General features: G+C 38.4%; 3 protein-coding genes, 2 long non-coding RNA genes and 1 other non-coding gene across 24 annotated transcripts; 4 read left to right on the top strand and 2 right to left on the bottom strand.

Moving 5' to 3' along the window:
* Positions 1 to 36,726: 36,726 nt before the first annotated feature.
* On the top strand, positions 36,727 to 73,521 carry Scyl3 (SCY1 like pseudokinase 3). Of its 4 annotated transcripts, none has more exons than XM_013151238.3 (14): positions 36,738 to 36,967; positions 43,891 to 44,103; positions 50,172 to 50,357; positions 52,029 to 52,142; positions 55,135 to 55,191; positions 56,308 to 56,410; positions 57,772 to 57,883; positions 61,640 to 61,717; positions 63,161 to 63,300; positions 65,227 to 65,414; positions 68,491 to 68,662; positions 70,861 to 71,022; positions 71,714 to 72,387; positions 72,877 to 73,521. In XM_013151238.3, exons 2-14 carry the CDS (start codon positions 43,939 to 43,941, stop codon positions 72,934 to 72,936), a joined length of 2,211 nt encoding a protein of 736 aa, XP_013006692.1. In that variant the 5' UTR covers positions 36,738 to 36,967; positions 43,891 to 43,938; the 3' UTR covers positions 72,937 to 73,521. The 4 variants fall into 4 exon arrangements, with proteins under 4 accessions (XP_063109725.1, XP_003468665.1, XP_013006692.1 ...); XM_003468616.5 differs by having other exon boundaries at positions 36,741 to 36,967; positions 65,230 to 65,414; XM_063253655.1 differs by lacking the exon at positions 70,861 to 71,022 and having other exon boundaries at positions 36,727 to 36,967.
* On the bottom strand, positions 73,522 to 112,137 carry Firrm (FIGNL1 interacting regulator of recombination and mitosis). 15 transcript variants are annotated; one of them, XM_063253641.1, is made up of 24 exons: positions 111,999 to 112,131; positions 109,191 to 109,231; positions 108,071 to 108,159; positions 106,270 to 106,374; positions 105,694 to 105,834; positions 104,912 to 105,077; positions 103,395 to 103,479; positions 101,784 to 101,922; positions 97,731 to 97,820; positions 95,916 to 95,980; positions 90,562 to 90,710; positions 90,175 to 90,304; positions 88,722 to 88,908; positions 87,129 to 87,211; positions 86,460 to 86,511; positions 85,033 to 85,122; positions 84,291 to 84,476; positions 81,649 to 81,771; positions 80,546 to 80,641; positions 78,391 to 78,504; positions 76,667 to 76,771; positions 75,805 to 75,885; positions 74,659 to 74,757; positions 73,522 to 73,848 (listed from the first exon to the last, which is right to left on the bottom strand). In XM_063253641.1, exons 1-24 carry the CDS (start codon positions 112,091 to 112,093, stop codon positions 73,618 to 73,620), a joined length of 2,742 nt encoding a protein of 913 aa, XP_063109711.1. In that variant the 5' UTR covers positions 112,094 to 112,131; the 3' UTR covers positions 73,522 to 73,617. The 15 variants fall into 15 exon arrangements, 14 of the variants coding, with proteins under 14 accessions (XP_063109711.1, XP_063109713.1, XP_063109712.1 ...); XM_063253643.1 differs by lacking the exon at positions 111,999 to 112,131 and adding an exon at positions 107,291 to 107,411; XM_063253642.1 differs by lacking the exon at positions 108,071 to 108,159 and having other exon boundaries at positions 111,999 to 112,137.
* Positions 112,138 to 112,199: 62 nt separating this feature from the next.
* Mettl18 (methyltransferase 18, RPL3 N3(tau)-histidine) lies at positions 112,200 to 114,839 on the top strand. Of its 2 annotated transcripts, none has more exons than XM_003468615.5 (2): positions 112,200 to 112,327; positions 113,341 to 114,839. In XM_003468615.5, exon 2 carries the CDS (start codon positions 113,674 to 113,676, stop codon positions 114,793 to 114,795), a length of 1,122 nt encoding a protein of 373 aa, XP_003468663.1. In that variant the 5' UTR covers positions 112,200 to 112,327; positions 113,341 to 113,673; the 3' UTR covers positions 114,796 to 114,839. The 2 variants fall into 2 exon arrangements, with proteins under 2 accessions (XP_003468663.1, XP_063109726.1); XM_063253656.1 differs by lacking the exon at positions 112,200 to 112,327 and adding an exon at positions 112,329 to 112,345.
* A 7,345-nt stretch (positions 114,840 to 122,184) lies between these two features.
* On the top strand, positions 122,185 to 130,700 carry LOC134476988 (uncharacterized). Its single transcript, XR_010048849.1, has 3 exons — positions 122,185 to 122,311; positions 124,411 to 124,576; positions 130,387 to 130,700. It is a non-coding gene; the product is annotated as an uncharacterized LOC134476988 (long non-coding RNA).
* Positions 124,570 to 135,347, bottom strand: LOC134476989 (uncharacterized). Its single transcript, XR_010048850.1, has 5 exons — positions 134,989 to 135,347; positions 132,091 to 132,163; positions 128,569 to 128,895; positions 127,849 to 127,927; positions 124,570 to 125,692 (listed from the first exon to the last, which is right to left on the bottom strand). It is a non-coding gene; the product is annotated as an uncharacterized LOC134476989 (long non-coding RNA).
* Positions 135,031 to 135,132, top strand: LOC111756456 (small nucleolar RNA U13). The gene has a single exon (XR_002790945.1). It is a non-coding gene; the product is annotated as a small nucleolar RNA U13 (small nucleolar RNA).
* Positions 135,348 to 144,179: the final 8,832 nt, after the last annotated feature.

Here is a 144,179-nt window from a genome sequence, read left to right as displayed (position 1 = left end):
CATCACCATAACGTGTTATATGACTAAACAGTTCCACATAATTTAATATCATAAATGCATATGAAACTGTACAGCTTAGAGTGCCCTGGTATTTTTCACGTGTTTTCTCTGTTCTCCAATCATTTAAATGTTACATTCATTTCCTGGATCCCTTATTGCTGTTTCTTAGAGAACAAGGATTTTAAGAATTCCTTCCTAGCCTTATCTGAGGTTTGCAGTCAATCAAATATGATTCTTCTTTAGTGTTTTCCTAAAGGAAATAATTTTGATTGTACAATGCAAACAATCAGACATTCCCAAACAAACTAGGGCATTTTAGATGAGACTTCAAAAGAACTTTTATACCTCATTTTAGTGAGGAGAGATTGTACAGTATGTCAAAACTGTTTTCTTTCATCAAACCATAAAGGGCATTAGAAAGTAAACTATGTTTACTTATCAACTGCAGTATCCTAAAATAACCAAAACTGATCTTCAGAAATATAAATTTACTTTATTTCTAATATTCACATATCCTTGTATTATTAAACTAATTGTATCCTGTGTTTATAAAGAATCTGTTCATTTGGTTGTATTTATATCTGAAACTATATTTGAGTGTTGTTTATTCCTGATATAATGAATGTCTGTTGCATTCATTTTCAAAGTGTGGCATACATTTATTTTAGCATTTTATTTAGCTTTATTCTTTCAAACTCAGCAGGTTTGTTAAACGCTAGCCTCAGTTATTCATAACAGAGTAACTTGTTCATTTTTAAAATCTTAACCTAATTGACTTTGGCTACCTTTCTATAAAAGTTTATACTTATATAGGATTGTTTTAAAGAAATGTTTTAGCTACTGTATTCTTAATCTGTGTAGCATTCCCCATGATTTCATTTTTATGCCTGTTCTGTATTTAGCTGATCTTTTAATTTGTAGACCATTTTCTAGTGGACATTAAAACAACTAAGTATCACTGACACTTCTAGGCGAAACTCAAGTATTTAAAATTTAATGAAGCAATAAGACAAATGCCAAAGGAATCCATTGGTAATACAACAATTAGTAATCCAGGTAATTACTAAGTGACATGTGACAAATGGCGATGTGTACAAACTAAGGTAAATGACATTTTATGGAAATACAAGTTACCCCACTTAATTCATTTCCCCACTCTGTTACTTAGTTTTACCATTCACTTGATTTTAAGACCTATTTTCCTGAAATAGAGTTTTGTCTTTTAAACTTTACCTGCCTTTCAAGCCTCAGTGGGTTACAGCACTGCCTCCTCTTCCCAAGTCAAGTTTTCTAGCCCCTACAGAACACAATAATCCTGCCATTGCGTTTATTCTCTCTGCTACTCATTAAGTACCTATACCCATTCTCGGCATAGATTGTTTTATTGAGAAACCAAAAAAAAAAAGAAAATTTAACACAGATTATGCATTATAATAAGTCCTCAAAGCTATCAAAATGTTACTATAAAATCCGTACACTGAAATACTTGCTCCATACATGGGACATCCCTTAGCTCCCACCATATGGATCTTTATTCCTCAGATCTTTTTATTCCTAATTTATTCATAATTTTATTAAAAAACAGGTTATGTAGATTCCAACATTAGTTTGTGTGTGAGTGTATTAACATCTGAAACTTAAATCATCAAGCATGCTTATTTAGAAATTCATTTATGTGATATATCTTATTCCCTAATCATATTTTTAATGAAGCTATCGGTATATGAAATGTGGAATATACTATAAAGTATTGCTCTTTATCCGAATATTCTGTTCATGCATCAGTTCTCCTATTCATGCTCTTTTGTTTGAAAGCCTGTATCATCATTAGCGTCCCTTCACCACCTCACCTCACCTCACCTCTTACCATTTTCTTCCTTCTCCATAATACTAGAAGCATCTTGAAAATAAGATCTCTGTCATCTCTGTAGTAGTATTACCTAGCACATAGTAGATCTCAATATATGTCAGATTATTGTGCTGGATTGTAGTGAACACTTTAGGACAGATGGTCTTCTAAGAATACTCCCACAGAAAACAGCATGTCATGCCACTATATTGCTTTGCAGATTCAGTGTATATGCTATTTTCTTGCTCTTATAAGATTTTTCTGTTATTCACATTAAAATAACCTTTATGTTGCATGGTAGAGTAGTTTCCTTTTTGTTCTCTACAAATGTGTTTAATATAGTTGCCATTTTTTCTTTCTAGATGAATTTATTGCTACTGAAGGAGTACCAAGTCCAGACTTCCTAAATGACTGTAACCTTCAGAACAGACATGTATGTAGGTGGACAGCATTGATTTCCTGACAAGTCTTCCAGGAAATATCTAATGTATGGTGTTTCTTCTGTTTTTGAAAAGCTACAGATCCCTTTACTCATTTTCGTATCTTTTTCATTTAGGAAAAAAAAAACCTCAATCTTTTCAATAAATGCTTGATTTTAAATTTATGAAGTCATTTCTGTGTTTTAAAAATGGAGATCACGAATGTTAATAAAAATGTTTATCACTTTGGAAATACGAACTGTCCATTGAAACAGAACAGTGCCTTTGCCATGTTAATGAGCACAGATTGTTTTTTCAATGATTTTTTCCCAAAACAAATAAAATGTGACAACACAAAGCACGTATTTCAACAACTGTTTAATATCACTGTTTTAGAAAGTTGATGTGTTATTTAGTTGAAGACTTTTCTTCCATAGAGGGCATTCCAATAAGATACTAAGGGGAAAATCTGATGGGGTAGCATTGTTCTACAATTATAATAAAGATCCCCCAGACAGCTGCATTACAAATGGGATTATGCAGACTTTTTAAATCTTGCCAAAAACTATACACAATATTTTCTTCTTTATTCCATTCATAGACATTTACTATTTCAATATAGGCTGACTACTGAAATTTCACATTAAACTAGTTCTGTGACCAGAAATAAACTTACTTTCTCTTAAACTTGCTTGCTTCCTTATTTGCTTCTATTATTCTTCTAAAATCCTATTTTCATTACAATGATCTGTTTGCTATTAGAGAGATTCACTCATATATTTTTAAATAAATAATATAGTTGGGACCAACATGTGGCATCTTTTAATGGTAATTTAAACTTTTTAATCCAATCTTAATTATGATAACTGCTATAACTATGAACCATCTGTTGCAATATATTTTACAAATACTTATTTTTTATTTCAACCTGTGCAGAAATATTAAAGTAAGAAATACATATGTTTCATAAGAATCAATACATTAAAAAATTTAACTAACTTACCCAAATAGAGTGAAAATTTGAACTCAGGTCTATATCACCAAAACTTATATTCTTTGCAGCATGACTAATTCCTAATTTGAAGGGAACAAACATTCTATAGTGACTTTTAAGGGTTTTTTTTTTTACTGCAATAAACATTAAAAGAAATACCTTTCAATGCTGAGGATGTAGTGTAGAGGAAGAGCATTTTCTTAGTCGGCACAAGGCCTTGGGTTTGATACCCAGGACTACTCAAAAAAGTAAAATCAGTGAAAACAAGATGGTGAGAGCAATACAGGGCTTCAAATCAAGTTAATAGGAAATCAAAATGGTTACTATAATATATCCTGCTATTTTTTTATTTTCCCTTAAATAAATAATAGGAGATTGGGATAAAAGAGGACATAACACAACAGCACAGGTCAGAACAGAACAATTTAAGCAACATAGTGTTTCACCACAAGATAACCCGACATAACAGTAGTTACCATAGTGTCTTTTTCTTTTTTTTTTTTTTTTTTCGTACAGGGATCAAATGACTGTGCGCCTGCCAGACAGGCGCTTATGCCGCTGAGCTAAATCCCCACCTGATGGCACGTTTTTTGAGCATCATTATTCAGTCAAATGGAAAATTATACTGTAACAGTTTGCTCAGTTTTAACAGCAAAGATTCTAGTGCATTGAAATATGAATGTTTTTCTCTACACATCATTTTCATTTTCTATTTAAATAGGTTGACATGTTCAGAAAAGTTGGAGGGGCAGCAAATAGAACTGCCCTGAGCAGCACGAACTCTAAATATGCTACTGTCAATATATGCAGAAAAAGCTTTTGATGAAATCTAACATGTACTCATGATAAAAAAAAAAACCTGAAGAAAAGCATAAAAGAACTTTATCTCAATCTGATAAGTGGCATTTGTAGGAAACTTACTATCAATAAATTAAAATAAAAAAGATAGAGATATCCATTATCATCACTCCTCTTCAACATGGTCTTCAAAACATTAGCTACAACAATTAGGCAAGAAAAAGAGAAAGGACACATGCAAAAAATGACAAAGTCAAAGTATCATTATTTGCAGATGATATTATTCTTTACTTATGAAACCTAAAAGACTCCACCAAAAGATTCCTGGAATTAATAACCAAATACAGCATGTAGCAGTATAAAAAATAAGCACAAAACTCAGTAGCATTTCTATGCAGTAATAAATCACTGTAAAAGAAATTAAGAAAACAATACTATTCTCAAAAGCATAAAAAAATGTTTAGGAATTAGACAAGGAAGTGAAAGACCTCTACAATAAAAGTTACATCAGACTGACAAAAAGGAAATCAAGGAGGATGTCAGAAAACAGAAAGACGTCCCTGTTCCTGAGTAGGCACAACTATTAAAATCACTTTACTTACAAACTGATATGCAGGTTTCATGCAATCCTAATGAAAATATCTATCATATTTATCACAGATCTAGGAAAACAATCCTAAAATTCATGTGGAACAAGAACAAACAAAAGCAAAAACAATCATGGGTTATAAAAGCAAAGCAGGTGGCATCACACAGATTTGACATGCTATAAAGTTACAGTGAATTAAAGCAGCATGGAATTGATACAAAAACCAGCACATGCATGCAGTGGAGTGGAATGGAATGAAATGAAATGGCAGGAACAAAAACAATCCCAGGCACATGAAGTTATATGATCTTTGACAAAGGGGCCAATACATGCATTGAAGGAGAGACAGCCTCTTCAAGAAATGGTGCTGAGAAAACTGGCTATCCGCATGCAGACGATTGAGTAGATCCCTACATCTCACCATGTACTAAACTAAAATCAAAATGGGTCAAGGATGTTAAAACAAAGCTATAATCTACTGGAAGATAAAATAGATACAGCCCTTGAAGATACAGGCATGGGCAAGGACTTTCTGAGCAGACACAGTGGCACAAGATGTCATACAGAGAACCCACAAATGAGATCATATCAAATTAAGAAGCTTCTGCACAGCAAAGGAAACAGCCAACAGATTGAAGAGACAAACCACAGAATACAGAGAAGTTTTTCAGCTATTTCTCACACAGGACTAACAAAGAATATCAAAAAGTTAGATACCCTAAAGTAATAGACAATCAAAAAAGGCAACTGAGATGAGTGGACTCTTCTCAGAAGCACAGATAGCCAATAAATACCTGAAAAAAATGTTCAATATCTCAGCCATTTGAGGAATATAAATGCAAACTACACTCAGATATCTTCTTGCTCCAGAAAAAATGGTTGTCATCAAAAAACCTCAAAATAAGTGTTGATCAGGGTATAAGGAAAAGAATTCTGGTGGAAATGTAAGCTGCTACAACCACTATGGAAATCAATGTGGAATATTCCTCAAAAAAAACTAAAAATAGAAATTCTGTTTGGCCCAGCAATCCCCCTTCTAGGTATCTTCCTAAAAGAATTGAAGTTGGCAAATTGGAAGGATACATTTATACTCATGTTTATAGCAGCACAATTTATAAAAGCTAGATCTTGGAAACAGCAAATATGTCTATCAGTGGATGAATGGATAAGGAAAATGTGATGTTCATACATAAATAAGTATTACTGTGTTCTAAAGAAAGAAAAACTTAAAATATTCATAGGTAAATGGATGCAATTTGAGAACATAATATTAAGTGAAATAAATCAGACACAAAATTAAATATAATTTCTCATTTTAAGAAAAAACAGAACAAAATAGAAGATACATAAATTGGAAATAGGGAGAAATTCAAATAATTTCCCAAATTAGCTATTCCTTTGTTTCAAAAATATTTTAATATATATGCCAAGTTTTCATTTCTACTAGTAGTTTCTCTTAGTTCATTGAAAAAGTGTTGTGCTGTTATCTTTTTATTTCTTCTTGTTAGCAAGAGAGAATATCTTGTATCTAAGTAATTTGATGGCAATTTTAGGGGTACATCAATCTGAGTTGTAGGCTGTTTTCTTTTAGTCCTTGAAATACTCCAATCTCTCCTTGACTTAAGGATTTGTGTGGAGAAGTCTGCTGTGATTCTGATGGGTTTTCCTTTATTGGTGATTTGTTCTCTAACAGATCCCCCACCTTTGTTTTCAGACAGGTTCTCTCTGCTTGGTTCAGATTGGCCTTGTACTCACTGTACAGCTCACTGTACAGGCTGGCATTGAATTCATCCTCCAGAGTGCTGGGATTACAGGCATGCACCACCACTCCTAGCAGCTTTTAGTATTCTGTTCTCATGATGAATTTCTTAAATCTTGACAATTGTATGCCTTGGTGTAGTTTTTTTTTTTTTTTCTGATCATGACTATTTGGAGTTCAGTAAACCTCACTTATCTGTATCTGAATGTCTTTTTTTTTCTTTTTTCTTTTCTCTCCCTCTCCCTCTCTTCTCCTCTCCTCTCTCTGTTCTCTCTTTCTCTTTCTCTCTCTTTCCTCTTCTCCTTTCCCTCTTTCTTGAGATATAGTTTCACCACGCAGATCAGGCTGGCCTTGAACTCACTTTGTAGCCCAGGCTGACCCCAAACGCATAGTCATCCTCCTGCCTCAGCCTTCCAAGTTCTGGTATTACTAATGTGCATGATCACCCTAGGCTGTAACCGAATTTTTTTTCCTTGCTTGGAAAATCCTCTGCAATTACTTTTATGAACAGGTTTTTGTATACCCTCTGTGCTATATTCTGATTCTTCATTGATTCCAATTAATTTTATACTATTCTTTGCATGATCTAGAAGCTGTTGGATGGATTTTTGTGTTCCCTTATAATTTTTAAAAAGTCTTTCTTTTGATGCTCATTAAACTCAAGCCTGACTTCCAGATCTGATATTCCATCTTTGCATTGGTTGACTCTGTTGAGTATTTCTTTCTGTAGATGTTTTTATTCTCCTGGATTTCTATTTTAGTTTGTTTTTTGGAATCTAGCTATTTTCTATGTTGGACATTTGTGGATTTCATGTCTTTTCTAAGCTCCTCTATTGGGTTTTTTTTTTGTATGTATGTATCTACTTTAGATTTGTTAATTATTTCTTTCATTATGGTTGCCAACTCTATCTCTTTTGTTTTTGTCAAGAGACCTGCTGATTTATTTTCTTACTTCCTCTGCCATCATTTTCATAACATTCATTTTCTTACTTCCTCTGCCACTCATTTCTCTTTTTTATTTCAAAGAGGGTAAAACAAACCATTAAAAAAAAAAAACAGAACAAAGAAAATCAGAAGAAAAACAATGTAAGTGACACAGGATTTCAGAGCAAGACAACAAATCATCACTGGCTACCATAATGTCTCTTGTTTTCTTCTAAAAAGTTGTCTATATCTTCACACACAATGAATTCATACAAAACAAAAGAGTATAAAACTGATCAAAACGGGGTTGGGGATTTAGCTCAGCGGCATAAGCGCCTGCCTTGCAAGCGGGCAGTCGTGAGTTCGATCCCCGGTACCGATAAAAAGGAAAAAGAAAAAAAAAAAAAAACTGATCAAACCAATAATGAAAGCATTATAGGCCTTCAAAACTAGACAATAGGAAAATCAGCAATGGGTACTATAATGTCTCTTGTTCTCTTCAAAATAGATATCTGTACTTTCATGTATGTTGAAATTAAATAATACAAAACAGACTAAAACCACTCTAAACAAAGAATAAAAGCGTTATTGGATTTCACAACATGATGACAGGAAATCAACAATGGATATCATAATGTCTCATTTTCTTCAAAGTAGCTGTTCATATCATCACGCATAGTACAATCAATTCTCATAAACTGTTTAGGAGAAGATCTAGGAGTGTATAAGCATCTATACATATATCTATCCTTTCTGCATTAGAGAGAAAAACAAGACCAAACAAAACAAATTATAGAAAAACAAGAAACAAAACGACAAATAACAATAGCAAAGAGCCCAAAACAAAGACAATGCAGGTCTTCAAAACAAGGTGGTAGGAACATAACTAAGGTTTTTATTTTCATACTAATCCTCAAGAGTTCCTCAGATCACCAGACAGAAACAAGCAAAATTGATCGAATCCTATGAATGTTAATTGTTTTGTGCCAAGAACTAATAGAATTTGTAGCACAATCATCTTAGCTATCTTAAGTGTTTACACAAATTTAGATACTTTTTCTTTTCCCTTCCTTTCTTTCTCTCCTTTTCCCTGAGTTATTTTTTTCCCTTTGGGCAGATTCTTTTCTGTCTTATGTACTCTTGTCATCTCTTACACTAGGGATACAATACGATATTTACATGTGAATTTGATTTATTTTACTTATGAGTTTGCTCTCAAGTTGTATCCATTTACCTATAAAAGTCTCAGTGTGGCCCTCCCTCCTGGTAAGCAGCCACGGTACAGTGAGTGGAGCAAACCCAGAAGAGATCAGTCAGCTTCTCCTGAGATCCAGCCATGTCAGAACTTAGGGCACTGAACAAGAAAGCAGCGCGCCCTCCTTGGTGAGTGGCCACAGGGCAAGTGAGAGGCCGGTGAGCCAAGAAGAGAACCAGTCAGTGTCTCCCATGAGCCTACCAGCGCACAGGCTGAGAATCAAACATCCCATCCCCCCACTCCCCAGTTAGCAACTGGGGGCCAGGGGTCTGAGCATCTCTTGGAAAGATGACCGTATGTAGTACAGCAAATACGGGGATTTCCTTCTATCTTCTCTTTGAAGGCAAATGTTTTCACTGTTTTGCTTTGTTTTGATAAATTCAATATTCTGTTATGATAGGTTTTATAATGTTCTATTTTTGGTTTAATTTTGCTATACCTGATTGAATGGACAACTATTGTGAAGATAACAAGATATACTGTTACCTATTACTATTACTGTTATCCCAGTATCCTGCTGTGAAATTCTGTATCAGTTTCACTGCATTGTCTCAATTGGCTTTGTTCTGTCTTGTTCTGTTGTACTGTACTACCTTCAAAGAAAAAAGGCCTAGAGGTAGCCTAGATTGAAAATGAATGTATATGTAAATACATATGATTAGTTCTATTATCTGTATGTACAACATTCATGCACACATGTATGACAGCATCTTTCTTCTGTAAGCATTTAGGAATCTGGCACCAGGAGTATAAAATTTACTATGCAATTATACAAGCTTTAAAAAAGTCTCAATGTAATCATTCTTTATAGCTGAAGTATTCCATTGTATAAATATACCACATCTTTTTATCCATTCCTCAGTTGATGGGCATTTAGGTTGTTTCTAAGATCTTTACAAATTGTGCTGCTGTACACATGGGTGCACATGTATCACTGTGATATGATGTTTTCAATTCTTCTGGGAGCATGCCCAGAAGCAGAATAGCTGGGTCATACCCAATTCCAGCTTTTTGAGAAACCTCCAGACTGACTTCCACAATGGTTGCACCAATTTATATTCCCATCAACAGTGCCAAAGTGTTCCTTTTTCCCCACAGCCTCTCCAGCATTTGTTGTTGGTAGTTTTCTTGATCCCGGCCATTCTTTCTGTAGTGAGATGGAATCTCAGTGTGGTTTTAATTTGCATTTCTCTAATGACCAATGGTGCTAAACATTTTTTTCATGTATTTCTTTGCCATTTGTATTTCTTCGTCTGAGAACTGTGTATTCATCTCTGATGCTCATTTTTGACCTGGGTCTTTGAATTTCAGGAGTCCGATTTGTTTAAATTCTTTGTATGTCTAGAAAAAGTCCCTTGCCTGAGGGACAGTTGACTAAGAAATTTTCAAAATTCATGGGTTTCCTTTTTACTCTGTTGGAGATTTCTTTTGACATGCAAAAACTTCTTAAGACAAGATCCCAGTTATTGATTCTGGGAAGTATTTCCCATGCAGTCTGATTCTTGTTTATGAATTTTCTGCCTACCCCTATGTTTTCAACATTTCTACCTATTTTGTCTTCCAGGAGATTTAGTGTTTCTGTTTTAATATTTAGATCTTTGATTCATTTAGACTTTAGTTTAATACATGGTGACAGGCACACAGGTATAGTTTTTAGTTTTCAGTATATGGAGTGCCAGTTTTTCCAGCACCACTTATTAAAGAGACTATTTTTCTTCCAGTGAAGATATTTGGCCCCTTGTCAAAGATGAGGTGGCTAAGTGTGTTTTAGTTGTAGTTCTATCTTCTAATGGTGTGGTTTCTCTTATTTCTCTTTCAGTGAGTTTGTTGTTAGTGTATAGAAATGCTATTGATTTTTGAGTTTTAGCTTTGTATCCAGCTACATTACTGAATTTAGTTATTATACCTAGATGTCTTTCAATGGAGTTTGGGGGGCCTTCTATGTAGAGTATCATGTCATCTGCAAATAATAATTTAACTTCTTTTCCTATCCTTACTCCTTTTATTTTTCTCTCTTGTCTAATTGCTCTGGTTAGTATTTCCAGCACTATGTTGAATAAGAATGGTGATAATAGACATCCTTGTCTTGTTCCTCATTTTAAAGTACAAACTTTCAGTTTTTGACCATTTAATATGATGCTGGCTGTTGATTTGTCATAGAGGCTTTTATCATTTTGAGGTAAAGACCATCTATTCTGATTTTCTGTAGAGTTCTTATCATGAATGAGTGTTGGATCTTATCAAAAGCTTTTTCTACATGTATTGAAATGATCATGTGATTCTTATTTTTGGCTATATTGGTATGGTGGGTTACATTTGTTGATTTGTGTATGTTGAACCGTCCCTGCATTCCTGGGATGAATCCCACTTGGTTGTGGTATATAATCTTCTTGATGATTTGCTGCATTCTGTTTGCCTGAATTCTACTGAGAATTTTTGCATGTATGTTCATTAGGGAGACTGGCCTGTAATTCTCTTTTTTGGTTGTGTCTTTCTCTGATTTTGTTATTAGAGTAATACTTGCTTCCAGGAATGAGTTAGGGAGAATTGCTTTTCTTTCAATTTCATTGAAGAATTTGAGGAGTGTCAGCCTTAAGTCTTCCTTGAAATTCTTGTAGAATTCTGCAGTGAATTTGTCTGAGCCTGGGCTTTTCTTTTTTGTTTATTTTTTTTTAAAAGATTAAGATAAAAGGGGACATAACAACACAGGTCAGAACAGAACAATTTAAGCAACATAGTGTTTCACCATGAGACAACCTGACATAATAGTAGTTACCACAGTATCTCTTTCCTTGAATTATTTGAGTATACCTTCATATACTATAGTATCAAACATAAAAAGACAGTGTAAAACCATTCAAGAGAATTAAAGTATTACAGGGTATACAGAACTAACTAACAGAAAATGAACAATGGTTTCTATATTATCTCCTTGTCTATAAAAAATTTTGTTTCTACTATCACATATAATAAAATCTAATAAGATACAACATGATTAAACTGGTGGAGACAGAAGAACAAAAGCTTGGTGGGACTTCAAAACAAGATGATATTAAATCAGCACTAGCTATTATCATGTCTTGTTTTCTTCAAAATAGCTGTTCATACTATCACAGACAATAAAATGAAACAACCTAGAATAAAACCATTCCAATTAATGAATGAAAACATGAAGCTTCAAAGCAATATAATAGGGAATCATGATTACCACATACTTTTATGTATTCTTACCATTTCTTACACTAGGGAAACTATTCTGTATTTATACATGTGAGTTTGATTTATTTCACTTATGAGTATGGTCTCAAGCTGCATTCATTTATTTATAAATATCTCAATATGATCATTCTTTATAGCTGAATAGTACTCCATTGTATAAAAATACCACAACTGTTTTATCTATTCCTCAGTTGATGGACACTTATGTTGTTTCCAAGATCTGGCTATTACAAATTGTGCTGCTATAAACATGGGTGCACATATATCACTGTGGTACGATGTTTTCAGTTCTTCTGGGAATATGCCTAGAAGTGGAATAGCTGGAACAAATGGGACTTCCAATCCCAGCTTTTTGAGAAATCTCCAGACTGACCTCCACAATGGTTGCACCAGTCTACACTCCCACCAACAGTGCAGAAGAGTTCCTTTTTCGCCTGGGCTTTTCTTTGTTGGTAAAGATTTAATTACATTTTCAATTTTTTAATTGAAATTGGGTTATTCGCAGTTTTCCATCTTCTTGACCCAGCTTTGGTAATTCATATGTTTCTAGGAATCTGTCCATTTCTTCTGTGTTATCAAACTAATGGGAATAGAGGTTTTTGAAGTAGGTATTGATGATCTTCTGTATTTCCAGAGAGTCTGTCTATAGTGATTTCACCCTTTTCATTCCTTATGGCATAAGTTTGAGTTTTTTCTTTCCTTTTTTTACAAGGTTGGTTAGAGACTTATCAATTTTATTTATTCTTTCAAAGAACCAACTCTTTGGTTCATTGATTTTTTTATACTGTTTCTTATTGTATTGATTTCCATTATGATCTTTATAATTTCCTCCCTTCTTTTTGCTTTGGACTTGACTTGCTCTTCTTTTTCTATATGATTGAGGGGTAGCATCAGGTTGCTTGTTTGTATTGCTTCTGTTTTCCTGATATGAAAATTCACCAGTAAATTTTCCTTTGAGGAGTGCTTTCATTCTATCCCACAGGTTCTTGTAAGTTGTATTTGTATTTTCATTTGCATATAGATATTGTTTAATTTGTTCTTTAATTTCCTCTGTGACCCACTGATTGCTCAGGAGTACATTGTTTAATTTCCATGTGTTTGTGGAGGTTTTGTAGTTTCTTTTGTCATTAATTTCTAGTTCCATGGCACTATGATTAGATAACATGCATGCGATAATTTCAATTCTTTTGCATTTCCTTAAGCATGTTTTGTGGGCTAGTATATGCTCTGTTTTAGAAAATGTTCCATGTGCTGCTGAGAAGAATGTATATTCTGATGTTGTTGAGTGGAACACTCTGTAAATGCCGCTAAGTCCATTTGTTCACAGGTGTGACTCGGTTGTTATTTCTTTGCTGATTTTCTGTCTAGTTGATCTGTCTCTTTGTGTCAATGGGGTATTAAGATCTCCCACTATAATTGTGTTATTGTATATTTGATTTCTCATTTCTGTTAATATTTGTTGTGTGTATCTGGGTGCTCCCAAATTTGGTGCATACATATTTATGATTGTTATCTCTTCCTCTTGAAATTTTCCCATAACTAGTATATAGTGACCTTCTTTATCTCTTCTGATCATTCTTGGTTTGAAGTTCACATTGTTTAAAAACAGAATAGCTACTCCTGCTTTTTGTGAGGGGGGGTCCTGTTGAATGAAGTACTGTTTTCCATTCTTTGACTTTCAGTCTATGAGTTTCCTTTTGGGTTACACTGGTTTCCTGTATACAACATATGGTTGGATGTTGTTTCTTGATCCATTCTGCCAGTCTATTTCTTTTAATTGATGAATTAAGGCCATTTACATTAATGGTTATAACTGATATATATTGGTTTGTTTTTGTCATGTTATCTTTCTGCTGTTGGCTCTTTACCTTTCCCCTGTGTCTAGTTCTTTGCCTTGGTTATGTCTATCTAGAATATCTAGAATTGTTGGCCTTTCCTATGTCTATCTAGAATATCTTTCAGTATTCGTTGCAGGGTTGTTTTGGTGGTCATGAAGTTCTTCAGCTGTTCTTTGTCATGGAAGCATCTTATTTTTCCATTAATTTTGAAGGATAGTTTTGCAGTGTACATCAATCAGGGTTGGAAGTCGTTTTCCTTTAGGATCTGAAATACTTTACTTTATGCTCTTCTTAACTTCATTGTTTGTGTTAAGAAGTCTGCTGTGATCCTGATAGGCTTTCCTTTATAGGTGATCAGTCTCTTTTGCCTAATAACTTTTACTATTCTATTCTTAGGTTGGATTTCTGGGATGTTGATTATTACACGTCTGGGTGTAGTTTTATTTTGGTTATGGCTATTTGAATTCTATATGCTTCACTTATCTGTATGTCAGTTTCCATTCCTGTTTGGGAATTTTTTGCCTATTACTTCTGTAAATAGTCTTTTGATGTCATTTTTGTTGTCACTTTCTTTTCCATTTACACCTATCAATCTTATGGGGGTTTTTTCTTTGCATCATCTTGCAGCTGTTGAATTGTTATTTCCTGATTCCTTGTTATTCTTAAAAGATCTTTCCTGTTCACTAGCTGCAATCTTGTCTTTGAGGTCTGAAATTCTATCTTCACTTTCACTGAGGCAATTTGCCAACTTTCAATGGAATTTTTGATTTCCTGGATATCTCTTTGAATCTGTTTCATACACTGTGTTTGTTTCTTATATTGTTCCATCAAGGTTTCTATCTTTTTGCAGTGTTCCTCTTTTTTACTATGTGTTCTTTAGATGTGTTCAGCATTTCTTTCATTACATTTATCATTTCTTCTTTTACCGGGGAGATTATTTCTGATCTGAGTTCCTTTATAGCTTCCCAGAGTTGTTTCTTTACTTCAGTCACTATCATTTCAGGAATTTCAGGTATATGGTTTACATTTTCTTCTATGTTCATATCGTGTAGGCTTACTTGGGATGGGCTGGAGGTTTGGGATTGCAATTTGCTCCTTCATTTTGTCATTTTCTTACATTCCCTTTGGGAAGCTGAAGGAAAGGTCTCAGTTGTTTCTTGGGTTGAGAATATCTGTCTGTACTGTATGGAGCTGTACCAGTTGAGTGGAGATCATCAGTCAGGCCTTACGAGGTGGCTCCTAGCCACTTGCGGTCACTGAGAGGTGCCCAACTAGGCTGGAGGGACTTTCCCAAGGGTCCTCCAGTGATTGGGGATGCTGAGCATGGCCCTACCAGGCTCCAAGCAACATGCCAAGGCTACATGGCTGGATCTGCCATTCATTTTCATAAAACAGTTTTTCTTTTGCCAAAGTACCCCCTTTATTTGCCTTGGGCAAGTTGAAGACTATGGACTGAATCTTGTTTTTTCATTTTCTATATTTTGTTTGTTGGTTGGTTGGTTTTCTGCATTGAGGCTTGTAAATTGCTTATGATAAGTAGCTTTCTTACTAGTATTAAGATCTCTTTAGAAAATGACTACTTTGCAGAGATATCTTCTAGCCATAGCTGGTTTTGATTTGAGTCTGTCCCAAGATCCTGCCTCCTCAATTTATTAGAGATAAAGAATTGCTGCCTATCTGGCATAGCAGTTCTTTGGTACTGAACTATGATATTGTTTATGACCCCGACATCTAGGTATGAACATACACAGATGATCACAATACTACATCACCTTGACTAAAGTAGTACAATCAGTAATAACATTAGCATCAAGCACAGACTAGACAATGACAAATTGTAGTAATAATTTATTTTCCACCTTTAACCATAAGTAAAAATGTATATACATATCTATATATGTAACAAGATCTAAGATAAATCATAAAATTATATACAGTAAATATACCCTCAGTTGAGTGATTTTTACCATACATGGAAATTTTTAAAAGTACAAGAGCAAAAATAGAAAAATAAAAGAAGAGAAAGAGATTAGAAGCAAGGCTGAAGGACAAAGGAAGGTTACTCAAGCCTTAGGAAACTGGTGAAGAAGACAGGATGGAAATAAAGAGGGAAAATATAAAAATGAGAACAAAACAAATATTACAAAAAAAGTCACACTCATGAAAGACAAAAGCAAACTATCAAAAAATATTTTAAAAATTCTCTGTGATTTTTAAGCCTACAATTTTGTGGTAGTGTCCAATTCAGGGTGTGACTCTGCTCTTGCTTGTACACAAAGGAGGCAGTCAGAGCCCAGATCCACACTGGCTAATTCCAACAAACTTGCAATAGAATTAGGGTGGTGCTTTAGACAATCCCATCAGTCCTTCAGCAGGATTAGGGCAGGTTACTCGCTCTGGTTCTTTCAAATCCACAAAAGTTTTTGCTGATCCTGGCCTCTGGTTGTGAGGTTAGGGTCTGAGTCATCCAGCCTACAACACTGTGCTTGTCTCTTACCAGTCTGACCATGGCTCCTTGACACTGGATATCTCCTGCAGTTGTCTCTCATTCAGTCACTGTGAGATTTCAACACTGGGACCCATAAGACCAAGCAACCCATGGGATGCTCCAAGTCCCAGGTTCAGTTTGCCCTTCCCTAAAATGATGTTCACCAAGCACCCTCCCCAGGGAACACAGCAGTCCCTTAGACTGGGGTCAGTCACCAGCTATCCTAGTACACAGCCTCAATTGTTCCATTCCACTGGAGCATTTCTCACTGGAGGCCCCTGGAGTCAACCACTTCCATTGTGTCTCAGTAAATCCTCCTCTCTCACACCATAAGCTGAGAACCAGGGACAAAGTACAGATTGCAGCTCCCTTTTCTGTGTTGAGATCTGTCTCTTTAATTTCTCTGTAGGCTTCAATTTTCCCTTCAGATTCTTCCTAATACCCAGGGACCCAGCTCCCTGCTTGTTTTGTTTTTATTTTCCCAGCATCTGGATTCAAATCTTGAAGAGGCTGATTTGTTGCCGCTTACCACTCCACTATCTTCCCAGACATCCCAGGCACCAGAGTTATGTTAAATGGAATCATTTTGCTCCTTGCCCTGCACACTTAAAACAACTAACATATTGTGTATTGATATGCTGATTTATAATACCGCCTAAAACTCAGATAACCCTAAAAATGTGTGGTGCCTTTCCATCACTGGAAGAACTCTCAGCATCGCCCAGCTTCCTTATACAAATCACAGGTTGTTGGGTGGGCACAACCTTAAAGACAAAGAATACCATGGAATGAATATAGTCCATTATAAATGTTGGAACAAACAGCAGAAGTATACCCAAGTACAGGAGTGTGTAGAAAGTGGGAAGTGATGGCTTGTATGAGATAATTAAAACTGTAACTCTTCACTTACTATTTTAAAATAAACTCACTGAATATAAGATAAGATGCAGGCAAGTAAGGAGGATCTCCCAGTTTTATCTCTACAGATAAATGGGCCATTTGCATGATTCATGGCATAGAATTTGAACCGGCTTTGACTGAATAACCTTATTTATACAAGCAACCCAACTTTACTATGATAAAAGGAAAATATGATTAGTCATGACATTATTTTACTGCAACAATTAGCATGCTTATGTGTGGGCATAGATCTTTATGACTTACATAAAAACCCTGTGAAAGCAAACAAAACATAAGTAAAAATCATTTCAAGCATGATATTTTGTAACTATCTAACTTGTAAGGCAGGAGCCAGCATTGCCTAAGCACTTGCAGGAAAGACTCCATGATTTTCATGTCATAACAATAGCAAAACCAAATATATACAATAAGATTATACTAATCTTGGAAGTGAGTAGGGAATATAATTTTAAGGCATAGAAATCTTAAGAGTGATAACCATTGTTTTACAAAAGAAGAAATCATTAAAGAAAAAGTTGCAGATTTAGATGGAAGAAGATTTTATCCAAGGACAGAAGTCCCATTGAGACATGCTAATTTTGAGGTCCTGTACTGTACTGCCTTTATGCAAATTCAGAAGTTCTTAATAACTGGCTTTTTTAAAACTTAGCTTTGCTGAATTTAATAAACTTAATTTTTAGACCTTAAATTAATAGAAGGCATCCATGTACCTCAGTGATAAAGGAATAATAGAACCAGGCATCATGGTGTACACTTGTAATTTCAGAAACTGGGAAGCTGAGGAAGTAAGATCATGAATTTAAGGCCAGTTTGGACTACATAGTTCAAGGCCAGCCTAGGCTGCATACCAAGATTCTGCCTTCAAAAAACAAAAAGAAAAAATAGTGCAGTGTTTCCTTATGTCATTTGAAAATAATTTTAAGACATAGAAATAAATTCTAAAGAAGAAAAAGAGTCATTAGAATTGTATATAGTACTGCAAGAAATGCTTGGTATCAACACAGTATGCCACCAAAGAATGCTAGTCCTATTCTTAAAGAGACTATAGAAACATCTTATTTCATCATCAGACCAGGAACTGTACAATTAAACATCTATAATTAGCCTTAAAATTAAGCATAAAATGGATTTACCTTTTCTTTAACAGGCCCCTAATGCAACAATGAAATATATTCTTAAAGACAGAAAAAGTTTGTGAGATAAATTTAACTGTCTGCCTGAAACTCAGATAATCCCAAAAATGTATGGCCTGAGACCATATAAGCTTTAGCATCTGTTTTTCTTGTGTTAAATGTGGTTCTGATAAAGAGTATTCTGAGATCCCAAATATTCCAGAGGACAGTAACTGGGCTTTTATCAGTACTGATTTATTAGCAGAATTACTTAATTAGTAGCTGGAAAATAATTTAAAAATACCTCCCAACATTAACCTCAATCTTCACATATACCTAATAATTCAAAAATGCTTTTTACATATATTTTCCATTATAAATTTATTTAGGGTCAATAAATTCTCATACTTAGCAATTTAAAAATTAGCACTTTGGCATGTTTAGTGTATCTGTCATTCCTATTTTTGTATTCATGACTTTAGAAACATATTACTTAGTTTGAGGTAGCTACCAAAGTCATTACCTATCAGTGCCTGCTTGATTTTTATCAATCAGACATAATTTATCTATTATGTAACTGTTATAGATTAAAAACTGGTGGTCAACTTAACACCAGCAGAATTAAATCACTATGGTGCTGAGCGTAGATGGCCCACCTGAGGAAAGTTGCCAGCATAAATAGAGATGTGGAGAAGGAGAAGAGAGGCATTGAGGCATTGTAGGTTCTCCTTCATGTTGCTGTTTGAGCCATTGGTTCTCCTGGAGGAGCTCTGGTCCTCACACTGAGCATTGTTTCCTGGCTCTGGAAGGGAAGACGTGAGCCACTTGGTCTCCAGAATGAACTCCTCACGCTGGCTTCCTGGCATGTACTTGATTGTGCTTATCCTTGGAGGAGCTCCAGGCCTCCGTGTCGCCAAGGATAGCTGTGGTACTTTTCAGGGCAGCCCTGATCTTTGTTTTGAGTGTGACTGCTAGGCTCCAGGGTAAAACCCTCAACCTACCAGCACAGCTCCTTTACCCTCTGGCATGGACTTCCTAGCTTCCACCACTGACCTTTCAGCCTTCCCATCACAGATCCATAAAAGAGACTGGCATGAGTCCTTCTTGTGGGCTCTAGGCCTCCAGTTGGACTTGTGGGAGGCACTGTCATGACCTCTGGGTTTTCATCTGGACTCATACAGCACATTGCTGTGGGATTCAGGTCCTTCATTGAATATTCTATGTCTTTGGTGTTGTTGGACAGATTTCCTGCATTTTCTTGTGTTTACTCTGGGTGACCATTATAAAATATTATTATAAATTCCATGACCTGATTCTAATTGTTCTCCTCACAACCCCTGACTACAAAAGTAACCAAAAGAAAAATACAGACTATGAAATAAATTGGAAATCTTATATTAAACATCTTGCATTTGCTAAGGTTTTTGAGATTTTTTTAAGATAAACATTTGTCTACCTCTTATGTAATATAATAAAAATGAGAAGTTTCAAAACTATACTAAAAATATTCCCAAACTACCTGTACATAAGGACTTTAGAAGCATGAGTTTTCACAGTAATTTAGTATTAATCTTCCATTTAAGAGAGACCAGTTGGTATTTTATCAGTAAGCACAGCATGCGTGTTAGATGGCTATATTATCTCTTTGATTTTGTTTATGTCAAATTTCTTTGTATTTTATAAAGAACAATGGGAAACTGATAGCCCAGTTTGTAAAGTACTAAGGATAATTTTAGATTTTAACAATTCTTGACCTTGTTTATTTCAATAGTGCATTACAACTAAGATTCTTGCCTTAATTATAGGAACTGAGGCATCATTCATATTTAAAAGTTAACTAGCATTTACTTTTGAATTATGTTTGAGGTTTTCAGCTTTGCCCCATGTTTAGTTTCTTTTCATTTCTTATTAGCATTTTTCAGTACTTAATAGTCCCCTACCCCCACCTACAACAAGAACTCTCCTCTCTGCTCAACATCAGAAACAGTTTCCTTTTGGCGTGGGCTTTCTAGTCCCCAGCAGTATAAGCAAATTGGAGAGTTCAGCTGTCAGTCTGGGAAGGTCATAGATCACACTAGCAGCCCGGGTAATCCAAGAGGTTTAAGTATCATAGCATTCAGTCTAAAGTGAAATTTGCTCTGACAGGGCTGGCAGACCAATAGGAAAAAGAAATATTTGTGCTTGGAAAAGTGCATATGTAGAGACCAAGAGTATAACTGATGGCTGGAAGTGATTTCAGTCTAAAAAAACAAATCATTAAGAGAGTGCATAGGGGTAAAATACACAGTTCATGTTTTAAAAGAGTCTCAGAATGAACCAGCAACTTAAGTTAGCATTATGCAGTAATTAGTGGTGGTGTTCAGGATTTAACTCACTCAGTACCAAACAGCGTGATTAAACTATCACTGAGAAAACATTGCTACTTACACCATGTTCTCTAAGCCTCCAGCAGTAATTTCTGTCCCTTGAAAAATCAAGGAATTATAAAAGATTATATAAATGTTGAACTGGCAACAGAGAAACAATTACATAAAAGAGGTGCTAATGATTCAGTTTACTAATCTAGAGCTTATTTAATCTTTCAGTAAATGGCCTTAACATATGATGGTGTGAAATGGGAACTGCTTGGTACTATACAACTGCCTGTTTCGAGGAATCCCTCTACTTAATTGAAGAATGTAAGTCAAAGATGACTGGAGGGTATACGTTCATTAAAAGATTGCTATGAAAAGCCTGAGACCATTGGCTTGAGTAAACATTCACTTCAGCTTTATAACATTTGACAACTTTCATTAGGCACTAATTGGAATATTTTTTGTCAGTAAATATAAGAAAAAATAAAATACATTTCAACAGCCCCACATTTTTTATGGTACTGGGATTGAACCCAGGAATGTTATACTGCCCTGCATCTCCAACCCTTTGATCTGAGTCAAAGTCTTAGTAGGTCCCTGTGGCCTGGGCTGACCTTGAACTTGAAATCTTCCCACCTCACCTTCCAGAGTGCTGGGGTTACAGACCTGCACCACCGCATCTTGTTTCCAGCTTTTTTTTTTTTTTTTTCAAATATTGTTCTCTTCAAGAAAGCCAGTTTTGAGTCATGAGAATACAAGGTTTACAATGTTTTGGGTTTTTTTTTTCCTTGAATGTGCAAAACAGATAAATAGGGGGGATTTAGGAAGGACTTCCAGCAAGACAGCAGATAGTTACCGTGGAAGGAACCACTCCTACATGGACACATAAAAACAGGAGACAAAATGTAACAAACACCTATAATGCATCACCAAATTTACAAGAAAGACGGAGAGCACCTCAAAGGCCACAAAATACAGCAACCATGCACAAGAGTGCTGAAATAGGAACAGGTTATGGTACTGGAAAATGGAACTGGGTCCCCTGTCTATAGACTGGAACTTCAAAGAGCTGCATTTTTCTCATCAGAACGGAAGAGGTCAAGATGATTTTAATTCACCATTCCAGAGAAGAGGCCAAAACTGTCTTATGCCCCAAGGCCCTGGATAGAGGATAACTGCCCATGAGAAACAAAAACCACAAGCTTGTGTCATGCAAGTTTGACTAGATTCTGAATTTATACTGTCCATCTACTTCAGGATGCCCCAAGGCAACATACTACTAATCAGATTGTGTCAGGAGAATGAACCCCCAGATCTCTGATATATTATAAACAAATACTCTGTGGAAACATTCACAGCTCCAGGGAGAAAAATCCCAGAGCCAAATGAAAACTAAAATTTACAAAGCACACAAAGAGCCATCATGAAGAATCAGATACAGCATCACATACTACATCAGAACATTAAGGCACCCCAGAACTAGATCTAGTTAGGAGAAGAATCTCAACGGGACCGTGAAATGTAATAAATGAAATAAAATATACTAAAGTTTTAATAGAAAATGTGATAGTTTTGAAAATATCCGCTGTAATATCACCACTATAAATACAATCATTGAAGTAGACAAGATGAACAACAGACTGAGATATATAAGAAGTATACATTGAGATTAGAGGAGAGTTTGCAAAATGGAATTTCTTTACCATTTGGAATAAATTAGTGACTGCTTTACATATGATTCTTCCATCATTAGTAAAATTAATTTTTATCTGCAGCATCTTAGGTTAGTAACTAGATTGAAATGAGCTGTCTGCAAGGTAGCACTTTTTCCCTTAAAACTGACAGATGTCACTTTAAAAAGCTTTTTTAGTAAATTCAGAAGACTACTTTAAACACAGCCTCTTTCTAGTTGTTCAATTTGCTCTTGTTTTTGGAAAAATATTACTTGATGTGATGTCACTAAAAATGTGATTTTTAAAAATGTTTCAGTCCTATCATAACAAGAGAAAAAACTTATAATTATGCATTTAAAACTTAAGAATAAAAACTACAAGGAAAATCACAACTGAACTTGATATACATTGATGAAACTCATCTTAAAAACTGCTTAACTGTGCTTTTGATTTTCACTTGCTCAAAAGCACGATAGTTCAGATCCAAACCAGTAACTTCAGGCAACCAAATTTTCACTGCCCAAGACAACTGGAATCTCCTTAAAAGTTTTCTCAGGTCCTCAACATTCACAAATTTTTCCTATATGACTGACAAGTATTCCTGTTTAGCTCTCTTTAAATTATTTCAAATTTATAAAATGAAGGCATTGATTATCTGAGGAAGCAGAGCGAACCACATTCTATCAATGTTAAATATGCAGAGTAGTTCACATTTGATAAACCTCGCGGTAAAATTTTGTAGCGCGTGGCACGTACTCAATGGAAAAACAAGCTCTCCACCTAGTGGTCAATGTGTAAATCACAAACATTTAGACCTCAATTTAATAGCACAGTGTCTCGCTTTATAAATGTTAGATGCTACTTTAAGCATATTTTATATTTTTAAATTATAAATTTATTTCATAAACTACCCCTGTGATCACTTTACATTTACATTTAGACTTTAATAGTCACTTAAATGTTCTCCGTGCATCTGCCACCCAACCCCCTTTTCTGCCGGAGACAATTCTTACCGTGACATATGAAGAGTTTCAATAGTTAGCCCTAAGCGTCTAGACTTAACTCCTATCACTTACTGATATTCTAAACATGACTTTAACCCTAACATACTACATGTCTGCTGTACTTGAGCTTTTCCTCTCTCTGGCTCAGGGTTTCCTGCTTTCAGAAATTCTTTTTGCCTGTGAATTCTTATCTGTCCTTTGAGTGTGATCCATTCATGTATTCAAATACTTTTTAAATGTCACTCCATGTCAGACTCCGAACATGCTACATATTGATGGGTATATCAGCTGCTTCCAGGATTTGGCTCGAATTGTGCTGCTATAAACATTGGTATACGTGCATCACTGTAGACTGACCATTTAAACTCTTTGGGGACTATAACTGCAGGGGGAGGGTAGCTGAGTCCTACGGAATTTCTAATCCCAGCTCTTTGAGAAATCTCCACATGGATTTCCATAACTCTTGTACTGGTTTGTATTCCTACCAGTGATGTGTGAAGGTTCCTGTCACCACACCCACATCAGTATTCATCTTAATGAGTTTCCAGAGTAAGGTGATAGCTTAACTGTTTTAATTTGCATTTCTGTAATAGCCAGAGATGTTGAACATGTTTTCATGTAGCTGTTGACCATTTGTACTTCTTCCTCTGTGAAGTGGACAAGAATAATTGGTTTTTTTTCTACCAGGAATTGAACTCACGGTCTTGTGCTTGCCAGCCAGGCACTGTACCACTGAGCTATATCCCCGGCCCTAGGCAAGATTAATTCTAAAAACGTTTCCAAGTCAAAAATCATGCAAGCCTATGAAGAAAGAATTTGGCTTCAACTTATTTTCTCTTCTTTTTGTTTTTGCTTTTTAAACTAATATTTGTTCCCTATATTTCTGATTTAGGAATTTAAAAGAAAAAAAGACTTGTGCTGCTTTTATCTAACTTTAATGAAATAATGATGCTTTTCATTCACATAGCACTTTTCATCCAAGGATTTCAAAGTGCTTTACAAATACATCCTAATAGGGGCTGAGGATTTAGCTCTGTGGCGTAAGTGCCTGCCTGCCAAGTGCAAGGTCATGAGTTCAATCTCCAGTACAAACAAAAATGCACTAATGAAGCCTCACAAACAGCCAGAGGTAGGTAATTTTCTTCCCTCATGACTGGTGGTCATTTACCTGTAACGCGCCACATGTGAAGTGTCACTTGTCATCGTCAGATTTCCTTTTTTGTGGTAACTTGTTTCTTATAATTTTTTTCTAATTTTTGTTAGTACATGTTTGCAGTATGCACTTTACAGTCATCTCGGGGAGCGGGTTCCTGTACACAACACAGCTTGTTTCTTTTCTTAGTGCCTGTTCCCAGCCCCTCCTCTCCCCGCCCTCCCTCCTCCTTATTCCCTGGCAGTGTGTTATTGATAACTTCTTACATGTAAAACCTTTTCATATGTCGCCACATGTGTCAAATAAAACTCTTTGGATCTAATTCTTCACTTTGTTTTAAATAGTAATTCGATGATAGATTTCTGACATTTTAAACATACGTCTTGTGAGAAGTAAATACTTTGTGCACATTTTAATGACCACAGTAACTTAAGAAAAAAGACCAACTTTCCTATAAATTATTAACAGTGCCAGAAAGAGAATCCTGGAGCTGTAAAATTCCCACCTCTTATTTGACCTGCATTATACGTTTCTGATTTAAAAACACGGCTCATTGCTTTGTCTTTCAGCCTTGGAATGGATGGCTTTGGCCAACCAGTTAGTATCCCTGGACGCCCTGCCACAGCTTATGGATTCCGCCCTGATGAACCTTACTACTACGGCTATGGGTCTCAATAAAATCGTCCCTTCTGTGTGTGCTCTCAGTTTAGAAGAAACCTTCGTGGGTTGGGTTAACTTTGGCCTGGGCCTCATAAAGTGTGTTGATCCTGTGTGGCTCTGTGCTTCTGATCCTTCCCTGTCGTTTGCTGAGATGGACTCCAGCCCCTTCCATTCTACTGAGTATGGCTGATGCTAATGCAGCTCAGTGTCCAACTACACCTTGATGCAGCATAACATTTCCCAAGAGACTCAAAAGGGAACGTCAAAAAGGTGTTAGACTAGAAAAGCCAACACTACCTACATCAAGTAGCAGTGCTGACCTTGGAAAACAGAGTAGGCTTCCATTTGAGAAATCTGACCTTGAGATTCTGTCTTCTCTTTCTCTTTTTCCTCTCTGTATCTCTTTTCAAAAGTACACAGGAAACTCTTAAAGGCATGCAGTACATCTTCATTGATATGAGTAACTCAATGTGTGTCCCCCAAAAAACTTCACGTATACGTTATATTGTATGAACATGTGACTGATTTAAGTTGGAAGATTACAAAATATTGACTGTTCTCTATATTCCTCTAAATATAATTTAAACAGTAAAGAGACAAGACCCATATTGGCTGTATAGAAAGGAGGGAAAATGAGCAGAGCTCCCACCTGGTAATCTAGACCTCTCTCTCTATTCCTCTTCTGCTTATGTCTATAGTGTTAACCAACAGGAGAAAAGAGTACCAGGGAATACTGTTATGGCTGATATAAGAAGGAAAAAGTGCTAACTTATAACCCCTATGAAAAATTCTAACGGCCTAGTCCTTTTAGGGTTATAAATCTAAAACTAGGAAAATGATTATTATAATTCGGTATGGCAAATAAATCTAAGACAGCACCCATTAAATTAACAATTTAATGTAATGGTTCTATATGTTTTCCTATCCGTTCATCTGCTCTTAATTTATTTTTAGTCACTAATTAGAGTACTTGCAGCTGCTTCAATATAAAACTTTTTGTTCAAATCAGTTTATGTATGTATTTATTTATTTGCCTTTTCAGACTTCTGTCTGTTAGGACTTTCTGTAAAACATGGGTTGCACAAATATTCAAGGGTTGCTAAACTCACAACATTAAAGAATAAACAACGTCAAGGCTCAAGATTTACACAAAACTTGCAAATAAGAGTTTTAAAGTTTGGTAACATAAAAGTTATGCATGATTAAGGTTAATATGTGTGTGCTTTTCTGTGTCGACTTTTAGTTGTAGACTATCCTCTAAAATTTCTATTCAAGTTGGCTTATAGATAAATGGGCAGTGCTATATTGGCCTAGATACTTTTTGTTCTCACAGCTTAACAGTGAGATAATTTAAGTTGCTTGGTAAGAGTAAAGATGTCTTTAAATTTGGCAAAATATGTTTTGCCTAAGTAATCGATCATCTTAATTCATTAGGATGATCAACTAGCATAATATTTACCTTTGTTAAAATTTAAGATACAATGTCTGTTGATTTCTATATTTTTAGTATAGGGACCTTAATGTTTCCTTTGGCAAAGAAATAAATAAATCTTACTTATGTTGGTCTAATATCTTGGCATTTAAAGATAAATAGAAATGGAGTAACTATTTAAACTAAAACATCTGTGTATATTTGGGTCCATTAAATGTACTTTACTGATTGCAAATATATAAGCAACATTGTGATACAAGATCAAAGGATATCTGACCCTTAAATAAGTTTCAGAGTGACTGCTTTAGAGGGATAAGAAGTATCTAAAAGTAGAAACATTTGTTAAACTATAGGTCAACAAGTTAAAAATTAGTTTTAAGTAAGAGGTCTCTGAGTGTTGTATTCATTCACCATTTTTAAAATATTTAAATTTAATAAGTTATATAAGAACAACACATTTAACAGTTGTTTTTATAAAAAAATTTCTTACTTCAACAGTTAACTGTTATTTACTTGGTCTATTAATGGGTATTATTTACTTGGTCTATTAAAATTTTTTCTTACCTCAACAATTAACTATTATTGGTCTATTAATAACTATTACTTGGTCTATTAATGGGTATTTATATATAATAAAGCTAATGTTTTCAAGAGATGCTAAAATGGCTTGCTTGTTTCTCCATAATTTTTTTAAATACCATTTACTCTTTGCTTACATTAAGTACTTAAAATATGTCTTTAAAAAAATCATTTTGTTTTTACAAAAAAACTTCTTTTTCCAAGTATATTATGTGTTCTCTTCTAGATGTACAGTGCTTACATTCATCTATGACATTTGCACGTTAGGACATAAAGTATGATTAATATCATGATTTTTAAAACTACTCATAATCTAAAATTTTCTCTCATAGATTGATCATATATTAATAATGTATCTTTTAAGTAAAACAGTTGTAATTAGAGGCAGCTTGTCTTAAAAATATTTTTAAATTGTATGATGTAGCACATGCCTTTAATCCCAACACTCTGGAGTCTGAGGCAGGAAGACTGCCGATAAGTTCAAGGCCAATCTGAACTTCATAATGTGACCCTGTCTCAGGAAAAAAATATATTTGTATATATATATATATATATATATATATATATATATATACATATATTAGAACTGAACTGAAATTGTGGGACCAGGATGTAACTCAGCAGCACAATGCCTGTCTGGCAAGCATGAGGTCCTGGTTCAATTCCTAGTACCAAAAAAAGAAAAAAAATTGAAAATTCAACACAGGGATAATCTGTGTTTAAAACAACAAAGCTTAAGTTCTTGATGCACCTTTAATAGAACTAAAATAGAGGTTGTAATGCCAAAATAATTTTTGCGCTTTCTACAGTCTTTTATTGGGTTTAATTGTTTATAAAATTGAGTCTTAAATAGGTACCGCACTGAGGTATCTTTTAAAAATTTTGGTTACATAAACTATTATATATGATAAAGCTGATTTTTTTTAAAAAACACATATATTTTAATAGTCCATCGCGATTGTTATCTTAATATGCTAAAAAGGTAACAACTCTCTTGCTAAATTACTGTGTTGCTTATTGTTAATAGTCACCTGGGAAAAGCTAGACTCTTCTTAGTCAGTGAGAGACAATTCTGTGCAAAAACGAGTGTTCTGGGGGAACAAGCAGACCCACACTGGAGGAACAGCACATCTCTCACAGGGGAGCACAGTGTGGAGCGACAGAGGCAAAGAACAACTAACCAACCTCATTCTGGGTGAGGGCAACCCTCAAGGAGAAAAGGGAGCAGCCAGACCCCAAGACTGGGGATGCTAAATATATCAGCCCACTTGAACCCTACAGCCTACCACTAGTAGACACCAGACAGCTATCACATAACCCATCCACCAGTGGGATCAAGACACACATTGGCTTGGTGTGACAGCCACGTGGCCACAGAAATTTAAGGTTCAGATTCGCACAGTCAGAGAAGAGTCATACACTGATGCTAAAAAGATGAAAGAAAATTTATTATACAAGTACGGCATATATGAGCATAGTCAAATAATATATTACCACATGACAAGGCAGGAGACAGTATCAAAGAAGAAGGAGAATCCTCTAACACAAGATGGAGCCTTCCGCAGGCAAAAGAGAAAACACAGTGTCAAATCCAGATGCTCAGTTCCTCAAGTACTGTGCTCAGACAAAAGTGACTTGAAGCCCACAGGCCCGTGTGGCTACAAGGAATCATTTGCATCCTTAGTTAGAGCCTGGGAATGGCAGTCCTTTGGGTGTTAACAGTTATCTCTTCGCACTCTTTTCTCAGGAAATAGTCAACCTCCCAAATAAGCACGTGTAGCCAAGCTCATGTAAGTGAACACAAACATTCCAGATAACTCTCATCATGTTTTAACCTGTTCCCTGATACTTACGTAGTAACCACAGTGGTAATGGGGGCAGGCAGAGGGACCTTGAAAATTAATAGGCCCTAAAAGCAGGTGTAGAAAATCATGCCTGGTGATCTCAAGTCTACAGATCTTGGAAAAAAATATTCATTCGGTAACACAAGAATTTTTTCTTTGACTCATTTTTTTAAATTTTTCTATTTTGTATTATGTTTATCTTTCAATGAGCTTTCTGTGGATTTTTTCCCTTTTCTTTTCCTCGTCTTTTAGTTTCTTTTCTCTCATTTTCTCCTTTTCCTTTCCAACTGCTTTTTTAATTTCCTTATCTTTCAACTGCTCTCTATTTATCTTTTTTCTTCTTTAACTTGCTCATTCCTTCCAGTGAATATCACTACTAATTTCCATTTATTCAATAGGCCCCCATCCTAATTTTCTCATCTCCAGGTCGTACCACATTGATTAATTTTTTCAAATTTTGCATCTTCATGTTCTCATTTCCTCCCCTCCTCCATTAGTATAACTATAACGAGTGTAGTGGTAACTAGTTTAACTAGTAAGCTTTGCAAATCTCTAGGTAGAAAGTTAACTTCACACTACTTCTGTTGTACTCAGCCATTGTTACAAGAGATAAAATTGTCCAATTTAGTAGCTTTTTACCGTCGGTCAATAGTAAATCAATATTTGGTTTGTTTAGTGCTCATTCTGTAATTATAGTGCACTTTTCTATGGGCTGGAGTGGTACTTTATTGGTCCTTAGGATCTGTGAATATTTAGTTTGTATTTGATGCTATATTTGATGCTTATTTTATTACTACAGCCAAGATGACATTTCTTTGCTATTAATTGGTTTTCTTGAGATGCCAATATCTGGACTTCCTCGATACCATTAACAATATCGTGGCCCACTCCAGGAGAACTGGGTACTGAGGCAAATGCACTGCAACTTCCTTTGAAAATCAGTGGAGGTTACTGCCTCCTGGAACAGCAGCTGAGACAATAGTTAGCCATGCCCAGAGGACACCCTGGAAAACCTCTGAACAAAGCTGGATGTGGTGGCACATGCCTGCAACTCAGCGCTCAGGAGGACGAGCAAGAGGATCACCATGAGTTTGAGGCCAGCCTGGGCTACATAGTGAGTTCAAGGATAACCTGAATTACAGAAGGAGACCTTGACTCAAAAAAAAGGAAAGAAAGAAACAACATCCACAAAACCTTTGAACAAATGGATTTAGTAGATAACCACAGAGAATTCCACCAGCAAAAATGGAATATACATTCTTCTCAGAAGCACAAGGAACTTTTTCCGAAATATACCACAGCCTAGTAAAGTAATCTTAAGTATAAAAGAAACAATATCATTAACATTACAAGATCTTAGTGCAATGAAACTAGAAATCCGTAACAAAAAATCATAGCATTATGCAAATGCATGTAAACTATAAATAATACACTCTTAAGTAAAAAGGAAGTTACATAAGAAACCAAGAAACAAATAGGACAGTTTCTAGAACTAAGATAATGCCAGTACAACATATTACAATTTAAGGGACACAATGAAAGCAGTCCTAAGAGGGAAGTTCATAGTTTTGAATGTCCATGTCACAAAAACAGAGTGAACCCAAATAACCAAATGATGCACCTCAAGGTCCTACAAAAATAAGAACAATACAAACCCAAACCTACTACAAGGAAAGAAATTATAAAGATCATAACAAGTACTTTACAAAGCTATACATCAATACTTTAAAGAACTCAGAAAAATGAATAGATTCATATATATATATACATATATATATATAAAACCAAAACTGAACCAAGAAGATTTTTTTTTTATCGGTACCAGGAATCAAAATCACGACCACCTCCTTGCAAGGCAGGTGCTTATGCCGCTGAGCTAAATCCCCAGCCCCAACCAAGAAGATTTAAAACCCTGAGTAATCAAATAATAGGCAATGAAATTGAAGCAGTAATAACAATTTTTTAAAACTTCCAACTAAGCCAGGGGTTTAGCTCAGCAGCATAAGCGCCTGCCTGGCAAGTGCAAGGTCACGAGTTCAATCAAAAAAAAAAAAAAGACTGCCAACTAGGAAAAGCCCAGGCTCAGATGAATTACTGCTTAATTCTCCAAAAACACCAGGCAAGACCTTACACAAGTACTCCTCAAGCTCTTTAAGAAATTGAAAGGGAAGGAGTATTCCCAAAGTCATTCCTGAAAGCTACCATTACCCTGATTACAAAACCACACAAGGACTCAACAAAAAAGAGAACTATAGACCAACCTCTCTCATGAACACACATGCAAAAGTCCTCAACAGGATACTGACAGACAGAATGCAATGAATCATTTTAAACAATCATATATCATAATCAAGTAGACAGCAACCCAGGGATGCAAGAATGGTTCAACATACCCAAATCCATAAATGTAATATATCACATAACCAGAAGCAAGAACAAAAATCACAACACATACAGATACAGAAAAAGCTTTCGAGGAAATCCAACATTCTTTCATGATAAAAAAATAACAGTGAATAGATATATTTCCAACGTCATATTACATGAGGAAAAACTGAAAAATTCCCCTGTAAAATCAAGAATGAGACAAGCATGTGTATCATTAATTGACGTTTAGTACAAAGTGTGATCAAAATATGTCATGAATCTTTAAATTTTAAAAATATATTACAATAAAATCACATTGCTAGTAGCGCCCCTCATAGTACTCCCCTTGGCATCAAACACTTTTCCCTTCTTTCCTGCCACTTTCTGAAGCAGTTTTGGAGTTTCTCTTTTGTGAGTGTCTTTGTGAGGTATGATCAAAAATGAATGTTGTGACTGCCTGTCATCCAACAGAAGTCAGGCGTGTGAAAAATGTAGTGTGCCACCATGCACCTTATTCAATGGATCCGGAAACAGCAACTTCTAGCTCTTCCTACAGACAAAATGTCCACGAAAGACAAATGCTTCTGCAGCCCTGGTAGTGCAACTAAAAACATCCGTGAACTTCCAGAGCAGCTGTAGAGAGGAGCAGAAAGATAGAAAGTACGTGTGAAGTGAGAGGGAGAATTCTGAGAGGGATTAATGCCATGGGTCTTTCACTGTAATTTCTAATAAACATTCACTGTGTATTTCAATCACGTCTCATACAACCATGAGATTGTTTTATCATCATCACTGCTATCTAATTCCATAATACGTTCACCGTTCAAAAGGAACTCCCTCCCCTAACTGGCACGCCCCAGCCCCTGGCAACCCTAAACTAGCTCCCGTCTCTGTGGATTTACCTATCCTGGACTTTGCATGTAAACAGAACCATACAATGTCTGGATTTTTTTTTTTTTTCATTTAGTCTAATTTTTTTTCATTTAGCATAATGTGCTCAGACCTCACGTTGCAGCATGTGTGAAAATCTTCTTCCTTTTTGTGGCTGAGTAATATCATATGGATACAAACACACTGTATTTTTTATCAGTCGAGACACGTTTTAGGTAGCAGTGAAAGCGCTCTAAATCATAGCAAAGTTCAGGCAAATCAAGGAGGCGACACTGCATGTTCACCACCAGGGGGAGCCAAAAAAGCTCCAACAAATTCGGCTTCCCTCTGCCGGATTCACTGCCCAGCTCTCGTTTGTTCTAACATTTTGACATCTCATTGGGTTTTAATCGTTCTCTCTTACAAACAAACAAACAAATGCTGTAATCGCATTTCGGTATAATTCCTAATTACTGGAATCCAAAATTTAGAAAAGGAAAAAATTTCCGAAGAATTCTGCTATCCTGCATTGCAGCACGCAGAGTCCTGCACCGCTATGCGCGCCAGGGTGAACTAGCGGCGAACTCAGGGACCAGGGAAAAGGACCAGAACATCAGGCAGAAGGCGGAGCAACAGGCTGAGGTCCTAGAGCAGCGCCTTACCTGGCCTGTGGGGACAGCAAGGGGCCAGCGTGAGGGGACTGGGGCGAGAGAAAGAGAACAGGATAGGAGATCAGAGGAGAGAGCCGCCGAGCCCAAGGCGCGGAGCTTCTCCAACCGAACGGCAGGGTGCAGCCTCAGCCCCGAATCCTTAACACACTTCCGGGTGGCTCCCCGACTGCTCCTCGCCCCCCTCAGACGGAAAGTGAGACTTGTGGGTCTCTCTGCGCTGAAGGGCTATCGAGGAGATGTGCGCCCAGTGCTTGCTCCAAACCTGTTTCCTCCTTGAAGCAAGTTTGCAAGGTGATTCGTGTGCATTTTGAAGTCTAAAAGCAGCTCACACTTCAGAGTGCACTGCATCCGAAGGAGTTCATTCAGAAATCTGCCCTGCAGGGCAGACGCTGCAAGCAGTTTGGCTGACTCTAACTCCGATCAATACTAGTGTATTTAAAGATGTTAAATTGAGCAGTTTAAAGATGTGTAGAATGGACTAAAATGTTTCCAGGCATCTGTTTTTCTTAATCAGGGCATGGAATCTAGAGAAGTGATAACCTACATACTTTGGGAGAAGATGCTTTAGGCTTGGAATCTGACACACACCCCATTTACAAATTATAAAATGATTTCCTGTTCCAACTCGAATTAGAACAGTGGATTGCTATAAACTAATAGAATATTGTCCTGTCTTCCTACAGAATTAAATGTCCACTGAACAGAATTATTTTTATCCCTACTGGACAAAAATTTTAGTCTGTACTCTGAACCATGGTTCTTCTTTTTCTTGTCCAGAGACTTAATGGGTCACACTTAAAGAGTCTTGACTGCCAACAGGAACAAATATGTAAACAGATGAATACTAGGGAGAGAAAGTAGCAAGCTTTTCTGTTTCTCTTCTACTCAACTGACAGTAAAATATTTCTTTCTCATTGCTGTTTGGGGGAGTAGGTACAACTTGGGGAAAAGAAGAGCAGAGTCCAGACCACCAGGATGGGGAAATAAGGAGAGTCCAAGAGGCCCAGTCACATCTGGATGCTGCATTCGGGAGCAAGAAGTGGAGAATGACAGCAGGACTCAGGGGTAAGGGCGCTGCTGGAGAGGCAGGCAAGTAATCAGCTAATGTGCCAGTTCAACATTTCAGGCACCAGTTGAAAGGCTCATTTTGACTCCCTAGGTGAAAGGGAAAAAACCACAAGTTCCCTACATCAAGAGAATCCCAGCTTTCCACCTCACGGCCCCACATCTTTAGCATGTGCGGGTGTAGTTTCACAGGGTTTGGATAGCAGCTCTTAGCCACATTCCTTTCCTGCATCAAGAAAGCAGAAACTTTCCCTAATGCACTGCTTGCCTTTCCCCAGTTGCTGCATGGAGTTGTGTCTCCCTGGTCTGAATTTGTGACCACACAGCTGCAAAATAGGCTCAGAAAGTAACTGTTTTGATTTCTTAACCTCCACAATTAAGGTGACTGAAGTAGAAATGGAAATGGATGTTGGAGTTACTAAACTTACAGTACAGGGGATTAAACCCAGTGCCTTCATGCTGAGCTATATCCTGAGCCATTATCTATTAACATAATATATATATGTAATGTTAATAGATTTTATATATATATACACATAATTTTTTCAAACCGGTTCTTGCTAAAATGTTCAGGCAGGATTTAAACTTGTCTTTCCTGCCTCGGTCTCCCAGAATGCTGAAATTACGAGTATGGACCACTACATCTGGCTCATATTTCTTTTGTCTAATCTGGCCTTGAAGCATCTCTCTGGGAGTGGCTACCAACCCCAGCCCTGTCTTAATGGAGTTCTAGGGGAGCTGGGCATAGATATTTACAATTCACCTTTTGCGTTTTCTGTCCTGGTAGACAGCCTAAGCAGCATCTGAATAAACTGTCATGCTCTGTGTGGTGTAATTGACTGAACATACACCACAGGATCAGCTAGCATTCCAGCTATTAGTACTGTATCCTCCTGGGTCAGAAGTTGGCATCATACCAGCAGGCCACACGATAGAGATAGAGTTGCAAATACTTTAACTACCTTCATCTCTTGATTATAAGATGATGTGGCAATTATCATGGTATCAGAAATAATTTTATTTTCATTATTTTTTACTTGGAAGATAACAATTTCTTAATTGCTAGGATGAATATTAGAGATGGGTTGTAAAGAATTGAAGATAGGTGAATTGGCTAAAATATTTTAGAGAAAGCTCTCCACTCTTAAATAACCAGATTTAAAAATCCAAGAGGCCTCCAGTCTTTAGATATGCCTTCAAGGTCTCACCTCTCATGGTCCTGGGTTTATCTTGCATCCAGTGGATTTCTGGTTGCCAGATGTGGATGCTGACTATCATGTACAAGAACCCAGAACCATACTTTAATTTCTCAAATTTCTAGTGGATTATAGTGGCTCACCTGCTTAGATCTGCACTCACCTATGCAGCAGCCTGTAGTTACAAGTTGAAAAGCATTAACATATGGTTAGTTCTAATTGCAAAAATAAAAATAAATCATATTTTGAAGACAGTTCCAAAAACCTATAAATAAAAATCTCAGGCCAGGCGTGGTGGCACACTCCTATAATCTCAGCACTCAGGAGACTGAGGGAGGAGGATCGCTGTGAATTTGAGGCCAGTCTGCACTACACAGGAGAACCTGGGGAGGGGGAAGCAGTTTATATTGCTTAATTAGAAATCTTTTGGATACATTAGGTTGAAATATAATATAATTGACCACATTTTTTTCATTGTTGTTAGGAAGGCACCTAGAAACACTAACATTACACATGTTGTAGGAGTTCTGTTATACAGGACAACTTTGATCTACGTCAGAGAGGTCAGACTTCATCGAGATTACAGCATGGATTAGATGAACCGTTTGTATCCATGTCATCATAAACATTTGTCTAGGACATTTTTGAATTAGTGCCAAGTTTTGATACGTATTTGTTTTCCTTTAAATGAAAGAGGTTATGGTGTCTATATCCACTGTAATTATTTTTTGGCTATTATTGTGGGCTAGAAAGGATGTACGAGTTATATATGAGCAAATAATTTAGATTCAGCTGTTAACCTGGATGCCCCAGAAGCCTTAGGTCGTAGTGATGACGACTATGGATCTTGAAGATGATAGTAGAGAAAATACTAGTTTTTGTGCTGCAAAGGTGTGTGTGTGTGTGCATGCACGTGCGCGCACGTTGGGGTTGACCCAGGGCCTTACTACTGAGCTACATCCTCAGGGTGTTTTTCTTTTAAATTTTTTATTTTATTTGAGGCAAGATCTCACTAAATTGCCTACGCTGGGCTTGCATTTGCAATCCTTCTGCCTCATTCTCGAAAGTGCTGGGATTACAAGTGTGCTCCTGCAGTCAGACTCTTTCTTTTCTTTTTGTTAATTTTTCTGCAGAGGGCCTCGAGCATGCTAGGCACTCGCCTTATCACTGAGCCCTTATTTTAAATTTGGAGACAAACTTGCAGGCTGGCCTCGAACTCGCGATCATCCTTGCTCTTCCTCGAAGTACCTGCTGGGATTACAGCTGTGCTCCACTATGGCCGGATAGTTACAGCCAATAAAGTAGGCACCATTGCCACTAGAATTAATCCCAGTTTCACTATTCCTTCAATCCCAGCCTTTTCTCCGAAGGGCTCCACTTGCGAATCCAGATCTCCTGACTGCTGCAGCACAGGCAGGACAGCATTTGTGCTCACACGGTCCAGCCAATGAGAGTGCGGTACGTAAGTCATCACTCTCCGAGCTCCTGCCAATCGCAGTCCTCCGTTTGTTCCGCCGCGCTGATTTACTATAGCGCTTGTTTGAGGCTACCGGCTGACATTTTGACTATGGGCGGAAGTGACGAGAAACTGCGCGATTAAAAACCAGCTAAAAGATACACTATCTATTCACTGTAAAGCATAGGATGAGCTCTCCGCAGGCCGGAGAGGCTAACCGGAACCATGAGTAAAACACAGGATCACCACAGGCACCCACACTTACCCTGGCACCTACTCTATCTGGGTTCCGGGTCCCGGGTCCGCTCGCTTCCGTGATGGCGTCAAAGGGGTGACGGAGGGCGTTCCGTCCATTTCCGGGCCGTCTCTGCGGCGTCTGAGCGGCCCAGTCCGGGAGGTTGTAGGTGTTGTGGCCGCCGGCTCAGAGGCGAAGGGGTCGCTAGCCCAGGAGACTCTCTGATCTCCCCGCTGCCCGCAGGTAACCTAATCGGAACGGGCTGGGCCGGAGTCCGCCACGATGTGGGGATCCGCAGCCCAGGTTGGGGAGACCTTGGTCGGCCCCGAGGCCCTAGGGCTGCGGTCCGCGCGTGACGCTTTACGTTTAGGGTAAAGAGGAGACACCCTACGGAGGTGGCTTTGCTGAGTTCAGGGCTCGCTGCTCCGCTGAAGTCACTCTTGGTTCCTGTGGCTCTAAAGATTCATCGAAAAGCATCGCTTGTCAGTCGGGGAGGCTGATGGAGCTCAGCGCGAGGGACACGGACGGACACGGACAAGGATCCCTGAGCAGGAGACCCTGACCACGCTGCAAAGTGGAGCTGGCACCCACACCTGCTCTACCTGGAGAATTAAAAAGTTGCAGGCTCTCTGATTCCCATCACTGAAAAAAGACACTGGTTTTCAGAATTGGCCAATAAAAGGCATGAGGAGAGTTTCTAGGGATAAGCTTAGACTGCGCACTGGTGAGGCCTGGGGGCGTTCAGAGAAATGAGGCCCCTTAGGATTTGGGGCTGAGTGGTGTTGAGATGGGTGATCGAAGATGGGTATTCCTACTCACTGCCCTCTCACCCGTCTACTGGGCTGTGTCAGAACGCAAACTATTTTTGACATTGAGATCCTCTGCCCCGCCTCCTGTTACGGGTACTTCTTTCAAGAGAGGTCATGGGAGGAAGCCAATTTAGAGGTGGAAAGAGGTGGTTTATTCACAAATGAAAAATGCTGATTTGTGTGTTAAACGGAGTTGCCCAGGTTCATCTTGTCTGAGAAATTTAAACCGGGTTTGTCTCGGAGCTGTAGTTCTTAAAAATACAATTTTGAAATTCTGATTTTCCTTGCCTCCGTTTTACCTATCCTTATTTATTCTATCTTGCCTCAATACCTGGACCAAATCAAAGCAAAGGCGAGTGGTGATGTTAATCAGTAAACACCGAAGCATCGATCAGTGCCGTCAGTGTTGAAACTTCCCAGCCAGAGGAGCAAGGCAGGCTCACAACTTTCTAAGAAGTGAACAGAGAAAAATGGGTCCTCGGAGGACACAGGTTTCTTAGTTGCCCAGGGATTTAGCCCAGGGCTTTCCCATTCTACAGATGGCCAGTCAGGAACGTCATGGTGTTGCTTAAAGAGGCAAAAGGGGTGAGAGAGAGATCAAAAAGGATTTATTTATTTTGGATTTTTGAGAGAGCCTCACTATGTAATCCAGGTGGCTTTAAACTCAGTATGTAGCCCAGACTGGCTTAGAGCTGTCAGCCATCCTCCTGCCTCAGCCTCCCAAGTGCTAGGATTACAGGTGTGTGACACCATGCCCAAAAGACTATGGCAAAGATTCAAGCCAGGAACTCTCGACCTAACATTTGATAATAGAGCAAAGGTGATCAATTCTGCAAAATGTCCGTGCTCTGATGTTATAATATCATTTGCTACTTTCTTAGGACTTTTAATTCCACAGCTAATAAGCAGGATTTTTGTGTTTTCTCCCCTCTCAAAACAAGAGAACATTTTGGGGTTCTAGTGTTGTTTATGTGTCTTACATTTCCAGAAGGTTATTTTTTTAAATCGCTGTTTGTAGTATTTGTGCTTTTTGGATTGATTGCAGTTGTCTGAAGAATTAGAATTACTGCTTTGAAGCAGTCTCAAATTGCATCATCGGCACACCTTTTTTTTTTTTATGGAAAAAAAGTAAAACAGTTTCACAACAATAAATAAATAGGACAGTAAGAGGTAACACATGGTGTTATCTTTAAAGTCGTTGCTCAGTGTATAAGATGGGCATAAAAATTTCTCCACTCAATATTAGCACAGGCCTTTTTTAGGAACTAACAGACACTAATACCATGACTGACTTCCATTTTTTCCCTTTTTCCCTGCTATCTTTTCCCTTCACCCATCTTAGTTCATTTTTCCTTTTGAACTGATTCTTCCCAATTCACAATATCTGTTGTATGTTTTAGAACTTATTTACTCTTTTCAGTTTCTCACACTAGGAAGACAATATGACATTTGCACATGTGAGTCTGATTTATTTCCCTTGTGAGTATGATCTCAAGTTGTATCCATTTACCTACAAAAGTCTCAAGTTTATCCTTCCATATGGCTGAGTAGTACTCTTGTATAAAAAGATTACATCTTTTTTATGGATTCCACAGTTGATGGGCATTTGGGTTGTTTCCAAGATTTAGGTATTACAAATTGGTGTGCTATAAACATGGGTACACATATACTGCTGTGGCATGATGATTTTAATTCTGGGAAGATCTCCAGAAGGGGAATAGCTGGGTAGAATGGAACTTCTAATTTTTTGAAGGAATCTCCACAATGATTTCACCAGTCTACATTCCTACCAACAGTGGAGAAGAGTCCTTTTTTCCCACATCCCTTCCAGTATTTGTTCTTGGTTGATGATAGTTCTAGATGATAGCCATTCTTTCTGGGGTGGAGTGGAATCTTAGTTTAATTTGCATCTCTTGAAAGACCAATGATGTTGAACATTTTTTTCATATTTATTTGACATTTGTATTTCTTCGTTTGAGAAGTGTACATTCATCTCACATGCCCATTTTTTAGTTTGGGTCTTTGAATTTAGGGGGTCTGATTTTTTTCAATTTTTTATTTGTTCTAGATAGAAGTGCTTTGCCTGAGGGACAATTGGCTAAAATTTTTTCGCATTCTGTGGGTTGTCTTTGCACTTCATTGATGATTTATTTTGCTGTGCAAAAGCTTTTTAATTAGATGAGATTCCACTAGTTGATTGATTGTAGTATTTCCTGTGTGGTCAGATTTTGTTCATAAGCTCTCTGCCTAACCCTGTGTCTTCAAGATTTGTACCTACTTTCTCTTCCAATGGAGTTAGTGTTTCTGTTTTAATATTCAGATCTTTGATCCTTTTTTACTGTAGTGCATGGTTATAGAGATGGGTCTAATTTTAGTGTTTGGCATGTAGAGAGCCAGTTTTCCCAGCACCATTTATTAAAGAGGCTGTCTTTCTTCCAGTGAATATATTTGTCCCATTGTCAAGCATAAGGTGATCGAGTGTGTTTGTAGTTATATCGGCATCTTCTAATCACTGGCTCTCAGACCTGTTTTTGTTTTTGTTTTTGCCAAAACCATGTTGATTTTATCACAGTAACTTTGTAGTATAATTTCAAGTCAGGAATTGCCTCCTGACTTGCCTTTATTACCCAGGATTACCTTTGCTAGTCTAGGTCTTTTCTGGTTTCAGAGGAATTTTCGGAACAGCACACCTTTTTATTTTGCCCTAATAAAGTTTACCCTACGCGTGGAGTATAACCCCACTGCTCCCTCAGCCCGCACCGGTGATCACAGTAGACTCAGTGCTTTCAGGTTATACAGTGGCATCATTTTTGAGTTCTCTCAAAAAATGGAGTCATCTCTTTTTAACTTCTAAATGATATTTCTTAGTCTCTTGGGCCTAAAATGAATTACTGTAAAGTTTTACCAGTTTTAACTCTTTCCTAATGCTTTTGTACCTAATCGTTCGTTCTTATGCAGGAGTATTCATAATGCTGAATCACAGATTAATGGGTATTGTGAGGCTCAGTATTCCCACAAGGAAGACTTTTCTATTTAGAAAAAACTAGCATAATTAAATGTGTGTTACTATGGTGCGGACTTTCAGCCACTTACCTGGCCCGAACCCTTGCCCTAAGCCCGGTGACCACCATCTCTCTTCGGGGACTGCTACTGGACCCGTAAGCAAATGGGTCTTCATTTACTTGTAGTTCTGCGTTCTGCCTTTACTGTGTGTTGATTTTGAGAGGCTGGGTTTTGTGGCTGAGGAGGTCTAGCTTCAGAGCAACACTTTGCCCTCTAACTCAGTGCTCTAGTCCGACTGGTTTTTCAGGAAAGAGTTAAAAAGAAGTAGAGTGTTTTGCTTCTGAAGTAGCAATTAGTGGCCAAGAACTTGGATCTCCTGAAGCTGCCTCAGAGAAGGGGACTGATGGTAAAGTGTCCATGAGGTAGGAAGGAAATGACTTCAGAGCGGCTTCCTGGGGCCTCAAGGTGGAGGGTAGTGATGTGCCTTATAAATCAGGCTAAGCTGTGCTCCCAGCATTGGCTTTTTGTTATCTTACTGCCTACTGACATCCTCTGTGCCTGCCAACTTTGTGCTTTCATTGCTTGTTCTGCCATAGTCCCTAGCCCCAGCTCCTGGCATCCTACCTTCAGATGCGGCACTAACAGAAAAACTCTCTTCCTGTTTCATGTTCCTGTGGACACAGCAAAGTGTGTGGCTAGGTTCTTTGCTGAGGTCGAGGGTCCTAGGCACCAGACTCATGAACTGTGTGCCCAGGAAGCAGGAGTGCATGGTCCACGTGCTAAGCATGATCTTCCTTCCCAACAAGGGTGATCTCAGGCTAACTACCTCTCCACATAGATGACAGATGCTTCTCCCCATTACCCTTCATAGACTTTGTCATTCCTGTAAGAAGTTGAATTTATCTTATAGCTGAAGTAGTAGACTATTGTATACTTTTGTTTTTCTGTATCAACTTTGTGTGGCTTGGTTTTTGTTGTTTGGTGGTGTTTGAGATAGGCTCACCTTAGAACCCAGGCTGGGCCTGAACTTGGCATCCTCCTACTTAACGTTTTCCAGAGTGCTGGGATTAGAGGCATGATCCAGGGCGCCTGGCTTGTATCAGTCTTAAAATGAGTTTCTAAGTAGGGTAGCACTCAGTGGCTTTGTTACAAAGCAGAACATTCTTAAACTTTGAAGAGCTTTCATGCTAGATCGCTTTAACCCATGTGTTTCTTACATGGTGTTGTACAAGAGTCTTGCATACCGTGCGTTGTGTGTTAGGTATGTGTTTGAGCTGCTGCATAAGCAAAATAGAAGGTGTATGAAGCTTCACCAAGGGGGAGGGAAATCCAAATGAAGAAATTGTGTAGAACAGTTATTGGACATTTGTCCAAAAACTGAGGCTTTTTAACAGAAGATTTATACAGGTCTACATAGATTTTTGCTTGTGTTATTTAGAACTAGTGATTTGCTTGCCACATTGCCAGAGTTAATAAGAAATTTTTAAAAATTTTATTATGCACAGCCCAAACTGAAAATTGATTGTTACAGATTTTCCAGAAATATGTCGTTCGGCTTATGTATGTTTAAAACAAATCTGCATGAACATTGAGTCATAGAGAGACTCCCACATAGATATCCAGGCTCTTCATTTCTCATGATCAGGGACCCACGCGTCACTGGAATTTTAGGCCTGGTAGAGCTTTATCCTGGGCGTATTCAGAGAAAGCTCACCTCATGGCAGGTGCCCATGTCCTTCGCTGTCCACCCAGTCTGCTGTGCACCGCCTGTTGTAAAGTCTGATACATTTGTGTAGTATAAGATTTGGGAGAAGTGTTGGCCAGATAGTTGTATTTATGACATTATCGTATATACACTCTTACCCTCTACAACAAACCTTTGTTAATACTTTATGTTTATTCCAAATGTCTTGTGTAGTTATGTATGCTTGCATGTTTCTTGCACTCCTGCCCTTCGTTTTTCTCACTCTTTGGTTTTTGAGAAGTCTCACTAAGTTGCCCAGGCTGGACTCTAATTTGCCATCCTCCTGCCTCAGCCTAGTGAGTGCTAGGATTACAGGTGTGTGCCATCATGCTCAGCCTTATGCGTCTCTTTCTAAAGCAACTTTATTGAAGTACAGTTGATATAGAGGAAATGGTGCATAAATTATACAATTTGGTAAGTTTCGATATTTCTAATTATTCATCACCCTCATCATAATCAAAATAATCCATCCCTGCAGGTTCTCTCAGACCCCTGTGTAATCTTCTCCTCTCCCTCCTTCCGTCTCACTGTCCCCTCTCTAGACAAACACTGATCTGTTTTCTGTTATAGAGTAGTTTGCATTTTCTAGAATTTTATTTGTGTGTGTTTCAGATTTTGTGATTATATAGTTTTGCACTTTCGACTTTTTTACTTAGTGTAACTCTGAGGAGTCGGGAAAGGCCGGTTTTTCTTAAGTTTATTGTTATCTGCACTTCTTCAGAATTTCCCCATTTGGCTGGTGTTTACGACTTTTACTTGCCTAGTATGCACTTTCCTTACCATGCGTTCACACGTATTTCATCAGTATGTTCTGTGTTTGTAGGACTGTCCTTTATAATTTAATTTTAAACATAAGTAAGTCTTATTTATTTGGTTTTGTTTAGGTTTGGTTTCTTTGAGGCAGGGTCTTGCTGTGTGGTCTCTGATGGCCTTGAACTCACTGTGTGGTCCAAGCTGGCTTTGAGCTTGTGGTAGTCCTCAGTCTCTATCCCTAGCGCTGGATCACAGGTGCGCACCACCGCTCCCAGCTGTGTGCTTATTTCTCCAGTACTGGAGATTGAATCTAGATCCTTTGCACTGAACTACAGTCCACATCCTTTTTGATTTTTTTGTTTTTCAGACAGATTCTCCCTGAGTTGCTAAATTACCAAGCCAGCCTTGAATTTGTGATCTTCCTGCCTCAGCCTCCTACAGGGAGGGGTTATAGGCATTTGGCGCCATGCCTAGCTATTATTTTTGAATAATCAAGTTTTGCCACATTCTCCTTTCTGAGTCTGAATATATAAGTAAATTAGGAAGTGTGAATGACTGTATTCTGTTTTTGATTGCCTTTCTAAGAAACCAAAAGTTTCTGTGTAGTGGGGTTTGGGGGAAGAACAGTAGTTACATGTGATTATTCGATAACATGCATTTTCTCTGGCGTTCTGACCTGAGACTTAACCAGCATTGTGGACTATTCGCCAAAGCATTCACCACTTTTATTAACTAAGGCCCTAGTTGCAAGGGTTGCAGAATGAGCTTTGAGTGGTTATTTCTGGGTGCAGTGGACCTGTCTGCTTATGTTGTAGGTAGAGAGTCACCGTTTGAAGTTGTTCTCTGTTTTCTTTTAGGTCTGTCGGCTTTGAGGAGAAGCTGCAGACTGCCCCACGGCGTAAGGGATGGGATCAGAGAACAGCGCTTTGAAGAGCTATGCCCTGAAAGAGCCACCGTTTACCCTGCCCGCGGGACTTGCTGTCTACCCTGCTGTACTGCAAGATGGCAAACTTGCTTCAGTCTTTGTGTATAAGAGAGAAAATGAAGACAAGGTTAATAAAGCTGCCAAGGTACCATACTAGGTGATGACTTAGAAGTACTTTTTACCATCTCGTGTCCTGTTTTAGAAAAGAAATTTTATAATGAAGATCAAAAGAGGATGAGACCGTAAGGAGTAGTATTTTATCATTCATGTTGTAAAAAGCTTACTTGTCCTTATTTTATGAGCCCACTGTATCTTCAACAGACACCGAAGGGTTACCTGAACGTTTCGTGAAATTCATTGCAGTGGTTTTTAGTGAGAATGTTAGGGAGTCGATTTTACATGATTGACTTAAGAGAAAAATTAGTAACAAAAAGTGTTGTATTGACTATTTTATTTTATTTTATTTTATGTATTTTTCTTTTTGGGAACCAGAAATCGAACTCTCAAACTCAGTCTCGCGCTCAGCAGGCAGATGCTGTGCCACTGAGCTGTAACCCGGCTCTGTGTTGACATTTTATTTATTTGGTTTTCACTTTTATTTATTTATTTTTATTTTGAAGAGAAAAAAAACTGAAAAACCAAGAAGCACACAAGCAATACAACAGAAACAAAGTGACAATAAAAATAACAGAAAAACAATAGCCATATAGGATTTCAAACCAAGTTGTTAAGAATTTAACAATGGTTGTGATATTGCAAATTGTTATCGTCAGAGTAGTTGTTCAGGTTACCAGATGCAGTCATAAAAAACTGATAAAACAATATAATTTCCTTTTGAGCAGTTTCTTTAACTTTTGGATCTTATTTACTCTTTCAGCTTCTTATACTAGTGAGACAATATGGTGTTTACACATGCAAGTCTGATTTATTTGACTTAGGAGTATGGTCTCTAGTTGCATCCATTTACCTATCAAAGCCTCAAGTTAATCATTATTTGTGAGTGAGTAGTACTCCACTGTATAAAAATACCACATCTTTTTTTATCCATTCTTCAGTTGATGGACATTTGGGTTATTTCCAAGATCTGGCGATTACAAATTGTGCTACTGTGAACATGGGTGCACATATATCACTGTGGTGTGATGTTTTCAGTTCTGGAAAAATACCCAGAAGGGAAATAGCTGCATCATAGTGTTTCACCACAAGATAACCCGACATAACAGTAATTACCATAGTGTCTCTTTCCTTGAAATATTTGAGTATGCCTTTGTATACTATAGTATCAAACATAACCGGACAGTGTAAAACCATTCAAGAGGGTAAAAATATTATAGGGTATTTAGAACCAACTAACAGAATAAGAACAACAGTTTCTATATTATCTCCTTGTCTATAAAAAATTTTGTTTATATTGTCACATAAAATCCAGTAAGATACAACATGTTAAGACAGATGGAGACAGAAGAACAAAAGCTTGATGGGACTTCAAAACAAGCTGATATTAAATTGGCAGTAACTATTATCATGTCTGGTTTTCTTCAAAATAACTGTTCATACTATCACAGACAATAAAATCAAACACCCCAGAATAAAACCATTCTAATTAATGAATGAAAACATTATAAGGCTTCAAAACAATATAATGGGCAATCCTGATTACCACATACTTTTGTGTATTCTTACCATTTCTTACTCTAAGGAAACTATTCGGTGTTTATACATGTGAGTTTGATTTATTTCACTTATGAGTATGGTCTCAAGCTGTGATATTTTTATACAATGGAGTACTACTCAGCTATAAAGAATGATCACATTGAGATAGTTATAAATAAATGGGTGCAGTTTGTGTTGACATTTTAATTAGTTTGTTAATGGAAGGCCTAGAAATAAAATATGTTAGGATTTTTGTTTGTTGTTCGTTTGTTTTTGTTTTTTGGTCTTTTTCTTGAGACGCTGTGATGCCCCAAAAGACATTTTGAACTAGTGTATTGCAGTGGGTGCCTCTGAAAAACGATGGACCTGTGCTGTGGTTGCTGGTGAGGACTCTTAGGTCATTACTTTCTGGAGGCAGTGTTCCTTCCGGAGATAAGAGGTCCTTCCAGCTCACACCTGGTCACTGTTGCTGCCGGCTAAGGTACCCCAGTCCATTAGTTTGTTGCTTGACACAGCTGTGGGACCCCAGCCTCGGGAGAGAAAGTGGTCCTAGCGTGGGGGCATAGCCAGTGTAGAGCACTTGCCGCCATGTGCAAGGGTCTGGTTTCAGTAGCTCCACAAGAAGAGAAAGAAAACACAGGATTCAGCTGTGGAAAACAGTTCAGTCTGACTACGCCAAATGTCTTTTCACCCATTCAGATCATCTTCAGAAAGTTTCTAGAGAGTAAAACAGACCTGGATTCATTAATTCTGCAGGGTTTACTAGGGCAGGGGCATACTTTCATGTTGAATGTCATAGTTCTCTACTTTGTTAGAATTATAATCTGTATTACCGTGAGTCTCTTTTAAATATCAACAGCTATGGAAATTGATGTTTTGCAGTGCTCTATCAGTGGTTTTTACTCTTTTAAAAAGATTATAAAGGTTTATATTAGTGATGTCATTTTGACACGTCATTGATCACACTAGTTAATTATTTGATGTTGCATCTTTGATGAAACATGAAATTAAGTTACATGATGATTCCTAAGGAAAGTCTTGTAACATTCTTCTTAGGATACATTTTCTCTTACTTATTTTTTGCAGTGCTGGGAATTGAACCAGGTTTGTGCATGCATGGCTAGCACTCCACCACTAACCTATACCTATAGCCTAGGGTGCATTTTCTTGTAATATATTGTGGTAGAGAGTGTAGCTTACTATTTTGCTGAGTGATTTTGTTTATGGTAAAATCACATTTCTGTCACTTTCTCCTTCCATTTACATGTTAATAAATTGTTATTGTGATTTTTGAAAAGACATTATATGCAGTCAATGTCTAACATATTTTCTGTTATTTCCATCTAATAAGATTATGTATACTGGGCCGGGGATATAGCTCAGTGGCGTAAGCATCTGTGTAGCAGTGCAAAGTCATGAGTTTGATTGCCAGTACCAAAAGAAGAGGACTATGTATATTGTTTTTTAATAATTTAGAATGACTAACCAAGTGATGAAAGGAAGTTTATAATCTTTCTTAGTTTTTCTTCCTTAAGATTTCAGGATTTTTAAAAATTGTTTGACTTGTATCCTGACAGATAATCCAAATCATAAAATGTTTAAAAAGGAAGAAGACAGAGATGCATTGGTACTGTAGTGTCCATGCTGAAGGAATTGAGAGCATGAGAGAGATTGTCCCTTCTTAGTGTCCAGATACCTTCTTACCTTCTTAATGACTGAGTCTCTGCATGTAATTCATACTGGTCTCTTCCTTCAGGCTTTGAAAGCCTGACCCGAATGAGGGAAATTTGAAATGCAACAAAGCCTTAAGGAGTTTTCATTATCAGAATGTTTCTGATAATCTCAAAAATTAAGCAACAGAATTTGAGATATGTATAGCATTCGGTCCTTTAGGTTTTAAGAATGTGTCCTTGCCAGGTATGGAGGCGCATGATTGTAATTCCAGCACTCAGGAAGCTAATGCAGGAGAATTGCTGGGAGTTTGAGGCCAGCCTGGGCTACAAAGTGAGATCAAGGCCAGCCTGAACTGCATAGAGAAACCCTGTCTCAAAAAGACCAAGAAAACAAGAATGTCACGTCCTATCTGAAATAATAAGTCAATATGGTTAGACTACGATACTGTTTCTAATTTGGTTCCTGATTCTACCTTTGCTAGTTTTAATGATTGTTTCATCCAATAGTGTATTCCTTTGCAAATATTACTGAGTATACTCCTTTTCTACTATTACCAAAAAAAAAAGTATACTGTTTGGCCTCTCGAATAAGGTGAAATGCAGGTACAAGCTCTAGTTATAAAACAGTATGAAAAGTAGGTTCATTTCACCTCAGTTTTTCTTAAATTCATAAACTGTGATTAATAGTATAATTTGCTCAATAGTGATTTGAACTCATTTCTAATCCATATCCTGAAGTGGGTAATATATTCTAAGTCAGAATTTGGTGACTACAGTTTGCAGTAATCCATTTGCTTAATTAAGGCTTCATAGTAATTACTGGCTTATAAACGTGATTCCTCAGTGTCTCTGTACCAGGAATCACATTAGACGGTGTGCACAGGTGTATGCTGTCACACAGTTCCTTCACTTGGTGTCTGGAGAAACACTGCACTCTCTCCTAGCAGAGCGAGGCTACTTTGTGGAAGGGTTGCTTCAAATGTTAGACAGCTCACACTGTGTGGGCTTGACAAAGAAATGGAAGGTGCCTGCACTGGACTTGGGGCCTGTCCTGCCCTTTCTTATGTTCACATTGTCTTCTCTTTGCTCTTGGTCTTTTCTTACACTCTTTACAGCTCTCGTCCCATTGTAAACCAACTTCCTACATTGTTAGCTTCCTTTTAAATTACTTCTTCCCATTGATCATCAGATTCTGGTGCTCCTACAAGACTGCTGATTGCTCTTCACTCAGGAGAACTTCCAAAGTATTCCCTGTCCCTCACCTGTGCGAGAACTGCCTGAGGGCACTGGTAGTCTCCTGTCTCCCCACACAGTATTCAGACTTGACTTTTTCTTCAGTACTTACAGTTGCCCAGCCTTGGAACCCAAAAGAAGTTTCTGCCAGAATCTCTCTTATCTGAACCTATGTCCACATTTCCACCTGTGTGTCGGATATCTGCACCAGGATGATCCACCAGTATTCAAATGCAAGCTTTCAAAATGAAATTCTTTTTATCTCTTCCTGCATTTTATATTTTCTAGGGTTATATTTGTATTTTCTAGAGTTTGGTTTTTTTCTTCCATTACCAGGGATTGAACCTAGAGACTTTACCCAGAACTACATCCCCAGCCCTTTTTATTTTTTTATTTTGAGACCTGGTCTCACTGATTTGCTGAACTGCTCAAGGGGAGACTGTAATTTGCTCTCCCCTGCCTCAGAGTCCTGGGATGACCAGGTACCATGCCTGGCTTTGACCCTACATTTTAATCCAACTTTTAGAACAAGATATTAAAAATAGAATGTATCTGCATCTTTGGAAGGATAATGTATTTTTCATTAAAAATTGCTCTGTACAAGAGACATCTTGGGGTTTTTTTTTATGTTTATTTAACAACATGAAATTGTAGCCTTCTCCCTAGGAGCTTGCAGGTAGATTTACAGATAAGAACACTACGTCAATTAACTCTATGTAGATATCAGAATAAAGTAATTTAGAAGCAGAACAGCAATGGAAAGTTAAGGCACTAAGCCTTGATTTAAAATTTTAGATAATCAAGTCATAACCAATTCCTGGAAAATAAATATTGCTTATATTTAGGGCTAGAATTTCACTCTTAGGATCTCTGCATAGATTCGGCCATAAACAAGTACAAATAATAGTAATACTGTACATGGTATTATTCATATTTATTAGGAGAAGTTCTTACTCAAAATTCTACTGCAGAGACCAGCACCCCATGGAGTGAGTAGGGTGCAGTAGGAACTCAGTAACTTTGGGACGCATACTTTTGCCTCTGGTGCACCAGTGCAAGAGCCATGTATTTGTTCATCAGAGTTTATTAGAACGTATTCTGGTAGTTACCCCTACTAAGTGCATCTTGTTGCTCCCCTGTTCTGTGAAGCAGCAGAAATTTGAATCAAGAACTATTTCCACTTGACCCTTATTCCCTCCCCTTTCCTGTGACGGTACCTGCATGTCACCCTGCTCCTCTGCTGATCCATGCCTTCAGAGCAGAGTTGTAAGAGGAGAAAAATTCAATCCCCAGACCAGGAAGCTCGTTGCTATGCTGGTCACTTCTGTAAATTTGACTCCTCTCCATAAACCTTGTGTGTAACAGGTTACTTTTCAAAGTTCTTTGATGGTGGTTCTGTCATTTTGTCCAGAATTCACAGCAGCCATCATTGGGACATCTGGGCTCACAGGGGAACTGGGAATCTTTGTAGAGTTATTTAGATGTTGGTATATGGAATAAAATCTGAACAAGCTGTAGACCTTTCTTTCCTTTTTGGAAATACAGGGAAAGGCAGGAAGCTTGAGAGAACTTTGAATGCAAATACACAGTTTGTGTCTTGAAACGCAATGTATGTGAAATGATAATTCATCAGCTCTTCTGTTTATATTTAAAGCACTTGAAGACCCTGCGTCACCCTTGCTTGCTAAGATTTTTGTCTTGTACCGTGGAACCAGATGGCATTCACCTCGTCACTGAGCGAGTGCAGCCCCTGGAAGTGGCCTTGGAAACGTTGTCTGCCGCAGAGGTCTGTGCGGGCATTTATGACATACTGCTGGCTCTGGTCTTCCTTCACGACAGAGTGAGTAACCCGTGCAGCTGACTCAGGGGATTCGATGTAGAACAGGGGCGATAGGTGTGTCGGTGCTTGGAAAGAATGGTATGGAAGGGACAGGAGATGTGACACACAGTTTGTGGAAGGGGTAACTACTTCTTTGGTTCCAATCTTATTTTAGTTTACCAAAGTCTGCCTCTGCTTTTGGGTAAATGTTTACCTAATACCAGTTACAGCTAATATTTGTTAAAACAAAGCTTCAGTATTAGTGTTACTTACTGTAGGCCAGAATTCCTGTTTTCCCAGTGCTTGTCTCATTTGAGAGTTTGAAGAAAGAAATGCCTGTGTCTTAGGAAGAAGAAGAGTTTATGCTCCTCCTTCCCCGGAGTGGTGGAGCAGTCGTGAGATAGCCCTGACCACTCACCAGTAGTTAGGAGGTCGTTTGCTCTGGGCACTGTTTGCTGTTTTTATAACGCGATGGCTCTGTGTTTACTCCCTGTCTCTTGACAATGCTGTTGTGCTGCTGTGTCTTAATGCTGTTGTTTCCAAGTTTACATAACAACAAAAATTATTACTGCTCCCTGGGGAAGAATATCTTTGCTGAAAGTCCATGCACATGGTCAAATGTCTGAGCACTGTGCAAGCGCACAGAAGGAAAAACTCAGGCCCTCTTGCTCAGATCCACCCTTGGATCTAGCGCTCCTCTTCAGGGGCAACTATGATGGGCAGCATGTTATTCTAGGCCTAGATCACGTGCATGTAAAGCAAAGATCTGTATGCTTGTTCTTTTTATTTTTCCTCAAATGGAAACATACCATATAGACTCTCCTAAGTGAGATACACACACTCACACACGCTTCAGATATATAGATACAGATGTATCAGTGCTCTGTATTTTTAAAGTGCACGCATTTGATCTTGTGGGTAGAATTTTTGTTCGTTTTTTGGTACCGGGGATTGATTCACGACTGTATGCTTGTAAGGCAGGTGTTTGTGCTGGAGCTGAATCCTCAGCCCCTTGGGTAGGATGTTTAAAGTGTTCTTTCATGTACTGGGATGGTTTTTGGTTTGTAAAACAAATGTTTGACCCATTCTTATTTTCCCCCTTTTTTTCCTTGACTGTAAGGTTAATAGTTTTAGCACTGACTGTTCTGTGATCTGTGGATTATTCCTGGTAGTCCTTACCATTCTATTTTCCTCCTCTTCAGGTAGAATCATTTTAATGCCTGCAGTCAAGATTTAGGTAGAGTGAATCTGAGTTTGTGATAGAATGTAGGCGAGAAAGAATTTAGAACAGAAAATGAACAAAATGACCTATGGCACCAAAGATAAATTTTATCTGTAAAATAGAAGTAGATATTATAGGCTGTCTTTGTACAGAGTGAACACTGGTAAGTTTACATTGAAGGGCACATTGGCCTCCTGATTCCCATAGAAAAGCCAAGTGGAAGATTGTAAATGCCCTTAATGTCTTCACTAAGCTGCCCCACCAGGCTATGGAGATAATAGATGCATTTCTATTGTATTTTTCCTATTTTCTAACTTTAATTGTTCCTTAGAACTTTGTTCTATTTATTATGCCAAAAGTGGGACGGCTTGCCATAATAGTTTTTGGAGATTGGTAGTTTTTTAAACTTGAGCTTCAAAAATTGGAGTAGCAGTCCTCCTCTTCCTCTTCTTCTTCTTCTTTTTTTTCAGGGACACCTCACACACAACAATGTCTGCTTATCATCTGTGTTTGTGAGTGAAGATGGGCACTGGAAGCTAGGAGGAATGGAGACTGTTTGTAAAGTGTCTCAGGCCACGCCAGAGGTAAGCCAGTGCTAAGCCTCTTCCTCCTTGAGGATTGCTGGCATCTTGATACGTAGTTCTTCCCTAACGCTTCTCTTTATTGTTAGCGTGACCTTAGATTTGGAAACTTAATCTTTCTGTCAATGCCGTGTTCATACAACTGTAAGATTGTGTTTTGCAAAGAAGCCTTAGCAGGCCTGTATTCCTTCCTTATTTGTAGGTGAGGGACTTTAGACTGAGAGAGGTGAGTGGTCTGTTCTAGCTCTGTAATTCAGTGCTCCACTATCAGGGTCTTGGCCTAGGCCCAGTCTCCTAAATGAGGGATGGCGAACAGCTTACCTAAAGGAAACCAGTATGATTTTGGAGCCTCCAGAAAGGTCAGAACTTTCACTTCCTCTCCTTCCCTTTCCCTTTCCCCTTCCCTTTCTCCCTTCTTCCCTCTCTCCCTCTCTCGTTCTTTCCCTCTCTCCCTCTCTCCTTTTCTCTCCACTCTTTCTTCTACCCTCCTTCAGACCTCCCTCCTCCTTCCCTCTTTCTCTCTCTCTCTTCCTCCCTCCTGGATAGCCCATATTTGTTTTCAGACAAAGAAAGGGGGTACTGAAGTAAGCATGGGAACTAGGCAGGACCTTGGGAATTAGTTCAGAGACTTCTCTAAGCAATAAACATTGCCAATTAAGAGAATTAAGATCTCTGAGGTCGGCAGCTTTATTGCTCTGGAGTATGAAGTGTCAGCAGCCTCTGTCCTTGGCCGCCCTAGCTGTGGTGTCTTCCTGACCTCAGAGCATTAACATATGCTCTTTTCCAACACAGCAAGAATCCCCTGTGTTCAGCAGCTTAACCCTACACAGCCTGGACTCCAACAGCCCACCTCTGTCCTCCCTGTAGTACCCCATACTTGCTTTGATTAGACCACTTAATACTTCATATTGAAATTCCCTTTGTGTGTCTCCTTTATTCTAGCAGTTGAATTTCTTCAGAGTGTGATAGACTCTTATGTTCATCTTTAGCTCCACTTGGAATAGTAATTTGCTGACATTAGATATTTAAGAGATGTTCATCAAACAGTTGTGCAAGTTGCCAGAGTCATGTATTTCTGTCCTAGTCACTGGAATTAGGAACCGTGTATATTTGGTCCTCCTACTGTGCTATGGTGTAGCTACCTGAGGTACTCCTATACTTTCTCTGATATATTCTTACATGTTCTTCCTAGTCAAATGAGCCTTTCTTTTCTGGGTTTTTGTTTGTTTGCTTTTTTCCCCACTTTATATATTGCTCCTGGACTTACTCTTTCTAGGAAAAGAGAACATTAAAAACCACTCCCATGCTAACGTCTCTGTGGGAGCAGTAGCCCTTAGTTCCTGTTGTCACGCAGTCCCTCCCATTTGGCTTCCTTGTCAGATGGCACTTGCATGGGCTCCTCCTCCTTTCAAATCCTGCATACTCCTCGGTTACTGCGGCCCACTCACCACTCTGAACTCGCCCTAGTATGTCTGATTAGTATAATAGTGTGTAGTCTTTTCTGTGGGTGGCATGCCAAGGAAACAAGTGCTTAGCTGTGGCACATAAAATCTCTCCCAGTCTCTTTTCAGCCTGCCTTCTGCTCCATCCACCACACCCCGTTCTGAAGCTGGACTCCAGCTCCTTTCTCTTTATCAGCTCACCTGGTTTTTCAAGGTGTGCAGCTCTCCCTCATCTCCTCTTTTTTGTATGCTGTTCCATTGCTGGACTGCTTTTCTTCCCCTGGCAAATATAAACTTTTCCAAGGTCTAATTGTTGTCTTTGTTCTGTGAATCCTGTCATCCAGTGGAATTAATCGTTCATTACAGGATAATCTGTGTGTTTATTGAAATTTTAGTTTGTCTTCTCAGTTAATGAGCACCAGGTTGGGAGAGCAGGGAATCCATTTCATTTCATTTCATTTTATTTCATTTCATTTCTAGTGCCCTAAAGAGTGTTTTGAGCATAGAACCTCTTCAAAGATCATTTTTTTGCATAGTGGTGAATAAATTTGCTTACTCTGTAGGTGGTGATTTTGTCTCCATAGCTTGTAATGTTCTCAAATTTTATGTCCGTGTGGCAGCAAGGCAGGATTCACTTGGTTTAGTGAGATGAATGATAGACTTGTGCGGTTCTGTCTTAGCTACTTTCCTTGTTGCTAAGATAAAACATCTGACACCCAAAGTTAAAGGAGGAGAGGTTTATTTGACTTCTGAGTTTGTAGAGATTTCAGCCCATGATTGGCTGGCTCCAAAGCAGGATGGCATGGCAGAGGAAAAATAATTCATGGCAGGCAGAAGAAACAGAAGCAGCAGGTGACAAGCAGCAGCAAGAGCAGCCCTCTCTCTGCCCCTTGTATGCTGTCCAGAGGTGGACAGCACTCACACTCTCTAGATCCAGCCACTCCTTAAAGTTCCACCTGTTACGTATGAGCCTTTGGGGCGCATCTAGGCACAAGCTACCGAAAAGGTCTTTTTGGCTATGGAGTTTTACTATGTTGCTCAGGCTATTTTCCAACTCGGAGCTGAATGATCCTCCTCCTTCAGTATCCCAAGTAGTAGGAACCACACCCAGCCAAAAAGCATTTTAATTGTTAATATCTGTCAAAAACAGAAAGGGTTCTCTAACAGCAGGGGATGTCTGTTAAACCAGTTAAAAAGGAGAGGACAGGAAACTAACACTTATTTTTCTAAGCCTTGAGCTGTGCCAAGTCTATATTTATGTTTTTAATTAGGAAGATTTAGAATGTGTGTGTTTAAAGTTCGACATTGATTTCAAGGTTTCACTGCTGCTGTTTCCATTGTTTACTGATTTTTTTTTTTTTTTTTTTTTTTTTTTTTTTGTCTTTTTTCATTTTTATCAGTACCGGGGATCGAACTCACGACCACCTGCTTGCAAGGCAGTGCTTATGCCGCTGAGCTAAATCCCCAGCCCCATGTTTACTGATTTTGTACTTAGTATAAAAGATTGGTTCACCAAATATGTGTAAACTGTGTTTCTTAATTTTTTTGTCCAGTTTCTGAAGAACATTCAATCAGTTCGAGACTCAGCATCTGTCCCTCCCGAAGAGATGGTAAGATGCCTTAGATGTAATGAAGGCACCGTTGTACAGTTAGTGTGAAACTTACAAACCTTTCCCTCTGTCCATTCTTTTCTCTACTAAATTATAGAGCTGCCTCATAATTCTTTTGGCTTTGAATACTTCTGAGGTTAATACTATTTCCAGAGCCGTGGAACCTGTTTACATTTTTGTTTGTATGGTACCTGTGGTGTTGTATAGCAATGTGAAGCCAGTGGGAATGGAATATTATGTCCTATGCAGGTTACATCTTTGTGCTTTGCTGGAAGCCATGGCTACTGGAGAAGTGGCATCTCTAGTCCTTTCCTGTGCATCACCCCACCTACCTTTTGCCTCCCTGGTTATTAGGGTTCCATAATGCATGGAAGAGTGTTTTTTGTTATGGTGCTGGTAATACTGTATTTACCCATAATCTCAAGAGCAGATGCCCCATTAGGCTTGTTCTTACAGTCACTGTAAATGAACATTAGTTTCTAAAGATGCATTACTAGATGGTGTACTCTACAAGAAATACAAACTCATTTATCAACCCAGTTCCCTAACAAAGGCTTGAAGTAAGTCAGATACAAACTATGTATTCCCATGTTTTTCGAACTCATAGTTTTTGAGCTTTAAGACACCTTAGAAGGATGTCCTGACTAGCATTTTGAAAAACTTGAAAAATGGAATAAAAGAGAAAATATTATTGGGCATCTTACATAAGAGTATTATTTTATGAAACCTTGGTTTTTATTATTGGCGTATTGAGACATATGAGTGTGTACTGGATCTATACAAAATTTATACATGATAAATTTATATAAGGGAAATACAAAAATGTACTTTAAAGCCACAAGCATGTATTATATTGACTTTCCTTTTGTTCCTGTTCGATGTTTTAAAATCTTTGAGGAATTCCACCTACTAATAGTTGGTTTTTATTTTTTATTTTTCTGACCTGCTATTTGTGTGGTATAGTATGCTGACAGTTTTTAAAGCTTATAAATGAGTGTGTGATACTATGAAGTTAGATATGGGTATAATAAATGTAAACACAGAAGAAAGTTCTTCAAAGAAGGTCAGGATAGGGTGGAAGGCAGGTCTGTAGTTCTAATAGAATTACTCTTTTAGTCTCCAGAATTCACAACTCTTCCAGAGTCTCATGGACATGCTCGGGATGCCTATGCATTTGGGGCATTGGTGGAAAGCTTGCTCACGATCCTAAATGAACAGGGTGAGTTGCAATTACACTCATGCATCCTCAGACTAAGCGAGAAATTTATCAGTGTCTCTTCTGTGTGGAATTGAAAGGACCACAGTCTTTGATCATAGTAAGGACCTACCGCTGACTCCATAACTTGTTTAGGGCAGATGTTAACCGCAGTAAGGAAGGAAGCTTTGGATTCTGTTAGTTTGAATTGAAGTTGGGAACACTTTGAACTGTGGCTGTCACTATCATATATGTCATGTCTTCCCCGCTTTTCTGCCCTGTACTGGAGATTGAATCCAGGGCTTTCACACCCAGCTATGTGCCCAGTCCCCTGGTCTTTCTTAAAAGTTTTTTTTTTTTTTAATTTTGAGGCAGTCTCTATATAAGTTGCTCAGTTTCCTAAGCTGAGCTGGTACTCATGCTCCTCTAGCCTCAGCCTCCTAGAGTGCTGGGAGTACAGGAGTGCCCTACCACTGCCAGCTGATGGTGGTGCTAATTGGTGATAGCATTTGTGATCTGAAGATTTTTCTCTATTGTTAAAGAGTCTGAAGACTGTAAACCTATCAAGCCAGCCAATAGGTTTTAAAATATCATTAATGAGTAAGATGTAATAAGACACAAATTAAATTTTTTGTTAATTTCTAAATCAAAGTTTTAAAAATCTTTTGGACTTTTGTTTCTTGGTATAATTTACTCAGTACTTTTTCCTTTCACTGGCTCTTAAAGCACTGGCCACTTAATGATATTATGTTCTACTGGTTTTTTTTTTTGTTTTTGTTTTTGTTTTTCTGTTTCCTGCGCAGGCTGTGACTCTGGCCCTTTACTTCTCCACCTCTTAGGTTTCCTAAGGCACGTGTCCCATGAGCCCATTTATGGCCTGTCTCACCTTGCAGCTTTGTGCAGTGCTTCTGCCAGGCTCACCTAGGGCTGTGATGTCCAGAGGGCTGTGCTTATTAGCTCTCAGTTGGCCCAGCCTGAATACGTGAGAACTAAATGCTAAGGTCTTGCGGCATTCCCCGTATTTAGTGGATGATGGCAAGTACCTACCACCTTGAGAAGAATTGAAGATGCCATCGAGTATCTCCCTGTGTTCATGATGCCGAGCCCTGGTTGGGAAAGGCCCCCTGCTTACCATCTAAGCCACCTCGAGCCTGCGCTGGCTTCATGGAGGAAGAGGCATCTGGGCAGGGGTGGCATTGGCAGGACCTCTTTCCACACCTGCCAAGGAAGTTGACTTAAAGCAAACAAGAAGCTGTTTCGCAACAGCCAGGGCTTTGTGTGTTTGGGTTTTTACAGGTTGCTTTTTGCTCTCGTCAGTCTCCAGCTAGAGAGGTCCTGAAAGGAGGGAGAAGCCCTTGGAAACTAACTGTCGCTCTGGATTTCAGTTTCAGCGGATGTTCTCTCCAGCTTTCAGCAGACCTTGCACACAGCCCTGCTGAATCCCATCCCACACTGCCGGCCCGCGCTCCGCACCTTACTGTCCCATGACTTCTTCAGGTGAGAGCGCGCGCTGTGCACTTCAGCTGCCTCCGTGCACCTCTCTGATACATTTTGTGATGGTGGGCAGGGGGCACGGCGGCACAGCCCTCATAGGTATTTGAGCAGAATATAAAGGCAGAGACTGCGCTGCTTTCCAGTTTCTCGCCCAGAAAAGAGCTGATAAGCATTCTTGATTGGGTGAGACCTTAGGTTTAGAAATTCCATCCCGATTCCTTAGATTCCCGAATCCAGAGGTTCACAGTTGAAAGTTAATTGAAAATGTTGATAAACGTGGCCTCTCTTTTCTGCTGCCACAGTATTATTGATAAGAATTTGTTATCTTGAATTTTTCTTACAGAAGGAGCAGCAAGTTTAGTTTTCTTCAGGCAGAAGATTCTCTTTGCTTATAAATATGTAGCGACACGAGTTCTGCTCTGTCATAAAGAAGGATAAGCTTGAGTCATTTGCAAGAAAATGATGCCCCTGCAGACCCTAACGTGTGAAATAAACACACAAGCTTAAATATTACACGGTTTCTCTTATATGAGAAACTTGGCCAAATAAAAGATAGATAATAGGGAATACTTTTTTCCACAAAAGGGAAGGAGATACGAGATGGAGGGATGGGGGAAGAAAGGCAAGGAAGGGGATGATAAAAGAATTGAGGTGTTATGTACATGGACCAACTCGCCACAGGAGCATAAGCACTGTGTACTGCAGATGCACTGATAAAGAAATACAAATAGGAAAAAGAAAACCTGTGCTGTTGGTGGCTGCAGCAGCTCTGGGCATTGCTTTTGTTGAGCTCCTGGGAACTGCCTTTCCCTGCTGCCTTGTGAAGAGTGTCTGAAGTGGCTGTGATTTGATGTAGGGTGTCTGGTCTCATTAAACCCTCATCTAGGGGAGAAGTGTAATATCCCCAGGATTTTTCAATTCAACAGGTTATTTTTTCAGACAGAAAAGATTTGAACAAAGAACACACACAAAACACAAAATTGTTAACTGTACCTCAAAAGTCACTTACTGATCTAGGAGAAATGAAGGTTATTTCTCCATTTTCCTACAAATGTCTTCATGACATAGCTGAGGCATAATCAGTAAAGCTAGGTCCACACCTTATACAGCTTTGCTCACAATACCAGGTAATCCTTCAACAGACAGGTTTCTGACTGTGAGTTCCCAGGGATCACAAAAATAAAATCTTACATTTGTGTAGTAAAAAAAGGAAATGTGAGATGGAAGAAGAGAAGGTTGGCTTAAAAGGGAAGAGTACAGCATAACCTAGTACCTTGCTGGGTTCAGAAACGCTTCTGAACATCTTCTTGAATTATGTGTCCCCCGTGATGGCAGAACTTCCTCACAGGTTATTTCCCTGTCCACGACGTTTATTAGCGAGGCTGACTATGCTAGTTTTGGAACTAAGCATCTTTGTGTTTGGGGGAGCACTAGGAAACTTCCCACCCCAGAAGGGGAATTCACCTCTGGAATAGTGCTTGGTGGGTGTGCAGAATTATTAAATTAGCACTCTTATACCACACCAGGGAGGCGGAGCTCCATCACTGAACTGTAGTTACTGTGGGTATAGCTGTCATTATGGTTCAAAGAAGTGGTTTAAAACTTTTCCCATTGTGTGATTTTTGTTTTTTCAACTAATTTTTTTAAACTGACAAATATACAGTAAATTGTATATATTTACAAGTCTTTTAAACTCACTATCTCCATGTCCTTTTAGGTGATTTTGGGGAATATTTTATTTTCATTCATATTAAGTCTCTGCAAAGAATAATCTTTCATAGTAAATAGATTTTCTCATCACTGTAATATGAGTTCTTTGTTAAGAAGTGTATACGAGAAAGGGGAATACAGTTAAAAATACCAGCCTGCCCCACAGTCTACGTTGCATGTGAGGAGAGAACCAGCCAGGGCTGGAGGAAAGAGCCAGATCTGTCCTTGCAGAGCTGCTGAGCTGGTCTGATTAAACACGTTTGTGTGTTTCCCATGCTGCAGAGCCAGGGAAAATACAGCCTGTCTTTGAACAGTGGGTTTCAGCTACTAAAAGTAAACTTGTGTACTTTTTTAGTTTTTGTTTTGGAGATTTTTGACAATTTGAGAACTTGAACTTTGTAATGTAGAAATGTCAAATTAAGAGAAGTATCAAGAATGAGTAAGATATACTTAGGTAGTAGTTCTTCATTTATAACCATAAAATAGACACAGACATAAGAAGTTGAAATTATTAAAACTTATGCATAAACTATACACAGTATGGTTTGTACTTGACGATGTAAAAATGTAGATGGATGTAAAAATGCAGTATTAAGTCATAAGTAGGACACTGCAGTAATTTCATAGCTACCTCCTTTGGCAAGGAGCTAAAATGTTGTATCAGCTTAAAACTTGAGCTAGGCATGCTGGTGCACACCATAATCACAGCATTTAGGAGGCTGAGGGAAGAGGACAACCAGGAGGGCAGTCTGGGCACCACAGTGATTTCAAGGCCAGCCTGAATTACATAGTAAGACCCTGTCTCAAAAAGAAAAAGAAAAAAATCCATTTGAGGCAGCTCATCTCCCTCAGAAATTGCCAACCACAGGACACAGTGATCTTGAAACTCTCATATGATTCTCACCGACTATAATACATGTAACATAAAATATGTGTTGGTTGGCTATGTTATTTTGTTAGTAAGGCTATTAGTAGTTAAGTTGTGGTAAGTTAGAAGTCCTATGTGGGTTTTCACTTCCGTGGGGGTTGTTAGTGTCCGCCACAGCTGTGCACACAAGGTACAGCAAAGCAGTGGTGGCTGTGCTTGCTGGGTCAGCTGTCCGCTGTATGTCAGAGCCTCCGGGGCGATGGTCCTGTGTGGTAGGACTAGTGTGGCCATGTTTCCTGGGAGCCAAGTAGTCCACTGCTTATGGAACTCTGGGAGCCCTGGAGGAAAGTGACCTTCTCTGACCCCAAGAATGAAAACTTATGGCAAGAGAAACAAGATTTCTGTGATTTATACAGGAGTTTCACTTTGCCCAGTCCTCTTTCATGGTGTTTATCCACCAAGGTAGTCTTGGTAAATCAACAGCTAGTTTTGTAGTGATGGTGTCATTTCTCCCAGGATATTTTCTTTGACAGCATTCCATCACAACCAGAGCTTTGGAGGGTTATGGTGACTGTTAAAACCTCAATGCATGTTAGCATGTATATAAGTTTGAATCCTCTTCACAGATTTCTTTGAGGTTGCAATATTAGATTCGCATAGGCTTGTTCCATATATTATTTGTCTCATGCTACTTAGAACCTTTTAAATGGAACTGGATGGTGGCACATACCTGTAATCCCTGATTCTTGGGAAGGGAGGATTGTAAGTTTAGCCCAAGTCTGGGCAACTTGGCAAGACCTCATCTCAAAATGAAAAGTAAAATGAAAATGGGCTGGGGATGCAGGTCAGTAAAAAGACCCGTGGTTCAGTCTGTGATAGTGTCCCCCAACACCGCCCCAAGTATCTTTTGGTTGTGGCTTGAACCCATGATCTTCACACTGAGTACCTTCCAGCCTATTTAAAAAAAGGGTCTCACTAAATCATCTAGGCTGAACTTGAACTTGAGATCCTCCTGCCTCTCCCTCCCAGATAGCTGGGATTACAGTTGTTTGCCAACATGACTGGCTGAGAATGTTTATTTGTTGAAAATTATAATGGGTTTAATCATGGTAATGGCTTTAGCATTTAATGTGCTTTCCTTAATCTGTTGTCCTATATATTTTTTCCTTTTTGTTATTTAGAAATGATTTTCTAGAAATTGTGAATTTCTTGAAAAGCTTAACACTGAAGACTGAAGAGGAAAAAACTGAATTCTTCAAGTAAGTTCAGAAAATTAAGGCCCTGAATTCAGTAACTTGGATGAAGTCTCTGTAATCACGTCAGGTAATCTCAAAGATGAGGCAGGCTGTTTTCAAGTTACTGAACGTTTCCTGCAGTTGGGCTGTCTAGGAAGCCCTGAAATGGACAGTCCTGGGTGGTGAGAGCAGTACCCAGCCTGAGACTCATAAACAGGGTGGATAGTGACGAGCGCTCAGAGGGTCCTGAGAACCCAGGCCGGGGAGACAGTGATTAGAGGAAAGCTGTTCCAGTCCCAGAGCAAATGCACAGAGGCCAGAGCTGGGGGACCTGTACAGAGCAGCACAGGGCGCCCTGCTGGAAGACAAGTCCAGGACAAAGACAGAGGAGAGGTGGCTCCTGGATGTGGCAATGAGGAATATTGATAGTGTTTGTACAAAGTGGACTTCTGAGCCATCAGAGGGGTGGCAGCAGGCTGAGGTGGTTTGGTCCCCTTGTAGAGGGATTTCCCTGCTGTTCCCAGAAGGGCAGACTTAAGCCAGGCAGTAGATAGGAGCCCACACAGCATCAACAGTGGGTAGACACTGCACAAAACCTCCTGGAAAATGGGGAGGAGAGCCCATACTCCTGAAGAACAAATGGAGCCAAGGAAGGCATTTTTAAGCATGGGTGAGACTGGGGGAAAGGTGCTCATGGAAGAGTGGAAGGAGCACAGGGAGCTGTGGTCATGCTTCTTGCTTGGTCAGTGCTTGGTCCTGGAGAAGGGAAAGCTTAGGGCATGGCAAGGTGGGGTGTCCTTGAGGAATAGTGGGCCCCGCATCCTTGGAACTGGGAAGGAGTAGCAGTAACTTTGGATGTTGGCCTCTTTTTTTTTGATAGTGACATAGGGCTCTGAAGGTGATAGTGTACAATGTGACCTGTTCCTCAATAAGTAGGAGTCAGAATCAACTGCAGAGGCTGATTAGAGTATTATTACTGTCAATACCTGGCATCTGTATTTCTCAACAGAGTGCTTCTTGATGTGTGATGTTTAGATGGAATGGGGCTGGGGAAAATCCTGTGTTTCTAGCAGATGTGAGATTCATTCCCCGGCACCAAAAATACTTATAATTTTTAGTATGAAAACTTTAGAAATTTACCTTACATCTTTCACAGTTGAGAAAGTACCTTTTATCTAGAGAGCCTCTTGCTAAGTAGGGGGTACAGAAGTTACCCTTCACTACTGATGAGAGATCATTTGTGGAGAACGCATCCTGGCTTGGTGCAGAGTGACAAGCCAACCCTGTCCCACATTCTCTGCATTTTCCTGGAGCACCCGGGGACTGATCTGTTCACCTCACTTTTCCTTCATACATTTCAAAATGTGCCGCTTTGCAGAAGTTGGGTAGAGGCTCTACAGGGCTGAGCTGTGTAAGAAAATTGAAAGTGCTGCGATCTGTTTCCCAGGCTTTCCTTTTTGTCCTCAGATTTCTGCTGGACAGAGTCAGCTGCTTATCAGAGGAGCTAATAGCTTCGAGGTTGGTGCCGCTTCTGCTTAATCAGTTGGTGTTTGCAGAGCCAGTAGCTGTTAAAAGTTTTCTTCCTCATCTGCTTGGCTCCAAAAAAGGTGAATCTCTTTCAAAATATTACTGGTGACTAAAGTTTGGCAGTTATTAGTCATCTTTGAGCAGGGTAAGATTACTGTATATTGGTTAAAATTTGGCTCTAAGAGCAAACAACAGTTATTTGCCCCTAATACATATCATGAATTCAAACCTGGGTATGAAATCCAGTGTAAAGGTGGAGCATCTTCCTAGAGTGTCAGGCTTTTATCCTAAAACCTATCATATACATATACATGTCACATGTCACTAGACATGAAACACATGAAGTTTGAAGGCGAGGCAGACATCTTCAAAGAACTCTGCATTTGCTGTGAATCGTTTAGGCCTGTGCCTCCTGGCCTCCGAAAACCAACCCTTTCATTTTCCACTTTCAGCAAAAAGACTGAAAAACACCGAGTTGATTTCACTTTTTAGAACTTTAGATCTTTTTTCAGATTTTAGAGGAAACTGGAAGCTTTGTAACATTATAGATGGTAACATCAAATTAAAGACTACAGCATTAATAGTAGAACACTGAGTTAGCTGGGATTCTGCTCTTAGCATTAGTTTTCTTAAAAGATCTCACTCCAAGGAGCCAGTGTTATTTATGGGTACTTGTTTTACAGATTAGAATTACATTATATTTGGTTCAGTGTCATAGTCCGCAGCCTGATTTTTTTTTTTTTTTTAATATTTCCAACCTATTGATCAATGGGTCTCGGATAGGATGAACCTCTCATTCACCTTGTGTTTTGTTATTGTTATTGTTGTTGTTTGTTTTTAAAGGTTGACCTGTTTTCCTTATTTGTTGGTCTGGCACACAGACATGCATATATATCTTTTTGAAAGATGATAAAACCAATTAAAACAAACCAGTTTAAAAGATACAGGATTTCAAAACATTATGAAATCAATAATAACTACTATAATGCCTTTTGCTGTCTTCAAAACTTCAGATGCTGTAGATAACTTCAGATATAGTGAAAATCAAACAGAACGGAATAGAATAAAAACCATAAAAACAAAACAGTGAATGGAATGAAGGACTTCAAAGCAAGCCTGTAGTAAATCCAGAATTACCACCATAATATATTTTTGCTACCTTTGAAATAGCTACTCCTGCCATCGGATTTAACATAATCAAAAGAGAATAAAACCCAACAAACAATGGAAATGATATAGGACTTCAAAACAAGACCATAGGGAATCAGCAATGGCTGCTGCAGCCCTCAGGAGATTCCCCTAGATGTCACACTGCATACCACTATGCTCTGAACCTATGGTCAGACCGCTGGCCCTAGACCTGCAGTGTGAGACACCAAAGCACCACAGGCATCCAATTGCATTTCACCTCCATAGCTATCGTCACAGCCTGTGTTTCTCCAGATAAGCTGGTCACTTACAGCAAAGAGGTGGGGGATTGGTACTTACTTGTTTGCCAGGCCATGTAAGGGAAGGGGCTGGGGTCTGGCTGTTCCCAGTCCGTGAATTACCAAGCACATATAGTTTTAAAAGCCCCCAAACCCTAACTGCTAGAGAGGACTGACTACTCAGCATCAAAGTCTTGTTGTAGCATGGAAGTTATGGTCTGATTTTCAGAATAAAATGAGTAAGAATATTAGTATATGACTAATCTGTTGTAGTAGAAGAAATTCCTCACTTACTAACAAATGTATCAAGTTACTTGTAATCCTGTTAGAATACAAGCTTTCTTTGTAGTACATTAAGTACGATCTCTGTATCTAAAACATTTCTACAAGGTAGAGTGTAGTTAAAGCAATGAGGCCTTCAATAATTCCGGGTCAACAGAATAACTTCCTGTGGCTTAGAGTTTAAGCATTTAGAAGAGCTATTAGGATATGTGTCAGGTTCTGAGCTTAGTTAATGAATCATGTTCAGTACTGTTTTCACTGAAATTTTTTCATCTGTAACCCTTTCCAATTCTGGAGCAGACAAAGAGCAAGGAGAAACCCCTTGCTTGCTCTCGCCAGCCTTGTTTCAGTCCCGAGTGATCCCCGTTCTCCTCCAGTTGTTTGAGGTTCACGAGGAGCATGTACGGATGGTGCTCCTGTCTCATATCGAGGCCTACGTGGAGCACTTTACTCACGAGCAGCTGAAAAAAGTCATCTTGCCCCAGGTGAGAGACGAGTTGGGGGTAGGGTCACAAAGAGCCTTGCCAAGACAGGCCGAGCAAGGGGCAGAAGATGCTGCAGGTGTGGAGGCTAAAAGGAAGAAAAGGGGTTTGGGATGTTCAGAGAGTAGCTTAGCCCCCAGGCAACAGTTTGGTGTAAAAACTCATTGGCATACTAAGGCTGAAGTTAAAATTGCATTTCCATTCTATTTGTTTGCACAGATCAGTTAAACTAACATATATGATCTTGCTCTGGAAAAAACTGTAATCGTTTGCTTATTCTTTATGGAAAAAATAAACATTTGTGGAATGTTTTATAAGCATAAACTATGGTTATCATTAAATAAGTTATAAAGAGAATTGAGAGGAACATGAGATTGCTTGTATCAGTGGCTCATCAGCCACCAAGGAACCTTATAGTGGCTGACCTAAGGACTCCAGGATTTTTATGGCCATAGTAACAAGCCATCACAAACCACAGAAATTGTCTTCTCAGTCCTGGAGGACCAAAGTCTTGGAACCAAGGTGTTGGCAGGACCAGGCTTCTCGTGAAGGTTCTAGGGTAGAATCCCTCTTTGACTCTTGCAAGCTTCTGGAGCTTCTTAAGATAGCTGGCATGCCGGCCTGCTACTGTGCCATTCTGATCTCTGCCTGTTGTCTCTTGGCTTCCTTCCCTTGGCCTTCTTCAAAGGCCACAAGTCACTGAATTTATGGCCAACCCTAATGCATTTTAACCTCCTGTACAGATCACTCAGCATAAATGTGAATCTGGAAGAGACACTATTCAACTAGTACAAGCATTTCTTTTTAAAAGACCTTTAGGAAGTAGCTTGCTTGTTTGCCTCCTTCCTTTCCCTTTCCTTCCTCCCCCCCCCCCCGGGCCCCTTTTCTTTCTTTTTTCCTTTCCCTTTCTTCTTCCTTTCTTCCTTCTGCACTGGGTCCTTGCACAGGTGAGGCAAGTGCTGTACCACTGGCTTCATGACAATAAAGTCATTTCCCTGTGAGAGTAGTTTACACTACGCTGGGTTCAAGGAACTAGTAATTGAGGATGTTCTAGTCGCCTATTGGTGTATCTCCCAAACAGTGGCTAAAAACAATAACTGTCCTGTGTCTTTAGATTGACTGGGCTCAGCTTGGAGTTCTGATGCTCCAGATGGCATCAAGCCAGGCTTCAGTCTTTGGGAGCCTGACCAGAGCTGACACCCAAAATGTGTCTTCAGCTCTTTGAGGGAACATCTGAAAGATAGCCTTAGCTGGCACACTCTCTCCATGAACAACATCCAGGGGTCTCAGGTCTTCTGTTCCCTGACATAACCTCCATATGACATTTTTGGGAAGGTAGGTTGACTTCTTATGTTAGGGCTAGCAAAAGCAGCCTTGTTAGATGTAGGTGGGGAACTGGCAGTGTCATTTCTGTGATGGTCTCTTGCTTATGTGCATCGCCTTTCATTCATTGTGGATGAGTTTACACACAGGCAGGGTATGGATCACTAGGGCTGACTTTGATCTGCAGCAGTTATATCTACAAATTTAGAAGAGGAATTAAGCATTCTGACTCCAAAATAAAGGTGTCTCATATGTATCAGAATTGGACCAAAGTCACAGAATGAGTATTCACTAAGCAAGGCAATGAAAGTCCCCATTTCCTGTAGGGGAATAACTGGGCCAATTTCAGTGTAGTAGAAAGTTTATTTTGGTGGCAGCGTGGAAGATAGAAAAGGGGTCAACTAGGCAGCTGTTAGACCAGTTCAACTAAAAATGTGGCAGTGGCAGTTGGATATACGGTAGTGGGGAAACCGTGGTAACTCTACAGCAAGCCACGGCAGGCTGTTTGTATCACTGTAACCTAAAGTTGCCATCACTGTGGTAGGACTTATAAACAGGGTAGAAGGGGTAAGACTGTTCCTGACTAGATGAAGACATGAAGATGATGGACTTGGGACTCAAGTATATTGTTTGATGGTTGCCATATTTAGTCTATAGAATTGTAATTATATGCAAAAGAAACATTCCTTGGTGTCAAGTACACCATTGTTTTAGAGAAGTGCCTGGTCTGTTAGCATTGAACCAGTAACTTATCTTAAGAGTCCTGTTGGAGACCTTTGCTCTTAAGGAAACTCTTAAAAAAAAAAAACAACAGCACTATTCCTTGGTGAAGTTCATCCTGAGAATTATTGGCAGGGATAGCAGAACCCAGAAAACTGGACACCATTAGACAGACGAGTTACGCTGGCCTTGAGTCTGGTTGGTGCACACATTTGCATGTCATGGCCCGCTATCTGTGCAGAACATCTGCGGAGGTCTGTAGGTAACTGTCTGAGTTAAGCTCTTGGCTGCAAGTATCTCACATCCACTTAACATGTTCATGAGGTCTCACTGCCAGGTGGCGTCTTCTAGCCATGTATGTGGTCTGCATTCCTTACCTATTCTTTGCACCTACTTTGTTTCTTACTCTCTGAAGACCAGTTGTCACTATTTCAGTTGCATGTCAGATGTCCCATGATTTACAAGTTTACTAGCCTTTAAACCAAACTGCTCCTAACTAGTTTCTGAGTTACAGCCTGTAGGCAAGAGATCATAGTTGGCCATGTTGGGACAGGTGTTACATGCGTGGTGTAGAAGGAAGGTTTTCAGATTCTTTCACACAGGGAGTGTGACTGGGCAACGGGGCAAGGCCCGGGAGCTTGGACCTCTGGCGAGTGTGTGTCTGAGCGCACTCTGCAGTGTTGCCAGTCTGAGCTGTTTGTGATGGTTCTACAAGTTCGATGAGGGCAAGTGCAGCTGTGGAGCTTACACTTAAAACTGCTTGGTAGCAACTGGGTGGAGTATTTTGTTTCTGGTGTATTTGATTTTGCTTTGCTTGTATTTTTCAAAAACGTCAGTCCATAATGGATTGAGGTGAGGGTTGGGAAACAGTGGTTGTAAAGAACCACTGACCTAGAAATAGCTTGAGGAAATGTACCTCACCTGAGTAGTGGGCAGATGGTATGTTTGACTGCAGTGCAGGCCAACTGTTTGTTTCCAGAGGGAGAAAAAGACAGATACTGTGGTTGTCTGCATCCATCGTGTCATTTGCTCCTAGGTGTTACTGGGCCTGCGTGACACCAGCAGTTCCATTGTGGCAGTTACTCTCCATAGCCTTGCAGTGTTGGTCTCTCTCCTTGGGCCAGAAGTGGTTGTAGGAGGACAGAGAACCAAGATCTTCAAACGCACTGCCCCAAGTTTCACCAAAATGACTGATCTTTCTCCAGAAGGTAAGGATCATTGAAAAGCTGTAGCTTTCTTGTATGTTATTTTATTAGATACTTAAGTATTATACACATAATGCAGGCTTATATTCAGTTAAATAATACAGAGGTGGAAAAAATTAGTTTTCCGACTCCTTGTATGGGATGACCAAAATAAAGATAACCTTTATGAGTCTTTAAGTTCACAAAATGATGCACAGATACATATTCACAGATTTATTTATAGCGGATTCTTCTGGAAAACAGTGACAGTACCATGTAAAAATCTACAATTTGTTTTCATGTAGCCACATATCAGGGACTTGTATCCAGGTCAGTACATAGAAATTTATTTTCGTAGCCATGCAGTACTTCATTGAATGGAGTTTTTTCACTGATATACTTCTTCATGGGTAATATATCCATTTCTGGATTTGTAGTACTGTAAAGTGCTATAGTAAATAAATATCCTTATACCTGTATCTTTAAGTATTTTGGGTTTTGTTACTATAGAATAGTCTCAGACTTGCTGAGTCAGAGGATATAGTTCAAGTGTTAATAGATACTGTCAGTTCCCAAAAAGTTGTTTCTAATACTAGGTATGTGAGTTCTTTTGATTTTGTTGGCCTATTGGTGAAAAATTACTTATTATTAGGTACCTTAAGAAGTCCTTTTTTAGTGTATGTTCCCACTGGATGTTCCTAGGGATATAGCACTTAAATTTTTGGTATTAAATGACTTTTATATTAACAGTGTCATCTGTTACTGTCCCTTTGTATAACCCAGACGGGGCAGTGTTATGAACTCCAGGTCTCCAATTCATTTCTGTAGACAGTATCAGTAGTCAGTATGGAGATGTTACTAGTAGAAAAGAACTAGCCTACCAGTTTTCCGCTAATTCTAGGGCCAGTCAAATCTGTGTAGCAACACTGGCTTCCTAAAGTTTTGAAAAGTTCAGCTGTTCCTTAATGCTAATGAAATCAATGTCAGTGTGGCCCGGAGACTTTGGAGTGATTGCAGATGAGAGGTTTCTGTATCACTGTAGGTGGCAGTTTGTAGCTTTGAGATGAGACTTAAGGACAGGTCCTCAGGCCAGTTTTACAGGCTAAATTAGCAAAAGGTCCCACTCCTAACATCAATCTAAGTGGGTCAAATTATCCCACTGTAGACATGCTATCTCCTGAAGATGCATTCCTTTATGTCCATCTGGATTACAATGTGATTTTTATATGGCACTGGAAAGACACCAGAGCAGTAGCAGATGGTTTTTCTTAAGTAGATTTCCCTTCATGACAGACCAGAAATGGAACCCATTGCCTCTCCAGGTTGGGAGTCTTCCTTGAGTAAGACACCTAAGCCCAGGCAGCAGTCTGCATTCCAAGTATAGAGCTCAGTGCAGCTCTGTGTGTAATGCTGTGGAGGACTGTTAGGGAAAGCATGTCTTTTGAAGTTTACTTTCATAGTCAGACTTAAAAAGAAGGGCTTAATATTGAGATTTTTGAAAGAAGTCCCTAAGATAAATCAGTCTGCCTCAGCATTGTCTGCCTGAGCGTTGTGAAGCAGTTTAGAGAAGGGGACACTGGGCAAGAAAAATGAGTAGAACTTTAGCCAGGAGAGGACAGTGATAAAGGAAGAGAGGTCTATAGGGGCTAAAGAGGGGAGGTTACTATCAAGAGCTGCATGGAGCCTGTTACCCTATTTCCTTTCCTCTTGCTCAAAGACAGAGGAAGAATGCAGCCAAAATTTGTAAAAATCTTTTTGACCAATGCCCAGTCTTGAATATTAACTGTTAAAGACAATATATTTGCACATTACTCTCCCCCACCAGTCTGGAGTTAAAGACAGTAAATAAATTTTATGCTATAAATATTTAAGTGTATGGTTTTATGGTATTAAAGTACATGCATATAGTTAGGGGTATATTCTTATTAGGCTTCCATTCTTGAAATGAGAATTACTTTGGCTTTAAACCACCACCAAAATATTTTTAAAGACTGCAATTTTTTAATGGGGTATCATGATGCATGAATTCCTCCTGTGTCCCACTATGGACATAAATAAACTGTTCTTAAACACAGAATGATCTGGTATGTTTCTTCAAGTATTCAAAGATGTTCTTTTACCTGTGTTAAAATGCCCATTTCCTGTAGTAGCCATCAGCAGATCTGTGGCTCACAAGCCATTTACTGTCCTTTTCATTATTTGAAGTTTTTATCTATCTTCAGATTCTCCCAGGCATGTGGCCTGCAGCCAGCACAGTCAGATCTTGCCCACCTCGGAGAGTCCCTCCTCTAGCACATTCCCAAAAGGGTTCGCTTCTGGCAACCTCCCCATCAACAGCAAGGAGCACATGCAGCGAAATTACTACAACACTTGTTTACACACAGGTAGAAATATTAAATGTATAGATTTTTCCATTGTTTAGATGAATGTTTTCCTTAAAGTAGTAAGTTCAAAATTCTGAAACTTAAAGGCACTTTGGAATTTTAAGATTGATTTCTTGTTCTAAGTGCTAGCCAGCTTCAGTGTGCCTTTTAGACTACTGGATATGTACTTAACACTTTATAACTTGGTGAGGAGAGTAGTTAACATTACTTGATTTCTTTTTTTGCCCCATATACTTTACTTCGGAACTTTTGATGCTTTAGTGTCTTAGTGCTGAAAGATGTTAACAGGTACATTGTGAAAAGTGTTTTGGTTAAGTATGTTTGGGAAAGTATGTAGGAGAGTTAACTTGCCACAGGGTCCTCAGCACTTTGAATTAAGCAGCCTTATTGGAGCGTGCATTTTTTTCACAGAGTATGTAATGAACATCTTAAAGGTGACATTGCCTGGCTTAGGGTATTCTACTTACAGCTATGCCAATGAGCAAATAATATTACATAAGCATTATAAAGTTGTATTTGAGTAATGCAACATCTTTGATGTTATGTCTGGAAGAATGTCTTTTGCTAATTAAGCATGCATGGTTGTTTCCAAGTAGTAAGTCTATAGACTTTAGTGCTATCCTTCTCCTAAATATATTGTTTGTTCTTAACTAGTCATTCATGAGAATAATTCTTGTATCTATTATCACAGGTGATCATTTTTCTCAGTCTATTAAATTTCCCATGAATGGAATCTCAGATGTGAAAAATACTTCAGGGGACACTGAAAATTTCTCATCAGACTCTAAAAAGTCCGAAGAGTGGCCTGACTGGAGTGAGCCTGAGGAGCCAGAGACCCAGACTGTCAGCACGCACATTTGGCCCAGAGAGCCCTGTGATGCTCCTGAGTCCCTGTGCACTGACCTGACCTCAGAAGCAGTGGCTTGGGAAGACTGTGCACCTAGCAGCTTAGGTACTCAAGAAAGCCTAGGACCCGGCGTCTCTGCACCAGTGACGCAGAAGCCCATTCCTGATTTTCCTCCACTCTCTGAACCAGCCAAGCCTCTGAAATCAAGTCTACCCCCAGATCTACAAAGCAGAGAACACCCAGGCCAGACCAAGCCACCCAAAGGGCTATCACAAGAAAGACCTCTTAAAGTTCCATCAGAACTTGGTTTAGGAGAAGAGTTTACCATACAGGTTAAAAAGAAGCCAGTACAAGATCCGGAGTTGGACTGGTTTGCTGACATGACCCCAGAAATTAAGCCTCCAGCTGCTTTGCTTATTTTGCCTGAACTGAGAACACACCTGGTGGTCTCCAGCAAGGACGATGTCTCACCAGTAACACAATTTTCCTCAAAATTTGCTGCAGCAGAAATGACTGAGGTGAGGACTTCTGGGGTATGCAACTGTGTGGTTAGTTTAAGGATTTCCCGAATAGGTCCTAGTTTATAGTTATCAGCAAGTTTTTCCAAAGGAGGAAAAGGCCACAAAACTGGTTAAAGTGATTAAGCGAAGCACAGAATCCGCAAAATTGGTTTCTAAAAATGCGAGCTTTCTTTCCTCAGAAAAGTGTACAATGCCTGGGGTAAGTATCTTAATGGTCTATTTTTTACATGAATAAACTCTTTTACTTGGAAAAAGTACTAACCTCAGATTGACTTTACTGGATTATGAGGTTCTTGAAGTGATTTTCCAGTGCTACAGTTTGTAATGCTGGAGCCCAATCATTCTGTGTTTCTAAGCCTTGTTTGACTTAGGAGGAGGCATGTGTTCCGGTATAAAAAGTCAAGTGCTGGGTCAGCTGTATGTTCCTGGATTTTAACTGGCAGATGACTCGTCTCAGTGGGTTGCTATTGGTGTGCTTTGTTGCAGGGAGAGGCTGATGGCTGGGGAGAAGAAGGGGAGCTGAACTGGGAAGATGGTAACTGGTGACAGCGGACGTGAGTTAAACTTCAGGAAGGACTCTTCTTTAAAAAGAAAAATGAATACCTCAGACGCAGGCTGTATGGACAAAAACAACAAAGCAGCCTCTTTTCCCAGTCTGTGCCAACTGCAGAGTGAGACAATGCTCGAGTGCTGGCTGAGCCCAGGTGGCCAGGGGCTCACAGGGCTGGCTTGTGGGAGGCGAGCCTGGGTGCCTTCAGCCAAGGCCAGCGTCCACGAAGAGTAAGGAGCTGGGGAAAGGCTGACTTACTGCTTTAAAAAAGCAAGAAAATAAATCTAAAAGTCAAGCTGGTTAGCTTAATTTTGTGCCATTTCTTTAACACTGAAAAGAATAAGTTCTATTATGTAATACAACTTACTGAACAAAAAAAATTAGCTGTAAATTATAAGTGACTTAAAGTTTCCTTAGGCAGCTTATTTATTTGTTTACAATTGTACTTTCTGAATGAAAGGTCCCTTGTGGACCTGGGCAGTTACTGTTCCACATGTATCACCTTGTACCAAAGGTCTTAATGAGAAATTATCACCACAATCCTGTTCTCTAAATGTCAAATAAAAACTATTTTCACTAGATTCACCTTTATAAAAGCTGTTTTATATGTGCTGGAAAATGTATAAATATAATTACTAAGTCTTTTCATTTACAAAATACCCTGACAATTGACAGTGTCAAACAGTCTGTCTGGTGGTGCAGTCTGTTCGGCATTCACCCTTGAGCACTCTGTGTTTGAGCTGCTGGATCCGCGCCTTTAGTCCCTCCATCTCCACCAGAAGCCAGGTCGGAGCAGGAGCCTTCTGGAGCAGTGACTCGGTGGCCTCCAGGCCCCTGACTACTGCTTGCACGGCTGACCTATACTGTTCTTCCAAAGGGAACTCATGGCGGGCTCTTTTTGCACAAGTCTGGAAAAGGAGAAAAGCTTGAGTCAAGTCAAGCCATGATACCCAACTAAAATAATGACCTTTCTATTCACTGGCTTAGGACAGGGTGGACCCCTTCCTCACAGTCTCCTGGTTTCCCAATAAATGTCACAATAAATTTAATTCCTAAGGGTTTATTTCCCTGATAACTGAACTTTACAAAGTGCAGGCACAAAAGTTACATGTCTTAAAAACAAGTTACTATCATAAACTAACTTTCGTGCCTAAAACTGACCCAGAACGTTGTTCCTATTATAGCTTTTTATTCCAAATAACCAGCTCCCAAACAGTATTTTAAATACCCCTAGTGATACCATTTCTGCTTTTTAATAGGTAAATGTAATTTTTCAATACTGCCAAAAGTGTGATTAATGAAGCAAGGGATCAAACTAAACAGTCTGGAAGGTAAGTTAATTGATTTTTTTTTTTTTGTTCTGTGTTGGTAACATTTCAAAAAGAATACATGTGACTTTTTAAGAGTTAAGTACTATAAAAGAATTTTACATGTGTAGATCTATTCGGTTTGAAATCAAACAATGAATACAAGAATCAAAACAAAGTAGAGCCAGGTGTGGTAGTGCACACCTGTAATCCTAGCACTTTGGAGGTGGAGGCAGGTGGATTTCTGCTAGTTCAAGGCCATCCTGAACTATACCCTGTCTCAAAAGAAAGAAAGAAACTAAGGTATAGTTTTGTTTTATCAGTAAGTAAAGGCCAGAGTTCCCCTTGTTGGAGTTTGATCCACACCGTAAGGCAGCCCATATCTGTAGCAAAGACCAGTGTGCCACTTACTTCTCCAGCCGCCACTTCAGCAGAGGGTTCCCAGAAGATACCTTTTTCCTGTTTCACTCGTTCCACTTTGGCAGCTTCAGTCTCCTCTATAAACCCAGTCTGCCAAGACCACGAAAACACAAGTAAACACCAATATATCAGCATTTTCTACTGGACAGAAAATTGGTGTAATACTCGGAAGATGAAAAGGCCAGGTAACTGTTTTGGTATGTGTGTAAATGGTGAGTGTTGAACAGTGTGGCTTGACCTGTGAATGTGGCTACTTTTAGAAAATAGATGGATCCATCCGTAACTGCTTATTCTTAGGCCAATCTGGATCAAGTCCCTCTACAATGTTCTTCCTTACACAAACATTATAGAGTCCACCCTCTGACCCTGACTACACGCCAAGACAGTGGCAAAATCAAAATATACACAACATGTAACGTAACTATAATATATAGCAAATACATATGTAAAAGATTCTTTCATGGGTGCCACTAGCACATGAGTTTTCAAGATGCACAAACATGGGCTCCTTATGATGAAAGAACTAGTTCTGTGTATCTGTAAAAACACTTAAAAATGTCACTATCTTAGAAAAACAGGTATTGGCTTCAATCAGAGTATAAAGCAGCCACACCTAAATTAAACCTAAAGTTAAAAATCTCCCATCTCTGTAATCAGGAGTCCCCAGTTAGATTTAGCATCATCACCTCACTGTCTGAATTACCAGCATCACTCAATCCCACGTGACAGCAGTGTGCTGGGTACTCACTTCTTTGTCCCATGCTGGGTCCGCCCTACCACAGAGTCCTTGGGACCAGACAGTCTGAGAGTACACAGGGTATGTGGAGATGGGGACCTGATCCTAAACAGAGTCACTTATGTTTCATACCTTAGCCTTAAATACCATAGCCTGAAGGTAACTTTATAGGACATTTTTAGTAATTTTGTGCACAAAAAGTGTTATGGTGTGGAATTTCCCATTTGTAGCCTCATGCTGGTGGCTCAAACTGTGATAAGAGTTTGGAGCACTTTGCACTTGGGGATGTTCAGCCCATGTTAGCACTGTGCTGAGCAGTCTGGAAAATGTAAGCTATGTTCTACCATTTCAAATGGAGGTGATATGAAATAGAATAAAACATGAACTGTATACGTAAATACCTTCTCTAGAAAGGACACAACTTTGTTCTTAGTTTCCTCAGAACGGAGACACTGTGGCACTATTTCTTCATGATTTGTTCCCTATTAAAAGATTAACAAGCGACCCACGTTAGCAGCTTGCAAAGATAAATAACATGTGTTTAAGAGTTATTTTAAAAACACAAGTAAGAATATTCAGTATCACTTAAAGACAGTAAGTTCTTTCAGGGTTCCTTGGGATCATACAGTATTAACCTCCACAAATTTAGTGTTGCAAGCTACAATTAGGGCTCTGTCTTACTGATGATTCTTATGAGCAAAGGTGAGAGTGTGCTACATAGCAACGGAGAAGACTGAAGAACCAAGCCATGCTAGGTTACTTCTCTAAAGAACTAAAGTAACAACCTTCATTCAGTTCATCAACCTATCCTCGGTGGTAGTTCAGGGTGAACACAAAAGTACTACCTGGAGGGCAGTGCCTGGGTTAATGGGCCTGCTCAAAATGCCTGTTCCCACTCCCTGCTGCTCACAGAACCTGGGGAAACTCACTTCATTTCTCCAGGCCTCATTTGAGGTGCTACAACACATAATTAGTAATGTCACCTCCAGAAGAAAATTTACAAGATACAGAAGCATCTCAATAAATACATTTAAGAATATCAAAAATGCTAAGAGGTTTTTTTTGTTCATTTTTGGAAATACTGGGGAATAAACCCAGGACTTCAGGCTGAGCTTGCACTTGAGATCCTCCTACCTCAGGTTCCCACAGGGCTTAAATATTAAGATGTTTAGTAAAAAGAGAAAGATTTATACAGTCTGAAGAGAAACCAGAGTATTGCTAAGATGTTTAGATGTCCTGGTGATAAATCAGTCTTACAATTACCTCAGCAAACTGAGTAAATGCCTCCAGGGTATGTTGTTCCAGTAGCCAGTTCTTGTCAGCTAGCAGTAAAGCAAGAATGCAAGACAGGTTGGGCAAAATTTTGTCCTAAAAAGACAACCAAACTCTTATTAAATACAGAAGACACCTCAGAGGACATTCCAGTGCCCAATGTTGTCAATATTTTAGTGAACATTTATACAAAATATTTAGGTCATTTCATTTGTAAATTCTTCCAAGAACTTCCCACTTCCTCATAGTGAAAGCTGTTGGCTCAAGAAGTTCCCAAAGTACTAGATGATAGGCTGCTTGCACCTCAGAGGCTCTGCACCTGCTGTTCTCTCTGCTCGTTGGACTGTCCCCAGAACTGAACAGTCTGCTCCTCACCCTTACTGTCGGATTCCCAGCATCTCCCACCTTGAACCATGTTCCCATAAATGTAAGTATTCCTTGCTTCATCCCACCCCTACTTTTTTTTTTCTCAGCATTCACCACCACTTTATTTCCTGTTGCCTTTCAACAAGCTGAGACTGGGGATTTATTAGTTTAATTATTGTATCATCAGTGATGAAAATAGCATTGGACACAGTAAGAACTCATTCATTTTTCTTGAATGAAAAAGGTAATCTCATCTTATGGCATTAAATGTCTCCTATATACTGACCTATCCCCAACATTTCTTTAGGCCCTGACCTCACTGCTAGGGGATGTGTAAGGCATTGTGACTTCCGAAAAACATCTGTTCCACAGGTTCTTGGACCATGCAAGGTCTGCAGCTATACATGAATAAAGAAGCAACCTGGAATAAATTTATTTTACGGTAAAAGAAAATGGCTCAGATAACTTTGCCAAGAGAATCAAAAAGAAACTGTTAGTACACTTAGCTCAAGAAACACAGCTTTACATGTAAACAGACTGCATAATGTCGTTCACTTGTGTACAAATACTGTGTTATCTCATTTCAGGAACTCAGTTCTTTCCATGATTCTGGTCACAAACCAAACTGAACAAGAACTGAGTCACATTCACTAGTTAGGTTCAGTGTTGACCTTTCAAAGATTTTAACCAGTATGTCCTAAAATTGTCCATTATGTACTTGCTCTGATTATATGACAATGTTTTCTTACTGTGAGCTTTTTAACTGTACCCTTGGAAGTAAAAACAGGGCAGAAAAAGTTAACTATCAAACTGTTGCATTTTGAGTTAAATAGTAAAGCAAAACAAGGAGTTTACAAAGCCTTCCTGTTTGCTGGGATGTCTGTCCTAAGCTTCAGTAGATGTGTGACGCTATACCATACAGTAATGTTGTAAATGAATATCCACTGTCAGCCATGCACATTTTGTCAGCATTGTTTAACATACTATCTTTAAAAACAAACAGGTTCCCTTTCACCAATATAAAACCAAAAAGTCTAATGCAATAATTTACCAAATTTTCCAATTACACATAGCACAGAAGACATGAATGTTTTCTGCCTTTAGAAATTGCTGGAACCCAACTGGAATGAGAATCTCCCATACCACACTACTGCCACCTAGTCAATTACTCCGAGGCCAACATGTATTTCTCTAAAAGAAGATAAATGAATTCTTACTTGGAATACATTTCTTTCCCCCTAATTCACTGTTAATCCACAGAATTTCCACAATCAAAAGCCTGAAAATCCCTTCATCATTACAGACATTTTATTTTTAATAGCACAAGAACAAGAGTTAAGAGTTACTACCTGGAGAGTGTGAGGTATAAAAAGTTTTCCCAGAGAAGACACAAAATCGACGATTGCCAAACAGACATGATCAGGAGGTCCAAATTTAAGTAGTGAGGTCTGCAAATTTACTACCTGAAGAGGGAAAAATAAAAAACAGGAAACTGCAAATAGTATTTTGTACAGGCAAGAGGACTACCTGAGACTTGGATAAATAAGGAGCAATAAGCCAAAACAACCAAACACTCCACAAAACTTTAATTTCACAGATAGAACCTGAGTAAGAAAATCAAAGAAGTCAGTTACTTCAGTGTTGTACCATATTCTCCTGCCTCTAACTACAGGGAAAAAAACATGTTCCAGAAAAATTTTGTATAATAAACCTTTAAAAATTTCTCTGAATTTTATATTCTATTGAAGGAAGGTCAGTACTTAAGAAAAGGACAGGACAGACATATTGTTGAATACCTGTAGTCCCAGTACTCAGGAGGCTGAAGAAGGAGGATCACTGAGTTTGAGACCAGCCTGGGCTACAGACTGAGCCTTTATCTCAAAAAGACCAAAAGAAAAAAAAAAAAGGACTGCCTTTAAGGACACTTTTTGTAAAGGGCCAAATAGTATTTTAGGCTTTGCATGCAATGTTTGTTGTTGTGTATTTTTTTCTTTCAATATTTAAAAATATAAAAACCATTCTTTGCTCTTAGATTGAAAACAGGAGGGTGAATTTAGCCAAGAGGCTAAAGGTAGGCATATGTTATGGTTTATATCTAAACATCTCCCAAAAGTCTCACGTGTTCAGACAGAAGGTATTTTGGAAGGTGACTGATCACTCCACTGAGGGGAAGATAAACCGAGGTGATGGAAACAGGCCATGTGCCTAGCTGAAGGGAGCTGACCATGAGCACACAGCCTTGCAGACTGCAGTCCTGTCCCTGGCTCCTTCCTCTCTCCCCTCTCCCATTCTCTGCTTTCTGGCTGCCTTGTGGAGAGCAGCTTTGCACCACGATGCTCATCTGCCTCTTCTCAGGCCCACAGCAATGCAATCAGCCAACCAGTGACTGAAACCTCTGAAATTGTAAGCCAAAAGTCTTTGTTCCTTCAAGTTGTTTTTCTCGGGTGTATTCAGTGACAAAAAGCTGACTAATTCAGCACATTATATTAAAATTACTAATATTTAATTTTTCAAAAATAGCACTTCCAAGCAAATTTAAATTTGCACATTCAACATGAGTATTTTATCTATTCTGTCTTTATAACTTACTAACCTAGGTTACAAATGCAGTAACTAAACATTATATCTAATTAGTAAGTACTTGTTATTTCTTTGCATAATACTACTAGCAAGAATTGCAAAAAAATAAAGCTGTTACTAGTTGTAGTTCTTTCTGTCCCTCCCCACCACTATGGTGACAAGACATACCATCTTTCCGATCCTTTTCCTAAAAAAGAAGGGTTAGTTTGTCCTGTTAACAGTTTTTGTTGCTGTTTCTCACGTGACCCTATGCTAAAGGTAATGCTGAGAACCAGGTCTCCTGTGTATGAACTGGTTTCAAAGTTTCTCAGTTCACATAAGATTCAGGCCTTTCCCATTATCTCTGTCTGCTCACAACTGTCATGCACAGATGTAACCGAAGTCCCACCACAAGGATCCCCCTGACAGTGCCCAAAGCTCACCTGTCCCACCAAGGAGGGAACCTGGCAGTGCCTTCTTATAAAGCAATGTATGGAAATTCACCCTTAAATTCATGTTGGCAACGTGCTGTAATCTCACATCTGTGAAAATGCCTCAGAAAATATTATGGAGTGCAGGAGCTGACACAGGAATGAAGACTCCTAACCTCAGGGCTTTTTCATGGGCAGCTAACAGTGACCACAAAAAGTTGTGACTGCTCAGTAGTAAAAACATCTATCCCAAGGACAGGTGATAAGAATGTACTACTATACAATACTCTACTGGAGGGAAGACAGAAATGAGTATGTGCCTGATGGAGGTAAGTGAATCTGTGATGTGTTCAGTTCAACACGAAAGGAGTTACAAGCAAACCAAGCAACAAACAGCAAAAAAAGACTTTCTAAAGAGTTAAGTGATAACAATTTAATAAACTCTTAAACTCCTTTTGCAATTAAAAAAAAAAAACTCCTTGAGCAAACATTATCAACTTGGCTACTACCTTACCTGACATATCAGCTGAGGATGTAGAGTTTGAACAAAAAATCCCAATAATGACAGTAAAATGCTGAATGTCTGCTGAACACAGGGTTGATCTGTTACCTTAAATAAGAAATGAAGTAGTTTTAGTGAAAATTCTCAATTACATGAGAACTGCTCTAATACCAACTTTTCATTGAATATTTATTATGGATTAGACAATATACTTACAGGCAATATATTTATTACCTTTTTTAAGCTTTACAGTAACTCTGAGGTAGCTCATTACCCCATTTTACTAAGAAGAAAACAGGGAAGCTGAATAATTTACGAGCATACGGCTAAGAAAAAGAGCCATGATCCAAATCCAGATTTAGCTCAAAAAGGAATCTAATTATTTTTTACCTGACACTAAAGCTTGCATATTTCTTATTCTTCCTAAAATTTCATTTCTCATAATTATTGTTTATTTTACACTGTTGCAAGCTAAATCTCCAGCAGCATGCTGGGCTGAATTAATAATGAACCAAATGTAAGCCCCAGGGGAAGGCACTTACTGAAGTCAAAAATACTGCTAGAGGGCTCTCTGACCATACACAAACTGATGAAAGATGACTGCAAAGTCATGTTTCAATTCCTGTTTACTATGGATGGCCCTTCCCCACTGGAAATATTTATTTCTATGCAATCAAAGCAAACAAGCATCATATTTAGATTTTCCAAATAAGGATCAAGTTTACAGAGAGGTGTGAAGCATGACTATCATTTCAATAGTTGCCCGAGCATCACTTGCTTCCTTGGCCTTGCTAGGGGAGAGAAATACCTATCTGTTCACCATCCCCTCTCACGTTTAGGTCAGATCCTTCTCACTGTCCCAAAGATTTTATGAAAGACCCTTGAATCACATTAACCCAAGAGACAGGTCATGAAAATGGAATGGACTGGCACTGGCACTTCACTGGATTCTAGCAATATAAAGTTGGCATGAGTACATACAGGTGCTTTAAATTCTACTCATAGGCTCTACCAAGCATCTACAGAAATTAAATTTTTTCTCTACAGGGAAATTTCAGTATTTTTTCATCATTTTTAATTTGTTCTTCAGGGAAATCAACATTTGCTTTCCTCACCTGTTTAACACTTAGGAAAGTCCAAAGCTGACTCCCAACTTCTGTAATTGCAGTTTGATGCCCAATATCCAGAGTTTCTCCAGCAGACGCACAGACCGCAACCAAAGCAGACAGCACTGAGTTCTAAAACAGCGAGAGGGGAGAAGACATGAGTTTAGAAACCAATCTAGAGGACCAGTGGGGAGCCCACTTAGCCAGAGGCTACGGGAGTTATTTCAGACTCCTCATAAAAGTTCACGTGGAATATCATGTCTAAGAGCCAAATTGATCTTTTCCCTCTTAAGCTAAAAATTTTAAAGCAAAATTAAAACAGCACTGCATTTTAATAAGTAGGTTGGATAAAGATGGTCAGTATGGCCTTTCCTATTTGTTTGTATGTATGAATGTATTTGAGACAAGTATGGCTTTGAATTGACTTATATAGACCAGACCAGCCTCAAAGTCATTGTGATCCTCTTGCCTCAGACTCCCAAGTACTGGCATTACAGGCATGTGCCTCCACATCCAGCATCACCAGTCTAATTTAAAGCAGTCATTAATGAAAAGTTCTTTTTTTCACATACACATCCAATACTGTTTACAGGTTACTAGATTTTTTTTTTTTGTTACTGTTGTTTTAAAATTCAAGATTCCTTAGCAATACTGATATAATGAACAAATACAGAATTTAATTATATAGAATTTAAATATTTCTAGATGAATTCGAAACTAAAAACTTTTTAAAAATTCACTATCTATATGTGTAAGTATTCAAATGTCTCTGGCTAGGAATGGAGCTCTTTGGGATATCATGAAGACAATGAAGAGGATATGAGAATCTAATAACTAACAATTACTTTAACCCATTATATTTCAACAACTACACTTAATTTTATGTTACTATATACCTTTCATATTTAAGATGATCTATTTCTTTTTCTTTCTTTTTCCTTTCCTATTTCTTTTTTTAAAAAAACATTCTCAATAACCTGCTACATAAAAGTTTTGGTCACAAGTTATTCAATTTTAGAAAACTGTTATTTTTACCCAATATAAAACAAGTCTTTTGTCGTTAATGATAGAAAGTAGCACACATTAAAGACAAGCTTCAATAAATTTAACCCATCCCAAACTAGATATTTAAGTTTTTTCCAAAATAAAAGCACATTACAAATTTCTTTGGAAAAAAAATACATGTTTTAAATTACTTTAACATTACCATTGAGGAGGCTGAGGTAAGAGGGCCATAACTGAGGACAATTTAGCAAGACCCGTCTCAAAATTTTATGTTGTTGTTCTTGTTTTTTTGTTTGTTTTGGTTTTAGTACTAGGGATCAAACTCACAACTTCACGCTTGCCAACTGAGCTATATCTCAAAATTTTAAAAACCATACAGGGCTGAGGATGTAGCTCAGTGTGAAGGCCCCTGATGTAATCCCCAGTAACACACACACACACACACACACACACACAGTCCTTACAAGCACACATGTGCATTTTCTAGTGCCTTATCCCTGACCTTGCTTAATTTTTCTCCACTTGTCTTAGCTATAATGTAACTCTCCAAGGGGACAGAAATTTCTGTTTTGTTCCTTCAGTGCCTAGAACATAAAGTGGCATATAAGGTCATGCCATAAGTAAATAAATAAATAAATGCTTTTAGCGGTACTGAACCCAGGGCCTTCGCAAAACTACATCTCCATCCTTTTTTTTAATTTTGAGATAGGGTCTCGGTAATTTGCTAAATTGTTCAGGTGGGGCTCAAACTTGCTATCTTCCTGCCTCAGTCTCTTAAGAGTACTGAGATTATGGGTCTATTCCTCCATGCCTGGCTCAAAATATATTTATTGAATGAATGAATAAGCATATGAACACTGAATTACGAAATTCAAGTACAATTTCTAGTCAACCACATACTTTCTACTTATAACAGAAGAGTCCCTTGTTTGGGGATGGGGATTTGAACCTAATTCCCAAGCCCTTTTTAAAATTTTTTGAGATCATTGTCCAAGCTGGGATCAAACTTGCAATCCTCCAGGCTCAACCTCCCAGAGTGCTGCGATTATAGGTATGCAGAGTCTATTTTTTTTTTTTATCGGTACCGGGGATCGAACTCACGACTGCCTGCTTGCAAGGCAGGCGCTTATGCTGCTGAGCTAAATCCCCAGCCCCCCAGAGTCTATTTTTTTATTCCATCATTTTATAAGGAAACCTTCTTTTTTTTTTGCTACTGGGTACTGAACTCATGACCTCATACTTGCCAGGCAGGCACTTGTGCCATTGAGCTAAATCCCCAGCGCAAGGAAACATTCTAAGTTAAAAAGAGACATAAAGGTTCATGGTAGGTTTGCATAAAATACTGTGTTTTGTCAAATAACAATCATGTCTGCCTAATCCAAATAGTATCAGCAAAAGCATGACAAATTATCTTATGTTGTTCCAATGTATTTTAAGCAACAGAGGAAACACCTCCAGTATAATTCACATTAGTGAAGATAATGTCCTCAGAGATCTTTTATGATGTATAAATATGAACATCTTGCTAGGTTCTAACAGACAGACAGAATAACCTTGTCTGTCACGTTACAGATCTATCCCCAGTACCTACAACAGAGTTCAGTAAATAACAGCTAAGGGAATCAAACTGATCACAATGACTTTACCAGAGATTCCAGTTCTCCCAGCGTATGACTGCCATCCAGCCATTTCCTGCACTGCATACTGCCTATTCTGGTGACCTCCTGAGCAGTCTGTTTCCTGGGTTCAGTGGGTAAGGCCTGGAAGGAAATATATTGCCACAGAGGCAGATTTTCTGCTTCTTTTGGAGAAAATTTCTGGATAAACTCCATCTGAAAAAAAATCATTGAAAAACAAGAGTAACATCAAACTGGATGAATGTGTACATAAGAACTAAGTATTAATATCAGTAGTATCATTAAGTACTAGACCAAAGTAACTTCAGTGAGCGTGCATTATTCTTTTGTTGTTGCTTTATTTGTTTCTAAGTTAAATAACAGTTTGAATGAAGCATGACATACATATACTATGAAATGTTATTACTACTAGTTTTATTACTAGTTACATCAGATAAGTTATCTTGTGTTCCTAAAGCATTCACTACCTTTTACGGTTGGGTCAAAATATTCCAAATTTGTCAACAAGGTTGATTTAGCCACACTTTCTTGCTTAATATCTCAGCTGACTGTAGTAAAGAACTTAAAGATCACAGGTTCAGTTTTCAATGGGTTATCTAGTCCTGCTCTGCTTTAGACAACATAATAAACCGGTTTCTTAAATCAAATCAAATTTACAATACATATATGAGTGAAGAAAAGGCCTTCAGTAAAATCAAAAGCACTTCTCAGTGGCACTTCTCAAACAACAGTAACTAGGACAGTAACTTGCCTGATGGGTTGGGGCCATGAAGAAGAAGAGACGCTTCAGCAGTATCGACAGGTTGATGACCTGGTAACATTCTCCAGGGCAAGATTTTATCTGGGAAAAAGCAGGAGAGGCAGAAAGAGAGACTGATTTACAAAGATTTTATAAGATGGAAATACATAGAATATTAATAGTGGCTCTTTCTAGGAGATAAGATTACAGATACTTTAATTTTTAATTTGAGGTTCTTTAATTTCTTTTTCTCCAATAAACCTAGGTTATTTTCATAATAAGAATGAAATTTTGATACTAAATAAGAAACACTTTATAATTGCTATTTCTAACTACCATTGCTCTAATTTAGCATTTTAATCCTCCAACTCAAAAAAGATAATTCAAGGACCCTTTTAGGATCTAAGCATAATAGTAGAAAGAATGGATATAACTTTAACAGAAACTTCATAAACTCAGTGTTATCAGTTCCTATCTTCCACTAGAAGAAAGTAAGCCCTGTTTATAAGGCACTAGGAGAACTTCTATTCAGAGGAAAACAGATATAAAACACCTATCATAAAATTCACACTATTTTGTGCAACCTGTGCTATGAATTTAGTACAGCAAATCATGATCCAGATCATTAGCCTTGGAGCATAGATGTTAGCTGCTCAGGTTATTATATAACTTACCAGACTTCTCTACAAAATTCTTAAAATAAACCAAGAAATATATGCCACAATAAGGTTACTAAGAAATAAAAAGTAGAAAGCTTCACACAAGGCCAGGGACAAAAACAACAGCTCATAACCAGCTATTATTATCAAACATCTCAAAATTTTAAAAAACAGTCAACATTGATAAGAATCATTATTAAATCATATTTCCTGTGTATCCACTGATAAAACGTAACTGCTCTTCCTAAGAACATTGGTTATAAAACTTACTCTCTGTCAACCTGCCCTCTCAAATCAAGTCAGCTGAGGTAGTATTAAAAAGGAATAAATAACCTTTCGGTCATGAACATTACAAGGTTATTTTATATTTCCATTTAATTCTAAATTCATATTCAACCTAATTTTTCTTCCTACAGAACTCTGTAAACTTTTGATGAGAAAATTTCCCTAGCTTTTCAGTACACCTTTCTTAATAGTATGAGCATACAGGGCAAACTGTCAAAACAAGTTAGCTACTGTACTCTCTCTTGTTTTGCTATTTTTCTCCCCCTCTTCCTCTTTCCTTCCTTTCTTACTGCAGCTATACCACCCCCTATCTGTTTTACTTTTTATTTTGAGCCAGGATCTTACTAAATCACTAACTTGCTCAAACTGGGCTCAAATTTGTGATCCTCCTCCTCAGCCTGCTACAGTGCTCTGGGCTTCACATTCTTTAAACTTATCATACCCCAAAGAAAATATATGGAAAGTCAGTGCTTTAGGTCTTGTAACTCTACTCACCAGATGAGCCACTATGGTGACATGGTGTGCACAGAGCTCTGCACTCCCATACCTTCAACAGAAAAGGAAAGGGTTTCTATAGCTATTCAAAAAAGCAAGGAGACAAACTTCCATAAGTAACAGTCTGATAGGGACACAAGCTGGTATTATAAGTTGAGTATTCTTTACATGAAACGCTTTGCAAAAAAAGTGCTTTAGATTTACTTTTTTGAATTTTAGAATTTTATATTCACATAATGAGATACCTTGGGGGTAGTATTCAATCCTAACTATGAATTAATTTATCTTTCATATATATCTTACATGCAGAGTAATTTTATAAAATATTTTCAATAATCGTAGATATGAAGCAGTTTCATGGTATGGAATTTCCTACTTGTGGCATCATGTCAGTGCTTGAAAAGTTTTTACAGCATTTTAGATTAGGCATGTGCAACCATATTTCCATGGCCAAGGAATATCACAACATAAAAAACTACTGATAAATATTCATCTGTGGGCTTATATCAAAGAAAGAGGGGATCAGTTTCCCAAGTGAGTGCTAGAACAGAAAATCAAACCATTTTGTGATGACTTTAGAGGACTACTAAAACAATTTTGCCATAAACTCACAGTTGAAATAGTTTACCATCAGTTTCTACTAAGCACTAAAACATAAGTATTTTGTACCGAGCAAGGAAGCACCAGGCATCCATGGCTAACAAAGACGTAATCATATTAGCACTAAGCACAGCATTCAACAGAGCAGCATCCTAATGAAAAAAAGGAAAAATTAATTTAATACACTAAAATTAGTGATAGAGCATCATTAACATTACATGTCTCAAAATAAAACAAGTCCCAATAATCCTCAAAGGGAGGTTCTATTTTCTATTGAGCATCTACTCTATGTTAACATTGCACTGGACTGTGGGGAGCCAAATTGACTTTAAGTGTATTAATCATTATTATTCAAAGATTAAGTAGTCTAAAACCTTTAAAACAATAATCTAAAAGCTTCTAGTTTTCTTTCTGCCTTTATCTATTCCCATGCAGTATATTTAACATGTGGTAGCTATACTCACTAAATATCTTAAATAATATTGATCCTTATTAAACTCTAGGAAGGAATTTTCCATTTTTCTAATCCAATGCCATTAACAATGAAAAATCTACATTACACCTAAGGTCTGTAATAGACCCACTACTACATACAGTTTGCTTCTTTTATAAAACACTGATATAATCCTAAACCTTTTTGACTCTCAATTATTTTTCCATACCTCTCTAATCAACATGTTTTCTCAAATACTTAGATCCCACTCTACAGGAACTGAGGATTAACATCTCCTAGGACTGGGTAAAATGTGTAAGTTGAGAAAACAATGCAAGGAATATTTGTTAACTCTTCCTACATCTTTTTTGCATATAATTCACAATTTCATTGGAAAGAGTTATGGATTGAGAACTGGCGGTCAACTTAACGCCAGCTGGTTTACATCAGCATGGCATTGAGCGAAAATGCTCCATCTGAGGAAAGTTGCCAGGATAAATAGTGGAGAAGAGGGGAGGTGTTGAGGGTTAAGGCGTTAAGGGGGCATTGTGGGTTCTCCTACAAGTTGCTGTCTGAGCTGTTGGTTCTCCTGGAGAATCTTTGGTCCTCACATCGAGCATTGCTTCCTGGCTCTGGAGGGGAAGACATGTGCTGCTTGGTCTCCAGGATGAACTCGTCATGCTGCTTCCTGGCATGTACTCGACTGTGCTTGTCATCGGAGGAGCTTGGGGCCTCTGTGTCACTGAGGACAGCTGTGGTGCCTTTAAGGATAGCCCTGGTCTTTGTTGTGTGACTTCTCGGCTCCTGCACAGAACCTTCATCCCACTAGTCCAGCTCCTTTATCCTGCTGGCATAAACTTTCTAGCTTTCTGGCTTCCACTGCTGACCCTTGGGTCTTCCCGGCACAGATCCGTGAAAGAGACTGGTGTAAGTCCTTCTTGTGGGCTCTGGACTTCCAATTAGACTCGTGGGAGGCACTGTCCTGAGCTCTGGGTTTTTATCTGGACTCATGTGGGACATTGCCGTGGGGTTTAGGCTCTTGACTAAATAATCTATGTCTTTGGTGTTGCAGTAGATTTCCTGCATTTTCCTGTGTTAACTTCCGGTGACCATTAAAAAAATATTATAAACTCCATGTCCTAATCCTAATTGTTCTCTGTGTACAACCCCGGACTACAACAGAAAGCAAAAATGCAACCTCTACTTATCCTAGCAAGTAATGTGCTTACCAGTTCAGGAAACAGTGAGGGGTGAAAGGAAGCAATAAAAGCACAGAGATGAACACAAACGTGCTGATACAAAGTGACAGCCACCTCAGCTTGCCCTTTACTCTTTAGCCCCTGTAAATGAACAGGTAGAGACAGTTCACCAGAACACTGCTCAAAACTGTGGAAAATGGCTTGGAGTAGAGATTGCCTGCAGGGGAAATTGAGAACATTGAACCCAACATTAAGAACGTTTAATAATTAGCAGGTAAAAATAGTAGTATATCATTCAGACAGACAGCAAAGCAAAACATCTCAAGAGATATATTCAGTAATAGTTGCTACTATCTGTGAACATATATACACAGAAGTTAAATAAATTCACAATCAAAAAAGCACTTAAAGGGAAAGAATTTTTCCTGACATTTTTTCATCATTTACTAACTGCTTATCATAGTACTGACTTATACAAAGTTAAAGCTTCATAGAACCTGAAAAAAATAACTTAGATATTAAGTATTATAAATAAAATAATAATAGTTTAGACAGAGGGGTTTTAAGACAAATCCTTGAAGAAACTTTCATAAAGGATTTCAACAAATCAAAAAGAAGTAAAATGACTCGGTGACAAAGACAAAACATTTATGTGTATAAGTAGACATAAATAAGCAGTGTGACAGAGGAAGCAAAGGGTATGTGGTGAAAATGAATGAAAGCCTGAGGAGCAAAAGTGGAACATGGCCACAGAACAGAGTATGCTTTAAACGCAGTGCCAAGGATTCCGACCTTCAGGTTCAGGTTTCAAGCAGACACAAAGGAAGCGAAAGCCAGGCTTAGGAAGATGCACACGACAGAGCTGCTTAAAAGGAGTAAGGCAATATGAGTGCAACAAGAATCCAGGCAGGAAGAAGCCAGAGTCTGCACCCCTGTGTCCGCAAGGAGGATGAAGCCGACCCGGTTTCCAGGAGATCTGCCACAGTATCTACTTACAGGGTCCATTCGGACATGCTCTTACTTGCATCTCCTCCACTACAGTCAGTATTTATAATACTCACCAGCAGGCACCAAGTTGTGAAGAAAACTAAGAGTATATCTGCCAGACATTTATATAAATCTATTTAAACAAACTTTTTCTACACAGTAGCTATTAACTAGAATACCTGACATACAAAAAAACTTTAACCACTTAACAGTTTACCTCGAGCTCCACTTGGGCAGTGCATTTTGTTTTACTTACTGACAGTACTAAGCATGACTCAGGCAAGTATCACTTCAACCAATTGGTTCTTGTATTGAATACATTTGACAAAATTGTCATTTTTATATTTCCAGTTACCATGCAAAATTAATGAAAAAATTATGCAACTTTTGGTTATCTTGTATCTAAATAACTGGACTGTTAAGTGGTTAAGACCATTCCAAACACTAGGGTATTCTAGCCCACAGTAATGAGAAAGGAAATCAACACATGTGCTACCTGCTCACAGCTGCTGGGACGCGGCTTTCTGTGCACCACAGGGCCTGCACCTCCTCAGGCTGAGACGGCAGCTTGTCCATGACAGCAACCAAGAGCAGGCACTGTGGGAACTGCAGTTCACATGGCAGGTCTTCCAGGTCATAAACCAAAGGAGGCATTAATTTACAACAAACTGGACAAACATACCCTGAATGCTCCCAGCAGAAATGCGTGTTATATAAATAAGAGGAACAATGTTTTTTAAAATGAGAAATGTTTCAATAAAAAGAAATTTTAAGTAATAAATTTTTACATTTTAATGGCTTATATAAGGGGAAATAACCCTGTCTCTTAACAACTCAAAATTAACTGTACATGATTTAACACTCAATCTCTTTTGAAGCTTACCTAAGTTACTGTCCAAAACCACTTGCACAAAAGGCTGGAATGTGAGCAGCTGACTGATGAGTGGATCCAGAGCCACCAGGAAGGTACCTGCTATTTCCTCCTCATGTGCTTTGGAAACCCTGGCAGCATACAGGCTTGGGGGAAACTTACTAGAAAGGGAGGAGAAAAATTAATTAACAGCTCTCTTCTAAATTTAGACAGAAGTAATACAGAATGATGGTACAGTAGAGGAAATGTATACTTGTATGTTTTTGTAAAGCAGCAAAATAAAGTACTGAATTAATACCAGAACTGTATGTGGCCTCTGAATTAAACACTCTAGCTGTAATTCTACAAAATTAGTAGTTTTCAATCTTGGAGAAATTCTTAACATAGGTTCTTCTTTGTTTTGCTTTTTTTAGTGTTCTGCTGCTGGGTTACATCCCCAGCCCTTTAGTTCGGATGCACTTTAATACCAGTTGAAAAATTAAATAAAATGTAATGATTAATACACTGTGTCAACCTGAGAAGTCTAGAAGGTAAACCAAGTAACTCGGTAGTTCTACATCCTAGGGTATACAGAACATGCCCTTATTGCTCTAGGGTGCTGTTCACTGTGTCACCTTGAGAAATACAGAAGTTTAACTAAGTGACTCAGCAAGGGTCCAAGGTCCTGAGCCTGTGCAAAAGAGGGGCACAGAGGTGGTGTTAGTCCTATGCCCACCAGAGGGCAGGTAGCCTAAATGCAGTATTAGGGAGGAAAAAAAGTCGTAGTCGTCGTCAGCCCCCCCACCCCAGCGCTTTGCGCTTGTTGCTTTTGCTGTCTTCTGCCTTGAACTGTTGACGCTCACCATGCCACCGGGCCTTGGAGCCAACTGATTATGAACTGAAACCTCCACAAACTGAGACAAATAAACCTTTCTTTCCTTAATCTTGGGCTTTGGGTATTTTTACTAGGCAATGAGAGAAAAGTAACCAACACATAAAAGTACTATAAAAATATAAATATTGAGTCAACAAGTAAAAACACTGTATATAAAATACTTATCAAACTTATCAAACTCTGGCTTAATTATTTCTACTAAAAGTTGTTTTAAAATGCTAAATTTACTATGAATTAATGCTGCTTCTCAGAAGCTGAGGTTTCTTTATAAGAAATATGGTATATACCAACACTGAAGGAAACTGTAAAAATATGCATGGAAATATCTCAGTAACTGAACTGAGGTTTAAATTAACATTAATCCAAACCTTTTTGAAATACTTATCAATATTTTTGTCATTTTTTAAAATTATGGTTAATATGACAGTGCCTGAGTAACGCCATCTTGCAATTGATAACAACAAAAGCATTCAACACAATGTACTTTGAGAAACACTTGAGGTCTTTCCAGGGTGCTAGAAAAAGCACCATTTGGGATGGATATGCAATTTGCCAATTATCAGTTAACTAACTTCATTTCTTTGACTTCCGTGATCCTTGGTTTCTTCATTTGTGATAGTAATTCAGTTTTGAAGATTAAATTATAATATGAAAGTCATATAAAGTTAGGTAATGAAACTCCATAAAATTGAATTATAGCTACTAAGTATTTCTTTTCGAATGCTGTGTTTTTACATTAATTTGTCATATTTTTAAGTGCCTTTGTATACATGCCGCACACTATTCAGAGTACAGAGTACAGCAGTAAACAGAATATACAAAGCCCTGCCTTTGTAGAGTTTACATTCTGATAAAAGGGAACAGTTAAGCAAGAAATATATATATAGCAGCCCCCCTTATCCATACTTTTAGTAACCTAGGATTAATTGTGGTTTGAAAATATTAAGTGGAAACTTCTGAAGTGATGCTTAAGTCTTATGCTGTGTGATGCTTCTGATCTTTGCCCTAGCTGGCCTGGGATGTGAACCATCCCTTTGTCCAGGGTGTCCATGGGTAAATGCCAGTAAGTCCCCGGCTGCCTTAGTCACTAGGTCCATAGTATCACAGCACTGGGTTCAGCTGGCTCTTAGGCAGTAACCCAGTGCTCTTTCACTATCTGTGTCGCTCACCTCACTCATTGCACCATCAGCAGTGAATCATCTCACCCCGTCACGAGACAGTGAGTACAGAATGACAAGATATTTTGAGATAGACCGATAATTTTATCAAACATTAGTATAATGATTCTATTTTATTGTTGCTAATTATGAATTTTTTCACAGGTATGTATGTATGGGGAAAATGTAGCAGAATTCAGCACTATTCAACTGAACATAACAGAGTTCAGTACTATCAGATGCTTCAGCCATCCAACGGAGGACCTGGAACATATTCCCCATCAGTAAGGGGGACTTCTATGATACAGTAAGTAGATGTTAATTAGCGCTATATAGAAAAACTAAACAAGGAAAAGTGAACAGCAAGTTCTTTGATGAAAATTATTTGAGGGTTGCACAGAGAACTCATGTGCTATATGTTTGTATAACTCACTTTGATTACTGTATGGAACAGATTAGAGCAACACAAGGGCAGAAATACAGACAACAGGGAAGAGGTTTTTTTGCCAAATCCAGACATAAAAGTTAGAGTGGCTCAGAGAAAACGATACCAGTTCAGACGGTAAGAGGAGGCTGAACTCTATGGGTGTGTGTAAACATAAAAATACATGTTCTGCACTGAAGCAACACTGTCCAAATATGCTATGGGATCAGAGATCACAGCAAGGTGCTTTTGCCCACTGACTTGCAGAATGAAGCTGTCATTTAAACCTGAACAAGGAAGCTATAAGAGGAATGGATTTTGTGGGAACTGGATGGGTGGAAATCCACCCACGGTCGCTCTAAGCCAGTTTCAGCGCCTATGTCCTAATTGGCAGGAAGACATTAAAGGAAGGGCATTAACATAAAATCTTGAGATTAAATGAAGATAAACAGGGAATGACACTGAGGACTAGGCACTGGGGAGAAAAGGAACCTGCTGAGAGTAGCGAGTGAGATAAGACCAAAACCAAAAGGGAGATGTGTTCTAGAAACCAACAGAAGAAAGTGTTCAAAAGAAAAAGTCTAGCACTGCCGACAGGCTGCATAAGATGAAGCCTGAAGTGGACCATTGGACGCAGCAACCTCAGTATGGAGGGCAATGAGAACCTCAAAAGAACAATTTTAGAGCCAGTGAAGTTGTAGGCAGAAGCTTAGACTGGAACAGCTTCAAAAAAACAAGTAGAGAGCAGAACAGACAGCTTTTCCTAGGAATTTGCTGTAAAAAGAAATGAGAGGGTTTGGCAGTAAATGAATAGCCAAAGTGATTTTGTTTTGTATTGTTAAGACAGGAAAAAGAATAGCATGTTTGTACTCACATGAGAATGGTCCAGCTGGGAGTAAAGACTGATGTCACAAGAGGGAAAAGGAGTAACTGCTGGAGTAAAGTGCCTGTAAGAGAGACTGAAACTCAACCACAGAAAACAGAGGATGGCCTTGGCACACACAGGGCCTAGTCAGGGAAGCAAGAGAATGAATATAGGGTCTAAACATAGAGAAGCATTAACAGAGGGGGTGCATGAAAACTCATTTCTAATTGTTTCAACTTAGTAACACAAGAAACAAGGCACTGACAATGAGGAATTGCTAAGTGTTGGCAATATAGAAGCTTACGGAAGGACAAGTGTAAGAAGCTATCTAGGAGACGAAATGGATCAGGGGAAATGCAGAATTACTGAATAAATGAACATAATTATTTTAGTGTGAATTTTAAGGCTATTTTGAAGTAACTATCAGTTCAGCTGTCATTAGTTCCATCTAAATTATGATAATACTTTTAGACTTCATAGAAGTACAATAAGAACTAGTAAAGATTTTGAAAAATGCTAATATGCCCACAGGAGAAGCTGATGGGTACTTGACTTCTCCTTGAACAGTCTGGCTTCCCAGGAGAGCTGAACAAACCGAGAGAAGAACTGCTTTCACAGAGGCAGTCTTCTAGGTTCTGACACTGACAGTGAGGCAACAAAGAGAGTAACATTTACTGCGTGTTTACCATGTCAGGCACTTTGCACACATTATCTCACTTAATTAGAACAAGAACCCTGAAAGGCAGATGCTTGGGAAGGGGCCAGGTACTGGGGACTGAATTCAGGTACATGCTCAACCTTTTAAAAATACTTAACACAGGGTTCTACTATGTTACTAAGTCACTTGGCCTGGGCTGACTTATGAGTTCGTGATCTTCCTGCCTCAGCCTCCCATAGTATTGGAATTACATGCATGTACCGTGACAAAAAATGAGTTAGATAAGTCAAGGGACTTTCCCAGAACTCTTAGCTATATGTGAAGCCAAACCGAAGCAAATCAAAGATTCAAGGAGGCTTACTGTTAACGCCTATGTGGGCTCTTCCACTATGCATCTCTGAGTCTTCACACTCTAAGCATAGCAACCAGCCTATCTGAATTATTTTTGAGTTTTTTCTCAGGAATGCTACTATCAAAACATTAGTTGATAAAGTTTAAAATATTATTTAATAAGTGATATATACCCATTACTGAGAATGATAAATCATAAAAGTCCTAAACTAAGTGGGGCACATTAGCACATGCCTGTTATCCCGACACTCTGGAAGGGGAGACAGGAGGATCATAAGTTTGAACTCAACCTATGTAATTTAATGACTGTCTCAAAAATAAAAAATTAAAAATTAAAAAATAGCATTGAGAATTGTAACCCAGTGCAAAGGCCCCAGATCCCATCCCCAGTACTAGAAGTAGAAAAAGAAATCCAATGCTAACAAAAAAGCAAAACAAACCAAAAAAACCTACCGTTTCTCATGGACAGCAAAACCCCACAAATAAGTCACATTATGGATACAAAGATAAAAATCAAATATGCTGTATCATAGTAGAAACTAGAACAATTAACTTCTAACTTCAAATAAATTTTCAGATTTACCAAAACAAAAACCAATATCCCAATATAAAATAATATATTACGGGTCTGGGGATTTAGCTCAGCGGCATAAGTGCCGGCCTTGCAAGCAGGCAGTCGTGGGTTCGATCCCTGGTACCGATAAAAAGGAAAAAGACCAAAAAAAAAAAAAAAAAAAAAATATTACATAGACATACATATTTGTCTATATGTATATATATGTATGTCTCTCCCTCTATATATATAAAGTGTTTCCCATTTGGTATTCATTACCTTACCAATTATTTATCAGTCATGTATAAGGCACTAGTTAAGAATACAAAGGTAAGTCATAGGAATCTACCCTTCAAAAGCTTTCATCTCCAATTATTTTAAGTAAGCAAATAAAAATTTATTAAAATGTGAAAAATTACTGATACTTTAGTTTAAAATGTTATAGAATTCTTACATTTTAATAATCATAAAGCATAATTTTTACCTGTATATCTGAAGATAAAGCTGGTGCAATGGACAGCAGGAATCAGAGAGGAAAGGAAGAAATTCCTAAAATAAAAAAGTTCTATTCAATCTTTGTTCAGCATGACTTTCTTATACACACCTTCTCCCCAAAGACATGCAAAATAAAACCCCAGATGTACCACATTTAAGAAAAAAGTCTTACATGGGAATGAAAAGGAATATGAAGCTAAGTATCTACGATTCTTCACTGTTAGGACTATATCATAACCACCATTAGTAGCTGTGACTACTCTGAGCACTTACTATGTAATCAGACACGTACCAAGTGATTTTGAGATAGGAAGATAGAGCATGGTTTAAACTGGCTGGGAAGGGAGGCACGACCAGGTCCTTGGCCATATGCACAAAACAATCCTCAGGACCCCTTGCGTGAACTTTCCATGAGAACCCTAGCAGGTATTTGGTAAGATAAACTGTTCCTGACAGCAGAATGGTAGAAAATGAGGAAAAGGACACAGGTGCCATGAAGAACGCCATGTCAGCTTTCCTCAGGACAGCCTGCCTGGTACCCCAGCAAGTGTTTTTATTTCTATGTTTTTATTTTGGTTTTTATTTTTATTCTTTTACTCCACTCAAACTCATTCTGCAAAGCCAGTTTCTCCCTTACCCTTCATTTTTAATTTTTCCTATCTTGTTTATTCATTCTACCACTAATAAATAGGAAAATTTGCCACCATTTTTTGCTTGTTTTGTTTGGTTCTTTGCTTAGAATAGAAAAAACCTAGAAACTACCTCCAGAAGGAGATTCTACCCTAAAACTCAGTAACAAGAAGTTATTTTATTTTAGTCCTCTCAAAAAACTTATCATGTTATTATCCCCATTTCACAGACTAGAACACTAAAGATCGAAGATCAAATAACTTCATGACCTAACTAAAAACCAGAAAGACTCAGAACAAAGTAAAGGCAAATGATTCCTACACCATTATAAGCACCTTATCTCTTAGAAAGTAATGGTATATATTAAAATAGAAGATTTGGGGAAAAAACTTTACAATCAACTTAAAAACTTTTTAAATTCCCAGTAAAATGACTTTTTAAAAGTCATATTTAACAAGCATTGTACCTTATGCATACCAAGCAAACATTAGATGGGCACATGGGGCCCAGAACACACCCTCTACGAGCTTCAAGGAACCCAGGATAAGAAGCAGACAAACAGGACAGCAATACACTGGCAGCCAGGGTGTGAGCTACAGAATTCTGACCACAGTAAAATCGCTGCAGATTCTTCTCTTCTTCACCAAGAAGGCAGACAAGGTTGAAACCACATTCACGTGGACAGTGGTTTTTGAGAAGTCATTTACATCTATTACTGATCATTTTCCTTTCACTGGCATCTGTTCTCTCCAATAACCTTCCCACATACATTTTTATTCTATTGATATAACATCACATATCACTGCTATTCTGATACTCTCAAGTACGCGGATCTCATTAAAATTATTAGTTTCAAAGATTTAACATTTAAATTTTAACAACATAGAAGTATATCATAAATACATTGTAAATGGTAAAGGGCAAACTAAAATATTTTCTGACAATTGATATACTTATGGAAATAATTTTTTGTATTTATGTATAAAAATAATTTTTTTGAGAGAACTAAATGAAAATGATGGTGGCAACTTAAATAACAGGTACATAATAAAGAAATTTACAGTATTTTTAAAAATCTTTCAAAATATACTTACCAAAATAACTTCAAAAGACCATTTAAAAAAGACAACTGATAGGTTTAACATTACTGCACTATAAAAAAAATAGGCCTCACCTTAATATAGTGCAAAAGTGAATTGGCAAAGAAACGACACAATTTGAGTGTTTTCTGAAATAATCTGTAGTTAGCATTATCCTGTCCCCCCTAAAAAAAGAAAAAGGGAAGAAAGCATAATAAAAATGAGGATACAAACTTAGCTACACCTGTAAATGACGCTCTATTTTCTAAGAAGATCTCATAATACAGTGCAAAAATTTTTTAAGTAAACACAATTATTCTCTGTATTACTGATAGGAGCAATACAAATACCAAGTAACTACATAGGCATTTCAAAGAATTAAATTGTACATTAATAAAAATAAATAGAAATTGTAACAGCAAAAGAAGTAATCCTTGACTGATTTGAAAGTAAAAATTCCTTGATTACTGATTCCATTTCTAGACTATCTCCCATAATAACACTAGCAACTGTAATGTAATGCAGTGTTCTTATAATGTGAAAACTGAAATGTATCAAGTATCCATTATACAAAGAATGGTTAAATATGTTTATGGTCTATTATAGACAGTAATTCCAGACAGCTATTAAAAAGAACAGGGCACACATATTGTCATGGATATAAAAAGCCTTAAGACCAAAAGCTTTAAATTAATGCTATAAAACTTAATAGGTAAATTACCTTTAATTTTGAGAATTTTATATGAAAATAACCTGTCTTAACATTAACACTGGCTATTCAATTCTTCTCCAGTAATACAGCAAAACCTTAATTAAACCTAGTTAAAATGGAATGGAATGATTCACAAACTGCACATAACCTTTAATTTTGACCTTTATTAAAAATAATAAAAAATAGTAGAAATTCGATAAATCAAAAGTCACCTTTTTGATGCTTATGAGTATGAATTTTCTTACACAGTGTTAAACAAGTACAGAACTACAGTAATTAAAGACGAACCCACAGACTTCCTCAGCACAGATGTCCAACCGTTCTTGACTTCATGACTGGGACCTACCTTACATTCTTATAAACCAATAAAAACCACACTGTTCTATAATACTTATGTTTACCTATTTGCCTCTTGCGCCAGACTCTAACTTGCTGCAGAGAGAGAATGTCACTAACACCACCTAGTGCCTTTCCTGGCATACTATAACCACTGAGGAAAACACCAGATGAAAAGTAAATCACTAGAAAATGAAACATGACTTCTTATCAGTGTGTTTACTGTAAGTTTCACTCATACTGGGGACTGAACCCGGGGTCTCACACATGACAGACAAGTACCTCAGTGCTGAGCCACACCTCCAATCTAAATTTCTCTGTGAGAAAAACTGAATGACTCACTGGCGGCTAAAAAACTGTCTGCTGAGAAGACTAATTCAGTATTCTCATTTTGAATCTAAATCCAAGACTTAATAAAAAAAAAAACTATATTAATTTTAAGGGCAATTATGGGCAGAACTGTGTCCCCCTGAAAAAGGTATGTTGAAGTTTTCCAACCCCACACACTTCAGAAAGTGATTTTACTTGAAAACAGGGTCACTGCGGAAATCAGCAGTTACAACAAGACTGTTCTAGAGTACAGTGCGCCTTTAATCAGTATGATGATGTTCTCCTGAATGATTTAAGGACAAACACATGAGGTACAGATGATGTAATGACCCAGGCAGAAGTGGGAGAGATGCATCTGCACGCTGAAGGTCAATAATACAGGCAGCTAAGACAAAATTCCGGAACAGAGTCTCTCCTACAACCTTCGGGAGAACAGGAGAACACCATCATACCTGAGACTTCCTGCCTCAAATACTATGTGAGGAAAAAAATAAAACGTTTTTTTGTTGGGGTGGGGGGTAGCTGACACAGGCTCCTGCTACGTAGTCCTGGAGAGCCTTCAACTCACAGTGATCCTCCGGCCTCAGTTTCCCAAGTGCTGGAACTGCAGGCGTGTGCCTCCATGGCTGGGCAAGAATTACCTTGTCCAAAGTGTGCCTATGGTGATTTTTACGACAAACCCAGAAAACTAACACAACTCATCCACACTATTTAATTAATTTTGAGAGTAACAAGCTGTGATCTAATTGTCGCCCCACTCATGTTTTGGAACCAAATACCCAATGGGGTAGTATTAAGGGGTGGGGCCTTCAGGAAAAGATTATGTTGTGAGGGCTCAGCCCTCATGCATGGGATCAGTGTCCTTATAAGGAGGCTGGAGAGAGCTGCCACACCCTGTCACTATGTGAGCAATTCCTCATCATGCACAGAACCTATGGGCACCTTGATCTCAGACTTCTTGGCTTAAAAAACCAAGGAAAACAAACTTCATTACTTAGCAGCTTACAATATTTTGTCTGCAGTACCCCAAACAAACACAAACCGGAGAATTTTAATTCCTAAATAAATATCAGTAGTGAACAGCAGAGGGCACTGTCAATCAGAGCTTAGGGTTTACAACAGAGAAACACTATGATCCACCTCAACAGTTCCAGGTCAGGCAACAGCACTGAGCGGAGCTGCTCACATTCATGAGTCTCATGTGTGCGCAATGCACAAAACACGAGGACGTGCTTGAAATGAATTTAATTCCTTGATTCCTGTACAACAGCAATTTATGTAAGAAAAATTAAGATACTGTATGTACAAGTAGCCACCCTGCCTGGGTGCTCCCAGACTTCAGCTCCTCTTGCCCGGATAGACTGCACTGCTTCTTGGATTTCTCCATTTCACTGCTGCCCAGGAATCTGTCAAGGGGACAAGGGAAACTGGAAAGGGGAGGCTGGGGTTGAGGATAGGGTACGCAGGGTAAAGGCAGACAAGGCAACCACGTTGGTGCCACTGACAAATCGGGATACTATCCAAATAACATCTCGTCAACAAGGTGAGAGGTACAGAGAGGGACATGAAGGAAGCAAGAACAAAAGACAAAAGGCAAAACAAAACAAGTGATTTACAGGGACAACAGAGAAAAAGACCAGAAGCAAGAAGACAAAGGTTGGCCCCTTCCTAGAGCTTTCCACTTCCTTCTCACTATCTCAAACTCCTTTCCATAGCTCCACCCTCATCTAGGCTCTGTCCTTCCCCGGTTTGGGACTTGGATGAATCTCCACCCCTCCCTCCCTCTAGTGCCTGCCCCGGAAGAACACAGGCACACAGGTCCCTGGATCAGCCTGCAGGTCCACGAATGGAGGGCTGTACTGCTGCTACTCCAGGCAGAAACGGTCAGTTCATTTTCCCATTGAAGTTATTATACAATGGGAAGTTGTTAGGTCCTGAGTACTGCTAATCTTGTAATATAGGGCTGCAGTACTAACATAAGCACTGAACAAAAACATTATATATGTCATAGGAAAATGACTTCTAATTTTCCCAACTCATATTATGGGTTTTTACAGTGCACTCTATTTCATAAATGGTATATTAATTGAACACTATAACTTCTTAAAATCAAAATAAATGTAAGAATTTCCCTATTTTATTTATTTATTTATTGGGGGGAGGACAAAGGTCTTACTATATTTTCCAGGGCAACCTTGAGTTCATGACATAGCCAGACGGGCTCTGAACTCATTGGGATCCTACCTCAGCTTCCCAAGGGCGGCAGTGCAGATGTGACCGCCACACCTGCCCATGTAGTATGTGCATGAATTTTAAAATACTCATACACACTCACACACATGCATCACTGAAGGCTGAAAAGCACCGGTGAAGAGAAGAGTAAAAGGTTGACTAGGGCTATATCTTAGGTAAATACAGGAAAAAGGCTTAGAATGTTACGCTAGAGAAAACATATGCCTTCACCAGGTAGTTAATACGCAAAGAAGAGAAAGGTAGATGTTAGAGATGATGACAACAGTTAGGAATGCAACACAATGTTTTGGGTTAAAAGCAATAATGGGTTGTGGAATAAGGCAAGAAGGAAGAGAAGAAAGAGAAAGAAAGAAGGAGAAAAGACAGGAAGGGAAAGAGAGAAGTGAGGAAGGGAGGAAAAGAGGGACAGAAGGAGGGTTAAAATCCCCTTAAGTAGAATGATCCATGTGCTGAAATGAGATTTAGTAAAGGCCAAAGGAAATAAAAGCTACTATTTAAAGTACTGTAACTATTTTACCTGTGTATCTGAAAGCGGCATCGGTTCAGCTAACTGTAAACAAAAATGGAAGGAGAAAAGCAAGTCTTCACACAAGCTATTAATTATATCTCTGTGTTTCAATCGGCTCTTTATAACTGACTGGTGCTTAAGGCTCTGCCTAAATGAACAAAAAGAAAATACAATCACCAAAAGTAACTTAGGCCATAAAATATCTATTTACATAATAGTCAACCCACCATGCACCATACTGTAGGTATATGCTAGGCACTATATCATTCAATGTACTAACTTTACCTCTGAAGCAATTATGTTCAAGTTGCTCTTTCTTCCTGTGTAAAACATTAAATAAAATGTTACTGTATGCCAGGCACTCTGCTAAGTCCTGGGGATAACAGTAAATCAAATAAATATAATTTGTATCCCTCTGTATGGAACCTGTTGGTCTAACATGAGACAGAAAGTTAGCAAGAATAATTAATTACTGTCATGCTAAATACCAAGACAGAAAGAAACCTGATTTTAATATGAGGCTATCAAAGAATCAAGTATAAAACATGTAAGCTGTGAACTCAAAAAATAAGTAAGAGTTAGTAAGGTGCTGAGAGAGGAGCATCATCTGCAGAGGGAAAAGCTGTGACAGGTTCTGGGGCTTGAGGAACTAAGAACAGGGAGAGAGCAGCACGAGACCGAATGGTGAGGGCGGCAGGCTGCAGAGAGGACCAGCTGTTACTCTTGGTACACTGGGACAGATCTGAAGCAGTAGAGGGACATGATAATCTGACTGTTGGGTAGAAAATAGATGAGAAGGAAAAAGAGGGGCCCAGGGCTGATGATGAGAAGGAAACTAATTTTTGATCACTCAGTATGTGGCGCACAGTTCCAAGCATTTTAGTGACGAATTCTGTGGTCATTACAACACTAGCAAGAAAGTGCTATGCTGATTACTTCCATCTTCAGATAGGCAAACTGAGGCTTGGAGAAATTGGCTAAATTGCCCGAGGGCTCAAAGGATTCAGAGATTTCAGGACGGGCTCAGTACATGCAGTATGGCTCCCAGGGAGGATGCTCCTAACTACCACACCACCACCAATGTCCTCGTGGTACAACAAAAGCACCAAAGACCTGAAAACATTACACTGACCTTTCCATTTTATACAAACATGTATTTACTTAAGTGCTTTTACATTACAACCGTGTCTTCTTCCACCCCTAAGAATCTGATGTGTGGTAATGGTACTCTTCCTAGTAACACCTCAAAAACTCTAAGTTCGTAAAGTTAAATTAATTTCTAAGTGGATTTCAGTTTGAACAACCCAAATATATAATGAAGGGATCACAATCAGCTCTCATTATAGTTACTAATTTAGTAAGCTTAGACATAGAACACTTTATGGTTAAACAACAGTAGAGCAGGCACATGGCTGAGTTCTAGCCTAGTCTGATTCACTACCAGGAAAGCCTGAACTACTTTGTGAGTTACATATGAAAGATCTGGATTATCTGACAGCAATGTCCATGGACATTTTATATACCCGCAAATATGTTCCAAATGCATCCTAAGGAAATATGAAAACTAGGATTTGGGTTACAGAAAATGCATTCTAAAAAAGTAAAAGCTAACAAACTTACTTAATTATAAACTTCCAAGTATTGGCATGAAATGCTTGATCCATAGTGGAAATAACAGAGCAGATATCCAATAACGAATGAATAACTATAAGGAAAAACAACACAACTCTGAGGATATTCAAATGTCATCTGGGGTGACTTTCTCTTATTTTTTAAAGTATCAACTGAATATTCAACATCTGAATTAAAATCAGTAATACAGTTTCAAAATAATTAAAAATAAATGTCACACTTTTAAGATTCTTATAAGTTGTGAAAAACTAATTTTGAAATTTACACCTATCCCATAACTTAAATGAAAGTGAAGATGTTTACTAAGATGTTGTACTCTATTCTAATCAAAATATCCTACAGTTACAATTTTCATCCAAAGTGATAAACTGCTAAAGAAGAAAACCTAACCAGGAAGCATTAAAGCTAACTTACACAGTATTCGTACAAGGCTTTTTCTCTGCAAGTGGTAGAGATGTTGTACTAATACCCACAATTGCCCTTCCTGTATCCATACTCTTCCAAAATGACTCTGAGCATAGCCCCATGACTTGATTTGGCAAAGGGAACAATAAAAGTGAGGCAACTGGAAATCTGGAAAAGGCTTGCATCCTGGAACCTGCCCTTTCTTGCTACTTTGGGAAAATGAAACCATGGGCAGGTGACTGAGCCCTGGTTAGTCTACATGAATATGCACCACATGGGACTTCCTCAGTGCTGCCACCTCTGCTGACAGTCAGACACAAGTTAAGTCACTGGCCGCAAACATAAAAGTGAGCTAGGTGCACTAGGTGAGTTTAGCTGATCCAAGCCTAAACTGCAGGCCTAAAATTGTGAAAAAATAAAATAATGGTTGTTTTAAACAGTTTTGGGATGGTTTGTTATAAAGCAAAAAGTACCTGATGTTGTGCACAAAATCCAGATATATTCTTTATATACTAAAGTTATGAATTTAATCTTTGCTCTGATGTATTATCTGTGTCATAATCCATTAGTGAATGATGAAATCAATAAAGGTGGTTACAATCACCAATTCCTTAAAAACAAACTAGTATAGCTGGGCAGAGTAACACTGGTCTATACTCCTAGCATCAGAAAGCTGAAGCAGGAAGATGATGAGTTCAGGGTTAGCATGGTTTAGCCAGAAGGGGGACAACAGAAAGTATTGAGTACATCATATGTAAAATGAGTCTTACATATGTGGTGTACGTGTATACATTTACAAACATATACATGTAGTTTATACGTTCGAGGAAGGAATGTAAAATGCATTTCTTGCTTTTTGTTATGGTGAAAAAATCAAGACCTACTATCTCTGAATACAGACCACTTTAGAGAGTATAAATTACTTAATTCAAATTTTAACTAAACATGCAAATCTTATACATTTTAAAACTTGAAAGACTAAACATTTATTAAGAATTATTTTTATGTATAATGTATAACATCAAAAAAAAACAATGTTAGGTTTGATAATTTAACAGCTACATGAATTATTTTACATAATACACTAAATCTGCACTTACCTAATACCATATTCAAAACATCCTCGTTCTCATTTACTGAAGGATCCACGCAAACCATGTCCAGCAGCTCCATCAGCTGCTTCTGAAGAGAATAGGCTCCTTTGAAGAGCGCCTGGAGAAGGTCTGAAATGAGGTGTAAGTGCCCAGAATACACCGATTCGCTATTCTGATCAACAAAATATGAAAATAAGAGAAACAGCCAATCATAAAAAGCTCAAGTCAAATATACTTTAATTCATACTATCAGAGATGATAAGTGAAGTTTTTAGGTGACTCACATTCACTAAACAAATGTTTTTGTGAACATCCACTTTATATAATGTACTTTGAGAGATACATTCACGTATAAAATAACTTCCATTCCATACAGGAAAGGATGTTGCAATGTTCTTTCTAGACCTCTTCCAAAATTCAGATACATAGTCATATTGGCACGTGAGACCATCCAGAAGCGTAAGCGGCTGGCATTTGGATCATAATTCATGACTCTGTTCATAAGTTAAAACTAAAATCTGGGCATAACCCAAGTTGTCAGGCCATTTGTAATTTGAGGGTTACAATGATTCCTGGATTCCAGTTTTCCTGCAGCTGCTACCTGCGTGACCCACCCACATCACTATTTACTTTTAAGTAATTACTACATACATGCTTTTTGTACCAGGGAAAAGAACATCCTGATAACAATAACTGCAACGTAAAATGTCACGTACACCCCATTTCACCCAGCTTCCCCTCCCACTGACCCTAGGCTAATTTAAAGTGCACCTACACCTGTTACTCACCTTGCAATGTACAAATGTACTTTTGATTACATGAAGGACTGAAGAGGGAAGACTATGAATATTTTCTAGAATAATGGATTCCTGTGTAGCACAGACATGCTGAACACATCCTGTGAGAGCTCCTAAAACCTGCACCATTGTCTGCAAATAAATAAAGACATTTCATTCTAGGTATATATATTTATGCATAATAAAAGACTGTGTCGTGGGCACTAGGGATATATCAGACACATTTTTTCACAGAACTTGTCTATCAAAGAACTACCCATTCCATACGGGAACAACTGGTAAGCTACCTGCAATGCTATTCTACGCTCAAAGCACCTGGCAGGAATTCCATACATATGCCTTGAAATTAAAGGGGCATGCTATTCTGACTTATATTTTTGTAATAATGCAGATACCTAAACAATACAAAATTGCATCAAAAAAATTCCTATTGAACTTTCTGTCTTTGTAGCTGTAAGTCCACAAATTTACTTCCAGCATAAGAAATTACATAAGGAATACCTGGATAATCAATATCAACATAGCAATACTCACTTTCTACCCATAGCTCCCATACATTTAACTCACTTGTAAAATATTCCTTAGAGTGGCCTGAATTTCTACATTTTGACTTGACAATCCTCTGGCTTGAGTGGTTAATTCATATATCATCTCATCGAACAGTTTTACAGTCTACAAAAACAAACTGGGTTATAAATAAATCAGAAAAATAGAAATCATTAGAAAAGTTTAAGTTTTTCTTTCCCAGTACTGGGAATTTAACTCAGCCCCTTTGCACTGATTTATACCCCTAGCCCTTTTGACACAATGTGTAAATCATTAAGTTGTCCAGGTTGGGCTCAAAATTGAGATTCTTGTGCCTCAGCCCTCCAGAGTGCTGGGTATGCACCACTATGCCCAACTAAGGATATTTTTAAAGAAAAAAGGCTGTAATATAATGATTTGGTTTTGTATTAGTAACATTCATTGGGTACTGTGTAACTTACCAAATGTACCTAAGTAAAAGCTATATACAAAATATATTTATATAATGCAATCTCCAAAAGAAAAAAGCCTCAGAAATTGATTTACCTTCTATTTCTGTGGTTTGAATAAATATAAAAAACATACTCTAAGTTCATTTTGGGATGCAAACAATATAAGTCCTATTCTACACAATAAAAGATAACTGCCAAAAGTGGTAGTGGTACATGCCTATAGTCCCAGCACTTAGGAGGCTGAGGCAAGAGGATTGACCTGAGCTCAAATTAGCTGGAACTGCATAGTGAGATCCTGTCTCAAAAAAAACACAAAAAACCAAAACATTACTACCTTGACCAATCAACATTCATATGGGCATTTACAAAGGTATATTCTGGTAGTTGTAATAAATTTATAATGAATCACTCTTTCATTAATGACTTTTTGTGACAAATTCAAAATGCCCTTGCTGGAGTAGGGGCATGTGAACCTACATGGAGTAGGAGCATGTGAACCTACAACCAAGCTTTTTTCTATAAAAACATAACCACATTAGTATACTACTTAGATCTTTTTAAATAATTTAAATGGCCCAAACCCTGAAGAATAAAAAGACAGGCAACAATACAATGTATTTGAAGAGGATAATGTTCTCCATAGACCAGTTAAGATTCACATGCTTGTTTTCACCAACAAGATCTTTCTTGGTGATAAAGAACAAATTTGAAGAAACTTTTCAGAAAGAGTACCTAAGTAAAGTAAAAGGAATTGTGATGATTATTTACTTAAAAGCTAGATTTTGAAATCTATCCCAATAAATTATAAATGTTACACTTTAGCAGAAAGCACCTTAAGTTCCTTCTACTTTAAAACAGAAAGTATGCTTATGCTTTTCAGAGAAACAATATAACGTACAACAATATAACATGCAAAAATTAACAATGCAGTTTGTGAATGTAAAGCTTCCTTTAATGACTTGATTTTACTAACACTTTAGTTTTTTCTAAGATTTCTTTATTAAATTTTTTGGTCCCATTTTTCTAACCACTGAAATTCAATAATTATTAATCAAACACTACAGTGATGATAAAGGGACTTTAAAAACTTCTATAATCCATCACAAATTTTCATTGAGTAACTTTACAAGAGTATTTAAAGTAATCACAAATTTAAATTCAATTACTAAAGGATTCATCAATTAGTAAAACCTGAAAATGAAAGTTTTCAATCATCTAATAATTACACCAACACCACATACACACATAATTTCAAAATTATTTACTATTTACTTGTACTTCAGGTATGTTTGATAATTAAAATATGGAGGCACAATTAAGACTAAGTAATATAAAACAGACTAGATTTTAAGAATCTTTATAACATAAAAATTAAGACAGTAATATTATACCTTTGGTAATACTTGTGAGAAGAAAGTCTGTTCCAATGTCAGGTGGTTCATATGAGGTAAAAACATTTCTATCATAATTTTCAAAATTTCTATAAAGCAAAATGACACTTTGTAAAATTATGTCAATCAGCAGAAGTCTGTTTTCACCAAATGTGAGAATATGTAAGTACCTCCAATTTGAAGCTTTGTAGTGTCAAAATGCTATATTCTATATAGAGAAACTACTAAGTTATTACTAATAGCAAAAGAAAAAGAAGAAAGTATGTCTGTATATCCAGCAACTGAACAGTAGTTAAACTGACATGGATATGTCTGTCCAACAGCATCTACTGTCATTAAAATATTTAAAAACATAAAAAAAATTCAGGATAGTCTGAGATTAAAAAGATTCCAAAGTGAGCCAGGCCTGGTGGCTCACGTCTGTAATCCCAGCACTTGTGAGCCTGAGGCAGGAGGATCATTTTGAGTTCAAGACCAGTGTGGCTACAAAGTGAGCTCAAGGCCAGCCTGAACTGCATAGTGAGACCCTGTCTCAAAAAAAAAAAAAAAAAAGATTCCAAAGCGGTATATTCCTAATTTAATAGAAACATGTACATACACAGGATAAGGGAACAAGAATGTACAGAAATGAGACCATTCTATTTTTAACTATTTCTGATTTTCAGCATACTTCAATGTTCTATAATGAATATGCATAACCTTTTCACTCTAGATAAAAAATAATTGTTACCTGAAAAACTTAGACCCCCAACTGGCAATTCAGATTTAAATTTATAAACAAATACTGTACAAACAAGTGAAATACAAATAAGCTAACTCAAAATGTGAGTCACTGAGCCATCTACAGTTGTAACTCTTCTCTCCTAAGAGAATAAATCTAATCAAGGAAGACCAATAAATGACAGATGAAAATAAAGTCAACTTTCTCCAAATGATATTAAGCAGTGTACTTTGAAGAAGTTTGCCCATTTAAATAACTAAAGGTTGCAGAGCCTATAATACGGACAATGATTAAAATCAGAGAGAATACAAAACAGTAAGGTCACATTCACTGATCTATGTGGGACTTAGAACTTAATGACATCAAAGTAAATCATATAATCAAAACAGTTTTACTTACGAATATGCTCAACCCAACTCTCAGAATGTTCATACATAGAGTAAAATAATTAAGGAAGATACTTGTATCACTGTAGTACAACATTCATTCATGATACAAAATCCAAAAAGGACCCCTCTTAAAATTTAGCAAAGATTCATGAGACTAAAATTAGACTCAAATTACTGGCTTACTTTCATTTTAAAAATTTAATGTTAGGTAAACGTTATTGTGAAAATATTTCTGGGAAATGTTCTCAAAATTATTTAGGGATAAACTTACCTTTTCAAACCACTGCCAGTCATAAAATATTTTTCACAGACAGGTAACAATGCCACACTAACTCATGAGCTCCTAATCTTTACTACTGGACGGAAATTTCTCTCTCCTCATTTCTACTTTATTTGTACCTATGTCTTTCCGTATCACAGTACTTGTACTCCTATCATACCAACCTTACCAGAAATTACCCTATATTTAAATCAAAAATTGCACACCATTAAAAATTACTAGCAATGTTTTACTGTTATTATAGAATACGTTAACAAGAAATACAAATGCATAAAACTTATCCCAGTAATACAAAGATTGATTCTTCCTCTGAAATCCTGTTTTGTGTACATTTTTCACAATAGCAGTCACAAGGAGATATACAGTCATGAACTCATGAGTTCAGTAGGGCAGAATATGCCTTATGGAAAAATTTCAGCAAAGCTCAAGAAAATTTTTGCTATTTTACAGGTAATCATCAATTATGATTACCTACATAAGGTCTAGACAATAATATGTAAAATTCAAAATATGAAAATAATTGCGTTAGAGTGGACTGTGGGCTTCAATTATTGCAAACAGCAAAAATACTGCCATATGTTGAAAAATATTTACCTGACACTTTCAAGCATTTTTAAACCATGAAATATTTTTATTCCTTTACCAAGCATTTATCATGTGCCAGGCACTGGCATCATGCTGTGCACAATGGAATGAACAAAACCAAATTCCTGCCTCTAACTTTACAGTCCAGTCAGGAAAAGGGAAAGAGGAAAAGCAGATTATTTGTTAATGATAAAATGCCTTCTAAACACAGCAATGAGATAGAAGTCTAACAAACTGGTTCTGGGGAACTGAGACTGAGGGCTCTAAAAAGACCCCTCAAGGAAGTAACATTTGAGCTAAGACCTCAATGATGAGATGTTCAAAAGGGTGGGAGAACAAACTAGGCTGGGCACAAAGATTCTTAGGCAGGTATGCCTGATGTATCTGAGGACCGCACAGTTAGCTAGGTAGGAGAAAGAGGCACAAGCCTCTTACCACAGGGGAGCTGTAAAGGTAAATGTAGATTTTATTCCTAATTCACTAAATTATGGGGATGGAGAATGGGGTTTTTAAAAAAAGACCTGTGGTTTTCACTCCAAACCCATTCTAAAGAATGAATTATAACAAAATATGGGAAACTATTAGTAATTCAGGTGGTAGTAGTTCAGAATCAGTAGGATCGCAACAGTGATGGAAATACGTGGATTGAATGAGTTTTGAGCCAATTTCCTATGAAAGACAAAAGTCAAGGTTTCAAGTTGGTATTTCTGTTAGCTTTTTGTTTGCTTTTTTAAAGGTTTGATTTGTAAACCTATTTACTCAGGTGAAGAAAACTGCAAGAACATGAATATGCTAAACTTGTGATACAAAGATGGAAATGTTAACTTTAAATTTAGTGAAGTTCCCATAAACTTGAGGGGAGGAAAAGAAACCATGTTCCTTATTTTTTGTGTCCGTATAGCTAACACAATACTTGCTATATACTGTGTACACAAGTAAGTGGTCCTGAGGGGTACGATCATTTGTTTTCAGGTCGGAACCCCTCAAGAACAGAAATTATCACATTTTGCTAATGCCTACGTGCATGACTTCTGTATGATGATGGGTTTTCACTGAAAGGCTATTTGTGCAGGGTCCAGAGGTTCAGTCAATTGACCGTCACTTTTTTCCCCTTTTGAGTATAATTTTATGGAGAAGGTGAGCTCAACGATGTAAAGGAAACAGTGCTTCTTGCAACAGAAGAGGTTAGGACTCCAGTTACACTGGCTACCACAGGGACCACAGACACACGGAGAATTCTCTCCTTGGCAAAAGTGACATCAAACAACTCAGACGCAGGACTGAGGATCTAGCTCAGTAATGGAGCCCTAGTCTTGCATGCACAAGGCCCTGGGTTTGATCCTCAGCACCACAAACAAGAACAAAAGAGAAAACCTGTGAAAGGGTCTGGCACAGAACCTGGCAGACAGAAAGTACTGAATAAATGTTTAAACAATTCAAATGAAGCCGATGAAAGCCAACACCTGAAGCAACTGAGGCAATTCCTTCTAATCGGCCGGAAAAAGGGAGAAAACATTTGTATTTACTGAACGTCTTTTTTAAAAATCTGGCACCTCGGCAGAGCTCTGTCTTTTTATTCACACAACACTGAGGAAGGCGTGACCCAAATTCCGCACGCGGAGTAAGAAGGCTTTGCAAAAGCTCAGCGAGTCCCTCCCACGCTACAGCATCCGGCTCGCGGCTCTGGTCTGTGTCCCCGCTTCCCCCAGGTCCCCGAGCAAAGGCGCTCTCGCTGCCCTGCAATTAAGCAGTACACAGAAACCCACCATCGCAGAGACTGGGGAAAAACGCCGCGCCCCGCCAAAAACTCACAAGTCTGTGCGTCCAAGAGCCGAAGCCCTGGCCTCGCAGACCCTCAGTCCCCACAGTGTTAGCGCTCGCCCAAGGGACCCAAGGTCCGGCCGCCGCCACGCAAGCGGCCCCACGAGGGGATAAGTAACCACGGAGGATATGAGGAGCCGGGGCAAAACAGATGGCAGCTCCCGGCGGCACAGGTCCTCCGACCAGCTGCTCCACTCCTCCAAAATGCCTACGCGTTCCTGAGACATGCTGTAGTTGGAGACGTCAACTTCAAAACAAGTCCCGCCACAGCCCGACCGGAAGCCCAGCCATCCCGGCAGGCCCTGCGAGCCGTCCGTCAGGATTGAACCATAGAGAGGAAACCAGGCCTATCTGGCTCGTCGGAGGACTAGACTCACTGGTTCGCGCTCTTAAATGACGGAGCTAGGACTCGCCAGATCGCATTCGTCCCAGGCCCGGGTTGCTGCTGGCTTTCCTTAGAGGTATGGCTGTTCTGGGAGGTAAGGACTAGAGGTCCTTAGGTTTACAAGCGTCGGTTCCTTGGAGCTTTGGAGTTGCTCTTCTGGGGTCAAGTTTGATCAAGACCCGTCCAGGAAGTGGCTCCCAGCCTGCAGCGAGAGGTGGATACTGGGGTGTGCACCCCTTATGCAGCCTGAAGGGTGAGGTTGTCAGGACTGCCACTCTGATGGAGCAGTAGTACAGAGTTCTGGCACTATGGAAGCCTGAGATAGGAGGGTCTCAGGTTCGAGTTCAGCCTAGGCCATTTAGCGATTTAGTGAGACCTTGTCTGAAAATTTTAAAAATCATAAAGGGTTGGGGTGTAGATAGTAAGAAGGCCCCAAGTTCAATCCTTAGTACTGCACAAAACAAAACAAAAGCAAACACAAAAGAACCAGCTGGTTCCACTTCTACAGTTGTACTGTAGAAATGCTTAGTGCAGTGTCCCAATTTTGTGATCAGCGCTATCAACAAGCTTATCTTTATTAATTGCTCCCAGATGACCCCACTCTCATACACTGGCAGTCTGGACCAGGTGTTTGTAGTGAAATCATGTGATTGAATTTACACTTTTCTGCCAATACCCATGAATATTTATTTTAAAAGCAATGTTCACTTACCAAAACATAATCTTGAACTACTGTGTTTTGAAGCAGCAACAGAGGGAAATTCTAGTGGTTCAAGGGTTGTACATCCTTGGCATACTCAGGACTGTTGCAAGATGCCAAATAATCAGATTTTCCCGCTTAAAAAATTTGGACTTTGTTCTGGTAGTTGTGGCAGTGACTGCTGTACTGTTCTTTTTCGGTTATTTTTGTACCTTATTTTCTGCTCCAATTTTTGAAGCCTTAAAATGTGTGCATGTTTCACTAAATCTGTTTTCTCCTTCCACAGCTGTTTTAGAAAAGGCAGCCATGTAGGATAGGTAAAGGGTTTAATATTTCATTTTAGTAAAATGTGCTATTTTTGCTTTAATCGTTATTTTATCTTTTTCCAGGGTCAGATGAAAGAGAATCAAAGGACTCTTTGAAAAGTCTTTAAAGCTGGGTGTGTTGGTGCACACCTGTAATCCTAGCACTCTTGAGCTGTGAGTTTGAGGCCAGCCTGGGCTACATAGTAAGTTAAAGACCAGCCTGAACTAGCAAGACTTTGTGTCAAACAAAGAAACAAAAAAGTCTTTGGAGACAACGCGGTGTATAGATAGCTAAAAAGAAGTTAACCTTAGTGGAACTAATTAAATAGTTGAGGCAAATTTCCGTGTGTCAGATTTTATGCAGAAGTTGAAGAGCCTTTTCTTTGAATTTAAGAATCGTGTGCCTTTAATACGAAGATGAGTTTTCAATTTAATTTCAACATAGAAGACCATGCAGAAAGTGAATTGACACCCCTTGAAGGTGGAGTTTTGACTCTGGATCCCTCAAAAGTGTCATCCACCTCAGAAAGTCAAAAAGGAAAACAGAAGGAGAAGAAACATCTTAGAGAACTGTCTGACCTGCATCCGAAGCACTTGGGGGAGTGCAGATCAATAGAAAATGTAACTCCTTCTCAAGATCCTGATAGCCTAGTCAGTGCGGCCAATAGTTCAAAGGACTTGGACCCAGACGAAAAGCAGCCCTGCCTGGGAGTTGCCAAAGAGCATGCCATACCTAAGGATTTAAAGAAAGTGTTAGAAAATAAAGTCATAGAAATGTTACCAGGTCTTCAGCATGTTAAAATATCAGTAGTGAAAACTATCTGGTCAAAAGAAAACTTCCCTGGAGAAAACATAATTTCCAAAAGCTTTTCTTCTCACTCTGATCTGATTACAGGTGTTTATGAAGGAGGCTTAAAAATCTGGGAATGTACGTTTGACCTCCTGGCTTATTTCACAAAGGCCAAAGTGAAATTTGCTGAGAAAAAAGTGTTAGATCTTGGCTGCGGATCAGGATTACTGGGTATAACTGCATTTAAGGGAGGAGCCAAAGAAATTCATTTTCAAGATTATAACAGTTTGGTGATTGAGGAAGTGACTTTACCTAACGTAGTGGCTAACTGCACTTTGGAACATGAAGAAAATGGTGTAAATGAACCAGATGCAAAAAGATGCAGGAAGTCAAAAGTAGTGCAAGAACTGGGTAACTGTCGTTTATTTTCTGGAGAGTGGTCCGAGTTTTGTCAGCTTATATTAAGCAGTGAAAAACTCTTTGTAAAATATGATCTCATTCTTACCTCGGAAACCATTTATAATCCGGATTATTATACTACATTGCACCAAACTTTAGTTAGACTGTTGAGTAAAGATGGACGGGTGCTTTTGGCCAGCAAAGCCCATTATTTTGGTGTTGGTGGAGGTGTTCATCTTTTTCAGAAGTTTGTAGAAGAAAAGGATGTATTTGAGATTAGGACACTGGAAATAATTGATGAAGGACTAAAAAGGTTTCTAATTGAAATGACTTTTAAGTACCCTAGTTAATATTCACTGAATGCCCTAAGAGGAATAAACTGAATGACCCAAAACTTTGATTTCTTTTTGCTGTTTGTGTGAAATGATGGTATTTGTTTAGTTTCTTTTTTCCACATAATAGATCAACTATGTTGGCAACCTTGTGTTTGTGGGAGGAGACTGAGAAAGTATCTTTGAGCATTTGGTGAGATCTAGATCACATTTTGTGGGAAAGTTTTCCATCTTCACTTCATTGACCTTTTTAAAACTTTTGAGATTACCAAAAAAAAAAAAAAAAAAAAAAAAATCCCAAGAAACCCTTACATTTCTCACCTCAAGTTTGAATTTCTTCCCAGTCTTGTATAGTTCCTTGCACACATGAAGTGCATGGTCCAGTTATTCAGTAGTGAATTCACTGGTTGAAGCCATGATATACTTAGCAACACTGAATACTGTCACCATACAGGTTTCTTCCTTCTTTAAGGGATGCTACAGTTACCCTTTTCCACCATATTTCCTGATGAGATGGAAAACGTGGGTGTGAGGCTTGCCTTTGGCAGCATGTGTCTTAAGCCTTTCCATTAGAGTCAGATGTGCAGTCTTGTAAAGCCCCAGATCCCTTGCTGTTCTGCTCTTCAGCTGTGTGATGATTTTATGCAAAGACAAACACTTTCCCCCAAGCAGATTCAACCCCACGTTAGGAAGCACTGAGACTCGGTGGAGCAGGCACATTTTTAGTCCCCTTTGCCTCTTCAGTCCTATGCTTCATCTTACAGTCTTCCATAATCTCCCTTCTGAAAATGGGCAATAAACTGATCAACACCTGGAGAACATTGAGAGTGTTTCCTTTACCCACCAGGTCCAGCAAGGAGGCTGTAAGATTCTTTTTGTCTCCTTGTAATGATTTGGTGGTCACAACACCCTTTTGGTTGGTGGTATTCAGCATAGTGAAATAGAAGAAAGTTTTAGTTATTGTGCAGCAAGTGAGAACACAAAACATGTTTGACCTGGGGTTTACAGCTACAAAGGTATTCAAGTGTGAGCCTCCCTTCCACACTGGACCACCGTGGGAGCACTTCAGTGCTGTTGGATCCTATCACTATGTCCCTGTCCAAAGGTCTCAAAGGTTCTTTGATTGACCTGCCTGCACTGCACACATAACCAGTTAGCCATGTGGGATGGGTGTAACTTGACCAATTTTCTTCACCTGTTCTTAAATTTCCAGCAGGTCTCCAAACAGTAGTCATGGATCATTGAATGGCCCGATCACTTCTTAGATCTTTCTGATGCTATAGAGAAATAATTGATATGCCCAGAATGTGTGAACAACAAAGGAGACCACTGTGGTACTTGAGATATTTATTTAGTCAAAAGTGGGAAGAAAAATTTGTTATTCCAACTCCATCTTATCTGGTCAGACCAAAGCTTTCCCAATTCTCTTCCCTCCCTCCCCTACCCCTCCTCCTTTTTCTTTTCTTTCTCCTGTTCTTTCTTTCCTTTCCCTTCCCTTCTTTTTCTTCTTTTGGTCATATTAGAATTAGAACACAAGGCCTTCACACAGCTACATCTAACATACATGTGTTTATTTACTTATTTATTTGTTTATTATTTTGAGACAGGATCTCACTAAGTTGCCCAGGTGGGGCTCAAACTTTTGATCCTCCTGCCTCAGCCTCCTACAGTTCTGGTATTACAGGCATGCACTATTACACCCAGTTGTTCCAATTCATTTTTTTGTGTCTAATATGTCCTAGAATTCAAAGTTCTAAGTTTTCCTTATCCCAGGCTAAATAACTTCTATGAAATTTTCAGAAACAAGATTTGGAATTTGTTTTAAATAGCACTAAAAAGGTACTGAAGGTATGGAACATTTTTAGAAGAATTTATGAAGAAAGACAGGTTAAAACCTAGAAATTTAATACACCCAGTCAGCTCACTGGCAAACCACATTCCCGTTAATGGATCTATGACAGCCTTTTTATTATCATTGCTTTTCTATCCTCTTTGTATTTTAAGACTCCTTAGGGAGGGACACATTTTTCAGTGATTTGCTTTCCTTCCCTGAGCTTTCCACAGATTGAACTCTGCTTCCTATTTTTGCTTTGCCGTCTTCAAGCTTCTCTCAGACTTTTACAGTAAGAAAACATTCTCTCATGTATGGAAAACACCTCAGAGAAACATTCTCTAGGAAGGGGGACATGGACATTTCTAACACTGCATTTCAGTTCCTTTATTAGGAAATGTGTACAGGGTTGTACTTCATACATTAAAATACTACCTTCTTAACTTTGTGGCTGGTTTTCATTTTCCCAAAGTAGGAAAAACATCTTATTCTTTAATCTCCCCCACATACATGATACAGTACTTCATAAATTCTTTCATCTTGTCTACTAACATAGTTCAACATAAAAAGAAATATCCTTAGAGTCAAAATATCGACAGATCTTTGTCTCTGGTAATTTTAATTAGTTGGCTATCATCTAGTACTATCTTATAGATATTTCACTCAACTGCTTAAAAATAAATAGTAAGCTGGACATGGTAGTACATGAATGTCGTCCTAGCGCTTGGGAGGCAGAGACAGGAGGACCACAGTAAATTTGGGGCCAGCTTGAAGGACATAGCGAGACCCTATCACCAAACATCAAGAAAAAACTCAGTGTAGTAAAAAGTCATGAAGCTACATATCAGAAAGTGAATGTAAATTCTTTTTACCCATAGTTGGTCTAAAAAGACTTCCCGGTTGAGTCTACTGTTGGATCCCACATGCATATGCTCACAAAGCTATTTATCTGGAGTGTTTCAGCAGTGGGAGAAGTATTAAGTCTTTCTCAGCAACCGCTTGCTAGGTACCAGTTCCTTTGTGCTTAATTTACTCCCTTACGACACACGAAGCAGAATTCCATCCTACTCTGAAGTCCAAACACATTGTCCCTCCATCAAGAATTCACTGAGTATTTACTGTACGAGAAAAAAGATTTCCATTTTCAATAATTTTAGTTAAATTTATTTCTCATAAGAAAGGTGAATTTGTTCTCATGTTTTGTGGTGCTTTAGCACACTTTAAGTTACACTCCACTTCTTTTGGGCCAATTATAAGAGCAGTGTGATTAGCCGATGTCCCCAAGTATCCTTGTGTTGTGTTTTACGCACACCTTTTACTGTGACTTGAGAATTTCCTTTGTTAATCAAGGGACTTTGTAAATTTACTTTATGAAAAGCCAGAGATTAACTAAAGGGAAACAGAACAATAGATTAATGACAGTTTTGGATCCTCGCCTCCCGAGAACTGTAGAGAAAGGAGAACTGTATGAGAGCCAAAAACCAGGCCAAATAAGTGGGACTGAAGAGAGAGGAAAAAGACAGCATGGTATAGAGGCAAACATGGGTTATATTAATTAAAATTTAGAGCGGCAGGAAATTTTGGGAAAGGTAAAATGGTGAAGCCCAAGGAAGAAAAATAAGCAATCAGTGATCAAGAGATTGCCTGGATCTCATACAATAGTTGAACTTTTAAACAAGTTATGGACTGGAATTACTGATGACTCATGCCAGATATAAGGCCATCAAAAGAAAAAGCAGGCCAGGGCCTAAGAAGAAGCACTTAGTGACAGCCCCACTGACCTTACTACACCCCTTGCCTGGAATCCCACTTGAGTTCTGGATGATGGAACAACGCTGCTGAACTTAACACCTAGAAAAACCTATACCCTATCTGCCTGAGACACTTTCAGTCAAGCATCTTGTCCCAGTGTCCCATGTGGTTTAACATCCTAGTGCTCTCAAAAGTGAACGCTCTAACGCTCTCAATAGATACGGATTATAAAACTAGAAAAAAAAATCCTAAAGTTTATGTGTAAGCACAAGAGACCCAGAATAGCCAAAAGAATCATAGACAACAAGAGCAAAATAGGAAGCATCACAATCTTAAATTTCAAATTATATCACAGACCTACAGTGATTTTAAAAAAACAGCGTGATACTGTCACAAGAAACATAGAAATAGAATCAGTGGAACAGAAGAGAGGATGTAAAAACAACCCCAAGCACATTTAGCTATCTGACCTTTGACAAAGGAGCCAAAAACATATGCTAGAGAACAGATAACCTTTTTAACAAACAGTGCTGGTGAAACGTGTATATCCATATGCAGCAAGTTGAATCTAGACCTATTATATCTCATCTCATACTAAAATCAACATGAATCAAAGACATTGATATAAAAACAGAAATATTGAATCTGTTGGAAGTTAAGTAAAACTCTTAAAGACATAGGTATAGGCCAGGACTTTCTGAGCAGAACTTTAATTGCACAAAAAACCCCACCAAGAACCAACAAATAAGAGTACATCAAATCGAAAGCTTCTGTATAGCAAAAGAAACAGCTAACAGAGTGAAAGCACAACCAACAAACAGAATGGGAAAAAACTGCCAACTTTAGACAGAGGACCAATACCCGTAATATATAAAGAACTTATATAATGAAAGAACCAATCAAACAAAATGGGCAATGGAAATGAATAGACACTTCTTAAAAGAAGAAATGTGCTATTGGTATATCAACTTGAGAAGTCTAAAGATTTAACTAAGAGACTAAGCAGGGAGCCAAGATCCTCACTTTGTAAACATCTTCAACCTGTGCAAGAGGAAGGCATGGAGATTTTGTGACTACTACACTACACCACCCTGTTGGGGTGTTGGCCTGCATACACTGTAAGGGCAGAGAAGAGGCTTATTCTTCTCCCCTTTTTGCTCTGGCTCCTTTTGCTGGCTGCTGCCTTGAAGTGTTGCCCCAGTGCCATGCCACCCTGCCTTGGAGCCAGCTGAGTATGTTCTGAAACCTCCACAAAAAGTGAGCTAAATAAACCTTTCCTTCCTTCATTTTGGGTGTCAGATATTTTGTCCCAGGAACGAGAGAAAAATAACCAAGACAAAGTGCAAATGGCCTAATAGATGAAAAAAATATTGTATCTTTGGCCATTAGAGAAGGCAAAATTAAAAAATAAACACTGAGATTTCATCTCCAGAAAAATAAAATAAAACACCTCCAGAAAATGGCTAGCACTAAGAACACAAGAAACAACAAATGTCAGTGAGGTGGTGGGGGAAAAGGACCTCATCTATACTGTGGATGGGAATATAAACTAGTATAACTACTGTAGAAATCAGTATGGAGATTCCTAAAAAGCTAACACCAGAGATTCCATCTGACCCAGTTATTTCCCCTTTAGATATCTTCCTGAAATAAAGACATCATATTACAGTTATAGCCATGTTTACAGTACCACAACTGATATTAGCTAACGCTTATAAGTGGCCTATATGTCCATCAACAGATGAATGTATAAAGAAATCGTGATATATATTATACATATACAGAATGAAGTACTATTCAGCCATAAAGAGGAGTAAAATTGAATCATTTATAGGGAAACAGATGCACCTTGAGACCATAAGGCTAACTAAAACAAATGAGACACACAAGGTTAAAGAGTGCCTGATGTCTGTTATGGTTTGTACCTGGCTGACCCTTCCCCAGAGCCTCATACAGTCATGCAGGCAGGCCTCAAGATTTTGTGATTGATTCATGGTTCAATGCTGGGATTATGGGTGTGAGTGCTACACCCACCCTACAGCAGATAGCCTATATACAATATAAGGGACAAAAAAGAGTCTTCTCTCTGTGCTCCTCTACTTTTTCTCTTGTTTTTGCTATCTTCCACCACCATGAACTATTACGCTCTGCCATGTGCCACTCGAGCTTGTGCCAGCTGATAAAACCTCCACAAACAGTGAGCTAAATAAACCTTTCCTTCCTTTATTTTGAGCATCAGGTATTTTGTCTGAGCAATGATAGAAAAGTAATCAAGAAAACGTCTCTTATGTGAGAAAATCAAGTATAAATAATCCAAAGAACAAAATAAAAGACACATGATAGAAAACAAACAGGTAGACTCTGTGTAATTGAAAGGGGATCTGGGAATGGAGGGAGATAAGACAGGAGGGAAACAGGAAATTAAAAGTGTCAGAGGCCAATTCCCCATGATGAATGCATTTATTATGTATCATAAACACATACGAAAAAAAAGAAAAAATAAATACCAATTTATGAGAACTTGTTCATACCAATCCAGCAGCACTACCCCTAACCTTATAATTTTGTGGTATGAGTCATGATTAAAAAACCATCAGTTGGTAAATGGCTGTGGCTCCAGCAAGCTGCAGCCACTCCAGAGCAAGAACCACCTGCATCTCCTGAGATCCGCGCCATGTTGGAACTTAGGGTGCTGGGAAACCAAGCAACCAGTGAGCCTCCCTGGTATGCAGCCATGAGCCTACCAGCACGCAGGCTGAAAATCAAACATCCCATCCTCTCTCCCTCACCCCTCTGCATTAGCAAATGGGAGCCAGAGGTCTGAACATCTCTTGGGAGGTTGACCATATGCAATATATAGCAAATATATTTGCAATATAGCAAATAAGGGGGATTTCCTTTTACCATCTCTTTGAAGGCAAATATTTTTATTACTGTTTTGCTTTGCTCTGATTAACGATATTGTTTTTTTCAATATTCTGTTTTGGTAAGTTCTATAATGTTCTGTATTTCATTTGATTTTGTTATGTCTGACTGAAAGAACAACTATTGTGAAGATAACCAGATACAGTATGGTACCTATTGCTGTTATCCCGGTATCCTGCTGTGAAGTTCTGTACCAGTTTCACTGCACTGTCTCAATTGGCTTTGTTCTATCTTGTTCTGTTGTATTTTACTACCTTCAAAATAATAATAATAATAAAAAGTAAACTTGTAGCCTGGATGTAATAAAAAGGGAAAATAGAAAAAAAAACTGTCAGTTGATAAATAAATATAAACTTCCAATACATGTCAGGCACTGAAACTAAAACTGGATTACAAAGATAAAATGATATTTTGTGGGGGAAGCTTCAATGCAGGTGTAAGTGTAACATGACTACTAAACATTTGATGGGGGTGTTGGGCACATTGCTCAGGCTCCTGACTGTGCACTTAGGAGTAAGACCATCCCCCTGTAGCAGCGTGTGAGGAAGAAAGGGGAAGAGAAAGGAAGGTGGGTATTTCCCAGTGTTAGTCACTGGTGATGATAGGGTAGGGTTTCAGAAACTTTCTCCCAGAGCTAGGAAATCTTGCTTTTGTTTTTTCCGAATGGTTGCAAGAATAAAGAGAGTTTCTGATGGTGAGTAGGCACATCACCTCTGCCAAGTATGGGCAGGATACTGGGAAACAGGCTGAGTCTCCTAAGTGAGCAGTTGGATGAACCTCCCTCCCTCCTTCCTAATTATGGCCTCCCACCACTGCCAACTCCAAAGAGCAGGAATTTTATTTTATTAGGGGAAATGACTAAACTTCCTGATGTATATATCAATGCAAGCAACCAACTAGCATGCAAGAGGAGAATAGCAATTAAGAACAGTCAATGTTTGGACATCACTAAGGTAGAGAAGAAATGCCTTTGAGACAGGCAGGGAGACTTCTCGGAAGGCCTAATACCTGACCCCAGACTCAAATGTAAGTGGATTTTCATCAGACTGATGGGGAAGAGGGTTGGGAGGATGGAAAGCCGAGTCCTTAAACAGACAGAAGAACTCGCCTATGAAAAAGTACAGAGCTCTGAAATCATATCAGTTTACTAATTCTTTGAATATGTATTGAGCACCTAATAACTACCAAGCACACTTCTAGGTGCTGGTGAGGGGAGATCCTGAATCCCTGAATGGTACCCAGGGGAGGTAACACTGCTGGGCTGTAGACAACATCCTAATACCAAATCATCTAATACCCTAATCATCAGGCTACATAATCTCAGTGAATGTGAAGCTGTCCTGTTGATGATAAAACCTTCCCAATTCATCATTTGCCTTATTAAAAGTTTCTATCAATTAAATATCCTCAGTATTTCATTTTGACAATCTAAGTTACATATTCAATGGGAATTTTAAAAATTGGTATTCTTTTTAAAATAGTCTAACAGTTTAGTTATTCTGTTTTAAATTTTATTGAGAAAAGAGTGTTTTAAAGAGCAAATTAGAACTGGGCAGGGTGGTGCGCACCTAAAATCCCAGCATTTGAGAGGCTGAGGCAGGAGGATCATGGCAAATTCAAGACCAGCCTGAGCTACAAAGTGAGCTCAAGGACAGCCTGAGCTGCATAGAGAGATCCTATCTCAAAAAGAAAAAAAAATTAAATATTTAGTTAGGTCTTTTAGAGAACCTATCTATGCCCTACATTCAAGGAAAATGCCCTTCCTGTCTGTTAAGCAGGTGATAAACTGCTAATTAGAATATATATAGTCTATGAGGTGTGTTGTTTTCTCAAAAGGAAGTGACTGTGATGCGTTTGACGTAGAATTTAGGCTCTAATTGTGTTCTTACTTAATTTTACTTTTTTACTAATACATTGCAAAAAATAATGAATACATTCATTATGAGGAGTTTGTACCTGTGCATGTCACATTCGAGTCCCTTTTACTTCCCTTTCCTCCTACCCTCCCTCCACTTCTAGATCCTTTTTCTACAAGCTGAAGGTCTATCTCCCTATTTTCTATTTTATCTCTCTTTTCTTTTGCTCTTTAAATTACTTACACATTGGCTTTCTAAGAGAAACCATATAATATTTAAGCATCTGTGTCTGATTTATTTAACAGCTCTATAATTTTAATGTGCATCTATTTTAGTACAAGTGGCAAATTTATTCTTTTTTATGATTAATACTCTGTCCTGTATATATGCCATGTTTTTTAGTCCAGTGGATTGAGGGCTGGTAGAATCCTCAGAGATCTGGGTATTTCTTGTAGGCATTTTTGCTTTAAAGTGCTGGAACTTTATGTTGTTTCTTAATCACTAAACACACCTCAGTACCTGCAACACAGAACAAATATATCCGTCCAACAAAGGATCAGATAGCACAGTATAATGAAAGAGATTCAGAATGGATGCTAAACGCATCCAAGTTGCAGCCCTGAGTTTTGCCTCGTGTAACTGTGTACATGCCTTCTTCAAATAGCATCTCTGTCTTTCTGTCTCCCTCTCTCTCCCTTTCTTTCTCTCTCCCCTCTTCTTTCTCTTTCTCTCTCTCCTTCTGTCTTATGCCTAGCTCACTGAGTTTCAAATACAATATTGTTCTATAATAAGTTAAAGGTTATTTTTACTTAAAACTTCCATTCTTTCATATTTCCTTTTTTCTTTCCATGTCTAAGGACTACAAAATTTTCTAACATGTACCACTGCCAGTCTTTAGCCAATTCCTTTCTTCTCTGACTCTGTTCAAGGATCTCCCCAATTTATCCTGCCTGATGCTCATCCGTGCAGTGAATACCACCAGATAATAATTTTAGTGCCACCAATTTCATCCCATCTCTTTTTTCCTCATTTAAATCTTTAACAGCAGCTTGTTTTCAAAACTATAAAACCCAAAGGGAGTAGACAAGATATCTCCTTGTAATGCAGAAAAACATACTGAATCATATATTTGTATTCATTTTTGAAGTTAAAACAGAAGAAAGAAATTAATTATTTATTTCTCAGGGCATAAGGTGTACTGTGAGGTTAGTACAATCAACTACTATCTGTCAATATAACTGTCTTTGTTCTTTCTCCACATTGTCTCAGGCCCCTAATGACAATGTCTATAGAGGGAAGGGAGCATGAGATCTTCAGAAATGGTTTTAATGTGGGGTCGTTTGGAAGACTTCCCAGGAGAAGTTTTGAGAAGGACTCACCAGGGCAACCCGCCCCCAGCAGGTGACTGCAGAAAGTCCGTGGCTCTAAGGGAAAGGTCAGTGTTTTAATACATTGCTTCTTCACGCCTAGATTTTTAGTGATTCTCTGAAAGTTTCAATCCTTTGGTTTTCCTTTAAGACTCTTTTTGACATTGGGAATGTCATGGTCACTGTCTCATTGTTGGGACGTCTAAATATAAGCCTGAACATTTTGTCCTACACCCAAATGACTCGTGTGCATTTCTTTACGTGAAATGGTTTAGTATCTAAGAGTTGCAAAGTCTGAGCAGTTTTAGATTGCTGAAAAGTCATGTCCAGAGGATCCTCTGAGGCTTAAAGCAACCTCTTATCTGTGATCTCCTATAAAAATCAGAAAGGTAAACATGGGTGATGTACAATGGCACAAGGTAAAAATTTCCATCCCAAAAGGAAGAAACCGGCCAGAAAGAAACCAAACCAAAGCCAAGCAGGCAAACATTGAATGCTGTGGGTCAAGTATTTGAGCTATAAATGGCTTGGACATCCCTGCCCCTACGGCATTGCCAGTTGCTTTAGCCTGCACGGCTTCCCTCTTGGGCTGGATTTGCTCACTCCATATGGCTTTCTTCAGATGTTCCATGCTCCCAACACATGGTTCTCCAACTTCTTGGGGTCGCCACCGAACTTTTGGCTTCATTCTCACAGCTTCACATACTCCCCTTTCTAAGCACACTGCACACTCCCTGACCTCCAAGGCCTTTTCTGAAATTGGGTGGAAGCCTTTCTGAGACTACAACTCTTACATTCTGCACGACTGTGAAACCAGCTCTAAATTGATGATACCAAGATCTGCCTCTGGTTCCAGCAGTAACTGGACTCTTTTGCTTCACGGCTTCATCCGAGTTCCTGAGAACCTGGGGCATAGCTGAGTACTGTGAAATGAATCACAGAAAAATAATTTCCTTGGAAGCCTTTCTTGAGCTTGTTGCCTTGGGGGTCTCTTCTTAAAGCAAAGTCTTTCACTTTTGCACCCTTAAATTTTTGATGAGTAGTGTCTTACTGATTTCTCCATGCCTTCAAGATATCTTTTCTATCGTCCTGATGTAAGGTACTTGGCTTCTTTTTAATGTCAATCCTTTCAGTAACCAAGATCTCCACTGCTCCAACTTTGCAGACTCTTTCTTTCTGGAAAACTGAAAAAAAACCTCTTTTTATTAGGTTTTTGCACCTGTTTCTCATAGTAGATCCTACTAAAAGCTGCAAGCAGTGATAATGCTACAGACTGAACACTGGGTTGCCTTTAAATTTCTTCTGCCACTTAGTCCACTGTCCTTAATCTCAGTCTTCTGCAAAGTCTCAGTGATAGGATTGTCTTCAAAAGATAAAAGATATGAAAGAGTTGCTGGCCCAGACCGGACACTTTAACCAGGAAAAGCGGCAGCCAAGTTAGGGGGCTCCTGCCTCCCCCGCCCCTATAGATTTACCTGTAACCCTATACCCCCACCCCTAGGAACCTGTTTCTGGCGCTAAACGTGTGCCAGTGAAATACCTGTGCATCTCTAATGGCCTTAGGGCACTGCCCTAAGCTTAGGCTATTTATATTCCCCCATGCCACGTGTCCGAGAGAGAGATCGCCAGATTCCAGCAGCCGGTGCGCCATGGCGTCTCCTCTCCCCGTGTTCCTGGAATAAAGGCCTCTTTTGTCTTATACTCCTCAACTTTTGGAAGCATCTTTTATCTTTTGAAGACAATCCTATCACTCAGGACATGAGCAAAATGGAGACAGATTTTCTGCCAGAGTATAACACACATGGCCTGAAGTTCAGCTGGCAATGGAGTCCTCATTCCCAACTGAAACTCCCTAAGTCTTGTCTTTACTGTCTATCTTTTTAATCAACATTTTAGTCTTCTGAGTTCTGATCAGAATCTCACATCAAAGTCTGCTTACAGCATTCCAGGGGTACACTAGACTACATCTCCAAAACTTTCCAGACTCTTCCTGAAAGCCAGATGCTAAGGCTTCTGAACCACATAGTCGGGGAACGGTCACAACAATAAACCAACTCTTGGTTCCAAAATCTGTTTTAGTTATTTGCTTATTGGCATGACTTAATACCTGACACCAACAGATTAAAGGAGAGGATTATTTTTTGTTTACATATTTTAAGAGGTCTTAGTCCATAGTCAATTGGCTCCAAGACATAGAGGCATGATCAAGGGTCTGACATAGGAAACTACTCACCTCATGGTATCCAGGAAGCAGAGAGGGAAGGGAGGAGAGAGGAGGGAGATAGATCCTTCTAGCTCGTGTTCTAGTGACCCAAGCCCCACCTCCTAACAGCGTCTTTCACCATAAACTCACCAGTGGCCTAATCCACCCATGGGTAGAATGCCACCATAATACAATCACCGTCCTAAAACCACATCTATAAGCATATGAGATTCTGAGGGGACATTTAGATATAAACCCCAACAGGGAAGTTGTTAAAGATTTTAATCAGAAACAAATTGGATGAAATTTGTGCTATGAAAATCACTACTTGGCAGCATGCATCGTATAGATGAGCCTTAGGCAGTGACCTTAATTATCATTCTCAAAAGTTTTAAGAACACTGCTACAGTGATTCCTTCTCAAGAAATCTCTTTCATTATTAAGTGTTTTTCCTCCATCCTTTCCACCTGAGCTTCCTTTTTCTCTGTGTTTAACATTTCTACTTCTCATTCCATGCTCGCATTAAGCCTTATGCCCAAGAAGCCAGTGCTAACGTTTTAACCCAGAGTGGTCACTCTTTTCTCTGTACTTTTAGAGAATGTAATTCTGTAAGTCTCTTACTATTTACACAGAAAGCTTTCCATTAGCATGACCATACTACTTATCACCCAAACAAGGATGCTTTGATAGTGAAACAGTTTTTATAATTTCTCCAGGAAAGTAAGTGGAAATCAAGACTGTCTGGACAAACCAAGATAGGTAACTCCTGGTTATAATTCTTGCCCTCTCAGGGAAGTTCAAAAGTCTTCAAATTGAGAATTATGTGTCTTAAAGTCTTCTATTTATGGGTGGTGTATTTAAATACAAGTTTGGTAAATGCTGATTGGTGGCTTAATTGATGCATAGAAATATTCAGACCCACCAGATTATGAGATATGACAAAAAAATGAGAAGTCTTTAAATTTAAATGATTCATTACATTAGAAGACATATTGCCATCAATTTCCTTCAAAATATACCTCCTTGCTTGGAGCATGCTTTTTTCATCATTCTTGCTGCTTTCTGAAGCAGTTCTTGAAGTAGTTGGTTGTACTGTCAGGGCTAACTTGGTCTCCTGAATTAATTAAAAATGCTTACCTGTCTTGGTCATTTGACTTTAGGGAAGAGCCAGAAGTCATATGGTAGCGGTGGAAGTTTAGTCCAGCAGCACAAGCACCTGCTTGGCAAGCAAAAGGTCATGAATTTGAGCCCCAGTGCCAAACAAACAAACGAACAAACAAAATCACATGGTGCCAGACCCAGTGAATAAGGTGGATGAAGGCACACTATAATTATTTATGCATCTGCCCTTCTATTGGATAGCACTTGACAAACTCATTTATTGTATTTTTTGATCATCTTTCATAAATATACTTTGAGACATTATTTCTGTCATCATTAATATTTACATGTGAGAAATCAAGTTTGAAAAATACTCTACGAGAATGAGCAGAATATGACACAGAGTTGGGTCTCAAACAGCCATCCCTCTCTCAAATCTTGCCCCAAAGTTAGTGAAAGGTTAAGAGATGTGAAAAGCTAGCTGGTGAGTTGAAATGAATTATTTCTAATTTTGTATGGCCAGGGCTCTCTTGCCCTCATATTTCCAGGGGAGTGTGGAGCAGCCACAGTGGTCTCAGTATACCTGCATGTCAAGCCAACAGACACAAAAATGTGATACACTGGGTCTTTACACTGTTACTTGCTGGGTTTCAGAACCTCCATCAATCCGTTTTGCCTAGAATGCAATAGTCAAGCATGCTTGTGACTGACATTGATCAGAAGACATTTCCAGGCTCTAAACAAAGAAAAGCTGACCTTTCCTCAGTGCTGTTTCCAAAGTTTATCTGATGCTGAATCAGGTTACGGTTTCTGGCTGGGTTCCCTGGAAGCACCACAAGCTTTGCTGGATACTGACAATACATCCAGCAAGCATCTTGGTCCTGGCGTCACTTGCTAAGCATCATCATTTCCTATAGGGCAGAGCTCCAAAATGCCTAAGGGGCTTCCATGTGATGTACGGACAGAAACTTATCCCTCCTTTCTTGATATTATTCTATTCATGCAAAAGCTCTTCCAAAGGTTTTTAATTTTGTTTTTTCCTCCAGCACAGCACTCTTCTTCACTTCCTGTTTCACAAGTTTACTGTGAATCAGCATATACAAAAATAAGAGAAGACATCAGACTCTGAGTAAAACATACTTTGTTTTCAACACCCCAAAGTGTATTACAGTGTCATGCTTTCTTAAGGATGGGTTAGGCCTGCCTTTATCAGGCAGAACCACCAGAGAAAAAACAAATACTAAATCAAATATATTTATACTAAAAAAGTATTTACCTGAAATTCAAATTTACTGTGTCCTTATTTATATTTGTTAATTCTGATAAACTTATCCCTAGGAAATTCGTCAGTCCCTCATAGAAACTGTCTTTTGGTAGGTCCAGATTAGAATCAAGCAGGAAGCTAGCATTTAGTTACAATAGGGCAAATGTTTGTTCAGTTTCCTTGATAGTAGATCGACTGTGAGGAGGCAGCCAAAAAGGAAATAATGATTTGGAACAATCAAATTGGAAATAAAAAAATATGTCTCATATTGGAAAGCAAATTGCCATATCCTAATAAGAATGTGGCCATTATTTTTTATCAGTCTTTTGGATAGCAAAATGTGATATACATACAAACCCCATAGGAACTTACAAGTGAAAGAGTTTGTAAAAGAGGTGAGAAGAAAGTTAGACCAATATCCTGGAAATGGATGGAATAATGAAAAAGGAGTCTGATAGTGTCAGGTGCTGTAGGGTGGTCAAAGGAACATGAAACCCACAGGATTTGGCAAAGTGGAAGTCAGTGGTGATGCTGATAAGCAATTTTGGTGGAGCGTTCCAAAGTCTAAATGGATTGTATTCAAAAGAAATTGGAAGGAAACTCTAAAGGCAGAAATCACAGGTAGCTAATTTGATGAATTTTACTATAAAAAGGAGTAATGTAGTGAAAACTGGAAGAAGAAATGGGATCTGGAGAAGGATTTTTTAAAGCACAGGCTGTTTGTTCGGTGATGGACCAGTGCTACAGAAAGGGAGGGCTTGATGGAAGAAAAAGAGAATGCTGCTGTGATGGCCCAGAGTTGGCAAACTTGCTTACATCCAAAGCTTAAGTGAAAGTTTTGGCCTTAGATAGACACACAGAAAGGTGATACACTCACAGCAACAAGACGAATTTCAAAGTATATTTCAAAGATAAGGCAGAGGAAGTTAAGTGATTTTAGTCTTCCCAGAGAAATAGGAAACAAAATCATTAAGACTGAGGACAGGGAAGGAGATAAGCAGAAGTCTGAGGACAGAGGAACAGAGTGTAGCAGTCATCTAGAAGAATGAGCAAATAATAGTTCTTGGGAAATGTTGTGTGATTGGCAGGAGAAGGAACTGACTGGTTGATTAGTAATTATGAAGTCAGAGATGATCAGCAAGCAGGGATTTGCAGTTTTATTCCTACTAAGATAAGTTTCAGTGAAAACCCAGAGAGCACTAAACAGGGTTGAGATTTAGGTAAGAGAGATTAATGACCCAAAGTTCAGCGCCTCATTGGTAAAATAACAAATCGGAAATATTTACATCTGAGCCGTGTCTCCTCTCCAGTCCCAGGAAATGATGCTGGAGCCATGGGACCTTTCACAGAAGCCTCATGCTGTGTGCATTGCCTGAAGTGAAGATTGCAGCTAAAAACACGCATAACTCTCTGCCACTGCTAAAGTGGAACTTGGTCAAGATAGCCCCATCTCCCAAGAAACCCCTCAGCTCAAATTCCCACTCCCTAATGCTTCATATCCATCTGTATTCTGCTGAGTTGGATTAAGGCTAAAAAAAGTATTTTGAATCCTGCTGGGGGGATTTTTTTAAATGTCACAATTCAATTTTTTGGCTTTCCCGTATTAAAGGATTGCTGTTTTTTTGTTTGTTGCTTGGGTTTCGACAATTGATGAGAATAGACATACTATCTAGTCTTGGGTGGTTCTGAATATTTTCATGCATTGAGAAAGCCATCAGCCACATTTGTCAAAATCCTTTATGCTAAGCCCTGGTGGATAGGAGAGTGTAAGGCACATTGTTTCTGCTTTAAAGGCCTCAGGATCTTATCGAGAGGGTGTAAGTAATAAAAACCTCTTAAGCTAAATGGCAAAAGACAGAAACGTTTTTCTAGGAGTTCAGAGAACAAGCCACAAGCCACAGTCTGGATGTTTGTAATAAGCTTTAAAAATGCAGGTCATAGCTGGAACGGAGGAGCATACCTGTAATCCCGGCACTCTGGGAGGTTGAGGCAGAGGATTATGAGTGTGAGTCCAGTCTGAGAAATTTAGCAAGACCTTGTCTCAAAATAAAAAAGACCTGGAGACGGGGCTCAGTGTGAAGGCCCTAGCTTTAATCCACAGTATCACACACAAAAAAAAGTTAAGACTTGGGACACAGAAGCTGCTAAAACAGGGGAGAAAGTAAAGAAGCCCTGAAAAGGTATTAGCCTCAGGATGATTTGAAAGGGAAAGGCTGAAATACACGAGGCTGACAGATGACCTCAGGCTGGTTTGAAGAAGTGTTTTTGAAAATGTTACACTGAACCAAATCACAAGTGTCTTAATCTGGAATAGCTAAATCTTGGAAACACAAATGCCCATAAACTGAGAAATGGATAAAGAAGATGTGATTCTTTTATACAATGGAATACTACTCAGCCATAAAAAGAATAAACTGGAGACTGTTGTATGTAAACAACCATATTCATAAGTGAAATAAATCAGACTCACATGTGTCAACATTTTTGTCTCTGGTGTGAGGTACTGAAAGAGTAAATAAGGTGCAAAATATACAATAAATATTGTGAACTGGGAAGAAATTGTTCAAATGGAAAGAAGAGCTAGGGTGGGGGAAAGGGAGAGGAAAGAAGGAAAAAGGGGAAAAGTACAAAAATACACTATTAATTCATTAAAAGGAAAGGTATGTGCTAATATCATTTGGTGAAATCTTTATGCCTATATCTTGTACTCCAAGTAATTAAAGATAACAATATGCAATGTATTAACTATTACTATTCTCAGAAGAAGAGAAAGAAGTATTGAAGGATTTTTGCTTTGTTTTTGAAGCAACTGAAAGCCACTATATAAATACTCCCCATTAAAAATAAAATTCTAGGAAAAAAGTCAATGCAATAAAAACCTAAATTGTCCATGTACATATGCCAGAAAGGAGTAATAGTAAAACCCTGACAGTCCCTGTTTTAGTTTTCTCTCATTACTGAAACAAAATATCTGACACTCAAAATTAAGGAAGGAAAAGGTTTATTTAGCTCACAGTTTGTAGAGGTTTCAGCCCATAATTAGCTGGCTCCAAGGCAGAGCGGCACACTGCAGAGGAGCAAATGTTCCTGGAGATGGGAGACAGCAAAATCAGTAAGAGAACCTTGACGGTGTCTTTCTGTACTTTCGTACTCTACCCATGATGCTGAGATTAGAGTGGAGCCAGTCCAATCAGTGGACTGATCCAGAAATCACCCACCCTTACTCCCAGGACTCTAAATCCCAGCATTGCACCCAATCAATCATACACTCTTGATTCAGCCACCTCCACAAACCATCCTTATAAAACTGCATGAGGCTTGGAGGGGGGCATTTAAACCCAAACCGTGACCTCATAACAGTTCCCATGAGTCTTGGATGTTCTAATAAAACAAGGACAAGCTATATTTTGGAGAGGGGCTGGAAATAACAATGTCTATTAACATTAATTGCATTACTGCATCACAATGTATAGTCTTAATCGTATTTTAAACATTAATTTCCAATTTTTCAGCATTAAAAACAGTATCACTATAAACTTTCTTAATGTGTTAAAATTTTGTTCATAGTCTTAATTATGCTGATCAAATTATAAGACGAAGTACATAACTACTCTTTAAACTTTCTGATCTAAATTGTGAAATCACCATCTCAAAACTCTACACCAGTTACTTGCCTAACTTTGGTATAAGAAAATATTTTTCCAGAAATATTCACAGGCCAGTATTCTTACATATTTCTGCTTATTTCTGGACAAAGGTATCATTTCCTTATCCCATGTCTGTTTCTTTGACTGAAGTTGATGAGGGGGAACTTTCTGGCATATGTATATGGACAATTGAGGTTTTCATTGCATTGACTTTTTCCTAGAATTTTATTTTTAATGGGGAGTATTTACTGTTTTTTTTTTTTTTTTTTTTTTTGGTTTTTTTTTTTTTTTTGTCTTTTTCCTTTTTATCGGTACCGGGGATCAAACTCAGGACTGCCTGCTTTCAAGGCAGGTGCTTATGCTGCTGCCTTTATTGTTTTTTTTTATACTCATATATATCTGTCGTATTTGCTGCACGTTTTTCCTATTTACCATTTGCTTTTAACTTTCCTATGAAAATTCTTGACATGAATTTTTTAGTTTGCATTTTATTTGTATCTTATACATGGCAACTAGAGACTGAATTTAAGCCCTTTGCATTGAGCTACATATCTAGCCCCTTTTTATTTTTTACTTTTTTATTTTGGGATAGGGTGTTGCTAGGTCACTAAATTGGCCGGGCTGAGCTGAAACTCGCAGTCCTCGTGCTTCAGCCTTTCAAAGTGCTAGAATTACAGGTTTGCACTACCACATCCATTTTTATACAAATAAATTTTTTAAAATCTGTATTTTAAATTTATGGTAACAAGATGCTACATCTAAAAAATTTCCTGTTCAGTGTGGTAGTACATGCCTATAATCCCTGCACTCAGAAGGCTGAGGCAGGAATATATATAATTGATAGAATATATAATTGATAGAGTTTTTGGATGGTGATTTGACAATATAGACAGAAGTTTAAAGAGTATTTATGTACTCTGACCTACAATTTGATCAGCATAATTAAGAGTGTGCACAAAGCTTTATCCAATAAGAATGCCTATAGTGATACACTTTTTAATGCTGAAAAATTTGAAACAAATGTTTAAAAACATTATATATATATATATATATATATATAAAATGATTGGACTTTATTGTAATTAAAATGTGGGAAAGGAACTTACTTTAATTCTGTACTCTCTTCCTGATGGTCTGAATTATGTTGTGTTTGTCATATTTTAAATCTTTATCATCATTCTTGAGTGTTGCTCTCTCCTAACTATGCTGTTTCTTTGCTTTGCTACCACTAGTTGCACTTGTGCTAAATGCTTTTAATCAATGCACCTTTATAGTCAATAGTGTATCTGGCAGGTAATACTCAAACATTTTTTGGGAAGTTGGGGATTTGTTATTCACTAGTCAAACATATTTATTTTTTTCCAAGTAAACTTTATGATAATTCCAACAATCTGTAGGGATTCCTTTGATATTTTGCTTGACACATATATTACATGCATAGGATAATTGGACAAGAATTGGAACACTTAGAATATTTTAATGCAATAATATGACATACTTGCTTATTTATCCAAGTTTTTTCCTCCTCAAGTCTTTATTTATGCTTTCCTGTTTCTTCACATGTTCTACAAATCTTTTGAATTTGTTCCCATGTATCTTCTTTAAAGTGTTAAAGTGGATGGAATTTTCCACTATATTTTTAAACCAGTATCTGGTAAGGGAGAAGGTGTTTTGAATATTTCCTTTTTGTGGTAAGCTCATCTCTGTCCCTTAGCCTTGTGACCTTTCTTTTTTTATGACCTTTATTTTTGTGAAATACCTCAGATCTCACCTACAGAGTAGCAGAAAAAGTTGTGGGTTGTGGTTTTCTACTACAAAGTATTCAACAAAATTTTAGGTTGAAAAACCATGTTTTTGACTTTTGGTTTTGGACTTTTGATCCAATTAGTTAACAGGTTCTGAGCATACCTGGATCTAACACCATTTAGTTCATAAAACTAACCTCATGGGTGTGCTGAGGGGGTTAAATGAAATGTTTTGTACACTTATTAAGATCCGGTCACTAGCATGATGCACATAGCATACGCTGAAGAAATGTTTGTCAAATAAATATTGTCAACAGAGATCCACTACTTCCTAAAAGTCAGCCATGAGTTTCTCTTTCTAGTACTTTTTAAGACTCTACACTTGGTGCAGGTACAAAGAAACTTTGGATCAGAAATCTAGTGTCTTGCCTGAGCAAACTGAAAACACAGGAGTAGGGAGACTGACTGTGATGGAGGTGGCCATGCACATGAGATGGAGACAGCAGCTTCCGCGTCATACCTGCTTCACATCCCATTTCATCGTTCGAAACGAAGTCGAAAGATCCTCAGGTACATAAGCGTGATGACTGGGTGTTCATGCTCCATGCATGACATGTGCCTCCTTTGAACCTTGTTACGACATTGGCACATTACCCATCTGACGTGAAAAAAAAAAAAAAAAGAAATGAACTAGAGAATCTTCCACTGGACAAAACAGCGCTCTTTCTTGAGTGCCTATTGAAAATAGAGTGACATTTAGATACTGATGGTTTCATGTAGTTTATCAATTACTTTTTTTCCTGTAGGGATAAAATTCAGGGAACACAGTACTCCTGGTGCCTGTGAAAGCAAACACCACAGAAGAAGGGACTCCAAGAGTGATTTCACTTGCATGACAGTTTCCCCAGGGGCTGCTATGGAAAAGGAAATCCATCTGCAGATAAACAACTCATCTTCAGTTCATGGCAGTTCTATTAGTCACTTACTGCCATGGCATATAAATACCACCATTGTAAGTTTGCTAGTGTGCAGCAGTTTCCCAGAGAATAATCAGCCTGTGGCAAGTTTATGAATTTGACAATTTCAGGAAGAAAGGCCAGAGATACTGTAGCCATGAGATTGAGGAGAAAGAGTAACACCCTTTCTTTTTCCTTATTAGTCCCTGAAGACTTTGTCTGATGCTATGTAAAGTAGCTTCTTAAAACAAGACTTGTTGAGAATGGTCTTTCCATTGTTTAAACCACTCCAAGGCCAGTACCATGGTGGTTTTCTTAATATGACAAGGTTTTGGAAACAGTTAACAGCAAGAATAAAAGCCGAACTTTCTAAATGGAGCTTCATGTTTTCTGTTCTGAATAGGAAAAAATTTTGCCAGATTATTACAATCAGGGAAGCACCATAAATGTGCCACTGGAAATATATCATTATCAGTGATCATATTCTAAAATTTTAAGTAAACAATTATATTCATTTTTCTAGGTAATATTCTAGTGTCATACTTTAATCTCTCACTGACGTCTAGTTAAAATAGAAACCTAAAACCTCCTGTCTGCAGGATTGTTTCAGCTACAACTGTTCTCTTCTTGACAAATCACAAGTCTCTCACCCTACCCATCTATCCATCAGTCATTAGAATTGAGAACATACCCAGGAGAATATGTTAGGTAATGCAGTAGCATAAAGCAAAGCATAAAATATTACCCCTGGTATCACAATGTCTACATTTCCCACAGAAAGCCAAAGCATGCTGAAATTCCATGCGTTTGTTTTCCTCTGTTTCACAGGAAAATATCTCTAAAGCATTTGCTATTTTCAAATTACATTTGCTAATTCTTCGTTATTTATTCAACCTGTTCTACTTGACTTCCTGACTCTCCACTCCACACAAAGCGATTATCAAAGAACTTCTCTGTTTCCAAATCTAAGGATCACTCATCTTATTCAGGTTCCCAGCATCTAATGACTGCTTCTCGGGAATCCCTTCTTCCCTTGCCTTCTGCGACAGGCACTGGCCGGCCTTTCCTTCTCACCTCATGGGCTGCTGAGATTTGAGCTCCTCCTCCAGCTCCTACCCCTCCGTTACTCCTCCAAGGCACCCGTGGGTTCTGGCCTTCACTGCTTTTTTAACTTCTAGTCTGAGTAGCTCATCTACTCCTGTGGCTTTAACTACTATGCATAAGCAAGTGACTCTCAAGTTAATATCTTTGTTTCTTACATTTTTAATAATAACCACTAACATACAACCACCGGCTGGGATTTTTCACTTACACATATCCAATAGGCTTTTCAGAATGAATTTGGCAAGACCAAGCTTGTAATTCTACTCTCCTTCCCACCTCCTTGTCTCAATCCATAGTTGTTTGTAGGCACACACATAAGAATTATGATTTATTTATATTTTTTCTTACCTTTTACATGACCCATAAGCAAACCCTGCTAGTTCTAGTTCCAAAATATATCTGAAATATGTGCCACATTTATTAACTTCTGCAGCTACAAACCTGGCCCATGCTACCTTTATCTTTGTGTAGCCTATCAAAATAGATCTCTTAACTTTTTTCACATATATTTGGAGTTTTTCTGAATGTTATTTATTTTTTGTATTAGGAATCGAATCCAGGGCCTTGTACTTTCCAGGCAGGTGCTGTACCATGACATCATTTTGCTGGGCCAGTTTCTACTTAATTTTTAAGTCTTATCTTGGATTTCGCTGTCTCAGGTGTTGATGGTCTTTCCAAGCTGCTTCCTATGCAGACCTGATAACATGGAATTCTCATTTATAAAGTTCAGAGGTTCCACTGTCTTCTCGGAAGCAAAGGTTTCTACAAACGTTGATACCAAGAAAAACGCTGGTGATTTTGCCCAACAGTGGTGTGACAACTCTTAATGAACCCTTGATTTGTCTTTTATTATTATAGCAGTGAAAAAATAGTTCTAGTGACTAATATAGTAATAAAAATGAAAAAGGATAAGCTAGATAAGGTGTTTCCTATGCAAACTGATAGCTTTTGGTATCTTACTCATCTGTCCTTGGGGATCTCAGCTGTTCACTGCATTAAGTCTTTCAAGATAGGATTACTTTTGGGAATTATCCTCTAACCACCAAGCCTCATGAGCATGTTTGTAAATCTGAGTCAGACACCTCATTAATTTAAATTGAGAAATATCCTTGCACCTGCAAATGAAAGTTTGTAAAAGGCATTCCTTTCTTCAGAGCAGACAATCAAGGAGGAAAAACTATGGAAATATGTTTACAAATTCATTTTGAACTTATTAATATCTTTCATGAATTATTGATTAGGCTAAGTTCCCCTTAATCTGTGCATTAATATTTCTCTCAGCATAAAACTTACCATGTCGGGGCTGGGGATTTAGCTCAGTGGCAAAAGTGCCTACCTTGCAAGCGCATAGTTAACTTTCTTGCAGATTAGAAACTAAAATCTCAAACATGACTGCAGTCTACTTAAGGCAATAATATTTTTCCAATGTGGTGCTTAATAAATAATATTTTGAGAAAATAGGATATTGAAGGAAATTAAAAGTAAACAAGCCAAAATACAAATCACAGAATCTTATATAAGTAAATACGAATTACAGTCAGAAGAATGTCCTGAATTCAAAGTCACTAAAAATCCACTGTAAGATGAGGTGGCTGTGACCTTCAGATAGTTTAGTACGGAAGGTGAAGAAAGGACACCTTGTCACTGCAGGGACAAAATAACTTACATTGGCAAGTTAAAGGAGGAGAAGTGTATTTTAGTTCACATTTTATGGAGGTTTCAGTTCGGAATCAGTTGGGTCCAAGGCAGGATGGCACAGAAGGGGCATGCAGGGGACAGCTCTTACAGCAGGATGGACAGGAAGCCCAGAGAGTGAAGGGAGGAATCAAGGTGGGAGATGAACCCCTCCAGGTCATGGTGCCAGTAACCTACCTCCTCCTGCTAGGCTCCACCTCCCTACGGCATGTTTAGTTATAAACTGCTAATCCACATCACGTCCATGTGATTCAACCCCCTTCCCAGATCCCCACCTCTAGGCATATAAGGTATTAGAGGGACATTTGATACAAACATTCAGTCTATGGTATTTAGTTACAGTAACAGGAAATAGACTGAATTGTATGGTAAGTACACATCTGTTTTTTAAGAAACTGCTAAATGATTTCCAAGGTCGCTGTACCATTTTATAGTCCTAGCAGCTTTTGGGCTTTCTTCTCTTCTAAAAGGTGCCAGACTTTTGTTTCCGGTTGTTGAGGGCTAAATTTACTCTAATGCCTCACATCCTGGAACTAAGCTTTTAAAATATGAACTTATCTTATTCTCCTACAAGCCAGCTATTTCGTTTTTATTTCCTGTTTGGACTACTAGAACTGTTTACTACCCAACTCAGATACTGAAGCCAATTTAGAGTTCTTTCTCTCCTCCCTCTCTCTCTTTCCCCCTACTCTCCCTTTCTCTCACATACATGCACATACAATTCATCACTTACACTGGCCCATTTTATCTCCTACCTTTCAAATACAGGCAAAGAGATATCATTTTCCAGCAATTATAACTAATACTCACACAAGAATTTTCTAATTTGGGATACTTTTGTCAAATGAGCAGTTTAAAGTATATTAATAAGTAAGCTATAGAGAAGTGAAACAGATCCGATTTTAAACAGATCAGATATATAAACAACCTAAATAACTAAGTGAATTTAAACCTTTAAATGGAATAGCTGATTGGAAAAAACAGACATACTCTGGGCAGAGCTTTAGCCTTGGATATGGGTAGAATTTAATATCGTCAAGAAACAATTTCTTTTACCAGTGCAAATACTGTCACCTTGTCTCATGTGGCAAAGCCTGCTTGTTATTCAGGTATAATAATTTTTAAAAGGTCTCTAAAAGTCACCTGAGAATCAAATTAATAATAATTGTGCCTTAGCTGGTGAATTACTATGTGTCTGCATGGAAGGTTTGTGAAGAAACTTCTCACATTCCCTGTGAGATAAACTAAAGTGTGCTTATTCCTGGTCAAATCTTTGAGACACATTATGTGCTCTGTTACTAACTACACTTAACTAGGTAGGCAACTGTATGTCTCCAGACCTCAAACTAAGTCCTTATTATCCAAGTAACAAATTATCCTTTAATCAAGTTCCCAATGACATGACTTCATACTCATCAAATTGATACCTTGAAATGAAGCTCCTGCCAGAGCTGAGAAGCAATATGAGGAAATGTGTCATCCAGAGTCAGGTGCCAGTCCTTTGAGTGGATCTTTGGGCTCACTTTCTCCTATATTCTCTTCCAGTTGTATAGCCAAGTCCACTTCTAGTGAAATATAAGCCATTGACCCTTTTGCTCTTTATATAAATATTTATTAAGAAGTTGCTTTTATTGAAACAAATCATTAATGTGTCTCTAGAGACTGTGTAGTGTGACTATTTGGCACAGCTGTAGGTGAACAAGTCAACCTTGCTTCCTAACAATAGGGAATATGTTCAGGAAATCTCCCATTTAAGTTCATTTCCAACTGGCTTTGTTCAGATGGTGCTGTGGCACATTGAAGTCCTTGGAGTCTAAGCCATTGTCACTGTTACTTCCTTTATTATGATCCAAATTTCATTAAATTACCATGGCTGTCAATGACAGTAGCAAAAAGGAAAAAGTCACAAGACTGGAGGCCTGCAACACCACAGACCAAAAGGCCACTTTTTTTACAGGGACTTCTCTCATTGCGGTACAGCTCATTTATCACTCCTCTCCCATTCCTAGCTGCTCAGAGTCCAGCTCCAACTTTCTTCTGCATATAACTGACATATGACGAGCCTAACAACGAGGCTGGATCACTAGACATTATAGATTTCTAGACAACCGACTAATATGAAACTTTTCCAACACTGGCCTGGATATCTGCAGAATTATCAAGAAGAAGCTTCTTTTTTTCTCCCTCTCCCTATCTTAGTTCTGTCAGAATTAGTGTTCCGTTACTGAAGTAAAAATTTACCACAAATTTATCAGCTCCCAACATGGATTTTTATCATGCACTTCTGCAGATCAAAAGGCTGACTTGCTGATTTCACCTGGCTAAAGTCAAGCATCACAGGGCTGTTCTCCTTTCTTGAGGCTCTATGGAAGGATTCAGGTCTTTGCTCATTTGAGGTGAATTCAATTGGTCACACTTATAGGACTATGTTCTCGATGGCTGTCAGCTGAAGGTGGTCCTCAGTTTCCCAAGGCTACCCACATTCCTTCTCTTGTGGCCTTTCCTACATCTGTGAGAGCCAGTAGTAGTGGGTAGAGTCATTCTCATACTTTCAATCTCTCCTCTCTTTATTCTGTCTAATCTCTTTAAAAACCAAGCATCATAAATTTCTGGTTGAAGGTCACATGTGATGAGTCTGGCCCAGGTGGATAATCCAGGATAATGTCATACTCATGCATACCCTTCATTGGGTCAGCAAAATGTCCTTTCGCATGAAAAGTAACATATTCACAAATTCTGAGGATAAAAATTTGGACATCTCTGGGGGTCCATGTTCAGTCTATGATGAAACTGGATGGAATAAGAACTCAGTACTCTTTCATCAATATTGTACCTAACAACCTTATCAAAGAAAACTTGTGAGGCACCGGATATTGAATCCTGCACCATTTGTGAACTACAAAGGTGACAAAGAATTTGAGCATTGGGTCAATTTACCTATTGACTTTTCTCTTGAGTAACACATTGTCCACAAGGAGAAAAGGCTGGGAAGGAATAGATGTCACAGGATCCATTTTCACAGATTAAGGTCTGTGTGTGTAATAATGACTTAAGGGTGTGGAACTGCTACTGTGGAAGTTAAATCATAAAGAATCAACTCGTATAACGATTCATGAAGGTTTTCCACATGGGCTTTGGTGTCAGACTAGCATACACACATGTAACTTTTGCTTGCAAGTTTAGTTCAGAACATGTTGAACATGTTAAATACCATTCAGAGCTATTTGTCACTCAATGAAGAAAAATTCATGCTTCAGATCACAGGGAGCTTGAGAAGGCCACAATCAGTGCGAGCTAGAGAGATGGAGTAAGAAATTCATTTATTCATTGTGTGCATCAGAAACAGAAGATTGTCAGGTGCTAGGGGTATTAGGAAGGAAGGATAAGAGTTAAAAAGAACCAGTATGGCCAAGACACCTAATTGATAGGCTATAAAATAAAAGAAGCCCAGTATTATTATACATTCTTTCTCTATTAAATCTGTTTTTCTTCTTCCTTGGAAAATTCAGAAGTCAAGTCATTGCTTGTGGAGGTTTCAATCCATAATTAATTGGTTCCAGGAAAGGGTGGCTTGGCACAGAGGCAACATTTCTAGGCAGTAACCAGAACAAAAGAGGGCAAGGAAGCCTCTTTCCTCCTTTTCATATTAGACACAGGCCACCCCTGCTCCTCTAGGGCAGGTGTATCACTCCCAAAATCTCTGTGCCCTCCTCTTGCACAGGATGAGGATATTTATAAGGTAAGTATTCTGGCTTGCTGCCGAGACTCTTACTTAAATGGCTAGACTTCTCAAGTTGACACAATGTATCAGCCATAACAACTGCCAATGCTCAAAGCAGTAATAATAGCAAATATTAGGAAGGTCATGGAGCAACAGGAACTCTCACAGATCGTGAGAGTGAAAAATGGCAGGCCATTTGTGGTATGCCGTTAACATCTTGGTTGCTAATTTAATCGGTGTAAGAGAGGCCTACATGATCAGTAAAGCACACTTCTGGACATGGGAACATGACTTCTGGCACTATATCTTGGCTCTGACTCCTTCCTACTGAGTGCTTGCCTTGTTCTCTACTTTCAGGACACCATGAGTTGATCCTGGTGCTTCCCTCCCGACTTTCTCCTGCCTGATGTTCTTGCCTTGAAGCATACTGACCATGGAATGCAACCTCAGAAAGCAGAAGCCAAAATGAACTTTTCCTTAAATTGTAGGTATCAGGTATTTTGTCCTGAGATAGATAGGCTGACTAATAAACACACTGTGGAAGACAGTTTGACAGTTGCTTAAAAAAGTAAATATACTCTTTTGTATGGTCTAGTTTCTTGGTATTTACCTGCAGAAACAAAGAAGTTTAAATCCACCATAAAACCTGCACAGAGATTTTTATAGCAGCTTTATTTCTATCAAAACTTAGAAATGCACAGAAGAACCTCAAATGCACATTACTAAGTAAAAGAAGCCAACATGAAAAGGCTATATTATATAGCATATGATTCCAACTCTATGCAGTTCAAACAAAGGTAAAACCATGGAGACAATAAAATGATTAGTGATTTCCAAAGATTAGTAGGGAAGAGAAACACAGTAGGAGTAGGCAGAGCACAGAGGAATTTCAGGGCACAGAAACTATGCTGTATGATATGAAAGTGGTGGAAATGTGTGGTGTGATGAAACACACAGTAGACATTTAAATTTTCAAAACTTACAGTAAAAGAATTCCCCTCAAAATATCCCCTTCTCTTTGAAAACACTTATGCCATCACTGGCCACTTTCTGGAGCAGTTCTGGAAGTCCTCTTTCATGAGTGTCTTTAGTAACACTGTCCTGGCTGCCTTGATAGCCTGAAGTGATGTAAAATTCTTGTATTTTATGATAATTTTTACCTTGGGGAATGTCCAAAAGTGCCAAATCAGGTGAATAAAGTGAATGAGGATACGCCATAATGTGTATTTAAGCTTGTCTTTCCACTGGATGGTACTTAGTAGCATCATTTACAGTATTTTTTAAAAACACACTGGCCAGGGATTTAGCTCAGTGGCTCAAGCCCTTGCTTGGTAAGCGCAAGGTCGTAAGTTTGATCCCTGGTACCAAAAATAAAATAAAATAAAATTCATACCTTGTAAAACATAAAGAAGACTTCCAGAACTGCTTCAGAAAGTGGCAAGAAGGAGGGAACAAGTGTGTTTGATATGGAGTGTTTTGAGAGGGATTAATGGTAATTCCTGCAATAAAGTTTAAATAGTCACCAGATACTTTGATCACATCTTATATGTGATTACATATTTCTCTAAACCAATAAAATGTATAATACTGACAGTGAGTGCTAATGTAGTCTATGGACTGTAGGTAATAATATGTTGTTGTAGATTGATTAGTTGTGATAAATGTACCATTCTGGTGGAGATGTTGATTGAAGGGGAGTCTGTGAGTGCCTGTATGTGTGTGGGGGGCAGGATATTGGAAAACCTCTAGCCTTTCTGCTCAAACTTGCTGTGAACCTAAAAGTGTTTTAAGAAATAAAGTGTATTTTTAAAAATAGATTATTTTAGAATTGTTATTTATACTATTTTTGAGTACCTGTTTCAGACATCATGATAGGATATTTACATTTTTACTTGTCCTTCCAGCAATCTCATAAAATAGGTGTCACAATTTTTGTTGTACAAATGCCAACCTCTTATTTGTAGGGCTCAAGTGACTCCCACTCTGTGAGTTTTCATTTCTTTCTGTTGGTGATTTCTTTTGATGTGCAAAAACTTTTTAATGGGATTCCAATTGTTGATTCTTTGAAGTACTTCCAAGCAGTTTGGATTCGGCTCATGAACTTTCTTTCTCCAGCTATGCCTTTAAGATTTCTACCTATTTTGACTCCCAATAGATTCAGTGTTTCTGTTTTAATATTTAGATCTTTGATCCATTTTGACTTGGTTGAGAGACACAGGTCTTGTTTTAGTCTTC

The sequence above is a fragment of the Cavia porcellus genome, unplaced genomic scaffold (genome assembly GCF_034190915.1).
Source record: "Cavia porcellus strain 051 isolate PalLab524CR breed Dunkin Hartley unplaced genomic scaffold, mCavPor4.1 scaffold_7, whole genome shotgun sequence".
In the NCBI taxonomy this organism is placed as follows: domain Eukaryota; kingdom Metazoa; phylum Chordata; class Mammalia; order Rodentia; family Caviidae; genus Cavia; species Cavia porcellus.
This window is presented reverse-complemented; position numbering and strand designations above follow the sequence as displayed.

Excerpts from the sequence above, each read along its gene's own strand:
- Firrm (XM_063253641.1), bottom strand. The coding sequence starts at position 112,093 with ATGTCTCAGGAACGCGTAGGCATTTTGGAGGAGTGGAGCAGCTGGTCG. Across the intron at positions 109,232-111,998 it reads TCTGTTTTGCCCCGGCTCCT|CTCTATGTATGAACATTCTG; the intron begins CATATCCTCCGT and ends TTAATTATTTTA. Across the intron at positions 108,160-109,190 it reads GAGTTGGGTTGAGCATATTC|AAATTTTGAAAATTATGATA; the intron begins GTAAGTAAAACT and ends TTTGCTTTATAG.
- Scyl3 (XM_013151238.3), top strand. The coding sequence starts at position 43,939 with ATGGGATCAGAGAACAGCGCTTTGAAGAGCTATGCCCTGAAAGAGCCA. Across the intron at positions 50,358-52,028 it reads TGGTCTTCCTTCACGACAGA|GGACACCTCACACACAACAA; the intron begins GTGAGTAACCCG and ends CTTTTTTTTCAG. Across the intron at positions 56,411-57,771 it reads CACGATCCTAAATGAACAGG|TTTCAGCGGATGTTCTCTCC; the intron begins GTGAGTTGCAAT and ends TCTGGATTTCAG.
- Mettl18 (XM_003468615.5), top strand. The coding sequence starts at position 113,674 with ATGAGTTTTCAATTTAATTTCAACATAGAAGACCATGCAGAAAGTGAA.